This window comes from Drosophila hydei, unplaced genomic scaffold (assembly GCF_003285905.1).
Source record: "Drosophila hydei strain 15085-1641.00,03,60 unplaced genomic scaffold, DhydRS2 tig00000001-arrow-pilon, whole genome shotgun sequence".
Classification (NCBI taxonomy): domain Eukaryota; kingdom Metazoa; phylum Arthropoda; class Insecta; order Diptera; family Drosophilidae; genus Drosophila; species Drosophila hydei.
The window spans coordinates 1,533,034-1,652,508 of NW_022045643.1; the positions used below are offsets into that span (position 1 = coordinate 1,533,034).

Consider the following 119,475-nt stretch of genomic DNA (forward strand, 5'->3'; position numbering starts at 1 on the left):
CTTATATAAGAAAATAAAATCTAAAATCATGCTGAGCTTCGATTTCCGCAATCAGAATTCCGCAGGAAAAATATAAAACGAATAAAATTGGTTGGAAATGTAAAAAAAGTAAAACATTTCGAGGCGTCTTATCGATGGGCTGAGAACTTATTAAATTTTCTGTGATACGTGGCTTAATCGAAGCTAATGGCTAATCAAACGTGACAACATCGAGAAGTTGGCCGTAATACCATATCGATTAATCGGCCAGCAATCAGTGTTAATTGGCACAAAGTTTTCCGTTTGGCATGAGCTGTACTTTTGATTAAATATATATATATATATAAGTTTCAAAAATAACAATTCGTAATCTTTACACTCTCACTCTGCCAAAAACCCTTGGCAAACAACTCAAACAATTAGCTATATAGGATTATAATGGAAATGGGAAATGACAGGAGATTGAGAACAAGACGAGGCCACTTCATCACGTAATGCTCAAGTAAAGCACAGCGCGGCCTTAGCTCATAAATAGGCAGCAGAGCTGTCAAGGAGAAAGAGAGAGAGAGAATGGCAGAGGGAGGGGGGAGAGCATGCCTTGAAGTATGCTTTATATTGTTGTTATTATTGGTTGTTTGATATCGCTCGTATTGTTGCTGTTGCTGTTGTTATTATTATGCAGCAGTTCTTCTTGGCTGATTATGCGTCTGATGGGCTAATAAAAATTCATTTCGTTATCCGTCAGACACTCGCAGACACTTCACACAAAACAACGCAACGCAACGAAACGCACTACGTCAACATAGGCGAGAGAGTGTAGATAGAGGAAAAGAGGGAGAGGCCACGAGGAAGAAAAGACATTTCAATGAATTTTTGGTTGATATTCGACAGTGGTTGGTTCCATTTATAATTAAACAAAAATCAGTCATATATAAATAACTTGAAGAATAAGAAAAGTTTAGATTTTTGTACTTCAGACTTTATTTAATAATTTAATAAATTTTTTGTATTTCTTAAGACTTGGCATAGATACGCCTTTGTATGTTATTGTTTTGTTCAAAATTTGATTAAGTAATTGAATCTCTAAGAAGAGTTATAACAAATCACTTCCAGTCCAGAGCGCTGCAAAGTGTGAAACAGTCCTAGTGCTTATGAGTGTGTGTGTGTGTGTGTGTATAAATTTGTGTGTGTATGATTGTATTTGTGAGTTGTGCATGTGTATCTAATATTTGTCATGTACATATGCATAAGAAGCGCAGAGTGATTGTAATATCAGCTTTGCTCAGTGTTCAGGGTATCTTCTAGTCAGGCACTGCCGACAAGAGCACTCTCACTTGCTTTCTATTACGTTGATGCTGTAAGCACTTTTTGCATATCAGCATAATTGTATGCCATTTTCAATAAAAAACTCCTGTTGGAATTGCCCTCCCAGCCTTCAAGCATTCCGTGCAATAAGCCAAAGCCAAATATATAAAAATCAAAATTATTTTAAATTTGGAGAATCAGCAACAGTCGAAGAGAAGTTGCCTTAATTGAATTTCAAGGTTCAACAACATTCTATGAACCAGATAACATTAAGAGCAGAGTAAGCCAATCAAATGTTGCTCTTGAACCACTGTGCAGTGGCCTGCGGTGTGATGTGGTTGATGCTGATGCTGCGTTATACAGTTCAGATGCCTTGAAGTGGCCAAGTGTTGAAGTTGAACCAGCAGCAGCAGGAGCACAAAGGATTTCCAGCTATATTGTATGGAATGGCAACTGTCTCATTCAATTCATGAGCTATTAGCGGGTAATTTGTAACAATTGCAGGGCAGAATTTTCCTTTTATCAACAGGCAGCCAAAGGGTGACAGAGTTCAAAGCCCGAAAACCGGAGTCTGTGCTGCGTTTGAGTTTCGGCAATTGCTTAATTGTTGGATGGATTCTTTTTGGGCTGCTCTCGCATCTGTTGCAAATTAAATTTCAGTTATAATTTTCTATAAACACGGGCCGCAGCAGACAATAAACCGAAAAGAGTGTGCGAGTGTGTGTGTGTGTGTGCACACCCAGTAAATTGCCATTTGAATTGAGGGTCGTCATAAACCCTCCTCCCCCTGCCAACTCGTCTCTCATGACTTTGTCAGCAGTTGTTGCTGGTGTTACAATTTGGTTACCCTAGGGGTGTCTGCCACGTCGTTGTTGATCTTCATGTCAACACAGATGATCACATTTTATGCTTAATTTGTGCGTGTGTCTGTGTGCGTGTGTGTGTGTTGTTTGCTGTGTTTACTTTTGTGATTTGAGCATTCATCGAATTTCTGCTAATATTCAAACGGCTTTGGCCAAATGCATTTTCCGCATTTTCCGCCATTTCCATTCGATTTTATTGTCAAATATGCGCGATTATTTGTCATATGTTGCATTTTATTATTGTCAAATTTGCATTCGGACGAACAACAATGAACATAACTCTGATATGGCTCGTTAGTTAGTTGTCTAACATCCAGATAGGGGTTGCCCCACCAACCAAGGGGTTGCCATCAATTTGTTCAAATTGATATGCCAATTTATGTGACAATTTTATTTGAATTTGCTGCAAATTTTTGAGCTTTGCTTTATGAGCTAATTATAAAATAAATCAATTAATTGAATTGGAAGAGAGAGAGAGAGAGAGAGATAAGAATAGGCACAGAGAGAGAGAGAGAGAGAGAGAGAGAGAGAGAGAGAGAGAGAAGAAGAAGAGAGTGAGATAGAGACAGAGAGTTATATAATAAAAGATTATTAATAAAAAGAAAATTTAAAAAATTTTACTCTGTAATTTCTTAAGTGAATAGAAATTTATTTGAGACAAAAAAAAATTTGCCACAAAATTTTTTTTATTAATATTTTTATTTTGTATATTTTGTAATTTTTTTAAAAAATATGCTTAGTAATCATAGAGAAATTTAAAAAAAAAACTTTTGAAACATTGTATTATTTAAATAATATAATTGTTCATATTTGATATAAATATTTTACATTTTATTTTGTTTTATAAACTTAGTTCTATTTTCTTTGAGTTTTTTTATCAAAAAAAAATAAATCCTTTAATTTTTAATATTCTATATCAACTCTAGACCGCAATTTGCCATATATAACTATCGATTTTTTTCAATAAATATTTTCTTTTGGTTCTTTGAGTATTCTTAATTTTTGTCAGCTTATCAAATAATTTATTGATTTATAGCGCACGCTGACAAAAACTACAACGCATATTGCTGCTTAATGCCATAATTTCCAACTTGTTTACACAATCCATCTGGCTATATTTTCTATACACGCACACACACTCACACAGATGCCCATGTCCGGCTACAATCAGCAGTTCAAGCTGTAGTCGCTGCCATCAATCTATGAAGGAAAATCCGTGCGTGCGCGCCAAAGTAAACAAAAATGCAAGCGAGAAGCGAAGCCGAGACCAAAGCCAAAGCGAAAGTCGTAGCTGAAGTCGGGGCCAATGCTCATCAGGCTGGCACAAAGGCCATTAGTTTACTAAACACACACACACACACAGATATTTAGAGAGACACACTCATCGATATGGCTGGACAATGGCACAGAATTTGTCAAATGATTTCGATTTAATCGCCAGGAAATTTTGCAATCAAAATTCACGAATATCAACGCTAATTGCCGATGGTGCAGTCGTGTATGCCCACAGCCCAAAGCGCATTAGATCCCCAGAGAGAACCCACAGAGAGAGAGAGAGAGAGAGAGAGAGAGATGGAGATAGAGGCAGATCCCATTGAGTTAGTACAAATTGTCACCATATGCGTCAACACGCAATAATTCACCAGAAAAGTAATCCAAACAATTGACCAGACGAAGCACTGACATCTAATGGAGGGGGTGTGTCTGCTCTCTGGCTCTAACTCTCCCCCCCTTGAAGTCCCTTGCTTTGTAACTTTGACTGCAGCAAGTGCTACCCACCCTCAAGCAGCGCTGCCTCTAGCTCTGCCTCTCTCCCTCTCTCTCTCTCTCTTTAGCGCCCCCGTTTTCGGTCACACTAATGCCTGACTCTAACTGTGCTAGCTGGTGTTTTGGTGCTAATTGAATTCATTGCCGTTGATCAAGTGCTGCCAAACAACAAATCATCCCCGGAGGCTAATGATACGGACGAGCGAGCTAACTGACTCGACTCACCGAGACGAACTGCAGTTCACTTGGCAAGGAGCAAAACACTTGCCAGCGGCCAGGGGCAGAGGGTGCAATTGCCGGATTGCTGCGGGTGTATCCCTCCCTCTCTGAGCTGCGCGTTAAATGAAATTAGAAAACCTTATGTTCAGTTAATTAGCAAATTTAAGGGCATTGTGTGGAGGCTATTAAGGAGAAAGTGAGCAGGAAAATGCTTGTATATGAAATGAAAGTCAACGAATTGAGAATTGCATAGAACAGCTATAGAAAGGGCAACTTCAAAGCTTGCTCAGCAGCAAAGAGGGAGGCACATTGAAGAGAGATAAAGCATGCTAAAATATATATAAAATAATAAGTTTAATAAATAGAAATAAGATTTGGCTTATGGAATATGTTCAGGTAGCAAAGCGCAGCGTCTATATTTTTATGAATTTTTATATGAAATTCAATTCACATTTGACAGTTAATTTTAGAATCAAAAATGCAAAAAAAAAAACTTTTTAAATTTAAGTAAAAATTTAAAAACCGAAATAAACTAAAACAAAAACTGAGTAACCAGTTAAAGAATTCAGTCTAGCGATGAAAGTTTTATGCAATAAACTATCAAATTCGACCCTTTCTGTACCTGTCTCAAAAACTTAACTTGTCACAGTTCAGTCTGCCATTCGAAGTCTTCAGAATTTCTGCTACTCCATCCACATAATTTATAAGGCTTAAGGCCCAGGCAGCTTTTAGCCTACTTACATCCATCAACTGATGACAAATTGGCAATTGGCAGCTAAAGCTGTTGCTGCAGCCCATTCAGCCGTGTCGCTGGCTTTTGCCACGCTAATTGCAACAATTAAAATACAAATGTTTTGCCACAAAACTCGCAGCGTATGCAAATGAAGCCATGTGTTGGCATTGTGCTTACCTTTTTGGAATTTCGCTCTAAACTCTAAACAAACAGAGAATAACAACTGCAACAACAGCAACGAGGACACAAGTAACAACGGCGCGAACAACAAACAAAAATATTAAATTGTAATCCGCTTAAATGAGTAAAAGGCATTAAAACGCATTTGCATAATTGTTGAAATTGCGCGAGCGCAGAAATCAGCCAACCCCTCGGGGACAACTGAGAGGAAAAACTTTTACGGCTTCAAGGCAAAGGCAACGGCAAAGGCAATCCAATCAAAAATGAGCGCCGGCTGCCCTCAAGGGCCTCCTCGCCGAGCACTGCACGTGAGGACAATATTTAAAAATGTTTAGCATAATTAATGCCGGTCGGACCGGCGAACGCGCTTGGGTAGATTTTAAGGCCGTTTCAGACAAGTGCACACGGCGCAAAGTTAACGCACACGAGAATCGGGGCGTGCCTAATCAACCCCTAAAAAGCCGGCGCTAATTTGCGAGGCGCTGCGTCTACGTATGCCGCAGGGTCGCATTATTCACACATACGCTTAAATGAACGCGCGCACGATTCTGCAACCCTCCAGCCCCCGCTCCTGGTCCTTAGCGTTCCCTAGGGTCGCAGTCTTCTGCCCGCCTGCCACTGCCTGAAAGCCGCAGCCAAAAACTGGGTCCAACCGCATCGTGTGCGTAAAATTGAATTTATTTTATTGCCACTAATTGGCTGAAATACCTGAGGCCGTTTAGCTTTAAGGGTAAGCGCCGCATAGGTGTGCGGGTGCCACGGATTTGGGCTGATTTTCTATTTGTTTTGCTCCCAAAACTTTGCCAGAAAGTTATAGCGAAAGTTTTTTCTGCGCTTAGCCGGAGCTGAAGTGTGAAATATATTGTGAATAAATGTGGCCTTAATGAATCAGGAATTTGGCTTAGTATCTGTAACTAGTGGTTCTAGTGCCTAGCATAATATATATGTGTAATGTCAGGCACTTGTATATGATGGATAGATTTAATATAATTATTTTTGGATATTTAGCTCTAGCTAGTCTAGTCGTTTTTTTCGATTTGCCACGCCTCTAAGAGGCATATATTTATATAGAAATTGCCAAGTCATTCTCCGTAGTCGTGTATATATGATCATTAGCGATCTATAGTAAGGTAACATTTTTATTTTGGCGTTAACGCTTCAAAGCTTTAATAGATTCAGCCTCTTTTCAATATGCCACGCCTATAATGGGCGAATATAGATACTAGCTATATATATTTTATTTATTATTTCTATATTTTTTATCTCGAGTTGTCTATACGAATAAATATTACAAAATTCAAGTATCTGTTAAGCCAGATATTTTATAGTATGTGCCGACTTGCTACGCCTCAAGTAGCTGGCGTATCTGGAAAATCTAAACGGGTATATTAAAGAGTATAAGTTCCAAATTTCAAGTCTCTAACTTCAAGAGTGGACAGATCCGTCAGACGGCGAAGAATTGATAGACGGATAGAGGCATGGAGGAGGATATAGACGAAAGACGGCTGTATAGATTGTTAGACGAATGGCTAGACTAATAGCCAGGCGGATAGACGAACGAAAGTAAGACATATATTGCTCAAAACCAATACACTCTTCTGACTGTCTCAACGAGCTTAAGAAATATTTTCAGATAAACGCTAAACGCTGTGAAGAAACTCTTTAAAAATGCCAAGAAATAGCGAAGACAAATCTCAGTGCCCAAACTACCCAAATCTCAAGCACTCACTACACACATTACATAATATGAGTTCGCAAAAAAAGAAGTCGAGATTCAGCTTCTATTTTTTTTGCACGATAATGGCTATAAAAGATGATAATGTACCAAATCCTTCAGCCAGATTCGCAAAATCAGCCCCACACGAAGGCAGCAAAAATAATTTTCAAAAAAAAAAACTTAAAATATAAAAGAAGCTCAAGAAAAACAGCAACAACAACAACAATAGCCGTAAAAGCTATTAACATATTAAAGCAATAAAAGAAATGGCATATAAAACGCTGCCACAGACACAAAATGAGGGAGAGGGGGGCAGGCAGTTGTGGCACCACCCCCATGCTTAGTGGCAAGTGGCAAGCATTTACCCAAACCCGACTGGGACGCACTTGCCTCGCTGTCTGCCATCATCAACATCAACGCCGTCGCCATCAGCAGACGATGTTGCTGCCTGGAACAACCCTGCCGCAGCCAAAGCTCTTCGAGTCGCAGAAGTGGGGGGCGTGGCTGGGTGGGACGAGGAAGGGCTGTTGATAATCATACTAAATGCTGCCATTTGCCATTTGTGAGGTTTTGCCACTTGCCCTATACACACACACACACACACACATACACATCTACTGCTGCGTGGGTGGCTGAGTGAAAAGAGGGCGTGCTTTTTGGCTGAGCTCGCAGGGAAATTGTGAAAAGTTCGCCTGGAAAGTACTTCTAAGCTTTGTGTAAACACCCACTAAAATCAATTTGCTGGATTTTCTACCACCAGAAAATGTGTATTTTACGGGTTACGCTGAGAGTCCGTCCGGCGACTGCCGGAGTGATACACTTCTAGAGTTGGCTGTTCCTTTGGCTGCTGGCGATGTGAGCGAAACTGGTTAAGATTGGCATAAAATGGCGCATTATATGGGTTGGGAAACGATAAATACAAGATAAATATAACGATTATATAGAATAGGGATTTGGCCTTCGCATTGAACTGCTATATAATGGAATGGGCAAGTAGTTAAAGGAATTAAATAGAATAGTACAAGAAAAACTTGTCGAAAGTCGAGATTATATAATAATAGAAGTGACTAGAATGGATAATAAGCTTATGTAGTATGAATAGAATGGAATAGGGGGTATATAATCAAGTGGAATGCATGAATGGAACATAATGAAATGGATATGAATCTGAATAGAAATGGAGCAAATCTGGAATGTAAGTAATGAAATGTAAGAACAGGAACAGAGTGGGAATGGAACATGCATATACGTGGAACGGATTGGGAATGGAACATTGTTAAAATTAAGCAGAATGAAATAGCAGACGAATGAAAATGGAAAAAAAATGAAAATGAAAAAAAGTGGAACGAATGAAATTAGAATTGGGTCAATTGGAACGTATATAATAGATCTGGCACAAATCGAAAACGAAACGAAAAGTGATTAAAAAATAAATTGAAAGAGTTAAGAAAGACTTGGAGTGCAACTGGGAGATGAGATTTGAAATTTATATAAATAGGAATGGAACGCAAAAGAAGAGCAAAATAAATAGAGTCGTTTCAGTTCAATTTGATTCCTTGCCAAGTGAAACAGAACGAAATGGGAGTGCAACGAAATATGAATGGAACATAATGGAAATGAAACGTTTTAAATGAATAGTAGCAATTGTATATAAAAGTTTAAACAGATTGTGATTGGGCAGAAGAAAAATAAAGTTCATTTTAATTTTTGGCAGAGACTAAAGACAAAGCTTCTTCTTCTTTTAGCACATATTTTCCAACACACCTACTGCCTCCCCACTCAGGTCTATGGCAATATAATCTCACATAATGTTGCTGCAATTTGTATTGAGCAGAAAACTTTTATTTGAATTTTTGCCAAAAAGAAAAAAGAGAAAAGAAAATGGAAAACTTTGTGAGCTTGTGCGTTGGCTCCTGCTGCTGCTGCTGCTGCTCTGTCTGCCCGGCTGCTGCCTGCACCCTGCTCCCTTTACTTAATCTTAGTCTAACAAATGGCCTGTCTTGTCTCGTAAATCACTTAACAATTTGCAAAAGTCTGTACGGTAAGGCAAGTGCAAATCGTGCTAAGGTTTCTTGATTTTGGATTTTTACATGTGTACGCATAAGTGGCCCTAAATCGCATTCATATGAGAGCAGCCCACTTATATACATTCTCCCTCTCCCTCTCCCTCTCTCTCTCTGTCTGTCTGTGTGTGCGCGGGGGCAGCTTTTTTGTGTGACCTGCCATTTGATTTATTTATTGTTGGTTTATGCGTGATCTTGCCTCAAATTAGCATTTATCATTTCGACCCCTCCCCCACATAAAAAGCCCCATTTTGTACAAGTTCTTGGTACATAAAAAGGGCAGCAAATTGTTTTTCACAAGTGCAGCGTAATTTTTCAAATGCTTTTTACGCTTGCCGCCCTTGATTGATTGCGATTATGCAAATGGCAGCGAGACACTGCGATTGGCCATGGATGTGGCATCGGAAATGGACTATTTGGCGGCACCTACTAAATACCCAAAGCCTTGGCGTCACAATTAGCGCACAATAAATTTCAAATAATTATGCAAACGACGCAACGTAAATACAGTCACATAAATGTCGATATAGATAAGCGCCAGATAATCCTAAACAGTAGCCAAATGACTTTGCCTCTGCCTCACGCCTCTCTCCCCCTACCTCCACCTCTCTCTTGGCGGCAATTTGTGTCACTAATTGCGTGCAAATGGCGCTGCCTTTTGCATTTTGGGCCATGAATATAAATAGCTGCCCAAATGGACAGTGAAGCCGTTCAGAGTATGGGCAAAAAGGGGGTTTTGAACAAGTGCTAATGAGGCTCAGGTATGTATAATGTGCCATCAACTGTTAGGCAAGCCATAGACATTAATAAAACATCTAAAAGATATACCAAATGGAAATAGTTATCAGAAAAAAGCTAGTTGAATATAATATATATTATAAATAAAATAGTTAGAGCAAATATTTTTTTTTAAATTCGAATCTGTCTTTTTCTCTTGTTTAAATCTTTTTTTGAAATATGTAAAATATTTATAATTATTTAAATCTTTTTTTTTATGTAAATGTTAAGCTCTGCAGTCATTTAGATTATTTAATAAATAATAGTAAAAGAAAAACACAAGTATTTTTCATGACTTACATAAAATATTTATAAATATATCTCTAAATAAATATATATAAAAATATATTATAATATTTATATATAATATATTTTATTATTTTTAAATGTTTTTATACAATGCTTACAATATAACATATACATATATGAATGCCTTATCGAACCCTCTTATAAAATATTAAAAAAAATAATCAATTTTTCTATATATTTTACTATTTATTTTTTATCACATTCTTAACTTTTTCCGATTATTTAGTAAATAAACGCATCCCTTGTGCAACCCTTTTTCCCATAGCTAAGCCGACGCACCTGCAGCTGCACCCGCTTGGATAGCTTTATCCGATCAGGCTTTATGGTAAATGCCATAAACTAGCGTTATTTATTAATACAGGGAATGATGTAAGCACTACATGCTCATAGAACGCAGTCCCAGCCGCAGCCCCAGCTCCAGCTCCAGCTCCAGCTGATTGTGCTTATTAGTATTATCCAGGCTAATAATATTTTTAATACTTTTAGCACAATAATTTCGTTTAATTTGTTTATTTATCTAGCTGAGCTGGTTTATAGCCTAAGCCAACAATAAACACATTTGTTTAGTTAATGAAGTCGATAAGGCTACCGGGCCATCATAAAGATATAGATAGAGATATATATATGTATATATATGGACGGTAGCGACACTTGCTGTTAAGATTTATGAGCTGTGCCGCATATCTCATGCCAGACAGCTTTAATTGAAAGCAAAGCGTATAATTTTCAATCAACGAAAAGCCAAAAAAAGAAGAAATATATACAGAGAGAGAGGGAGAGGGAATGAGGGAGAGAGAGGGAGCGATAAGGCTGGGCATGAAGTGGGTGTGGGCATGGATTATACGGTAGTCAGTTGGCTGACTGTTGGTAACCATTGATTGCCATTTATTTGAATGTTTGCCCAGAGCCAACGACAATGAAGTCGATGATGACGACAATGATGATGAAACTGGATATATTTCTATTGATTTTAAAATTATGCGCACAAACAAAAGTATGAAATGCTGCTGCTGCTGCTGCTGCTGCTGCTGCTGCTGTTGCTACTGTTTGCTAAAGCTGCTAGGGAGCTGCTCGATACGTGTCCGTCACACGACTCGATAGGGTAACCATTTTGACTTGCCATCCGATGTTGACTTGCTGTTTAGATTTTCAATTAAATTTGTTGACAGAGCGCCATGGACGAGGAGTCAGCGCGCGCACGCTGCGTATACGTAATATAAATTGATTATTTCAATTTATTTAAGCGCAACGATAGCATTTAATTAAAAACTCATCTGTGCAAACAGCGCTTGGTGCACGGCAAGTTGCAGTTGCAACGACTGCTGCTACGACACGACTCATTACAGCTCAAGTACCAGACGGCCACGGCGCGCCTGATAAGCTGCACCTCGCCCAACTTTATCAGACTTTTACATCTGTTTCTAATTGAAAAGGCAGCTACTGTCGTTGCGGAGCTGCCTTTCAGGCCTGTCTGGCAGCCCGAGCCGCACAGAGTCACAAGTCACAAATGTGACACGAAAATTGACGCCAATCGCTGCCATTAGTGTCAACAGAAGCAGTCTCCCAGCCCGGAGCTGGAGGCAACTGTGTCCAGCTCACACAAATACTGATTCGATAAATGGAAAATGGGCAGTTGTAGTCCCATATACCTGCTCAATGGGTAGATAGCTAGATAGTCTACATCTCTCTTCCTCACTCACCTCAACTCAATTCACTTCACTTCAAGTTTAAATAGTCAATAGCAAAACAATAAATTTTCTTTAGCTCATCAAATGCAGTTGAGTTTCTGAGCTGTTTGCGCCTGGGCTGAGCGCGTGTCGTGACACGAAATGTGACTTTAGCTGAAAGTTAAGCAAGCGCAAGAAGAGAAATTATGGAAAATTTAGTGGAAAAGCTAAAAACATAGATTTTTGTATCTATTTTACTGCATAATATGAAACATATAATTTAATAAAAATATATAAATAATGCTTGATTAACTAAAATATAATATATAATATTATATATTAAAATATTAATAATATTATATAAAAAAAATAAAACAAATTTATAAATATTTTTATAAATATTAATAAGAATGCAATAATATATTATATATTCAAAAAAATATTTCTAATGCTATTATATTTTTAATGATATAACTTAGTGTAGATTAAAATTAAATAATACAGAAAAATTTAATATTAGGGCAAAGTTCCTATTTTGAATCTCTATAAGGCTTCATGGTATTAGGGAAGAAAAGAGCTGGCATCTGAAATATCATAACTTAAATTCTGTTGGGGACTGTTCGGCCAGATTCCCAACTGCGTTTCATTAAAGTTCTATTTTTAAACTCTAACTTTGCTCTAGTTAACATATGCCAAATGTGTTTATTTAAAAATTTCTTTAATTTGCTTCTCACTTAACTTTCTCGTGCCAATTTCTTCAGACATTCATCGCATTGCAGCACGCGCTCATCTCCAGTCGCGCTGCTCTGCTCTGCTCGAGTTCTCTGGGAGCTGTCAACTGATTTGCTTTGCGCCTTTTGTTGACTTTTTCATATTTCTTAATGATGACATTTTAATTATTAGTAAAGTGCTTTCAAATACTGATAAGATATCACATTGGATATTTATGGCTAGGTGTGTGTGTGTGTGGTATGAAGTGTGCAACTGTTTGGTGCGAAGTTCAAGTTGCCAGCGTGTGTGTGTGTGTGTGTGTGTGTGTGAGGGTGCAAAGGGGAGGGAATGTGGGCTCAGGCAGCTGCTGTGCGGGCATTGATTGATAATTCTGTTTATAGACTTGGCTACAGAACTATTATAGACTCACAGCTAAACCATCAGAGCTGACGAAGCTAAATAAAACAAATGAATTAAATGTAAAGAAAATGAACATCGCTGAAAAGCAAAGAAAATATAAATTATACTTTTAAAATATTTTTAAAATTGTAAGAATAAAAACAATAAAGGCTACCAAACTTTTCTTAAATATAGTAAAGAAGAATTATATTTTTATATAAATTTATAGCTTTCAAAATGTTAGGCAAAAATCAAATAAAATTTTTCTGAAGGTTTTTAACTGGCTGAAACGGGCTCACAAATTAGAAAAGCTCCCAAAACACCAGGTTTTTTAAGTTATTTGAAACTTCCAGTGGACATAGCGAGAATATAAGAGAGCGAGAAAGGTTGAGAGTGGAAGGGAAAGTTTATATGGAACAGTGAAGGGAAGTGTATAGCTGAGTGGAAAGAAAAGTTGATATGGAACAATGAAAGGAAGAGTATGAGAGATGGGAGAGAAAAGTGAAGTAGTGAATATAGAACATCTGCCTAAAAATTTACCAAATAAAACATAAAATAATTTTTCTCAGTTATTTTAATATGTTGTACTCAGATTTAACTATATATAATACATCGTTTAAGTATTGACGATTGAATTTATTTGATTTTATAAATTTGATATATTTAATTATGTTTCTTATCTTTACTATATAGTTGCAAGTCAGGCATATCTTGATTTATATCTATATATATACTTTATTTCCCCAATTTGTCATATTTAGATCAGAGCAAATGACAAACTCTCAAGATTGATGCTGCCCAAACACAAGATGCAAACAAGCAAATCCCTGCCTAGCACATGAGCTCCACTGATGGGGTCCTCGCAGCGGGCAGGAATACCACAAAAAGGCTGTACAGCAAATGCAAACAGAGCAAATGGCACGCGTTGTCATATTTCAGAGCACTCGATGTTGACGTCTTGAAGATTATGATTTGTTTTACTTGACGCTTAACGAGCGCATGATACCAGAGCAGCCACACTCGACTAAGTATGCTAAACATGTGCCAAGTGTGTGCTGGTGTGTGTGTGTATGTGTGTGTGTGTTGACAGCGAACAAATTTTTACAGATTTGTCAGAATTTAGGCAAGGCAAACGTATACGTATTATTGTCTCTGGGGCACACACATAAAAACAAATGTATGTAGATGTGCTTAGCACTTAAAAACTGAAGTTGTTTATGAGAGCAAAGGGGCTGCTGACATCATGTAAGCAAATTGCGTAAGTGGCTGCCGACATTGATTTGACTTGGCCAAAAGACGCAGCGAAACACAGGCCCTCGTCTTGACTGGGTGGCATAACAAATTTGTTTGTTTAGCTTTTTGTTTTGGACCAACGTCTCAATCAACCCTTGTGCTGGCAAATTCTTAACCCTTTCAGTAAATTGATATGACAAATCCGTAAAAAATGTTTAATGAAGTGAAAAATTGCAAAATAACCAAAAATTAAATGAAACGTCTTGCTATGTGTTGTTGTTGTTGTTGGTTTTAGCCATTGAAAATTAAGCTTAGGGTCAGTTGTTGTTGTTGTTGTTGTAGCTGCCTTGCATGACAATTTGCCTGGCTACAATAAAATTGTGTAAACAAAAATTGGGCAATTTCCAGTCGACTGGCTTTGTGGCTGGCCATTGCTTTGGCGCCAATGGGCGTTTTTTTGCTCTGGCAGCCTGGGCGTGGCCAAGCCCAAAAATGTTGTATTTATTTGTGGATTTTACGTAAATTGGGTGTGTCTTTTATTATTATAGGGCGGCCAAGACCAAGACAAATGGCCAGCTCCTTGAGGGCGCAACACTTTTCTGTTACAGTTTGCTAGAAATCATTTTTTGGCAATTGTAAAACAAAAATCATATACAAATTTTGCGGCTAGCCACGCTTCGTTAAACACATACGCAAATGCTCTGCTGCCTTTGGTTCATAACTGAAAAGTTTTGAGTCGAATATGTGTGTTTGGCAAGTTAACGCACGACTTGGCTGGACTTGGCTGGCAAATTGAGTTGGGGGCGCAGCTGGGGAATTTGCTAGCCAATAACGAAATTGTGCACAAATTGACTCCAGCACAGAGCCACCGAGCCCAAGCCCAACCCCCACCCACAGACCATGGCCCAGGCTCGTGCTCACAAATCAGAGTTGAGGACCAGACAGCACCAAAAGTGCAAACCAAGATCATGGCAATAGCTGCCAATTGTTTGCCCAGCCAAAACAGACAACTTGACTTTTCACACTCACAATACACACACTCACAGACACACACACACACATACTCAATAGCCAGCGGCTGCGTTTTTGGGTCTGGGCAAATTTGCGTGCAGATAAATTGCAATCTGGCCAAGTTCAGTGCGAGTGTGTGTGGGTGTGTGTGTGTGACTGGAGTTTGTCTACTTGTGAGGCTGTCAGCGTCGTTGCAATTGTTGTCTTTTAATCACCCAAGCCAAGTTAGGCTCCAGTCATAGATACTCACGACTGCACTTCATAATTTTAATTGCCTCCAGCACAGCGGAAGGAGGCGACAGCAGCGCGTGGAGCTTAAGTCCTGTTTGGCCAAGGCATTAGACCCACCTCGCACGTGACTGCCTTCGATTTTTGGGGAGTTGGCCGGATAGATGGGGCCCATTCGGTCAACAAGCAATTGCAACTGCAGGCTATTTGCTTGGGTCAATAGAGAGAGCTACTTAGGCACATCAGAAGCGAACCTGTTGAAGAAACAGTGTGAGGCAATGTAATGGAAAATGTTACAAAGAATAACGTATGATATTAAGGAAAGAAGTTTTTAGTGAAAGAGTAATATAACTTATAGAGATATCATCATTAATCATCAATCATCAATCAGACATCGGAGCAACAGAGAGAAGTTACGGAGAGAAGACTATGTTTTATAAGAACATGCTTAGAGTAAAAGAAGTCTTATTGGAATCCAATAGGATTTTAAAGCTACAAATTAAATAGGGATTTATTATGCAGTCATTCTCTCTCTATCTCTCCCTCTCTTGTTCTACTACAATCTACCGAGAGCATAAGTATGTCTTATCAGAATATTTTGAAGAATCCAATAAGCATTTCTTAGACTACAAATTACAAATTGATTTGTTGCGCAGTCAATCTCTTTCTCCCTCTCTCTTATGAAACTATATCGAAGCTAATTTACACTCTACAAGCGCGGCCTAATTCACGTTGTCTTTCTCAAATTTTTTTCTCAGCAATTTTTAGTCTCATCTCATCTTCCGCAATCACGACTGTGTCCGCGTGGCCTTTGTAGCCATCTCACTCTCACTCGGCAGCACTCGGGACTACTTTCAGCAAAAGCTATCGTTGTCTCACTTTCACACTTTGAGGATACAAGCCAGAACTGAGAAGAGCACAGACATGGCGCAAACTCACTCGGATAATGACTCCACAGCAACTCTTAACAGGAGGCAATCATGAATTGGGAAACTTAGAAAACTTAAATAAAATGTATATAAGAAATAAATATACATCTGCATATACGTTTACATTTACATATACATACATTTAAATGTATTTGATATCAGAAACCGAATCAAATCATAATTTGATCACGTTTATGCCAGACATGGATAGATACACATATTTATATATCAGATGTTGATATTTATTTCTTTTATTCTTTTGTTTTTTTTTTTTTTAAGCCGCAGCGCAAATTTGACTATTTGGTCGCGTTTATTGATGTGTAATAAACCAATTGCATTTGTTTTGAATATATAAATAGACATAAAAAAGGACAACGACAACAACAACAACAATAGGCAGCCATTTTTTGTTGTTGCTTTCCGTTTCCGCTTTTTTGCTTTTTCTGTTTTTTTTTTGTTTTGCTTTTGTTTGGCTTTCGATGTTTGGATATTTTTTGTTTTGGGTCGAAACGTGCGTGGCATACTAATTTGGACTAAATGGATACAAGTTCCATATTGTATACAGAGATATATGTATATATAGGGTCTTGGCCTACCCCTAACTGCTAGTGAGGGTTGGGTGTGAGTTGGGGGGCTGTAAAACGTTTGATTAATCAAACGAAAAGTGTTGAAAATGTTATTTTTGCCAGCGCTGCAAATGTGGCATTTGCGATTTTTATGTGACACAGATTTACGCAGACAAACAGACATAAATACATAACTGTATACATGGGTGTGCGTGTGTGTGTGCGTGTGTGTTTGGTCAGTCTATAGAAAAAGCCACAAATGGCGCCATTTAGTTGTTGAGCAAATGTAGCCATAAAGTTGCCAAGCCAAACGTTGACAAATCATAAAAACTCTGCACACAGAAGGAGCAGCTCGAAGCTGGAGCTATTAAATCAATCGGCCATAAAAAGGGCGCACAATAATAGAGCTGATAAAAAAGAGCAAAGGCCTTCGGACTGCCGACTGCCGACTTGAAAGTGTCTTAACAATTGCTCTCGCTCTTCAGTTAATTAGTCAAGCCAAAGGCTGCTTCAATGCAAACACGAAAATGAAAGAAAAGCCACAGGCAAAAATTAAATAAGTAGCACAATTCTAGCTGGGCATATATGACTGCATAATACCCTTTTATAGTACACAGCAAAAATTTATATTTTCCGATCTGTAAAAGCAAAGAGCAAGGCTTAGACGTGTTTAAGCAGCTTTAAAGTGCAAATATGTGAAATATAAGTTTATAAACATCTTAATCTGCATCTAGAATTGCCACACCCCCTTAATGGGCGTTGATATATAAAACATTGCTCAGTTTATGGTCAAAATTCAAGATCAAAGCTTAAGCTTAAAAAGTGCTGAAAACTATAGTTTTAGCTTAGCCAATTTGCCACGCCCATAAGTGCCCTATATATAGCAATGATATATATCTATGTAGGCATGATATGCTCCAATATATATACCAAATATCGTCTTTAATTGCTATAGTGCCTTAGATAGTAGGACTTAAGCTGAAACACTTAAGAAAATATGCAACTTGCCACGCCCCCAGTAAGATCATAAAGACAAGACTTTGATGAGAATGAAATGAGCTGATATCAAGTCAAGTCCCTTGCTCTGTTAACTCTATCAACACGCACCATATATACCCTTCTGGACTTTATGAACGAGCACAAAAACGCGGCTTCATTAACGCCAGCCAAAGTAACAGCAGCAGCAGCAGCAGCAGCAGCAGCGGCTGCCTTGCAACCAGACTGAGTACGTGCCACATTCAACTGCCACATTTGTCATTTAACATTTGGCAAACGTATTAAAACACCCCATCATTGCCTTAATTAAGAGCCATAAAAGCACATTTACTTATTGTGACTGAGCTACAACAACAAGAGCAGCAGCAGCAGCAGCAGCGGCAGCTCCAGTTCCAACTGGCCTGTGGCACGTCTTTTCCGCTTTTATTTATGCCCCAGCCAAACAGCCAGTCAGAGCGCAGTTGAAGCACTCGACTCGCCCAACCATTTGTCGTTCTTAATTCATGGCTAAAGTTGGAATTAAGTGAATTTTACGTTCATTAACGTGCGAGGGTTGCGCTCCAGCCCCAAACTACATGGCCTGATCTATATATATACATATAAATATCGTAGTCTCCGTGTGTGTGTGTGCTACGCACTTTTTGCTGCCATTCGCTGTGCCAGACAGTGTTGATAATTAGCAGAGCGTCTAATGTTGCCCTAATAACGTAAATTTGTGGCTTAGTGAAGCAGCAGTTGAGCATTAGAATTGAAGTGGTTAGCGCAGAGAGGGAGAGAGAGAGGTAGGTGGGCTCCAGCATAAAGGTAAACATGGTAGACATTTGATTAAAGATAGCAACAAATGTTCAGTTGAACAAACTAGACCAAGGCAGCAGAAAAAGATTTGAACTTAGGAATCTTCTTTAAACTAGTTTTTGGCTCTGTCTACAGAATGTAAATAAAATTATAACAAATATTTATTTAAATGCAAATAGTTAAATTAAGTATTTTTTGTGTATGTATTTATTTATAAATATAATATATATGTATGTATTTATTTTTAAGTTAATTTTTTGAATTGTTAAAGAAAAAAACAAAGTTTCTTTTGCTTGTTTTATAATAATATATATCTACATTAGTTTACTTTTTTTAAGTTAAAAAACTTAAATATTAGTCCTTTTTTATGTTTAATTTATTGATTAATTTTTTTTGTTTATTTTTGTTTATTTATTTTTAAAAATGTATATTAAAACTTAAATGTTATTCCTTTTTTATGGCTATATTAAATAATAATTCCTCTCATATTTAATTTTTGTCAGACCAAACAAAAACTAAACTATTAACTTTTAACAGAAACAAAATTTATTATAAATTTGCATTTATTTCATAAAAATTTAATTGCCTTACTGGGTTTCTTGATTATTAGAACTTTGGGCCATATCTTAAGTAACTAATTGGGCACAGAAAAGTTGCTTGGCAACAAAGGCAAAACTTTTTAATAACCTGTCCATATGACAGTTTCGGCCCAAACTAACTGGACCCAAAATGCTGACCACTCAAGAGTCCAGTCCAGCGTCGAGTCGAGTCGAAACTAAACGAGCTTGTGCCGCAATGCTACGAATAGCCTGTTAATTAGTCTCACTTAGAAAATAAACTGCAGTAATTAAGAGAAGGCAGAAAAAAAAAACTCAAACGTGGCTCCACCCCCAGCAAGTGCCCCAAAAAGAAACTATAAAAAATACCAAAATTTATATATATGTATTTAAAAAAAGAGGAAGAAGAAGAGGAGTGACAGCAGCGGCGGCGGCAATGGAGTGAGCATTTTAATTTCAACGCTAGAATTCTAATTAACAAACAAATCCGACAAAATACACAGCGGCAGAGGCAGCATACTGAATGCCCAGGGGAGCGAAAGAGAAGGCGCGCAAGTGAGCCGAAGTTTTGGGCCAAAGTCAGCGTCGGCGATGGCAGCAAAAAAGTATGCTATATAAAAGCGTTGGGCTGGTGGCAAGGGAAAACGAAAACGAAAAGGAAAACCCTGTGAGCCATGATCTCCCAATTTAATATTATAATTGCTACAATTATCATTCTCATGCCATTTACACAGCAATTGCACAAAAACAACAACAACAACAACAACGTCGACGACGACGGCAGCAGAGGCGACAGCGGTGATGGCGACGGCGACGGCGAAAACGACGACGTCGTAAAGAAAGCAACAAAAAAGGGCAGCACGTCAAGTGACTGGCTGCGGGTTGCGCATATGTATGGCAAATTGAGGCAATTACCGGCTCTTCTCACCCTCAGGCTTATGTGCTCTATATATATATACATGCTATGCTGTGACTCCACCCACAAGACAATGCGCTCTCACAGCTGCAAGCTTTCCCTTTCGCTCTCATAGACATGCTCTCTACGCATGCGTTGCGGATGTCGGCGTCGGCGCTGACGTTGCCGTTGCCGTTGACGTCGACAGCAGCAGTAGCAGCATGGCGGCGTACAGATGATGCCAATGATAATGGCGTTCATTATGTGAAGTTGGCCGCGGCAGCGTCGACTTCTAATGGGCGCATTTTAAAATTAATGTCTCAACTTTTTTCCGTTCTGCGCCGACGATTTTTTGACTATGTGCGCTAAATAATGATAATTTTTGTCAATTTGCCGTGCAGAGAAGTCCACTTTTCAGATGTTAATTGTATAACTTTATCTAAACTTGACTGGCTCCATCAATATGTTAACAAATCCCACCCACACACACTCATTTAGCCAATGCACACACAAAAAGTATGCCAGCAAAAAAGCAACGACAACAACAGCAAACATTAATTGATTTGTACATAAACGATAATTTGAGACGACAAGCTAAATTGATTACAAAATGTTTTGCAGCTGTTATTATTAAATTAATTTGTCATCAAACAAAGCATAAAAACGTTTCGTTCGCCCAACTAAATCTGCATAAAAGCAACCCCCAGTTGGCTCAAAAAAAAAAAAAAACGTATATTTAAGTTAGAAACATGACGCAGAAATAATCACAAATGTTATGATAAAGCCAATGACAAGGGTATAGATAACGCATTTGAATAAGTTTTATCATTCGAGTCGAACTAATTGAGTTTGATAAAAAGTGCCTGAAACTAAGTGGTGACAAATACCTTCTAAGTGCCCCTAGAGTGGGGCTCAGGTCTGGTGTGGGGCTTTTTTCTTTCATTTTTTTATCTAGTCTCCCCCTCCTTATTGGTTAGCCTTGGTTGGATCATCAGTGTAAAGTCCAAAGTACAGTTAAGCAATAATCAATTGCTTAGCATTGCTTGTCGTAATTTTCAGTAGCAAAAATCGTTGTGTTGTTCTTGCTTATGTTGTTCGACTTGTCATTGTTGTTGTTGTTGTTATAGTCGTGTGTAGTCATTGGGCTTTCAACAGAAGTCGTTTAGTGTTTGGCTTCATGTCATGTTTGTATTTCATAGATAAAATAGCGCGCAATTGTGCCAGCACAGAATATGTGTAATTATCGTTGTCACTAATTAAAGCGACTGTGTGTGTGGACTCAAAATTGCATCTTATCTTTCGAGAACCAAAACTTCTCAGGGATATTCTTATTTTCATTACTGAGATTTTGTGCGATTTGTGCAGACAAAGTGTCGTATTTCACAAATCCAGTCTACGGGTAATCAGAAAACAAGTTCAATTAGTGCAGCTATATCGATACTATTACTACTTCTACTATTTCGAGGCATTCTACATAATTTAGTTAACTTAATATTATTTATTTATTATATTATTAATAGTTAAATGAGTAACTACGTATTGAATAGGTTGCCGGCTTAATTTGAAATTAAATTTCTACCGCCTTCAGCCTTCAGTCTCAACTATCGATAACATATTTTGCACCACTGCAGCGCCAACATTAGCTTATCTTGTCTTTCACAGCACTGTTTTCACAGTTTACAGTAGCTTTTTACAGCTGTTAGCAAGTCAATAGCAGCGCAAAAGAAAAAACGAAAAAAACAAAAACAAGGAAAGTGCATAAAAACAACTTACAACTTATTTTTTCATTACAATTGAAATTGGTGCGAATAGAAAGCGAAACAAATCTTTTCTAATATTATAAAAAGAGAAGAAAAATAAGTGTTGAGCCTGCAAACTGCGTAAAATGCGTCATATCAAGTGAATAATAAATGTAATTTTGCTACGTTATTTTGAAACGAAAGTCAATTATGAAGACGCTGCAAAACTTTTTAATTTTCTTGACGGTTTTAGTATGCAGCCTTGCTGTGACCAACACAAGTCCATTAAGGTGAGTTAACCTAAAAAAAACCTAAAAAAGCAAAAGAAATATTCATTGCTTCGCTCCGCAAGATTCGCGTAAACGTAAGCAAAAAAAACAGTTTAGGCAAAGGGGCAAACTATGAATCGATATTTCGATAGGCCGCATGCAATGGCATCAAGTTCAAGGTTACCCCCATCTTCGAACGCCCGCTTTGTAACCTCCACATATTACTCACAGCTGGCTTTGTTTTTTTCCTCCCGTTTCAATTTGCAGCGCTCTTCATGACATACCTGTCTCGGGTGTCGCCTTGGCCAACGTATCGGATGAGTCAAGCAGCTCCGTTGAGCAACCTTTGAAGCGTCCCAGCGCTGCGGATTTCTCGGATGAAGATGATGACGACGAGGAGGATTACCCGCTGTATACGAATCTCGTGAGCAGAGATCCACAAAGCTGGGAAGTCCTTGTCTTTACGCAGCAATGGCCAGTGACTACGTGCTATCATTGGAGGGAGGAGGATCCATCGCATGAGTGCACATTGCCGCAGAAGAAGGAATTCTGGACCATTCACGGCATCTGGCCCACCAAACTGGGTCGAATTGGACCGAACTTTTGCAACAAGTCCGCCGAATTCGATCCGGATCAATTGGACACGATTGTGGATAACTTGAATACTTACTGGATGGACCTGGAAGGGGAAACGTCCCAGGATTATCTATGGAAGCACGAATGGCTCAAGCATGGCACCTGCGCTGCTGTCCTCGAGGCCCTCGACAACGAGCTGAAATACTTCGGGCAAGGCTTGATTTGGCGCGAGAAGTATGTAATATCCAATATACTGGACGCCTCTGGCATACATCCCGATTCGAACAACACGGTGATTGCGTTGAATAATGCTCTGGTGCGAGGCCTGGGCAAGAATCCATCCATCCACTGCATATACAATGGCAAGCACGACATTAGCTATCTGTCAGAGATACGTATATGCTTCGACAAATCGCTGGAGCTGATCGATTGCGACGGCACAAAACTGGGCGTGATGGCCATTAGATATCCGGGTGGCATCGTGAACACCAATTGCCACATTAGCGATCCTGTACACTATCCTAGCCTGGTGCCACCACTGCAACGTAAGAGCGAATGGAAATTCCCCTTGGTTAACGTCTACAAGTTGTTGCAGTTCCTCATGTGGTTTACACTGTGAAGAAATCCCTATCCGTCTCCCTCTCTCTGTTCGAGTATTTAGTTTGTTTACATCATTTGTTATAATCCACACATGAGAGATCGTATTACACTATTTTTTTTTATATAACTGTATTGAAAGCAAAAATCAACCTGGACGTGAGGCTAAAGTTTGAATAATCGTGCAAGCCATATCAGAATAATGCGTATAAACGACGATAAGCTACTTGATTGTGTACGCCATATCAAATTTCTTAATATATATATATCAGGACTTGAGGCTAAATTGTAAAATGATGACTAATCATGTAGATCATATCACGATATCAACTCAAGCTGCACGATATTGTAAACCATGTAAAACCCATATATATCAGGACTTGAGGGAAATTTGTATTAAAAGATGAGTGATCGTGTAAACCACATCTGGATACTATAAATATAGGCGTGATTGTGTAAACCATATTACAATTATATAATATATATATCACTATATCTCTCTATATCAAAAGGCGTTTATGCGTATGCAACTATTTGTGATTCTAAATATCAAAATATAAATAGAAAATACATGAACCATTTTTATTAATATGTTTATAGCACTCACAACAATCACATTTAAGCAACTACGCATAAACGTAGTTTAGAACAAATTATTTTAAAAATTTTATCGTCTCCTTTGATACCTTATCACGAAATTATGTTTGTTAATAATTTACTTGATTGTTTCAATAAAAGACACCGACACAGAAAATAAACAAACAAACACAGAGCAAACAGCAAACAGACTTTGTGATTTTGAATCGGATATTGTAAATTTGCATTACTTTTATATTTAGTTAATTATAATTTAAAGGCTGCATATTTTGAAGCTCTGAATGTGGTTAAAGGGAACGGTTTTAACTAGTTATATTTATATGAGTTGGTATTGCTTCTGCTTATTGCTGTTGTGTTGAATTGCCATTGTAGGTGGCCTTTTCCTCATCGTCATCCTTGGCCGTGTCCGCCAAACGACGTATATTCGTTTGGCCAAAACGTGTCGGCTTAAAGATGCCAGAACGCTGCTGTACCAAGTCCAGTGGTTGTGATGCACCCGCACCATCATTTGACAATTCAGTTGGCTTTATTTGATGCTCCGGTGATCCAACAGCATTTTGGGGATGGGCACGCTGCAATCCAGGTCCACTTGTTGTACGTAGCATAAACATATCCAAGTTGCGACGGTTGCTGATGCTATAAAAAGATCTATATTAAATTTTGATTTACGTTTATACAGCAATCGAACTCACTCTCCGCCCTGGGGAGTTTCTGGAGCTTGGATTGGTCTGCGCCAGCTCATATTTGCAAATATCTGAGCGAAACGCGCTCGCAAACGTTGAAAGCCGTGCTTATTAATGTAATCAAAGGCGACAGCGGCTGGCGTTAGGATAGCCCAGATGACGCTGGTCAGTATGTTCATCACATTATTTCTGCTGCGCACCACACAGTTGACCTGGTTACTGCCTAGCACCAATAGAACTGCGTTGGGCACCAAATTCAAATCGTTCAACGATAGCAATTCATCCTCAATTTTGAATTCTCGTCTCGGATAGCTGGTGGCCAGCGTGAATTCACGTATGGAGGTGCTGGCGAGCAGCTCCTCGCGTACATAGCTACGCACTGTGGTTAATGGCTCTATAATTGGAAAATCTTTGATGCGAATTATGCCGCCTGGCAGACGGATTTGTAGGCGTGTCTCTTCCACCGCGACGTGGTGCGACTGTTCGGGCGTTATAGTTGCTATTGACGCTGTTGTCGGTGTAGTACTCGACACCTCCACAGCCATGGCTGCTCGATTGGCCAGCTCTGCACGATCGGCGGCAATTTGAGCCAGAATACGTTCACGTGTCGCCTGCTCCTGTTGGCGCTCGCGGCGAATGCGTTCCTTAAAGTATAGAATAACAACCATTAGGAATATTGGCTATTGGCGTTCACCTTGTTGAAACTTACTTGCATTGACTTGAGCTCTTGCTCTCGGGCAGATTCTTGCTGTTCTCGAACAGCTGCTTGCTGCTCTCGTGCAGCTGCTTGCTGCTCTTGAGCTTCGCGTCGGCGTCGTGATTCGTTATCCTTCTCGCGTTGCTTCTTCTCCTCCGAACGTTCCTTTTTACGCTTCTCGACCTGCTGGTGTACTTTAGTCCCGCGCTTAGTAGTTCCCTCAACGGGCGCTGGAGTCACGCTCGGGCCAGGCACTGTGGTTGTGGTTTCTGTAGCCGGTGAAGTTACTGCCTCTGCTGCTGCTGCTGCTTCTGCTTTTGCTGCTGCTGCTTTTGCTGCTTCTACTGCTGCCGCTTCAGCTGCTGCTGCTGCTGCAGCCGCTGCACGCTTTTCGGCTGCTGCTGCCGCTGACAAAGCCGCTGCTGTTGGCTCAGCTGGCTTAGGTGGAGGAGCACTTGCGTCCAGTTCAACCACTGTAATAGGCTCAGCAGCTGTTTCAATGGGCTCAGGTACTGCCTCCGATTGCTGATTAGCAGATGGTTCTGCCAGTTCCTTAGCTTTTGCTGAGTCCTGAACAACAGATGGCTCTGTGACTTCCTTAGCTTTTCCTGATTCCTGTGACTTCTTTGCTTGCTCAGATTTCGTTGCAGCTGGAGCATATTTTAATGGTTGAGTTAGCTTCGTTGTTGACTCCGTTGTTTGCTTAGCTGCAGCGGGTTGGCTGCTCACGGTTGCCCCTGAATCATGCTCAGCAGCAACCGACTTCTTAAGATCCTCCTCCGCCTCTGAGTGCTTCGCTTTTGCAACCGGCTGCACAGGCTCTTCAGCTTTTTGCGCTATTGGCACTGGTGCGATTACGTTTTCATTCTGATCGTTATCATCGCCAGCGATTTTTCGTCGTGCTTGATCGTCCTGTTCATCGCTAACTGTTGAACTACTAGTGGGACAATCGATCTTATGTTTGCCCGACAATAGAAGCACCTTATTGATTTTTATCAACAGCTCTTCAACGCCACTAACGATGCCTGTGGCGATGTCCAGTGGCGTTCCGGTTTTGCCAATAAAGAAGATCGATGGAATAGGTACCACTTTATCTATAAGACAAAGCCATACAGGTACTACTTGTTTCACAATAACGAGCTTTCACTGTACTTACATAGCGATAGAAACTGTGCATATCTTGCGCTATCACCTTGAATTTTAACGGCTACAAAGTCTGTTGTCTGCAGCTTTTCGGTGACACGCGCATCATCCAGAATTCGATCCAGATTCGCGGTCATTTCATTCTGACCTGTAATTCAATTACAAAATCCAATTAGCGAACATGACGTGGTGAAATTGCATTGCAAATAGAAGGGTATGGATATTTGCCTTGAATATACACGACGAATATGGCATCCTTGGCCTTGGATTCTGCCACAGCTTCAGCTATATTACCCGTGTGCCAATTCATAATTGTTTGCTGCCTGGAATGTTTTGTTACCGAATAATTTGGCTGTTTCACAAAAACTTTTTTTTCCTGCCTGACATCTATGTGATAGTGATGAAACGTTTGTTCGACGTTTATCGATAATGCTCTTTGTTGTGTTATCGCCTGTGCTTTCAAGTAACACAAACAATATATATATTTATTTCGTTACAAATTTATTTATAGAAATATTTAAATTTACAAGCTACAAAATGTGAGTGTGAGGTCCCAGTCGGAAATTACCACCTGTCTAGTCTTTAATTCGATTCGTATCTATTCAGTAGAAGAATCTGTAAATATTCAAATCATAATCAGCTTCATTTGTATTAGAAATATTTGTGCAAATCTACGACCATCAAAATCCGAGCATACTATGGAGCTGGCTGGCGTCATAGATGTCTCGCTTCGTTCCACATCCGGCAATCGTGCCACACGTACACAGCAACGTTTCTGCTTGGGTTTCAAAGGAAACGGATGTCCGGCTGCAGCTCCTGCTTGTCCTTTGATGCGTTCCAAATTAACGCGACACTTGCGTATCTGCGCACGTTCTTGATAGTTGAAATCACCATGGGCCATGATAAATGGATGGCGTGGTATTTTAATGACCATCTTTTTTAATTTTTTTTGTGGCGACATTTTGATAAGCGCAAACTAAAACAGATAAAATATGACGCTATTCTTGAGAGCTGCAGCGATGCAGCTGTGAATTTAAGCCAGCTGCTTTAATATCGATATATTATTATTTATCGAAAATTCACCACGCTTGAGTTTATTTATTTTTAAATAGTTTATGTTTTTAGTATTTTTTCTTTTTGCATTTTATTTACATTTCGCTTTTTTCAGCAATAAATTTAAATTAATTAATTTCATATTTTTTAAGTAATCGAACAGAATTTTTCGTCGTTGTGCAACACTAGCTACGGGGCATTGTTTTTGTGTGTCATTATTGCAGGGGAAAATATTGTGAGAAAAATTAAACATTTGCACAAAGTTACGTGTTTTTTAAAACATTTACAGTCAAATACTAAACGGCAAACATGAGTGACATACAAACATTAATGGACATGGGTTTTCCCAGAGATCGAGTGTGAGTCTATGTTACATTTTTTTCTTCGCCGGCAATTTTTAAATGTTTTTTTTTTCCTTTTATTTTTTAGGGAATATGCATTAAACGTAACTAGCCACAAGGGCGTCGAAATGGCCATGGAATGGCTATTGGCCCATGGTGATGAAGAGATACCCGCTGCAGCGACAAGCGACGCAGCACCTGCTTCTGTTTCAGCTGCAGCTGCAGCTTCAGGTGAAGACACAGCGCCGAGCAGCAGCGGCTGTGCCGACGGCGGAGCCGTAGCCAAATCTCTGAAATGCGATGACTGCGGCAAAGTGCTCAAGGATCAGACCGAAGTGGAATATCATGCAGCCAAAACAGGCCACAGCAACTTCTCCGAGTCTACTGAGGAGAAAAAGGCGCTCAGCGAGGAGGAGAAGAAAGCGCAGCTAGCCTTGATCGAGGAGAAGCTCAAGCAGAAGCGTGTGGAGCGCGAGGAACGCGAAAAAGCCGATGCTTTGGAGCGTGAACGCAACCGTATACGCTCCGGCAAGGATATGACAGAGGCACGCCGTCGCATGGAGGAAATCGAAATGAAGAAAATTGTGGATCAACGCAAGCGCGAAAAGGAGGAAGAGAAGGCAGCACGCGATCGCGTGCGTGCACAAATCGAGGCAGACAAAGCGGCACGCAAAGCCAGGTGAGATTGGTACTTAAGCGATGTGAAACTATTTACTAATGTTTATAATTCTTGCAGGGAAGTGCTGAGCAGTCCCGCTGCCCAATTGTCGGATGCCGTGCCCTCTGTCAGCTCCACTACAACGGCCACCACGCCAACTAATGTTAAATCGCCACCGCGCGACTATACGGAGACACGCATCCAGGTGCGACTGCAGGACGGTTCGACGTTGGCTTCCGAATTTAATGTGAAGGAGCCGCTGTCTGCTGTACGTGTGTTCATCCAGGTGAAGACTGGCATTGATACCCCATTCGCATTGATGACTACATTTCCGCGCAAGATCTTTGCCGACGAGGACTACGAGAAGCCGCTCGAAGTGCTGGGCCTAGTGCCCTCCGCTGTGATCATAATGACCAAGCCGACTGCGTAGATTTTCTCACACACAAACAACAAAAACATCTTTAACTAACTCTATATATATCTATATAATATAATATGTATAATGTCGCGATATTTCGGGCTTACGATTTTATATAAAGCAAAAGCTTAACTCAAATCTTTTACAATTTTATATTCGCATTGGGCTGTGCTACATGAAGGGCTCCACATAGCTTTTGATTTTCTTGACACTTCGCTCCGCTGGCCGCATATTCAAATGTTGTCCGAATATGATGAACTCCATGCTGTCCACGTGGAGGCTAAAGACGCACTCGCTCTTGGGTACCGTGCGCACACGATGATCCTCGCCCAGCAGCTTCAGTACATTCTTGGTGTCCATGACACATATGCCATTGAGGCCAACTAGCGTGGGACATTTCGATTGGTGCACCCGCAGCTTAGCTCCGTGCAAATCCATTTTGACCAGCTGCCGACTGAACTCGTCGTAGCGCTTCTCATGCAGCTGCGGCACCTGTTCGCCCTCCTTTAAGTCGAGATGCTCGCGTATGTATCCCCGCCAGAGCTTGTGCAGCGGCAGTGCCTGCTCGTAGCGCATTTGACGTGTGGGCAACGCATTGAGTCCAAGTTTCGCATATTCCCTCCTCGTCAGACTGGCCGATTTGTGGGCGCGACGTTTGCGCGTGTGTTGCTTCTTTATCTTCGTGCCATGCAGCATGGTAATATGATCTGGTATGATATTCACATTACAGCGATGATGTGGTACTACAAGATCTGTAAGAAACTCCTTCAAACTTTCTGTTTCTCTCTCCATTTCGTCCAATTTGATTTGTTTACAAAACTTTTAGCAATTAGCGCACATTCTATAAACCGATAACAACTATCGAAAATGACAGCTGTTAAGTTAGCTTAACATAACTCTGTAAAATAAAAGACAGAAAGCATTGTTAAGGTCACACCTTTAACTTTGCACCAAATGTTGCTGCAACATTAAGCTACGAGCGCGCCATCTCTTGCTAACGCAAAAATGAATAAAAATGTATATTAAAAAAGTCCAAATCACTTGTAAATTAACATTAATATGATCGAACAACATAGTCAGCGCATTTTGTTCATTTTCTCAAAATGCAGCCATCATAACAGCACGCTGCACCTTTGAGGCAACATGTTGCTAAGACTCAGCTGTTTGAGTAAATACCTAAAGTGGAACGACCCGGTCACACAGCGACCAGACACAGCAGCCCGGTCACATTGCCAGAAATTTTTGTTGTTGTCAGTCCTATCACGACTTTCGCATAAACGACACGCATAATATCGGTAAAAAGACGCCGCGTGTGTTTGATGCAAAAGGCAAAGGAAAAATTTAATACATACACACACATGTATTGCAAAAGCAATTTAGCTACTGCCTATCAAACTTCGGGTAGTGTGATAACAAGATAATGCAATAATTGTTTTGTGCTCCCCCAAACAAACGTGACCAAATGCACAAATAAAAAAAAATACAACAAAAGTAAAATATATTCAATTGATTGCCGTCGGTCTCGTTCGCGCTCTCTCTCTCTCTCGCCTCGCTCTTTCTCTCTGTGTGTGTGGCTGTGTTTCTAAATGAATGTGTGTACGCGTTAATAAACCACAAATAATAACAAATTCGTGAGACTTGCTGCATTTTAGTCACTGTTGCAGTTCCGCTGTCAGCGTTGCCGTCTCAGCTCGCGCCGCGTTTTCAATTTGTATTTGTAAATTTCACATCATCTCTCTCACGCCGCTGTCGACACCGCAGTTGCCGCCGCCGCCACCGACGCTGCACACACAAACATACGCACGCAAGCACGCCAAACCAAACACACACAAACATACTCACATTCATTCGTACAAATGCGGAAGAGTCGCCGCAGTCGGCGAATTTAGCTCCCCACCGTTGCCATCAACATTAATTCGTTGCCGCTGCCGTTGACGCCGCTCAATAATTGTGCATTTTGCTTAAAGGTAAGCTCCAAGCTGGGAAAAACTGCCAAATTCCATGTGTAATACAAAATGCCGCACATTTTGTGCATTTCATTGCACTCTTTCTTTTTATTGCAATGTGCATTGTTTTCCATGAGTGTTGCCTTGGCGTCGACGCCGCAGTCGGCATCGGTATCGCCGCAGCGACAGCAAAAAGTGTCAAGTGCGCGGCGCTGACGCTAAGCACGCTGTGAGAGCGCACGCCGTCTCGCTCTCTCTTCGCTATTGTTGCTATTGCAAAACATGTGCACATATTAAATAAGAAATTTGCTCGTCATTTTTTGTCTGCTCTCCCATGTAAACATTTAACTCACAAAAAAAAAAAAAAAGAAAAAACTCCATAGTCCACTTTTAGTTTCTTCTTTTTTTGAGTTTGTTTGCCTACTCTGGCTCGCTCGCTCTCTGGCTCTTGCGCTAGCTCACTGACTCACGCATACATATACATGCGCGCACACTAACAAAGACGCGCCCCGGCCGCAGCTAACGGCACTTTTTCTTTTTTTTTTGTTTCCCTTTTTCTCTTTGCCTGCCAAAAAATGCGCCCAAAAATCTAAATCTCAAATTCTTCTATTTCTCCTTTATGTTTTTCTCTTGCAGTCGACAGCAGCAACAGCAAAAGCAAACAACAACAGCTGAAAAAATCAAAGAAAAATATGTGTAAAATGCAGAATTTAAATTAAATTCCATCAATTCATTTTTAATGTGTTAAATCAAATTCAAATAACATCAACAAACAAAATTCTTGTGTGCGCAACAACAACAATAATAAAAATCCAAAATTACAAAAATCTAATGGGAAACTATTGAATGGCGGCCATTAGTGGCCCCAAGCGGCATCCATTGAGCAGTCAACACCATTTCTCCCATCCAACCACCACCGCCACCGCCAGCAGCAGCACCACCACCACCACTACCACCACAAGCAACAACACCAACAGCAACAGCAACAGCACCACTAACAGCAAGCAACGACTTTACAGCTATCAAACGCCAGCTAATCCCCAGCACACAGCACAAAGTTACTCCAACGCCACCACCAACAACACCGCCACCGCCACCACCACTACTAAGAAGGGCAACAGCAGCAGCAGCAGCATCAACAGCTGCCCAAATTCTTCAGCTGCTGCGCCGCGTAGCTCAATGAGCGTTTCGATGTCACTGGTACAGGGTGGTGCTGCCGGTGGTGCGCCACAGGGCGCCAGCGCAATATTAGCCGCAGCGGCTCCATACTATCAGCCGCCAGCGGTGCCACAGGATGTCCAACCGGATCGTCCAATTGGCTACGGTGCATTCGGAGTTGTCTGGTAAGTTATCAAGCAATATAATGATGTGATGTGGATATATTTTGATGTGAGAATGGCTATATGATATATATAATATGGAAGATTATAATATAGCATATGTGTAGCTAGTCACATAGCATTATAATAAGAGTCTAAGGTCATATAGAGGGCATATATATTGAACGTATCATAAATAGCAAAGTTTTACTAGATCATATGATATATAATATATGAATTGGTATAAGATTGTATGATAATATCAATATATGAATTATAATATCAATATATCATAGAAAAATTCTCAGGGTTAGAGGGAAAGGGATATATATGAAATCCTCTCATATGAGCATTAACTATAAGATGCCAAAAGGAAATATCTCCATGCAAGCCCAACATTCCCAACTTGCATTATATATATATATATATATATGTATATATATCATATACTTTTTATATATGCTTCTTAGAGTTGCTTGCCATGTGTCCAAGTTGAAGTTGTATTCACATTTAGCTGCAGACTTTGGTCCTGTCATGTAACTGGGGTTCAATGCCTCTTGCGCCTGGCGGCGACCTTTCCCTCAGTGCCGTCCTTTAGACATGGGCCTCTGTTTTGTTATTATTATATTCTGCTTCTTTTCGCTCTTTATCCCCTTTCTATATACTCTTTTTTTGTATGTGGTCTGTCGTCGCAGCGTCAACATTAACATCAAGCGTCGTCCTTCGTCCTTTGTGCCTAGTTGGGGTGGTTTTTCTCTAAATATGCTCTGCTACCCACCCATTCTAAACACGCTTTCCTCTTTCGCCTGCCCCTGCCCCTGCCCCTGGCCCTTTGCTTGCTGTTGTTGCTGTTTTTATTTCTGTTTCTTTTTGTTCTTTTCTGTTGCGGCTCGCGGCTGTTCGCCGGGCAAAAGTTTTTCCCAACCTTCTTTGATTTGCATTTTTACAATTTTTACATTAATTGTTGCTAAACGAGTTGTGCAACGCTTGTAACGGTTGATTCTTTGACTTGTTTTTGACAGCTGAACTGAAATTTGGCAACGCTGCGCATTACGTTTCAATTTTATATAAATTTCATTCACGTGTAAAACGGCATTTCCGGCGCTGCACGCCCAGCGGGACAGAGCGAGAGAGGAAAGGGGAGAAACGGGATTTTAGTGTTGGGTAAACACCAAAAGAAGCTAGCGAAAAAAAAACTGGCACACGCTAAGTGACGCCTAGCAGTAGGAGCAGGGGGCGGGGCAGGGGTAGGCATAGAGTAGAAGTGCTTAAAAGTAGGCACAAGGAAGTTGTGCAGCGCATAAAGACGACAACGAAATGTGCCACAAGTGGAGGAGAGTAAGCAGAGTCGTCCCCCGTCCCGCCTCTTGTAACCCCAAGCCCTAGAAGAATGGGGCAAAACGTGAAAAGCTGTTTAAAAGGAGAAAGAAGCCGGCTTGGCTTAGGCCTTCTGGCTTAAAGTAGAAACCCGCAGAATAGAGTCGTTGACGTTGGATTGGCTTTTCAAAAGCAATCATCATGCTCTGGTCGGGTCTGGTCGGTCTGTCGGTCTGTCGGTCTGCTGGTCTCTTGGTCTGGCTCAGAGGAAAACTATATTAATATATAGCCTGGGCCACTCGGCACTCCGCACTGTAAATGCAATCAAGCGTTAAATTTAAGTGCCAAATGTCGAACTTGTTGTTAGATGCCCGTGTGGCCAGATGCCGAGGCTAGTTTTGTTTATGTGCCGTTGGTTAGCAGCAGGTGAGAGAAGGTGTAGTCTATTACTCAGGCAGGAAGTCGCACAGCAATGCGAGCAAGTGTCATAGTTAATGAAGTTTGGCAACATCGGTCAAGTACTTCAAATTGGAATTTCAATTGGAATTTCACTTGAAATTGCTAAAAACAATAGCTCTCAGCTATTAATGGAATTGGAATTGTGTTTCTGTTGATTTTCTGTGCATTTGGTAAACTGGAAGAGCTTTAAATTGCGTCAGCTATTGAAGTTTGTCAATAGCTTAAGCCAAACAATTCGAAAATGTGACTTTAAATGGGTTTTAACTCTTTGTTCGGGCATATGCAAATATGCCAACTGCATTTGTGAAGTTTTGCAACATTGCATGAATTTTTCATTGCGTAAGCGCATGGCAATTGGATGAATATATTGGAACAATTTTTAAATTTTATATATGATTGACTAAAGGGTTAAGGGTTATTCGGGAAGTTTTACAAGGGTGCAAAGCTCTAGCAGAAAGTCTTTTGCACTGAAATTTGGCAACAGTGTAGGCCTATAGAACTGTCTGAACTGATATATATAGTCTTTTGTGAAGTTTGGCAACAGCGCATTGGTTTTAAACAGTCCATTATGCTGAAATTTGGCAACAATGCAAGAAAATTGATTTCAAAATAGCTCTTGCCCACATATTTCTAGTATTTTGTGAAATTTGGCAACAGGGTTTGCAGCTGCTAATGAAGCTTGGCAACAATGCTTAACTGTTTTTATAGAAACTCTAAACTGAGTTGAATTGGTCGTGCTTTCAGCCAGATTTATAGATGTTAAGTGTGGCAACAATGTAATAATCGATTAACAGAAGTTCGGCAACGACGCCTACGCACATAGCGTGCTAATTATATCGTAAGCCGGCGCACATTTAAAGCTGTTATCATTCAACATAAAAATGTAAATGTTTATCAATAAAAAAGAATCGACTGAACGCCAGATTAATCAGTTTATAATTTATTTCGTGGAAATCGGAAACCATTTATGCACTTAAATACACAACAAGATTAACCAATTAATCCTAGGCAAAGTTCTACGAATTTTTCTCACTGCATTGCGGCCAAGACAAACATAAAAAAGAGTGGAGAGAGAGGCGGAGCAGCCGCAACAGAGAGGAGGGCCAAATGGGCAATGAAAAACGCTCGTTTCGGCCACAAAACAAAAATATTGGACACAGAGTTCGTAGAGTCCAGTCTTTTTGGCCTGTTGCACAGGCAGCAGATGAAGAAGACGACGTCGAAGAAGAGGAAGAAAGCCATGAGCCCGCAAAAGATGAGCGAACCGAACATCTTGGGCTTACTTTAAACTACCTGCAACTGGTTTTAGAGCAGCGGCAGCAGCAGTCGGGCAGGCAGGCAGACGCAGACGACAAGTCCGAGAACGGACCAAATGGACAGTAGGACAAAACGAACAGACAGAGACGGAGAGACTGGGAGAGAGAGAGAGACTGCTGTGTAAACCTTTTGCCTGCATAAAAACTCGCTTCCTGCACGACTTGTGGCCTGCTCTTCTGGGCCTTAGCATTAGCCTTAGCCTAAGCCATGCAGCCTTCGGCTCTGGCTCTGGCTCTGACTTTGACTCTGCCTCGCAAGGTGTCGTCGTTGTCGTCGTCGTTATCTCTTGCCCAGCTCAAGCTAGCCATGGCTATAGCCATAGCCTGGGTTGGCTTGGCGCGGCTTGAGTTCCTGTTATTTTCTATACCCTAGCAAATAGGGTTACTCGAAACAAGGCGTATGAGAGAATGGCTAATTTGATTGTTATTGTTATTAGAAGTTAGAATAGAGCTGCGACTCTCGATTGCTAGTTAAATGTAGGTTAATAGGGATCGATAAAGTAGCTTTACTTGAGAGAAGTCTATATAGTTGACTGACTAGCAGCTAGAGATGTAGAAGATAAGCAGATATCTCTCCCATAACGCACTCTCATGGTCTGGCAAGAGCATCAATTCGTCGGCATTTCGTTTAGAACATTTTTTTCTTTTTGGTTTCTTTACGTGTTTCTCTAGGCTTTCAGTCTTTTTGATCAGGCGCAAATCCTGCGCTAATCTCGAGTCCAATGGCCCTGCCCAGCTTCCAGCTTGCAGCTCTCAGGTCTCAGGTCTCGGGTCTTAGGCCCGCATCGCTGACGCGCGATTCGTTGCGATTCGCTGGCATTAATCGTCGTGTCCCCGCTGTTGCCTGTTAAGTGATTCCTCACTGCCGCGCCGCCCGTCCCCGTCCCTCTCGCTCTCGCTCATGGGCTGCTGCTGCTGCACCACCGAAAAAGCAAACAAAACAAAACAAATGCAAAGGCATTGCATGCGGCGCATTGACTACATTGAGAAGTACCGGGACACGTAGTTTTTATTTTTTCCTCAACTATTTACTTTTCACGTTTTTTTTTTTTTTGGGTTTGTATACCCTGTCCTTATTGAAAATAGGTTATAGTGGATTTTTGCTTGCCTATGTAACAGGCTGAGGAAGTTTGATAATCAAGCTCTGTTTGGGATTTATTGAAGAGCTTAAGACAGAGTTGCACAGATCTAACTTTGACTTAGTTAGCTCTACAGCTCTTACAGCAATATGTTATACCTAGATGTTTGGAATATAAAGATTCTAAAAGACCTTCTGTAAAGCCTTAAGCAACTGAAAGCAAGAGCGTTGCATATGAATCATTTCAATTTGACTCCAAATACACAAAACAATATTGTTGCTCACTTATAACAACATGCTCTGCCTACAGGGTATCTGCCAGTCGTTCAATACTACAGTGCTCACAGCAGCCAGAACAGCTGCTCTGGTCGTGGCTTTAGAGCTCAATGCTTGATGCTGGGCTCTGCTGTTGGTGGTTGGTTGAACAACCTTCGGCAGTTTTTAGATATTTTGTCTGTCACACACACACACACACACACACAAATACACACTCGCACACACATAGAGGTTTGTGCAGACAGGCCCGCTTACAGGATATATGACTGAGCTAGGGTAGAGTCCCGCATATGTTTATCGTCTGCTACCACATTTTTAGCTCTCGTCCACATCATCCTGCAGTTCGTCTCGTCTCTAGTGCAACGTGTTCGCTTCAATTGACGTAAAAACTACCCCGTGTCCATCCCTTTGGACTGTAATTTTCAATGACAAAGTTTTTCCCTTCTAGATTTTCCCTGTTTGACTTTGAAAGTGTTTGAATAATTATCCTGTTTTTCCATTGCACTCATCTCGCTCTTTTCATTGGGTTTTTGCACAATTTCTCTGTCCCGCTCTGTGGCTTCCTTTCCTGATTGAATTTTATGCTATTTCATTTTATTATCGGGCATAAATTGGCTTTAGCCATTTTTCATATTTTTCGATCGTATTTTTTTTTACATTTTTCTACGCTTTCTAATGGGTTCGAGTGGTTGGCTCATAGTTGGGTTTTTAGTTCAAAATCGCTGCATAAATTTTTGAGAATATTTTCAGCTTAGAGTTTGCATTGCAGTTTGTTGAAATTCATGTAGATTTTTGCCAGCTGAACTTTGGCAACAGCGCACAGAATTTTGTGCATGCGGAATAGCATAAATTTTCATTTAATTTTCGCTTCTTTAACATATTTCCTAGTCAAATAGTTTTGTTAATTAACAACTTTTTCAATAACACGAAAAATATTTCAATTAAAATTGCAAGTTTATTATCCAAAAGTGAAATTTGGCAATGGCGCACTTAATTTTGTACCACGAACGAAATTGAGTTTTCGCAGAAGAGCTGCTGCCACACCCCCTCTGCTGCTCGTAATCCTGCTTATTGTCTGTGCAGTGCGGCAACGTCGCTCGGCACAATTTTTACTCGAAATAAAGGAATACAACACGCCAGGCTCTAGTGTAAATGCAATTTTAGCCATAAAAACAGCTCAAGTGCCAGGGCTTAGGTAGCCGAAATAACAACGTGCCATTTCCATCTATGCTCCTTAACCAGCTACTCGCATGTCCCGGATAGCCTGGATAAAGTGTGGCCTGGGCCAGGTCCTGGGTTTGTCCTTTTGCTCTTGCCGTGCCAAAACTATTTTTGCCTCGATTCTCTTTGTATTTTTTTTTCCATTTCTGCCGAACGTTTGCCAAAGAATTACGCACGCAATTTTGTCTACAGCTTCATTGCGCCCACACACACACACACATACACACTTATACACGCACATGTGAGTCACTTGCTCCGGCCAGCTTAGTTCACTTGAATTACGTTCTACGGTTCAAGTGAAGCGCAAATGTATCTTTGAGGTTTATATTTTCTATCTTTCCTTGTCTTGCACGCGCTCTCCCTCGCTCTATCTCCCTCTGTGCGTCTCTCTCTCTCTATCTCTCGCCTGCAGCTGCGGCTTTAGGTATCATGTAACAGTCACAGCAAACATTCTGTAACTAGGCGTCTATGTATGCAAGTGTTCAAGTGTGTGTGTGAAAAATAATTATACCCTGTACACAAATTGAAAAAGAGTATTAGCTTAAGCTCTGCCAGAGGCCATATGCTGGACAGTATTGCCGGGGGAGTTACCTGGTATTATTCGCATGAGCTCGCTTAAGGGCTACAGAAAAATGTCCGTGTCTCAGTCTGGGCTCAGGCGGTCAGTTGAGAATCGCAGAGAAGAGTCATAGTTACTCATGGCAAATACTTCCCTACTTTCCTCAAAATAGTCTTTTAATATACATATTTTTTAAGTAGGTCAATTATCTTCGAGTTACAATGCCAAGCCATATCAACTCCGTCTCCACACTGCTTACAGTGTATTGTTGCAGTCGATCAACTCGTTTCGTTGCGTTTCGACTCCCAAGTTGCTTGCTCTCTGGCGCTGCGTGTGCTCAAAATGAAAAATAATAGTCAACAAAGTGGCACCAACGAAAAAGCTTTAGCCCAGCGAGACCTCAGTTGCCCCATGCCACAAACCCTGCCGCATGCCACTACCCCTGCCCCGTGCCCCTGCTCGCCCACAACTTGGCCCCGCTTCGGTGCGCTTTGCCCTTAGTTAGTTGTGTGCAGCAGCAAACCAAATTCACCTACAGCAAAATGCATTTACACGCGCAGGTAGCTGTCTATGTGTGTGCGTGTGCGTGTGTGTGTGTGTGCCAAATAAATCATCGTGTGTGTCGGACAACAGAACGAAACGACGAGCGATGAACCAAACTCCTCTTTGCCACAGAACGGATCGTAAAGTACATTGGAAAACTGAAATAGACAATTCGTAGAGTTGCACGAGATAGCAGAGGCGTTGCGCGGCGTAGAGGCGAGGGTGGAGGGGGGAGGCGTGGCAAGCTGCAGTTAGACAGCTGGACAGTTGAACTGGCAGCCGGCGGGCAACGGCTTGAACCCAAACTTAATGAAGCCACTCGACGTAGTACGGCCAAGCCAAGGCTGGTAACAAGAAAAACTGAACTGAGTGTTGCCAGAGGGGGTAGGTGCCAAGGGGGGGAGGGAGAGGCAGTAGGGGTACCAGGCAGGCGTGGCGTTAAGCTGCCTCCAGGGTGTGCGCGTCTCGCTAGCCTCGGGCCAAGCGAGAAACTAATTAAGTTTTGCGTCAAACTATTTTCTCGACACCAAATAACAGGAAAAATGTTTGTGAAAATTTATGCACATATACGGGAGAGTGAGTGTGTGTGCGCGAGTGTGTGCGTGTGTGTGTACGGAAATACATTTCTCTTAAATCATAAGCTTATGATTCGCTTGTCGCGCGTCTTGAAAAGCGTTTGATGCCGCGGTTAAGCGGTTGTAACATATTTTTATGAGGCACTGTGAGAAGAAATGAAAAAGGTTATGAAAGGAAAAGAAAGACAGATGAAGAGAGAGATAGACATAGGCAGCGAGCAAGAGAGACAGAGACAGAGCGAGAGAGAGAGGGAAGGAATGTAGAAAGTTATGAAGGAAAATGAAAGACAAAGAAAAAAAGCTAGAAAAAAGAGACAGAAAGAAATATAAAAAGACAGAGAGAGCGAGAAAGAAATATAAAGAGAGAGAGAGAAGGGGATATATAAAATAAAATAATATTAATATATAATAATAATATAAATATTAATAAATAGAGAAAGAGAAAAATAGAGAAAAGTGATAAAGATTAAAAAGAGAAGTTGAATTGCAAATGATAAAAAGAGCTAAAGACGGAAATGGACAGAGAAAGAAATAGAGTTAAGTATAAGTAGAAGTAGCAAGCCACAGATGAGTAGAGGCAAAGAGAAAGATGAGTAGAGAGAGAGAGAGAGAGCAGGCGCAAGGGAAAGAGGTAGACAGATAGATAGATGAGTAAAGATAGGCGTAGAAAGAGTGAAAGGCTTGCAAGTAGGATTATTTATAGTGGCCAGTACGTACCCTGTATATACAGCTGTTATGAATACATGCAAAGAGTATACGCCTTTATGTCAGCTTGATATGCCCATTTGCCCAGAAGACAGGGTATTTTCAAGCTATCTTGTTTAGATTATAGTGATTATGTGGCATAGGCCACAAGCAGCTTTGCCATTTGCTTATAAATCATACACACACACACACACATGCAGCATGCAGCATGCAGCATGCAAGGCAACTTGACTTTGCCACAAAATTGTGGCAAGTTTAGCCAAGTGGCACATGAAATGTCTGTCAATCGAAATCGATTAACGTCCAGACGGAGGCAACAGACAATTGTTAATTAATACTGCCGCAGGCAACAAAATCTGCACAAATTGTGGTTACAAATTGAGCTTACAGCTTGCCCCACTGCACTGCCGACGTACGTGCAACTTGCAAGCGGCAGCCAAATCAAAGTCCCATCACCGCACTCAGATGCGAGCGACGAAGAGGGTGGCAAATGTTGTCAAAACTAGGCACAACAAGCGATGCCAGATAGGGCATTAGAGTATCTGCTTGCAACACGGGTATCTGCCATGCAACAAACCAACAGCGCTGTCACTTTATAGGGGGCAGCCAGACAAGAAGCAGCCCGCAGACATTTACAGCTGCAGTCACAGATGAGGCAGAAGCTCGGCTCATTGCCGTTCATTTTTTTAACCCTCATTTAGCATAAACAGCAAGCAGAAGAGCTCAGCCAGACAATGGCAGCAGCTGCTGCTGTTGCAGCAGCCACAACTTCAACTTCAACTTCCAACTGGAGACACAGCTCGTGGAGAGTAGCCAGTATTAAACGCTCGCACGATTTTCTCGTTGCGGCTGACTGACTTGTGCCGTCGTGCCAGCGGCTCTTAAAAAACGCCACAAAAATAAAATAAAAACTTAAAAAAATCCAAAACAAAAAAAAATTGATGCATTGTGCTAAATATAAGAGAGGCTGAATGGAGTCTCGGTGCAGCTGTTGAAAGCCTTGGCGAATCCTGTCCCCATGACTGCAGCAGCAGCGGCAAATGATGACGCTGCAGCGTTTAATTAGCACGTCTCCAGTTCCAGCATTATTTTTGGGTTAAAAATAGCTGTCTATACATAAGTTTTGGGCAAAAGCAAGAGGAAAAGGTGTGCAGCAAGTGTCGATAATTGTTATCGATAACTTGTGCAAAGACTTCGATAACAAAAGCAAAGTTCTGCTTTTATATTAGATTATAATTAATGTTAAGTTTTGATAAGTCTATTGCTGTTGAAAGTATCGATAACACTTACTTAACTATCGATTACATAGTCTTAGTCAACAAAGAACTAAAAGATAGAGATTTCCTAAGAAGTTTGTAAAAAACTAAAGTGCTTGCAAGTTATCAAAATATTTTGAAATTTGGCAGTTTTAGCTAGTTAATTGTGAAGTTTGGCAACAGGGTGAGCAGTTTCTGAAAGTTTAGCAAAATCTCGTTAACTTTTATAAAAATTGTCTTGATTTTTGCTTTTTTTTAGTTTCTAATGAAATTTGGCAACAGCACACATAATAGTGAAGTACGGCAACAGTGCTGGAAGTCTTAATATCTGCCATTCATTTCAATACAACATAATAGTGAAGTTTGGCAACGCTGCTTGCCACACTTCAAAGTCTGTTTTACGCAATTCTGGCCACAACTCATGTATTTCATGTGAAGTTAGCATTATGACACAGAAATTAGTGAAGTGCGGCAACAGTGCTTGCCACACTTTGAAGTTTGGCAACCGTGCAGCGCGTTGCAACAAACACTGTGCTCTGCGCAGAGACCCCAAAAACCTTTTGTATTGCTTTATAGACTTAACCGAGCCCGCATCTGAGTGGAGCGCGCGCTCTCTCAACTGCTGCTGATGCTCTTAACATATTTTCTTAACCTCAATAATGCCACAATCAAATTCTGCCGCATTGCCGATTAAAATTCCAATACCTGGCCGCTCGCCAGTTGCGTTTTGTCTGTTGCGGCTGCAGCTCCCTGCCTGGCTGCCTACCACCCTGCTGTCAGGCTGCTGCATCATTGCGCTTGCCGCACTAAACGCTTTTGACATTTCAATTAAAATTCTACAAAGTCTCGTCTATTGCGATGCGGTAATTGCAGTTGCGACTCCATGGCAACGTCATTGTTATACCCTGTAAACTAGGTACTGTAAGAAAAGTGACGGTTGGCAAAGGAGATAGAGTAACATGGACTCTAACTATATATATAAAGTAGAACTCATGCATATAGAATTTAGCTACACTAGTGATGTAGACTTGGGATCTTTATAGTCCTTTAGAAATTAGTTATGCCTGAAGTGTTTCTATATATATCCTAAATATATTTCAATGGAATATAAAAAAGTAATTTTAGTATATTTGTATTATAATTTAATATTTCTCTCTCTTCATTGTGACTTAAAATGTCTGAGAGCTGTCAAATTTGAGCTGTTCATGGCAGCATGCTGGGTATGTGCTAGTCAATCATATCCAACTGGCGCTAAATATTGTTGAAATGTGTTTTAAAATGGTTGAGCTGGCGCCACTCTCTGTCCATCTGCTAGGCCCATTTAAAGCGAGTTCTGCTGCTTACATTTTTCGCACTTGTCAACGGGCGAGACAGCCAGAGAGAGAGAGAGAGAAGGGAGTGTAGACAGGAAGGTATCAGGCTCAAGAGAAAGGCACACAGAGCGCGAGAAAGAGAGGGAAGAGACTAGAGCTAGATAATTAGACAGACGCGTTAATTGTGGCACTTTCAAATGTTACACACAGCTTGCTGCAGCTTTTGAGTCATCAGGCAGCTGCCACGCCTCAAATGTGACATATAAAGATGCCAGCATGATATGCGCATATGCAAATATACAAATATATATATATATATATATATATATGATTTCTGTTTATCTGTGTTTGCTTCTGCTGCTGCTTTTGCTAATGTCTTTTGACAAATGAGCAGCCGCAGCGACTGCAACAGCTACAACTGCCACAGCGCTGTGCTACCTACCGCCCTCCCGGCCGCTGCTCTCTAGCTGTTGGCATCTGCTTTGTCAGTTTTACTTATTTTGGTGTCGTTGCTCGTTGTTGCTGCTGCTGTCGTTGTCAGGCTGCTGTTGCATTTTAAGCCGCTGACATTTGTCTAGCCTGCAGCTATGGCTAAAGCTTTTGGCTTTGCTCTGATCTGGATCGGGCCACACCCAGCCCCGGCAAGACTCTCGTGCCGTGCGGCACCTGCAACATGCCTTGTTTGACTGCCTGCTGCCTGACATGTTTGCATTCTTATTACATTTAAAAATAATTTACATTTCCATCATAATTTTTTTTTCATTATTTTCGCTTCCTTTTTGCATTTTGAGTCAGCTTCTCATTGTCAGGTCTGGTCGTTATTGATGTATGATCTTGATTTCCGCTCAAAATGTACAACGCATGTTTCATGACAAAAGATTGCTGCCGCCGCCCTCCTCTGACACCACCTGGAACTGCTGCTACGTTAATGCTTGTTGCTTTTCTGCTATTGTTGCTGGCATTGGCGCCTCCATCAACTGCGTCAGTTGGAGATTTGCAATGTGAATGCGCCGATTGTTGCTGCTTGTGTGGGATGTGGGGGCGGCTGCAGCAGCTGCTGACTCTGTCGCTTTGTTGCCAATTTTCAATAAGCTTCAGCTGCTGCGCACTGTTGACAACAATTATTGTTGCCAAGAATTATTTGCAGCCTTTTTTCCTGCTTATTGTTACGAAAAAGCTTACATGAAATGCCACACACGCACACATGAAGCCAAATGCCATGGAAAATGTCGTTGCGTATTGAAATGTGGCAACAATGTAGAGAAAAGAGGGTCGATGGGGCAGCTGAAAGTGTGCAGCTTGAGTTGGCAAGGCTTTTCTAATAGAGATTTGCTATTGAAGACCTGAAAGGTAAGAGATGTATAAGAGATATTTGTTCTATACTCTTTTAAGACATGAGCAAACCGCTCAGATCTTTTAAGATATAGATCTAGATCTTCAATGCTCTTATAAAATCTATAAAAATCTGTTAAATCACTTGACTTAATGCCGCTAATGATGCCTGAAGCCCAGCGTAATTCTCCTCAAATCAAATCTATTTCATCAAATAGCTAATCTCTAATATCAGTAATCATCTGCCCAATCAATTGCGCTTGCTGCTTGTTCTTCTACGCTCCAATTAGCTGTGGTCTGTTCAGCATTCAGTCGAACGAAGCAGGTGCAAAACTATTTTGCGCACAGGTAACAGATCCCGCCAGAGAAACCCTAAGATTTGGCAGGATTCGTTGCGCCAGGGAGTGTGCTCAAATTACCGACAAGCAGCATAGGGGTTGCTTAGCGATCCTCTGTACAGGATATAGGCACAGCTCAAGTACCTGTGTCCTTCTTCGGCAGGATACTTGAGAGCAGCTTCGTGCAGCTGCAGAGACCTTGTTGCTTATTGATTTTTCTCACATGTCACAAATCGATTAGGGTCGCACTCCCTCTCTCTCACACACTCTCCTTCTCTTTCTTTCTGTGGCTCTTGTAGGAGCACTGGAATTATGCCTGTCTGAAGATCTTGGATCTTGCAACGGCAGATGTTCTCAGATAATAGCGACTACGACACAAGTGGGCCGTTGACCCTGAGGGGTAGCAGCCGCCACAACAACAACAACAACAACAACAACGGCGAAAAAGGATGAGCATGCATGTTAATATTGACGCAAGGTGGAGCTTGGAGCTTGGAGCTGCGAGCTGTGGAAGCTTCGTCTGCTGCCTCTGCTGCCTTTGCAGTTCGGGTAGCCAATTTATTAACGAATTTTTCAACGAACCGGGCAGACGACCGAGCAACAATGTTGTTGCTGTTGTTGTTGTTGTTGTTGTTGCTGCTGTTGCTGGCACGCATGCGCAGCAACGACGCAACGTTCATTGCACCCAAAACAAAAAAAAAACTAAAAAAAAACAACAAAAATATATAAAAAAAAAAGAACAAAAAGAAGAATGAAATTTTCGTTGGGGTTTTATTGTTGTTGCTGTTGTTGCTGTGTTTTTACGACAACGACTGAGAACCGGATGGTCTGGCAGTGCGCATTGCTCGTGGAGACTGAGAGAAGCGAAGGCAGCTGGAGTGGTATGGGCTGGAGCCCGGGCGGGCTGGGATGGAGGTCAGGTACAGGCAGCTATGGCCAGGGGGGTCGTCAAACGCTGACCGTTGCGGCTTATGGCCATTGCGAGGCGTTCGTTGTGCACTTTTTGTTGCCTGCTGTTGCAAGTTGTTGTTGTTGCTGTTGTTGCCTTGCGGGAGCTCTCCAACCTATCCCAAGTTGAGTTTTGACACGCATCAGCCCAGGCATTGGCTCGCACTGTAGTGCGGCGAGCGCAGTTTAAATATTTTTAATTGAACTTTTGCCTCCAGACATGCACAAAGAGACAAAGAACAACAGCAACAACAGCAACAGCAACAACTATGCGCCTTAACTTGGTTTCCACATTGTCGAAAACCGCAAAGGGCGCAAGGCTGCTTGAAGTGCTGCGGCTTGGCTCTTGTGGTTATTGATTAGATATGTATAACAAAAAAAAACACCCTAGATGCCTAAAAAACATTTCTATATATGCCAAAAGACCGCCTCTTAATGATATACATATAAAATTGGGCTCATGATTTGCTTGTTAGACGATTCACATTGAGTTGAGCTGAGCTGAGCTAATTACGCTTGTAAAATGAGGGGCGAGCGGCTATGCTGGTTGTAGGTGTTCAATGAGCCAATGGCTATAATTAGCTGCTGAATAAGGCAATTGAATCAGCTGTTAAAAAGTAATTTGATATGAAAAATAGTCAAGGAATCATTAGAAATTATTGTAGAAATGCAAAAGTGAAAAGAGAAAAGAAATGTGGATCAAGGTAGAATGAAAATAAATGAAGTAAATATATGTGAACAGGAATCAAGTATAGTTAAATATTATTAAATATAAAAGAAAAATTTAATAAAAAATAAATTCGGAATTTATTTTTGTTTGCTGAAAAATATATACTATAAGAAAATTAAAACCTTTTCATAAACATTCAATTTAAAGCCTTAAATATGGCCAAAGTGCTACCTCATTTCTAATTTTTTATTAATAAATTTCTTCTGCTTTGTCTTGCAGGTAAGTTAATTGATGCCTTGTTGCCTTGCGTGTGACGTAAGTAAAGTGAAAAACACCCACAAGAGAAACGCAAATGGGTAATTTGGGGGACGACAGCGACTTATATATTTCTGATTAATAGTTGCGTTTAGTGGAGGCTACTCTAAAAGCAGGTGGGCAAAGCAAAGCTAGGCCAAGCATGCGACGAAAAGTTTCTAAAATGAGTAATAACAGTTAGAAGAGGGGGAGTTGGTGAGGGCAGGGGGCAGCATCCTAATCAATGGCTGCAAACATAAAATGCAGACGAAAACAAAAAAACAAGAAAATGCATTAAATTTTCAATAAAAATGCGTCATAAAATAAATGTAAAAAATACATAACAAAAAAATGCACAGAAAATCAAATAAAAAGAGACAGAGACAGAGACAGAGAGAGAGGGAGAGGGAGAGATAAGAGTGAAACGTGTGGATAGCTGGAACATCTTTTTATGATGGCAGAGCAAAGTGTCGACAAAGTGCTTTGGCTCTTGGCTATAGAAGAAACGCGGGGCACGAAAAGATCCTAGGGTCAAAAATGCAGCAGCAGCAGCAGCAGCAGCAGCCACACGCATCAAATTGACACGCACATGTGAAATGTGAGAGAGTGTGTGCGTGTGTGTGGGCAAAGGGCATGGGGTTAGGGGTTGGCAAAGTGAATGCCAACATATGTGTGTGTACACACGCACACACTCACTGAGAGCGAGAACACGACTAATAATGCCATGGAGTAGTTGGTCGCTGGAATGCATGTAGAAGTGCAGTAAAAATAGCAAACAATGCGAGTCATCGGGAAATCAATAAAGAAAGTAATTTGAAACGTGGCAAGCAACGCGATGCGATGCGATGCGACGCGACGCGACGAAGCAGCAGCAACGGCAACTCATAGAAACCAACTCCATTGGGTAACGCTCTCAGCATTTGTCCAGTTCATGTCCAGGCCAAAAGGCAATTTATCTAATGGTAATATTGTATGGGCCATAAAACAATATTGGCCAAAGGCGAGGCAAATCCATGACTGAGGGAGAGAGGCGGGGCAAGGGTGACTATTTTAAGGCGAGGCAGCAGTCGCTAACTATCTCTTTCACTCTCTCCCTCTCTCTCTGTCTCTCCCTGATGTTGGTACTACCATTATGTTGGCTTCAGAAGTTCTGGACTTAAACATTGCCCACATGTTTGGCCTTAATTAATGTGCATAAAATGTTACAATAAACTTAGCAAGCTACAGAGAGAAAGGCTCATAGACACATATAACTGTTTAAGTATATATAAAAAGTGTATAAGAGTTCGAGCTAGATCTGTAGATGTACATATAGACAGTTAATAGATAAACACAGATGAAACGATTATAAAGTGGACGAAATAATGATGGATCGATAGCTTAAAGTACGGCTAGATATAGATAAATATATTGAGATATAAACAAATATATAAAAAGATTGATAGACTGACAGATATATGCGTATATATTTCTATCATTTCAAACTGTTATAACATAACAACATGATAACATTTTCTTTGGAAATTACTTCACAAGTTGCTCAATCTCATCTTTGACTTTGTTTTTCGTGCGACAATATTTTCGAATCTGATGAAGAAAACTATTTGTTTTTCCTCGATTTTCACACACAGGCAGCCATAGCTTACCATTTGATTATCGGATTAACATTAATTCGCTTTCAGCTTCACTGACACCGTTGACAGTCATGTGTGAAAGGGGCGGGCAAGTTTTGCTCGATGCTAAAGATTTTCTTGATATTTTCTTTTGCTTTGCCTCGCTGCTGCACATGCTGTTCGTGTCTTTGTCATAGTTTTTCCAGTTTCTTTGGATATTTGCTAAATTTAAATGGATGTGCCCCTGCCTCACACTCTCTGTCTTTCTCGGCATTGATTTGTCAGCACCTTAAGAAGGCACGCACGACCAATAGCTGTGGCAATTGCCTGAGATTTTCTCTGAAAACGTAATTATCTTCTTGAATAGATCATTATGATCTACGTTGTCGCCAACTTTTCCAGGCACTTGGCTACGATATTTATCCAGCTGTTAATTGTGGCAGCAACATATTCACAATTTAAACTATTTCTATATATATATATATATATAAATATATCTGTGGCCATATGTGCTTAGATCTCAGATCTGCCTGCTCATAGTTTATTGACCTTCTCGGTATAGGGGGTACACTTTCCCTCTCCCCTTCTCTATCTCTCTATTTTCTCTCCCTCTCTCGACGTTGTGTAAACAAAAGATTGTCTCGCCTTGGTTTAATGAAATTTGCTTTTAGCTGCTGCTCGTTTCCTTTTCGGCTAACTTCGCCTGATAAACATCTGGGGAAAATTCTGTGTAAAATTGATCAATTGATTTTCTTGTTCAGCATTTTTATCATTATCCCTGGAAAGGGCAGCGGCACAAAGCAAACGCAAACGCAAACTCAAACATAATCTGTGTATTTTCCTGCTCTCCTGCTGTGTTTTACCTGCCGTGCGCTAAATTCTTAACATTTTTTCTGGCCTCCTTTATATATTTTAACTTCGTTGTGGCTGCAGCGGTAGAATTCTTTAAACTTGTTGTGGGCGTTGAGGGTGTGGCAGCAAGGCATGTCGGGCATGCCGTCCCAAAGCGCTCCTGAGTTGTATTTTCCACCCAATTTGCACAGCGCTCGCTTTGGGAGGTAACTTTTTTTATATACCCATGGAAAAGGTTAAACTCTGGGTATACTGCTTGTAAAGTGCATGCAACGGGTAAAGAAGGCGTGGCATTGACCATGAAGTATATATTATTCTATATTATTATATAATATAATATATATTATTAGAATATTAGTAGAGTTTAAAGGCCGAGTTGAGTCCGGACGATCTCTCACTCCATTAACCTAAAATTGATAATATATTATTAAATGGTTTTCGAAGCATAACTCGTAGACTATAAGAGATCGAGCTAGTGAATTAGGTATGCAGTTTCCTGGCATAAATTTAAAGTCTATGAATATATATTTTTTTTTTTTGAATACCCCTATCCCATTTGGGGTTTCTACACTCATTCATATATCATATTTGCCCACTGAAGTGTGCCTAGAATTTCCTATACTATGTGCAGCATACGACTAGAATAATACCAACAGCAACTTCTGAGGATATCTTCTAGTCGCGCACTCCCGCCTAGATAACTCTTGTTGTTTTTATTGTTTTTGTATATTTCAATTCTGCGCTTTTTCTCACTTCAACTTGCATTTTGTTTTCCGTTCATTCTCTGGAGAACTTTTGACTCGGCAACTTTTTGGCCTGCCTGTGCGCATTTCAATCAAAAATGTATATAGTATTTACTGTACATATATATATATATATGTCTGACCTGGCCTCGTTACACACACACACGCATACAGACAACTTTCAGGCGTATAGGCGTGGCAGTTGCGGCTATTGTTTTGCAGCTGCCTTTCGCGACTGGGCAACAAAAACTCATCTTGAAAACTCATTAAACAAAGTACACACTTCAACGCCAAACGCCAAAGTCACTGATGATGGCCTTCTCTCCCTCTTTCACCTGTCTCTCTTAGTCACTCTACACTTATTACTGTTATAATGCCAGAAAGTTTGAGCTCTCGACTTGGCTTTGTTTTGTTTTCACACCAGTTTTTCTTCCCTACCAACTGCAGCTTGTTTTGTTTATGCTCTAGCAAATATGTTTGAAATGAAATTTGCATAACTAAAAGTGCTTAACAAAGCGCACACACACACACACACTCACATTTGCATGCACACTAAGCTGCACTTGCGCGGCTTTAATTGTATATCAAAAAAAGTGTAGCACGCTTTTCAGCGCTGGGGGCGAGCGAGCGTGCAGCTTCTTTGTTGCATGTGTTGTTTGTGCTTGTTCACTTAAAGTGATACCTTGTAGGTGCTGGCTTACACACAACTTTTCCACATAACTCACATGCTGCGTGTGTGCCGCGCCCTTTGTAGCCGGGCTTCCCTGTGCCATTTCTCAATTACCTCTGGGCGAACTCCTAGCCATGCTTGCAGCATTAAAGCAAATCGAAAAACTTTTGCCTCATATTGTTGCCACTCTCACTCTTCATATCTTGCAATCTGCCTGCGTAATTGCCACGCCCACTGGCTGTATTTTCTATCGCGCGTCGCAAATATAAAAAATTATGCACATAAATTCTGAACGCTGAACGTAAACTTCTCATTTTCCGGTTTTTCTTTCTTCTATGCTTTTCTCTTTTATTTCGTCTTTTACTTTAGTTTTTTTTTTTTTGTTTTTCCCAGCTCTGTTTTGCTAACTCATTGCTTGGCATTTGAAACGCCTTCGTTGGATTTGCCAACGCGACCCAGTCATGCTTTGTTTAGGTACCTTCTATACATATATATATATCTATAACTTTTCACATGCTCAAAAATTTGCTAACATAATTTAGGTGAACTTTATGCAGCATTCTAAACATATCTGGGGCGTGGCTGTTTGTTCATTATTAAGTTTTGTAAAATAGAAAATTATAATTTGAACAAAATATAAAAAGGTATGGAAATATATGCTATATAGTATATAGTATATAGTATAGTATATGTTTCTATGCATGCAAATTATGTGGAAAATGTTTTTCAAATTGTGGGCTGATTACTTTGCTCATATGTGGGAAAATGCTGTGGCTTTTGTGAGGGAAAAACTGTTGAAACTTTAACTTTTAATTGGATGCGTGTTGGTTTTTTCCTTCTACCAAGAAAACTTTGTGTGGTTAATCAGAAAAGTGCTTGAATAATTTATTAAATACAATAAATAGAGCAAAGCAGTTTGGACTTTTGATTAAGTAAAGATTTGAGTTTTGTGCTTAGCTGAGAAGATTATTTCGAATTACATTTGAGAAAGGCTTAAGGCTTTTAAATTGCCAGACAGAGACAGAGACAGAATTAGAGATAAAGAGAAACAGAGACAAAGACAAAAAGTCATAGACAGAGACAGAGACAGAGCAGAGACAGAGACAGAGACAGAGCAGAGACAGATACAGATACAGATACAGATACAGATACAGATACAGATACAGATACAGAGACAGAGACAGAGACAGAGGCAGAGCAGAGACAGAAACAGAGAGAGAGCAGAGACAGAGACAGAGACCGAGAGAGAAAGAGAAAAAAAGAAAATATAAGATAAATATAGATAATAACAGAAAGAGAGAGCATAAGGGCATGAGGGAGAAAGTAAGAGATATAGTATAAGAGACAGAAAGAGAAAGAGAGAGAGAGATAGAGAAAAAATTAGAGAGGCAGATAGAGCGCTTAATAGAAAGAACGAGAGATAGAGAGCGAGAGAGAGAGAATGAGAGTGTCCTTAATATTAAAGAGAGAGAGAGAGAGAGAGCTTTGCTACCTTTCGACCAAAATATTTGCTCAAATGTTCATTTTATGAATTCCTAGGGGCAATGCTGAATAAGATTGATGAATGCTTTTGCTATTGTAAATACAATTCAGTAAAATGGCATTTACAATAATCACTGGGGAGGGGGCGTGGCGAGGCATGTATTTTACACGAGCTGCAGAAAAGCTGCCTCAATGATGATAGTTACTGCTGGTAGCTCACTTGTGTTGTATTATATAAATAATATATCATTTATGCTGCATAGCTGCCCAGGCTTTAGCTACATTTTTATGTGTTTTTAAATATTTAAAATGTTAAATCTTGTTTGCTTGTAAAACTTTAGAGAGCACTGCAACGTCAGGGATGCTGGCCCCATTTGGCCCCTGCCCTCGTTCGTGCTACCCACACCGCCCCCCTGTTTGGCAAGTTGATTAAGATCATAATCGTTAAAATTACTTGAGCGCAACTATTTTACGAGCAAATTACTATTTTTATTACTTATGCAGAGCGAGTCGCCAAGTTCGGTGCCTTCTGCGAAATTATGTGTGTTTATGTATGCATGTATGTGTGTGTGTGTGTGTGTGTGTAGCTCTTTGGTCAGGTCTTAAACCCACTCGCTCTGCACTCCCTCGCTCTGTCTTGCTTATTGTGTTGTAACTTTTATGGCTCCACATTGCAGTCGTCGTCTTCGTTGCTGTTGCTAAAATTTATGCCGCTCGAGTAGTTGCTAGATTACGCAGTCAAGGCATAAAGGGAGCGTAAGGTAAAGGGGGATGTAGCATGGGGCGTGGCAACTTCCGGGTGCCTGACTTTAGCCGAGATTCCAGTTGCTCCACGGCTGCCAGCTGCTGCTGTTGCTGTTGCTATTGCTGCTGCTTTTGGTTTGTTTAATTTTAAGCGACATTTTGCGATGCAAACCAAAAATAAAAACAACAAACAAAATATACGAAAATATGCAAAGCACAGGCAAAAGTTTTTTATTTTTTACCAACATGGGGCAGACGATTATTTAACTTATTTCGTATTTTTACTTTTTTTTCACTTTTTGTTTGTGTTTAATTTCGTGTGGCACCAGATAAACGAGACGGAAAACTGGACTGACAAAAGAAACGAAATAAATAACATTGTGCAGATTGTAAAAATTGTGACAAAAAATATGTGAACATTTTCGAAAAAAAAAAAAACAACAAAAACTTTGATAATTATTTTAGTTTCAATTTTGCTTTACAATTTTCGTTTATTCAGTTTAGAAATTTATATCACATTAAATTTGAACTTCAACATTTTGCATAGCTGTTGTTGTGTAGTTGTGACATAAAGCGCTTAAAACTAGGCAACACAATTTTAGTTTCTGTTACGTTTGGCCAAACAACCAACGCACACACACACGTGTCGTATGCGTAACGTAAAATTAGCCAACACAGCAGAAGCAACGCCAAAAAAAAGAAACGCACGTGGAGTAAACTGTGTGCAAGGGCAGGGGGCGTGGCATTGGTCTGGGGGTCGCGCAAAGGACAAACAGCAAGCAGCAGTGGCTGGAGGACTGAGAGGGGCTCAGAACCGAGCAGAGGATGACGATAGGAAATTGGCGGTAAGGACGGCGCCAACGACGCGTGCACACACAGCGAGAGCAAGGCGGGGGAAGCTGAGCGAATTGCCGGCGCCGAGACGTAGGTAAATGTGTATGTGTGTGGGGTAAAGAAAAGGCAAGTAGGTGGGCTGGGACTAGAGGGGGCCAGGGCATGCTTGAAATTTAACCGCTTATAGCACCCTCGCTTCACTCCCACACACACACACTTTAGCGCCCTTCGCAGCAGCTGAGTAGATTTTCATGTTTCTCTCTTTCTCTCTGTGTGTGCGTGTGTGTGTGTTAGTAAAAGTTTTTGTGTGTGTGTGCGTGTGCCCCTGGACGCAGCAAATGCCCGGGCACACGGGCCCCGCAGACAAAAGCCAAGGCAGCTTCACTTCAAAGCTGCTTTTCCTCTGCCCAAACCATTTTCCCAGTTACAGCGATTTTCCTTCTTCGATTTTCCTTCAACATTCAGCATTCACTGTGGCGACTTGTTATTGTATTATTTTAGCTATTGTACGTGTTTTGCGGCGCATTTTCGCAAGGCTTTTCTGTATATCTCTCGCTCGACTATTTGTGTTTGTATTTATGTATTTGCTTGATGAATTTTCAGCTGGCAGCTAGAGAGAGAGTAATATTTATTTGATTTTTAGTTCAATTTTCTTTGGTCCGATACAAAGTGTTATTTGATTTACTAACCAAATTTTAATGGCATTGGCCATCTTGGAGCAAATGAAATCAAATACAAGATTATTACTTGCGGTTGTTTCCTAACAAATTGAAGATGTTATGCGAAAAACGTGCGAAAAGCAAACAGTAAAAATCTATTTATATCAAATAAATTAAAAACAATAAATGTAATCAGAGCAATTAAACTAAACTAAATGAAAAGGTTACAAATTTGATTAAAAATATTTACGGCTCATGGAATTATTAATAAATTGAGAAAATAAAGTAAATGGAAATAAATGAAAATTAAACTGTGATAAAATACAACGAAATTAAATAAGTAGAAAACTCATAATAAATAAGTAAGGAAATTAAAAAAATAGCACCAAATAATTTAAAATATTATTCAGTCACAAATTAAATAAATTGAAAACTAATAATAAATAAATAGAGTACATGAATAAAATAAATCAATTAATTAAATTTAAAATAATAAAAAACATATAAATTAAAATAATACTCAGCTAAAAAATTGAAAATGAATAATAAAAAAGAAATGAAAAAAAAATATAACCAAATGTGAAATATTATTTTAAATATTTTACAATTAAACATGTTAAAAAATATATATATATATTATACTTTCTAACAGTTTGCCAGCTATTACTAATAATTATATATACTCACAGTAGTATTTAATAACCAATTGGCTTAATTACATAAACGGGTTAAATTAGTTTATAATTATTAAAGTCTGCATTTAATTTGCTCGTTAACTTTCTATAAAATGCATGCAGCTAAGATCTCTCGCATTAGTTAGTATCAATTTGCAATCTCTCCCTGTTTAAGCAGCCTTGACAGTTGTTTGCTAGCCTAACTAACTCCCAGCCGCAAAGCCACAGTCCGTTCATCTCTAGCACAAAAGCAAACCAATCTAAAAAATGTTACAAGTTTTTCGACCAACTGTGATAGCTGTAAATGCAGCGAGGAGCTCATAAAGCAGTCGCTGTTCAAATAAAAATCAGCAGTTTGTCAGTCAGTCAGTCAGTCAGTTGGTCTCTCTGTTTGTCTGTCTGTCTGGCTGTGTGTTGTGCGCGTCCTTCAGCTAAATTTCTAGTCGTGCTTCTGCATATTTTGTAAAGAGTCAACGCTGCAAGGCAGCCCCATGGCCTGGCCACGCCCCCAAATGGTCTAGCCTTCAGGGACTAGCAATAGCTCCCTAGCTAAGTCACTCTATCTTTCTATCTTTCTATCTTTCTCTCTCTCTCTGTTTCTCTTTCCCTCTGTGTGTGCATAAATTTCAGCACAACATATTCTACAGGCATTCACTGCCCTCATCCCACACACCGCCCCGCCCCCTGCTCATCTAGCGTTCCACACATATTTGTTTGACATTTTTTGCCATAGCTTTTTAGCCGCCAGTTGACTTTTTACTTCTTTAGCTCTGGGCCAATGCGCTGTTGTTGTTGTTTATTTTGTTTTTGTTCCGTTTATTGTTTATACCCTGAGCGTCTACCAAATTGGACAAGCGGGTGTACTACGTGTGTGTGTCTGTGTAACAGAAGGAAGCTGCAAGGCAGAATATGAAGGGTCGATCTTGAATTCATTCGCCTAAAACCGTCAAAGGCAAATGAATTCTGATCGGAATTTTTATGTAATTCTCTTCTATACTAAAAGTTTCCATTTTATTAGTTTTTAACTGAAAAGAAACAGCTTTTCATTTAGTTTATGTTATGTTTAGCGAAGCACTACTATTTTTACGAACACAGCTGCATAACAAGCTCGACAACTAGCCGATCTAGAAACTCCTAGAGTTACGTCTGACAATCTGTTTCTGCTGATTGAAGCTGTGCATTTTGTCAACTACAAAAGCTGAGAGCTCAAGTTAGAGTATATGAATCGCAGTTCAGCTTATGTAAAATTATTAAAATTTAGAAGAAGCTGCAGCTCATAGGGTAGCTGCAGCTAACCACAGCTCATAGGGTATCTGCAAGTCTGTCATTACCTGCTCACTTTTATTCTTGCTTGCTTGTAGTTTACTTTTTTTTCAAACTGTGCATCTGCCGCTCTCTTCCCTTCTCTCTGCCCCCTCTCCCTCTCTGTTGCTGTGTTTTTTCGGGCTGACTTTGTTTTCGGCTCACTTGAGACCATTTTAAGTGTTTGCTGTATTTGTTTTTGACATTTTCCCTCTTTCCGAAAAAAAAAACGAAAGGAAAAGATCGAAAATGTATATTTCATATGCTGCAATCACTTGAGACTTGGTAGGGATAGTTTCAGTGTTCACATGCATATTTAAGGGTAGAATTCCATGCACACACTCAATAGGCAATCGACAGTAGATAAGCATCAGCTAGGAGGTACTACTGTGCCGAGAGCCATACAATTTCTTAGAAATTATGTCTATAGATCTTAGATTGCTCAGATTTTCGTAAGATTGCGTTCGTTCTAGTGCTAAGTAATTGCTTTCAATGTATTATTAACTTGACTCATGTTTCGATTTACCTTTTCTTCTTTTGCAGGTAAGTTTACAACAAACAATTCACATTTATAACTGCCTTAGGGATAGAGTTCTAGGCAATGTGTCATGGATCGTTGACCAAAAAGAGAAAGAAACGAAAGAGAAGATCGTAAGTCAAAGTTGAACATACTCACAAAACCGCAAAGATAGCTAATTCCAGATCTTACTAACCGAAAAGCTCTTGGCGTGTGTGTGTTTAATTAAAATTATATAGCCAGATGTACATATACACATTTATATATTTAGATATGAGGGGGGCAGCACTTGAGGCTTCGCTGTAACCGCAATAAAAGTGGAAAACAAAAATTAATTTGAGCGCCACATTTTGCTGTCGTTGACTTTTACGCGCTGCTGCTTGGCGGCACTGAACCACCAACAATAACAAAAGCAACAATAACTTTTAGCCTAGACTCATTTGGCCAGCTTTATCTATGCAAAAAAGCGTTCGCATCGTTCGCATCCGCCAAATCCGTTGTGAATTTATATCGTAATTACAATGCAGAAAAAATAATGTTATAGCCCTGCCACGCCTGCCGCCCCATAGACAGCATGCCAAGGCTTAACGCTCTAATGCCCCTTTAGGCATTGCACTTTGTCAGCTGTTTTACTTATGTTAATTCCGTAAAAGTTTTCTTGAAGGGCGCGTTAAAAAACGCACGGAAAACGCCAAAACGCGCGCACAAGCTGCAGCAGTCATTGAAGCGTGGCTGCTTTAAGAATGAGTCAACAGGTTTTTAATTAGTATCGTACAGTAAAACTCCAGTGAAGCTCCTGCCCCTGGCCAAGCCCCTGTAATGACATTTATTGCATATTAAAATTTTTAATTTGCCGAGTGTGTGCGCCCCATTGAACCCTCAACGCTCTAACATTTTCTATTATCGTCATTATTGTTGCTACTACTATTATTATTATCGTTATTGATATAAGCAAATTTAATTAATTAACATTTCAGTTGGGCTTAAATGGCGTTGGCTTAGTGCAGTTCATTGAACCAGCAGCTGGTTGTTGACTTGACGGGCAGCAGTAGCTGCTGAGCTGCTGCCGGCGATAGGTGTGTAGGTGTCTGTGCGTGTGTGGGGGTGTGCGCATAACTTGTGCGCCACTTGGCGTATACTTAACATTGCAATTACTTGCGTCTTTATATGCAAAAACAAAACAAAGTTTAGCTGCTAAGCGAAGCCCACAAAAAGTATAAACATGCGACAGTACAGCCGCGACAACAAAACATATCAAATGAAAACTTAAAAATGTTAGGGGGTAATGTAGAGGGCTAGTGGCATACCCTGTAAACAGTTGAAGAAGTGCTGAACTAGAATTGGAATTTGACTTGATTAAGAAATTCGTAATGAAAAACTTATAAAAGTTTGTCAAGAAAGATATGAGGCGTAACTATATGCTTTAACTGTTTGAGAATTACAAATGAAATCCTTAAGTTTTGTTAGAGAAACTAATGAGAAGAAGTCACAGTCAGTTATGCTAAAAGAAAGTCTTCTCTGAGCTAAGGATCAGGTTCCGTTGGAGCTTTAATCCCATATACTAAAACTGATTGAGAATTGTAAATGAAAGTTTGATATGAGTATATTTCAGAGTATGTATAACGAACTAGGTTTAAATTCTTTGAGATAAACAAAAGTCTTATATAAATTTGCTTAGCTAAAAATGCCTTAAAGCTATAATGAACCAAGCCATAACTAATTGGGAATTATAAATGAGTTTCAAAACATTTGCAAGGCTGGCAAATATAATTGGTAATTAACTCGTTAATTTCTAAGCAATAAATTGTAATTAGTTTAAACAGTCTCCAGCAGTTCAGCATGCCCGCTTTGCGCCTATTTCTATAATCAGCAACATTTAACAACTGCAAAAAAACAAAAACGAAACAAAAACAAAAAAAGTTGTGCAACATTTTGAAAGCGAAAATGCAACGCAACTTGCGCTGGCTGCAGCTGTTGACAAAGCGTTGAATCGAGCTCAAATCGCCTCAACTTTTAGAGGCAATAGAAAATTATGTTTATGTTTATGGGCAGGCAGCGGCGAGGGGTGTTCGATATGTTGATGAATCAGAGCAGCCCAACGAACAATGGAGTTTGTATTTTTCTTGGCCTCGCTCTTTGATAGTGCCCAGACGCCAAAGTGTTCCATGTCATTATCTTTATCTCTGTTAGCAGCTCGAGCACTTTGTGGCTTTTCGAAGATTGTGTGGTCAAAAGTGGTTTTGTGGTTTTTCGACACAGCGACAACAACAACAAGACGGCAAAATTTTTGGGTCACAACTGTCGACGGCTGTCGAGTGTGATGGGGCCTATAAATAAGCTTTCAATTGAGCCGTTTCTGCTCGAAGCCCCCAACCACCCAAAACTTCGAAAACTCTTGACAGCTGCCATTGAGCAAATGATCAAATGGACTCACATAAAGGGGCACGCCCACGCCCCACTTGCGAGCCCTTTGAATCAATCAACGCCTTTTTGGGCGCACTTTAAGCCGCTAATTTGTTTCAAGCAGGCAACAAGCCGACCCAAGCCCCGCCTCCCCCACGCCTTTACCCTTTAAGCTTTGCTGATTAATTGAATGCTTTTAGGTTCTTGTTCTTGTAGTTTTTTTTTTTTTTTTGAATGCAAAGAATTTTCGTAATAAAATGCAAAAAGCGAAGGCAGTTGATTTGCTGCCGCTGACGCTGCTGCTGCTGTTGTTGTTGTCAACGTTTCACGTTGCGCTGCGCAAAAGAGAGGCAGCGAGGCAGTGGGGCAGCGGGCGGGAGTGAGAGAGAGTCGGCCGGCTTATGCGCTGGAAAGAGACAGCATTGAGTTGTCTTGAAGTGGGTTAGTGGCACAGACAGCGGCAGCAGCAGCAGCCGCCGCCGTCGCAGCCAGCAGCAGTCGCATTCAACGTGACTGCGACGTCAGCGTCGACTGTTGCTGCATTTGTTGCATGTAATTTATTTACATTTGTGTGCATTTGTATTTCTTTTTTATGCTCGTTCACTAAGTGAGACGAGTATATTGGTTTTTGCCCGTTTGTTGTTCAACTGTCAAGGCATAGAAACTCAGGGATGCAATATAAATCTAAGCTCATTGAGGACTTCGCAGTTCGTTCTAGCTTGAATAGGTTCAGTACCAACTTGCCCAAAGCTTCGCCCATTCAATATTTTCTACAGTTTTAAGGCCACACTCAGCCAGTTAAGCTCATTTTCTATGCAAATACATCAAATATTGTATATAAATTGAGCCAAGAACTATATCTTCCATGGTTCTGGAATGAGAATCAACAAGTTATCTACTTGAATCACAGTTGAAACCTTCTACAGCTAGCTCTGACCAAATATAGTTTGCTTTATTACGACTTCAATTCCAAATGCTTTCGCTGCGCAAGAGTATTAGGCAGTCAATGAAACCCGCTTGCAACTTTTTTACATGCATTTTTTTTTAACATTTAGCTGCAGCTGACAACAAAAAAGCAAAAATCTAACAGCAAATATTTTTTCTTTGACATTTTATCATTTTTTTGTGCTCTTTTATTTGGTTTGTTTTTTTTTCTGCTATTCAATTGTTTGGCTCAAGGCCAGGTATTTATTGCGCTGCGCATTATTATTTTTTATTAGCGTTGGCTTTTTGTTATAATTAGCCAATATTGATTACTCGGGTATTTTAATTTACATTTTCTAGGCATGAAGATCGAAGGTGTTATTATGTTCATGCACTAATCTATGCTGTGCGGCTGTTGCCTAGGTGCGGCTTTAGCTTGTTGCCCAAAAAAAGAAAAACATTTCTGTTAATTAATTTTTACCGAAAACAAGTTGAGTTTCTGTGCAATTAGTTGTCTTTGTGCCTAGGCCATTGAGGATATGCATCAGCTGTGTTCACAAATTTGCATAAAATTGTGGTTAACACCTCCAAAACGACGACGAGATCAAGGCAATTTAATGCAAGATTGCCAAATCGGGTTCGGCTTCTAGGCTTTGGTTCATTATACTGGTAGAAAACTGTAATTATATATTTTGAGAAAATATTTATGTATAGCAAAAATATAAAATATTATAAAAAAAACATATAAATATTAAAAATTAAAATATACAAAATTTAAAAAGTGAAAATAAATAAAATATTTAAGTAAAGATACAAAATTATATAAATTTAAATATAAAAAATATTTAACAAATTAAAATATATTAAATAAAAAATGTTACTATTAAAAATAAAATATAAAAATAGTAAAACTAAAAAATTAAAATTAAAAAAAATATATTTAAGTAAAAATATAAAGCAAAAAAAAGTTTAATAAATTTAATGTTTATCCATAAAAACATATTAAATAAATATCTATAAAATATTTGTTGTAGAAACATCTGGGCAGCATGTGAACAATATAAACTTTAAGAACAATAAAATAATTTATGGGAAAATCTATTAGATTCCCAAAGCAATTGCACTTTGATTTCGTCTTCAACTAAATCTGTCCCCATAGACGCTTAACGTTTGCGCACGACACACATATATAAATATATATCAAGCTATATGCATATATCTACACTCATATTTCATCCATAGATTCATAACTCAATTTATATATATATATATCAATTTCCTTAACAGCAATTCCTTATTTGCTCTCTCGCAAGCCTATTCGAGTTTGGTAGAGTGCAGCATCATTGCTGAGCAGCCAAAGCGAAACTGATATGACTCCCCTCTGCGCGCTATCTGCAGCTCTTTCTGGTCTTACCTTAAGGCATCATCAAACAGAAAAGGCTCCTTTGGCGGTGCAACATTTTGGCTGCCTCGCGTTTGCGGCGTTGCAATAAAAGTAACATAAACAAACAGTAAATAAGAAAAAATAAATACTAAACAAAATAATAAACAAAGCAAATGCGAAGGCGAAGGCAGAGAGATGGGTCTGAAGGGCGGCGCGTGCTTAAAACTGCAATGCTTTTGGCTGCGTGTGTCTTCCATACACACACATATATATATATATATATATGTATGTGTGTGCGTGTGTGTGTGTAAACATTCGCCTCGCAGTCGCCGCCGCCGCTGCTGTTGTTTCTCTTTTTAGCTCGCAAGTTTTCCACACTTTTCTTTTTACTTTATAATTTTTCCAACTTTTGACCCAGTTTTTTATGCCAGCCAGTCGAGAGGCTTATGTTGTTGTTGTTGTTCTAGCAATTGCTGCTGGGCTTCTGCTTAGCTTTGGCATAAAGTTGTTTATGCTTAAAGAGCCTATGAAAGAAAGAAATTTGAAAAATTGAAAAATTGCTGCCATAAGTTGAATCAAAAAACGCGACACGTGAAAATGCTGGAGTAAAAAACTTGAATATTATCGACAGCTAGGAGTGGAATACAATAAAATATTATAAGAAATGTCATACGTAAAATACAGCTCGTAAATAAAGACAGCAACAACAACGACAACTTATCTCTGTGTGTGAGTTGTGTGTGTGTGCGTGCGTGTGTTTCTCTGCTGCGCACGTTTTCATGTCATGTGCATAAATTGCAAACAAAACTTATGGCAGTCGCAACAGCATCGAGCAAAATGTGCGGCCAGCTTGACATTTCCTATACACTCTATAGACAAATATCTATATATATATATATAAGTTAACTTATAACACTTAGTTAGCTTATAACACTTAATGTAAGGTATTATTCAACACTTATTATCGGGTGCTAGACAAGTTAAGGAACAGCCCTGGCAAGGGCAACTCTACTTACGCCGGTGAGGCTATGATTTGTAAAAATATAGATCAGTCTCGTGTTTTAACTCGTACTGATAGGACATGCTAAAAATTGGTGTCATATAAGTAAAACTAAAAATAGTGAATATAATAAGAAAAACCAATAAAATTAACTGTTTCGATTATTCAAAAAAGAACAATTAAAAGCAGGGTTAAAAAGCGTTCTTCCAGTAAACCGCTTAAATAAATATTCACTCCGTCATTTGCTCGTTAAATGGCTTATTTCATTGTCTGAGCCCGAGGCCAGCAATAAGAGGCACAGTCGCCTCTCAACCTAACTTTCAGTCACCACAGGACTGGAAATCATATAACTGGCGCCCAACTAGTGGTCGGACTCCACAACCAACAACAATTAAGACAGCAGCGCGGGAGCTGCAATTGACAGATCTTATAAAGGGATTTTTTTTTTTTGTTTTGTGTTAGTTGAATCTTGTAAGTGGATACTCTAGCCAAAATTTTTCTTCAAACACAAAAAGTGTTAAAATTTATTTTATAAAAAAATAGCTAGGACTAGCGAGTATTTTATATTGCAATTGCATGTAAAAAAAAAAAAAAAATTAATGATCAGAACCAAGTGAGAGTGACTACTTTGGGAATTTTAGTGGCAGCAATTGATCATTCAGATCGTCAATAAAATTACATTGTGTTACTTTCTGTGTGTCTGAAGTTGTGCATGCAGTTCTCGTAGTTCAGAACTGCGACGTAATTCGACCCATCTTCTGACGGCCCGTTTTATTTTTCGCGACCACTGACCTGCGCATGTCTCGGTTCAACCAATAGAGAAACCCTCGCAGGCAGTCTAGCGACTCAGATTCCGACTGTGCAGTTCTCCCACCATCAGGTAGAATGGATGTAGATCAGCTTACGGAAGTAATAAGGACGGCTATCAGCAAAGCTTTAGCCGAACAGGCTGCTGTAAACCAGCAGAGGGAGCATGCATTGACTCAAAGAATTAATGAGTTAGCTGAACAAATAGCAGATGCATCCCCATTAGTTAGAAGTTCTTTTTTGAAAATGCTGAAGACCAGACAAAAGGCCTTTGCAGACCCAGACGAGACGTTGCCGTATAACACATCAGTCGTGGCTACCATTAGGACCATAGATGAGCAACCGATCTATACCAAGCTTTACCCATATCCAATGGGAGCGGCTGATTTCGTTAATAAAGAAATCAAAGATCTACTAAAGAATGATATAATTCAAAAGTCCGTCTCTCCCTACAATAACCCAATATGGGTAGTAGACAAGAAGGGCACTTATGAAGCGGGCAATAGGAAAATGAGGTTGGTAATGGACTTTCGTAAACTTAACGAAAAAACCGTGCCGGACAAATACCCTATGCCAAATATATCAATGATATTGGGGAATTTGGGGAGAGCCAAATTCTTTTCAACATTAGACCTCAAGTCTGGTTATCACCAGATCATACTCGCTGAACGCGACCGTGAAAAAACCTCTTTCTCTGTGAACGGGGGGAAATACGAGTTCAAAAGACTCCCCTTTGGATTAAAGAATGCAGCAAGCATTTTTCAAAGAACCATCGACGACATACTGCGAGAGCAGATTGGCAAATTTTGCTATGTTGATGTCAATGACGTAATCATCTTTTCAGAAGATGAGGAATCCCACATTAAACACGTGGATCGGGTCCTAAAAAGCTTATACAAAGCAAACATGAGGGTCTCCGTCAAAAAGTCACGTTTTTTTAAGAAAAGCGTGAACTTTCTTGGTTTCGTAGTCACCAGCACTGGCACCACGACGGATCCTGAAAAGGTTAGGGCAATACAGGAGTATCCAGAACCAAAAACGCTGTTCGAGGTTAGATCATTTCTAGGCCTCGCAAGTTATTACAGATGTTTCATTAGGGACTTCGCCGCAATAGCAAGACCCATCTCGAATATCCTGAAGGGTGAAAATGGAACAGTCAGTAAGCATAGGTCCAGAAATATAAAGGTTCAATTCTCTGAAGTGCAGCAGAGGGCATTTCAGAAGTTGCGCGATATTTTGTCATCCGAGAATGTAATGCTCAGGTACCCCGATTTTAAGAAGCCATTCGATCTAACGACCGATGCTTCGGCTCACGGCATAGGTGCAGTTTTGTCTCAAGAGGGTCGTCCTATAACAATGATTTCAAGAACATTGAAGGACAGTGAGGTTAACTATGCAACCAATGAGAGAGAGTTATTGGCCATTGTATGGTCACTTGCCAAATTAAGGCACTATTTGTATGGGGTGAAAGACATTAATATCTTCACTGACCATCAACCCTTGACCTTCGCAGTTTCGGAATCTAATCCAAATGCGAAAATCAAAAGGTGGAAAGCGCGCATTGACGAGTCTAATGCACGTATCTTCTATAAACCTGGCAAGGACAATCTGGTTGCGGATGCCTTGTCAAGACAGCAGCTCAACGCTATAAATGAGCAAGAAATTGAGTCCTGCGCAGCAACGATCCACAGTGAGGTATCTCTCACCAACACCATTGAGACGACAGACAAACCCTTGAACTGTTTTCAAAACCAGATAGTGCTAGAAGAGGCGCGTTTCCCCTTAAAACGAAGTTTTATTCTTTTTGGAAATAAGAAACGCTACTTGATCAGCTATACATGCGTCGAATCGCTGCTAGACGAGCTCGAAGATGTAGTCTCACCCAAATGCGTAAATGCTCTCCACTGTAATTTACACACGCTTGCAATGATACAAGATGCATTGGTGCGAAGATACCCAGCCACAAAGTTCTGGCATTGCAAAAATCGCGTAGTGGACATATTTGCGGTTGGAGAAGGAAGGGAAATCCTCACAGTCGAGCATAATAGGGCCCATAGGTCTGCACAGGAAAATGTTAAGCAGGTACTCTCGGAGTACTACTTTCCACGGATGGCAAAAATTGCCAAGGAAATAGTACAAAACTGCAAAACATGTGCTAGGGCTAAGTATGATAGACACCCCAAAAAACAAGAGCCACAAGAAAAGATAGAAGAAAAGATCAGAAACGCTCAGACGACGCTCAGAGCTAGGGAGAACGCAAAGCGGCAGAATAGAGTCTTCGATGTTGGTGACAAGGATTTGGTCAAGTCCAACCGACGGCTCGGAAACAAACTCACACCTTTATGTGTCGAGAAGGCCGTGGAAGCAGACCTGGGGACCGAGGTCCTCATTAAAGGAAGGGTGGTCCACAAGGACAACCTAAGATGACTCCCTTGTTTTTTTATTACACCTTTTATTATAAGCCGCTAGGCAATTTAGAATAAGTTAGATATAGTTTTTCAATTTACCTTTAGCCACTTGGCATAATTTTTATAAAACAATTTGGTGGCGGGTACACCCGATGCCGGTCATTTAGAGTAGATTAGGTCCACTGAAATGCGACTAATGAATGCCAACAGTAGACGGATAGAAGTAAACACTGAGGTTCAAGACCAGCTTAACCAGTTAACATTTGCTGTCAATGGAGTTCTCGGGATAGCCAAAACTCACAAATTGATTTATTTATTTGAAACACTGAAACACTGTCCAGAAACAGAATGCGGACGATCTAGTTGCAAAGTTTAATGCTTGCTATTACTCTCGCGAAGGCTCATTGTTAGCCCAAACATTTTGGACTCCTCAGATTTAAAATCAATTTGGCTAGAGGAATCCATCAACACTATACATTTTATAACCAAATTCCCAAAAATTAAAAAAGCCTGCAGAAAAATTACGATTTATCCTGTCGTCCACAAGAACCAGCAACAGCTCTATTCGCCCCATAGTTGGATGCTAAGCCAGAACCACAGCATGCAAATCTACAAGCGGAATCGTTGAGGAAACCCCCTTGTTCACGGCACCACCACCAACAGTAGAAGCTCATCAGCCAGCAACAACTAACGAACTCTTCGCGGCGGCAGAGCCAAGCGACTCTTCATCCATACTAGAACCAAGTCAAGAAATCCCCAAAACACCGCCAACTGCATTAATTCAAGAAGTTTCACAGCCACAGGTTGCTCCAACCGCTGCCCATCTCTGTCGACACCTGCCACGGCTGCCGGCTCATCCTCATCCTCATCGGCAGCGGCGTCACGTCAACTGCAGCTGCCGGCATTGTCGGCAGTTGCCGCACGGCAACAGCAGCTACTGCTGAACGGCTCTCTGAAGAGCAAGACGAAGACATTTCCTGCGTATCGAGCATCGGTGCGCAGCGAGAGCGACGACAAGGAGTACAGGGCGGCTAGCAGCAGCAGCAACACGATACCGACGACGGGCAAAAGTCGGCCAAGATCAGCGGCAAGAACTGTAACAATCTGCTGCACAACGCCGGCAATAAGCTAAGCGTGAGCAGCAACTCCTTCGGCCTATACGCAGCATCTGGCATCATCGCCCAAGAGCCCTGTCTCCAGCAACGGCCATCTGAACAAATACTGCCTGACGGACTTGACGCGCCGCAAGGCCGAATTCAATCGCCAGCTGAGCGCGCCGACAGACTACACACATCACTCGTCCAGTAACGGCTCATAGCATCGCTGGAGTGGTGGGACACAGTCATCACGGCCATCACGGGCACGTGCACGGCCAGTCATCGACGGCGCCAGCCACACTCAAGTCGCTGCAGCTGCACAACTTTGGTATGCATCATCCGATGCCAAGGCCCACGTCCACGTCGTGCACCAACAGCTTCAACAGACGCCACATACGTAGGCGCAAGAGCAAGCTTAGTAAGCGCCTGCTGAACGGCGATAGCGAAGAATCAGTACGCTGCTCATACTGCTCCGTATTGAATGTGAATGAGAACGACTTGCGGATTTCATTCGAGAACACCTGCACCGACTCGCTGGTCACCGCTGCTAATATGCGACCAAGGAACCGAAATGGTGCACTTTGATGATGTGTCGTTGTACGGCACTCCGAAAGAGGAGCCATATGCTGTGCTTTAATCTGCATTGGCTTCACTCTTTGGTGGATCATCGACGCAAAGAAGTCCGCGAAGCACTTGCGAGGAGTCGTCGCTGGAATTGGGTCGGTCGAGGACGACCTTACACTTGAGGGGGGGGTAGTTAACTTATAACACTTAGTTAGCTTATAACACTTAATGTAAGGTATTATTCAACACTTATTATCGGGTGCTAGACAAGTTAAGGAACAGCCCTGGCAAGGGCAACTCTACTTACGCCGGTGAGGCTATGATTTGTAAAAATATAGATCAGTCTCGTGTTTTAACTCGTACTGATAGGACATGCTAAAAATTGGTGTCATATAAGTAAAACTAAAAATAGTGAATATAATAAGAAAAACCAATAAAATTAACTGTTTCGATTATTCAAAAAAGAACAATTAAAAGCAGGGTTAAAAAGCGTTCTTCCAGTAAACCGCTTAAATAAATATTCACTCCGTCATTTGCTCGTTAAATGGCTTATTTCATTGTCTGAGCCCGAGGCCAGCAATAAGAGGCACAGTCGCCTCTCAACCTAACTTTCAGTCACCACAGGACTGGAAATCATATAATTTATATATATATATATATATATATACATATTTATTTATATTCATACACATTTTATATGCCAAGCAGCAGCAGCAACAAATTCTTAAGTGTATTAAATGTGGTTTAGTGCGTATGAAGATGTTGCTATTGAAATATGTAAAACGTAAATTGAATGCAAAAAAAAAAAACAATTTTTTTCAATGCTCGCAAAGGTGAGACAGAGCGAGATATAGTTATTATGCTTGCAGCAAAACTTACCTCAATTTTTAATTGGCTTTAAAAATGCAGTTTTATGGCTATTAAATGTAAAATCTAATATATATTGTTTTCGCAGTAATAAATAAATTCTTATGTATGTATATATTATATATGTATATATGTATATGAGTGTGTGTATGGATTTGCATGTTCCATTTGCTTTAAAACAATTTAAACAAATTAAAAATTATGTAAAAAAGTGCAATTTTAAATAGTATTTAGCAAGAACTAAGAGTTTTGTAATTTAGTAATCTATATGCCCATATCAACTGTGCTTTAAAGGCAAGCTCAGCTCTATAGATAAGATCGTCAGCTATAAATACAAATACCTATTATAAAACTCATATTAAACTTATTATAACAATATAATTTGCAGTGCATTACAGCTAAAGCTCAAAGAGAGCCAATGCCTTGCACAGCTGATTAAATTCCATAATGCTAATAATTCTGAATATCAAAAACATTTACAAAGTTAGCTGTCAGTTCGAGTTATAAAACTCAGTAAATAATTTGTATTAAATATGAGCGGCAAAGTGAGTTCAAGTCAATCATTTGCAGCTAAAGTTCAAAGGTCGAGCTCAAGTCAAGTCAACATTAGCACTAACAATTGAAATCACAGCAAAGTTATTAAAGTTGGTTAGTCGAAATGGAAAATAGGCAACTTGCACTGACGTCAAATGGATTTATAAAAGACACGTGCAGAAAAGCAATGCAAAACACAGAAAACTTATCAAACAAAGACTTAGCTGTTTCCCTCCCTCTCTTTCTCTGACCTCTTCCTGCTGGTGTAGTGTTATCTTAGCTGACAACCTGCAAAGCCGCCAAGCGCAAATCTATTTAGAAGCCAGACACGTCAGCGATGCACAAAACTTTTAGCCAACATATGCAAAACTACGTCAAAACTATTTCAGCTAACAAGAGATTGAGTGAGTCAGGGAGAGAGGGAGGGAGAGTCAAGAGAATATAATAGAAGAGGATAGCAATAGACGAGCACAAGCAGAGCCAATTATGTAAAATCGCATAACACTTCAAAACTGTCAAACAAAGGAAGCACAGAGTGAGAGCGAGAGAGAGAGAGTGAGAGGGAGAGGGAGAGAGAGAGAGCGAGAGATGGGGCTCATAAGCCACTCAAAAGTTGGCAGCCAATGCCAATGTGAATGACAGAGAGTGGAGTGGGTACGGATGGGGCGGAGAGGAGATAAAGCGAACGAGTAGTTAAGTGAGCCTGATGCCTGCCTGCGCCAGTGGCTGTGGCCAAAAGTAAAATCATTTGATATAATGACACTTGTCGTCGTCAGCATCAGCGTCAGCCAGTGTCATGGCGCATTGCGTGCCAATGTGGACATGGAGAGCAGAACAAGAGAGGGAGAGAGAGAGGGAGGGCGGGAGGTGGGGAGCTGTAGGGCCAGAGAGAGCACAAAGAAAGGCCAAAGGGAGATGAACTAGAGGAGGTAGTGGCATGAGAAGAAGTAGGAGAACAGGGTGAGCGACAGAGGAAAGACGAGTGAAGAGGGGGAGCAGAGGGAGATGGTCAAGGAGAGGCAGAAGATGAGCAAGAAGGGGAGGCGAAACGATAGAGGTAGAGATTGAGGTAGAGGTAGAGTCATAGGTAGAGTAGAGGAAACTACGGAAGAAAGGGGAAACATCAGAAGAAGATGGACAGAGGGAGGCAGAGCAGGTGCTATCTGCTAGGCAAGGCAAGTAGCAAAGACTCAAAGTCTTACGCATTCAAGCTGTTAACAACTCTAGTCGCTTTATAAGCTAACCACACGCAATTGGCCCCAGGTGTTTAGCTTATTTGAATTCGTTAAGAGGCGAGTGGTGTTGGGGGGGTCATAATTTTTAACTGCTAATTGAAAGCGTAAACATTTGCCAGCTCCAATAACTAATATCAAATCTAACGAATATTATCTAATCCAGCAATTTATGCGACGCCCTGCGGTGTGTTTCGTGCTTGGCTCGTTTAAGGATGCCCGAGTCGAAACCAGTTTCGAACATAATTAATTGCTAATTGATTTTCGTTTCATTTGAATTCGGTTCTTTTATGTTTTACAATTTGTATTGGCTGAACTTTTGACTTCAAGTCGTCTTCAACGGCGCTCTCATGCCCTTTAAGGTCAATCTGGTAATGCCAAGCTGACGCTGACAGCGTAAACTTTTCCAAAGGGCCATCATAATTAGCGGCATATCATTATAATAATGTCGAATGCCCCAGAGTTGTGCTCAGACTGTTGTACAATAGGGGCTTTATACACAGTTGCGCTTTTATTATCAATCTTAAAGTTTTGAACTTGACATGCTGCGACTTAATGACAAACAAAACAGTCCATCGTAGGCAGCTGAGTGGTCATTTAAGATCTTGAAATTTAACTCGTAGTCTTAGAGAACTTAGCGTGTACAATGTTGGCTTGATATATGTATATTAGTTTACTTGACTTTATTGTGTGACCGGAGACTCAGTTGTGTTTTTTTTTTTGGAATTTTCATGCTGCCTTTTCAGCACATTTATCAGCAATTCGCGCAGAGCTTAGCCATTTGTCAGGGACAGACAAGATTAAAAACACCCCTCGGGCTGAAGGTTCTATACGTTCTACAGTTCTCTTTAGCTGCTTTGTGCTTTTATTTAAGTTTTCTCATACCCTCAGCGGGGTTGACTGTGGCAAATGGCTTTGTTGCTTTGCATGTAACAGGCAGCAGCAGGGCATAACTAAGCTGAGCTGAGTTGATTTAGCTCTATATGTACTTACTTCTATCCAACTATGAGCACAGCTTGGCTGTGCATCTTTCTATAACACGCGAAGATCAAGAAATTGACAAAAATAATCCTATTGACCTTCAGTTAACCTCGTTTCTAAGAGCTAGACTCATCAATTTTGATCTCTAGATATCAACCTTGGCCTAAAGAGCAACTGTTCACGCAGCTCTAGGCATCTGCTAGTCGGATACTGCCCACTAGAGCACTTTTACTTGTTTCTTCTATAACTTTTTTGTTGCTATTCGTTTTGGGCCAATAACTGAGGCATTTGCTATTGCCTTGCCGCTTGGCTGGCTGGCTGGGTAGCTCATTGAGTGGCTTTGGCTCGCTCTGCTGCGCGGCATTGCACCAGCCGTTGTCAATTACCCTACAAACCTCAACAGCAGGCAGGCAGGCAGCAACAGCAACAGCAACAGCAATTGCAACTGCAACAATGGTGGCACAGCTGATTGTCTTTCATAATCATCGTTATGCTGGCTGCCACAGTTTTGTTGGCGTTGCTGAAGGTGTGGCTAAGGTTGAGACTTTTTCGCTGACTCAATGCCTGCTGCTGCCACATTGCAGCCTGTTGGCTTTCCTGCTTATGTTGCTGCAGCTGCAGCAAAGTTCAAGTGTTGCACAGCTCGCAATATACTTTGCTGTTGTTGTTGTTGTTTTTCTGCTTGCACCACGCAATTTATTTTATTTTTTCTTGCTGCTCTTTTGCAGGTGTGCAACGATTTGTTGTCGTTGTTGCTGCTGTTGTTGTTGTTGCAGCCGCTTCCGTTTGGCTGCCCTCTGCTCTTGGCTGTCATAATTATTTGCACTTCACATCATCTGCATGTGCCCGACGACAATCTAAGTTGGCTCTTTTTCTCACCCTTTTTGCCCAAAGCAGCCACAGGCATTTGGCCCCCGGGCGACTGCCCAGCTCAGCTCAGCTCTCTGAGCTTCTCTCGCATACTCCTCCTCGGCCATGTCATAATCAGCAATCAGCGTGGACGTGGTCATTATTGTAGCTGCTGCCTTTTTGTCTTTGTGGTCAGCTCCTGTAAATTGCCACTAAAAGTGTTGAAAGTGCTGCGCTTCAGCTTGTCATTAAGCCAGGCTGTGCGGGCAGAGGGGCCAGCCTTCCTTTTATATATACTTATAATATTCATATTAAATTATGCACGCTGCGGGCTTTATGGCTGGCAGCTTACACGCCACTCAAATTACACACGAATGTCCAGAGCTCGGGGCTCTACTTCACGACCTCGTTTCTGGGTCTTCTTTGGGTCTTGGGCGCTACTGAAAATGTTCACTTGATTTCATAAATAAATATATATATACATGTATATATTACATAAATTCTTAAAGCAAACAGCTGTTTTTATTAACTGCTTCCTTAACTGTAATCTGAGCTGTTCAATCTGCCCAAAATTGGCTTTAGCTGCGCTGTTTTTCTACAAGGAAGTCAGCTTGAAAACGTTTCACATTTAGATTTTCTTATTGTGGTGAAGTCAGCTTCAAATTTGTGTGGCAACTTGGATATATTGCTTAGATTTCAGTTTCGAAATCTTCTTTTCAAGCAGATCTCTTTCAGCTGTCATTGTTCTTTTCAACCAACTCTGTAGCAAATTGCATTCAATTCAGTGCAATGAACTAATTCAATATACATGCTTTCAATCGTTGATGTCAATTCAATTATTTTGCAACTAATTCTAATTGAATCAAATAAAAACAGAGTGCTTTAAATTTCATATTACAATTTTCCTATCAATGAAGTCTTTAATATTGAATTGCAAAAACGTTTCAATTGCCAAGGTTTATTTAATTGTGTTTAAAATTGTATCAAATTTGTTCAGTTTCGTATTTCAGCTACAAATTTGTACAATTTCAACTTGATTCAATCGTTTTCAACTTCAGTTTTGCTTTGCACTTGATTTTATTTCAGTTTTTTAAGTTTTTCATTTCAACTTTGAATGTCTTTAACACTTCAATTGTTTCCAAATTCAACTGTTTTCAATTTCTTTCAATCTTATCAATCAATGCGTTTCAATTTCCATTCCAGTTGCAACACTCTTCAATTTCAACTGAATTTGCTTTCAATCTTAACAAATTTTCAATATGAATACCTTTCAATTTCAACTATTTTTAGTTTCAATCGCTTTCAATTTCTAACTATTTACGATTTCAATCGTTTTCAACTTCAATCTAGTTCTCCTATAATATTCCACTTCCAATGGATTCCCTTCAATAATATATTCTTTATTTGAGCTTGCCACAACAAAAAGGCAATTTCAATTCCATTGTCAATAGCAATTCCATTGCCGTTTAGCCTACAATTTCATGGTTCAACATTCCCATTTCAATTTCAATGCACAAAGTTGAGTGCAAAATCCAGCGCTGTAATTGAATAATGATCGTTGCGCCCCTCTATATTTATATTGCTGTTGTTTTTGCTGTTCGTAGTGCTATCTAAATACGCGTAGATGCCACATATTTATCTGATCTGCCTCCTCGAGGCAGCTTTACCTGTTTAAGCGTGTGTAATCAATAAGAAAACGTTTTTTTTTCCTTCTTGTTTGGCCTAAGGCAAGCGGCCAAGATGTATGTTGGACCCTTTTGTAATGACAAATCGCTTAATTAAAATGCGCAAACGCCCCAATAAATATGCAATTGCACTGTGGCACGTCGCACGTTGTACGTTGCACGTTGCCAGTTGCAACTCATCGCTCACTCGCTCAATGCTAATAATTGTCTATAATTTTAGTTAATTTATTGCAAATGCTTTCAGCAACATGCAGCTAAGCTAGGCTGGCATGTTGCGGCAACATGTTGTTGTTGCTGCCGCCGCGCTGCTGCTGCTGCTGTTGTCGTCGCCAATCGTCTTCGTGTGCGTGTAATCGAAACCGAAGCGAACCGAATCATTGATTTCCTGCGCATTTCATGAGCTTCGAAAACGAAGACAACGCATCGATTTCACGCCCCACCACACCCCCTCTACCTCGCCCCCTCTACCTCTCTCTCTCTCTCTCTCTCTGTCTCTGTCTCTTTCGCTGTCTTAGCGTCTGCTTAGCTACTTTAGCAGCCTTTACAGATCTTTGAGCAACAACTGCAACAGTTTGTACATTTGCTGAACTGGTTCTCAGCTGCTGCTGCTGCTGCTGCGAATGTTTAGTCTGGTTTTGTTTCACTTTTCTCAGTAGTTATAACTACTTTTTTCTTTGCTCTGCTTCTTCTTTTTTCACATGTGCTGGTTTCTTTACTTATTTTTTTTTTTAGAACTTGCCTGCGACTTTGTCTGCGCTTCAGAGAGTTCTACTGCGTCGCGTCTTGAGTTTATTTTTTTTTCTCTCTTCTCTTTCATTTTGAGACATGGAAGTAAAACTAAATTCATTGAACTTTCGCATGAAAATGCTCTCAAGGTTATCAACTTTGCCGCCTGTCCGGTTGGCGATCGTGAAACGGCAACAACAGCAGCAACAGCAACAAAGGCGTTGACCACGTCGTCGTAGAACGTTGTTCTCTATGGTGTTGTAGTTTGTTGTCGTTATTTTTTTTTTTTTTTTTGCTCTCTTTGAGTACATTCAACCTGACATCACTTGGCGTTCACTTGTTTTGCTGCTCCCCAATGCATGACACGCCCTGCCTGCGCATGCGAACCCCCTTCCTTCCTGCTGCCCGAGACGAAAAACCAAACAACACTTGAGTTTGCCTGCTGCTTGTTGTAGAGTATTTCTAATTTGTTGTGAAATGGGGGAGTCATTGAAATAGTAGCGAAAGTTCTCTTTATATTTTAAAGCAAACTTTTAATTACTTGAAATAAATATATACAGCTATATGTTGCTAATATTAGATAGTTATGAACAGGAAGAACTCCCGTTTGGTGGGAATATACTCTTCGAATTGCCTTTGTCTTTGCTTGCCTTTTAATTGATTTGAGACTGACTGTATTATAGCTACAATATGCATATATATCTATATATGTAGCTCATAATCTGTTACTACTATATGATCTACTGCTTTAACTGCCAGTAAACAAAGTCCTATTCATAGATTTCGAACTAAGAAACACTTGTGGTAGGCCCATCTGGCGTATGCTTCATGAGCTTTTTCTATATATGTTTTGTATACTTATATTAAGTATACGCCAGGCAGACAACACACATATATATATATACATAACTTGACCAGGCGCACATCACACACACATATACATATACGTATATATATCTTGGCCAGGGTATGTACTCTTCGTGTCGTCTTTCGTACTTTTCGTTTTTGCTTTTCAATTGATTTAGGGCTGTTTGAACTTTGTGTGTTCCTCTTTTTAATACAATTGAAAGCACATGTGGCACATGAGATGTTGTCTACCCGCAATCAATAACTAATTTTAGACGTTGTTACATATTGCAGCCTGCCTCGCACCCCCATACAGCGCTGCCACATAATTTATCCATATGTGCTCTTTCGCACCCTTGACGCATTTATAATATATATATTATTTCTGATTTAAGGCTGGGCATTAAAAGGCAATGTTGTGTGGCAGTTTGCTGGAATTTAGCCTGGCCTGAACATTACTTTTTATTTTTATATAGTATATATATATTTGAGCAAACATTTATCAAAATATTGCCACATTTATAAGTTTTGGGTTACCTGAGCAGCAGCGCTTGTAACCTTTAGCCTTTTGCAGCATTTATGTACATTTTCTTGTTGTTGTTTCTTGCTTTTGGTACACATTTTCCTTTCAATTTGGAGCTGAGACTCCATTTTCCACAGGCAACAGCAATTTCATGTGCTCAGACAAAAAAAGAAAAACGAAAAACGAAGCTAAGCATAAGTGAAATACCCGAAGCAGGAGTACTCCAAAGCATAATTACATGTGGTAGCTTGGGCTACCTCAATGTGTCTTATTTGTTAACCAAACTTCTCGCTGTTAAACAGCATAATTACATGCCACACATACACACGTGCACAAATGCTGAGCTGCAACTGCAACAGCAGGTAGACAAGACATAGACAGTTGGACTCGAGGGAGCGTACGAGTTTTGTCTAACTATTGCGTGTCAGACGAAGTTACATAGTTGCAGTCCAGTTGACTGACTGTCTATCTAGCTCACTCCCTCACCCTCTCCCTCTCTCTCTCTCTCTCTCTCTTTAGCTGTTCTGCCTGACAGCCCTTAGACTATAACTCTTTCTACGACAATTTTGAATGCCAGACACGAATAGAATTTGTATAAGCAGCAGCAATCGAAGCAGTTGACTTCCTGTGCCCAAACTACTTACTTATGTAAATGGGAAATCGGCTGGCAATCAAGGTACAAGTCAAAATAATGTGCAGGTAGCACGTTCTTTTTTTTTCGAATACTTTAAATTACTTAAAAGAAAACACATTTCATTTGAAAGGAATCAAAAGGTAGAAAACTGAAATGGAAGTCATGTGAAATATTAGTAGATAAAGAAATTGAAATTGATGAAAATTTACATATGCATGATTTTTGTGAGGCATTTGTAATTCACAAGATGTTTAGGCAGAGGTTTGATGGAAACACTTAGACTTAGACTGTATATTAGATAGAAAAGCATATGCAGACAATGAAATTGATAAAATTTTGATGTGAACTTATGATTCAGGACTAGTTTAAAAACATTTCTGATATGCTAATAAACTCTAGCAAGAAGTCAAATCAATTTAATTACAATAACTCGGAATATATGTAACTTAAGACGTTTGTAATTCACAACTAGTTTAAGAACAGCTACTTCTACATGCAAGTCAAATCTTTTGATCTTTATCATGTTGATGACTGGAAATCAAAGTAGTTAAAGACGTTGGTAATTCGCTAGCAGCAAATGGAAGTGCTTATGGCTATACGAGTAATATAAACCTGAAATGTTTGTAATTCACAACTAGTTTAGGTAAAGTTTTGATATATATATGACTATAAAACTATATTCAGCGCAGTTCTTATGTAATATATATATAATTATATAAAAATTCTGCTAAGTTCTGCTTAAGCATTGCCTGTAATTCTTTTAGTTAATGTGGGAACTCATAAAGTAAGAAAATGAAAATGTGGAAACTAAGAGCTTAACTGCTTTTCTAAAGTGTCTAGACATATTAAGCTTAGCGCTTACAATATATACTATATACGTCTGTCGAGAGTTATCTACATACATGTTAGATCTGTATATGGCAAAACTAGAGCTATTTCTTATGATATCTTTAATGTAATTTACATGTCTCTTTAAATAGAGTTAAAAGTGAAACCTGAACTTGATTATTGCTATTACTTTTGCTCAGTTCTAACAGCTACTAAGTTTCTCTAATTCGCAAACAATTGAAATGCTATTTGCTGCATTCAAGCACTTCCACTTTTAATTATATTTAAGCAATTTTCCGTTTAGTTCATTTAACTAAAAATTCTATTTCAACAACAAATCCTTCATTTCCTGCTGTCTCTTTGTGAAGCAAGAGGGTGGCGGAGGGGTATGGGGGAAGGCGTGTGGCATGTGTGCTTGCAGCTCAATTATGTTGCCTTATCGTCTAATTGTGACAGCGCACGCCCAGTCCTTGCAATTGTTGTGTGGCATGTGGCATGTGGCAGAGTCGACATCCGTTTCCGCTTTCTGTAGCTGTATATGCACATGTCGACAGCTTAAATGGTAATTAAAAATCTCGCAACATTATAGGCATCTACTGCTTCTTCTGCTTCACTTTCGTATTGCCACTAGCAGTTTTTAGCTCAACTTGTTTGGAAATTGTTTAATTTGTGGAATTCTCAAATGCAGCGCTTGGCTTTGACAGCTGGCGGATATGCACAAAATGCATAATTATAGATATTACGTATACGTATAGCTTTGAGCCTCGTTAGCCAAAGGGCCCAGCACAAGCACGCATTGCAGCAGCAACAACAAACAATACCAACTGTAACAACAGCTAAGGCAGGAAAAGGCGTTGAAAGTAAACTTGGCAGACAGGCGACAAAACGCAATGAGCGATTAGAGAGTGCGAGAGAGAGAGAGAAAGAGAGAGAGGAGGGGGCAAGGCGTAGCTAAAGCCTAGAACTGGCTGAAATACCGGTTTCTGCTGTTTGGCATTCATTTATTTAACTATTTATTTATTTTGCATTTCTCTCATTGCACTCGCTCACTCTGCCTCTCATTCGCTGTCACGCTCACTCCCTCTCGCTCTGGCGCTTCAGTTAAGGATTCACATTTCTAACTGTTCTTGCCTGCTCTTCTGTTTTCGTCGTTGTTGTTGTTTCGCTTTTTTTCCATTTTGTTTCGCTTTGATTTGGTGGCCGTCTGCCTTAACGGCATTCACACAGAGATTTGATACGTTGCGCTGCAATTGTAAACAGTTATAATTACACAGCTGACTTACAGCGCATGTGAGGAGTAGCAGGCGAAGGGGCGTGGCAGTTCGGGCATAACCTCATCAAAACTAATCAGCCAACAGCGCATGGCAACAAAAACAAAAATGCTGACGACAGAAGGGGTGGGGCGCGGCCCCAAGGTGTAGCTGTTCACCTTTATGTATGCATACAGACGTACATATATGAATTTTAATTTGCATATAGCGCCAGCAGGCTTAAGCTTCCGACTTTCCTATGCGAACTGGGCGCTCAGTGGAGCTATAGAGCTGCAAATTGGTGCAGTTGCTGTAATTTATGTTAGTAATTAAATAAAACTAAATTGAAATATATAGTAATAGTATAAATGATAGGAAATGCAAGATATGCTAGACTATGGATGATGAAAAGTACAATTTCCAGAGAATTTAGCATGCGACTCTATAGCTTTGTTATAACTAGTGTATTCTAGTCACTCTGGTTTCTATGCTGCTTTTGAACAGCTCTTAATGACAGACACAACAACAACAACAACGTAATGGTCAGGCTAATTAGTTGGGCATTGAAAGTGCATGGCCAGCTTGATGATGCGGCCCGAATCGTATCGAATCGAACGTTGATTGCATATTGGCCAAAAACTGACTGATGACTATACTTATCTGTTATCCACGCTCAAACTGCAATTAATCATTAAGAGCCGCATTTCATTCATTGAAAAAGAAACGCCCACATTGAACAACCAACAACAACGACGGCAATCGAGAACAACTACTAAACAACAACAGCAACAGCAACTGCGACAGCAAGAACAACTTTTATCGATTTTGTATTGTGACGACAACTCAAAAAGTTGATTTTGTAAATGCATTTTGTTTGTACGCTGCCACTTAGCCCTGGAGTGTGTTTAATTTATGAGTCGAGTGTGTGTGAAGTGTGCGCCAAGTGTGTGTTGCCTGCTGTCAGATGCAGTGACAATTATGCAGCCATTGTAATGCCATTTCTCACATACTTAGCATTTTATATATAGAACATTTTAATTCATTTAAATCAAGCTAACACTCTGACGGCTCAATTAACGTTTCTTGTTAGCTTGCGAACTTTTTTGGTTAATAAAAAAATAAAATATTAAGTGCCCCTTTTGGTATAGTTCATGGAACTGCATCGGTTCAAAAGTCTTGCTGCTCAAATTTTAGTTATTGAACCAAAATAGAATAACATAGCATATCATGACTTTTGTGTTTAGTTCATGGAACTAGTTCAGTCCACATATTGCTGACAGCTTAACATGAAATGTTTCCTGTCTTTTTTATTTGGTTTCAGTTCATAGAACTAATTCCTTTCACAACTTTTTTAATGCTTTAATAAAAATATAGAATACATAATTTTTTTAGTTCAGTTCATGGAACTAGTTCAGTTTTTGGAACTAGCTCAGTTTTTGGAACTAGTTCAGTTCACATCTAGTTTATAGCCTTATATTAACTTTCCGTCAATACAATTTTTAGTTTGATACAATTTTTAGTTTGATAAAATTTTTAGTTTCAGTTCATAGAACTAGTTCGTTTCACAACTTGCTTACAGCTCTTTCATAAATATTTTCCTACAAGCTTTCAGTTTTCATCTGCAATCGAACTGGTTTCACTTTATGAGTTACTTTGCAACAACATAAATTATGACTACACTTGTTGGCCGAAAAAAAAGCTAAAGTCTCATATATGAATGTTTGGTTCATGATTCGGATTTGGCCAAAAGCGCCGACATGGCGAAACGATTTAAGATTTGCTATCTTTAGCCGAACTGCGGAGTCGATTTGCAGGCACTTTAATCGTTATTTATGACACTTGCCACATGATTTGCTGGCTAATACTCATAAAACTGATTTTTGTTTCTCTTTACTTTTTTCTCAGCTCAATATTTATGAGTTTTTGCAGCGCATAAAACAGTTTATAGATTAATTAAAATGTTTTTTATTTCTCTCTGTCTATTTGCAGGTAAGCGCAATACTTGATTATAATATATGGTGCGAGAGTTTTTGTTGGTCGTGCACAGGTAGGCGTGCCCATTTAACTACCTGCAAACTGTGTGAAATTTCCAAATTTATATAATATTATGGTTCAACCAAAGAGTTGTTTATGCAGGGGTAAATAAATGGTACTCATTCTCATACGAATAAGTTTATAACAAAGCTACTTTAATCTAAATAAAACTTCCTAAACATTTAAATTAATCAATCATATTTACACTCGAAATATCTTAAAGCCTTAAAGCTGCTTATACAGCCTCAGCTGACAGAAGTCAATCTTAAGTTTTAATCATTTTTATGTCGCTATAAACGTGGCGCTTTAGCACATTTAACCTGTTCCTTAGCAAAAAGAGAAATTGCAGAGAAATTGTTTTGCGAAACGTCTCTGCATTTGCGTATAATGACATCTGCATGACTTGCTCATCGACCGATTTGCTTTGATTTATCATGGAAAATGAATACAATCCAAGTCCAAATTCTCGCTTCGCGCTCTACAAACGTGCAATTGCGATGTTTGTCATTCCTTTCTGGGTTTTTTCTTTTATTTTGTTTTTTTTTTTTTTTTTCGGGTTCGTTGTCGTTTCTTATCTTATCCACTAGGCTTCTGGCTGCTTATATACACATACATATATAGATGTAGCTGTAGATATATATATATATATATATATATGTTTCTTTTTGGGGCATCAAATGACTAATTTGTATTTGATTATTTACTCTTAACGTGCGCTCAGCGAGTGCATTGAACTTGCTTTATCTCGCTCTGCCTCCTCCCTCCCCCTCTCTCTCACTCAAGTGAAAAACCATTTGGGGGATGACAGCCGATCAGACCCTATTGGGTAAACACCCACGCAAATGCTCGTAAATCAGCTGGAAATCAAATGAAACACATAAATTGATATATGGTTACAATAAGTTGCGTGAGAAATTCAAGATTCTTTGGGAACGTTTAAAGTCCAATTGGAATTCTATAAATTTTCTTTGTAATTCCCATTTGACTTGGGAACCCAATGTTACAATGTTTTTTATACAAATTGTGCAACTTGACAATGAATATAAAATTAGCTAGCTTAAATTAGCAGCAAAGCGGCAAAAAAGCAGGTGTATAGCCAGAGACAACAATGCTGACTGCATGGATACCCTATAAAAGTATTCGAAATTTATATAAAAAAGAACAACATTTAAGTAAATCAAAAAGTGGAAAAGTCTGAAAAGTCAAGTTACATAACTCTACGCCATTGCCAGCTCTTGCTGAAGCTGAGCATACCCTTTGTAGACAATTCTCTGCGAACAGGGCATACAAATTGCTCACGGCTTGTGATGCATGCGACGGGTGGGCTGGGTGGAGTAGGCGCGCAGGGGGCGGCGTTGGCGTTGGCAGGCAGCTTGACAAGCAGCACACACAACACACACACATTACATTAACACACAAACACACACACACACTTCAACAAATTGCAAATGAAAATGCAACCTTGACAAAGGCGGCAACAACAAAAAATAGACGAAGAAAAACCACGCGCCAAATTACAACATCAACTTGTTTGTTGTCATTGCCGAGAGTTTTTCCCTTTTATTACTCTATGCATTTATATGCTCTGTACATTTGTGTAGAGGGTATATTAGATAGAGAGTAATTGAAATGCAAAATTTGTTGATGCTTCTATGAGATTGTCATAATTTCAATTAGCAAATGATTAGAAAATCAGGAAAATAGAAAAAAATAGTTTAAGACGTGGAATCAGCAGAAAAAGTAATGAGAGTAGTTTGCCTTATAGACTTCCAGCAGTAGAGGCCCAATTAGAGAATGACTGTAAGTTTTCTGCATGGACCGAGTATTTTTAAGTCGTGCATGCTCGTTTGAAGCATGCCTAATGGGATTTGTATATGCTTTCTATAATATAAGATTGTATTGGTGGGAAATCTAAAAAATAAGTAATGACAATGGGAGAAGAATAAGGAATACAACTAAGACTTAAAGCAAATGGAAACATATTCTATACATTTTAGTGAAGGAAATACTAGAGAGAGAAGTGGAGCTAGATCTAGGCAGGCGTAAAGTAGCTCAGAGTACAGCTAGCTGAATTTAGTTATTATTGTGTAAAGTGACAGTAAACTGAAAACAAAAATAAAGACAGCTCTTCTTTGCGATTCTCATACATTTTATTAGCAGTTAAATACAAATAGTTGAAGTAAAAAAGCGAGAAATCTAGTTAAAGCAAAGGAAAGGCCCAGTCTAAGCAACCATTCTGTGTCGAGAGAAGTATTGAGTGCTGTCTTAGCAGCTCCTAGGGTATTTCCAAGTCGAGCTGACTCGCATGCAGCACACCTACTTGGCGTTATTATTTGCCTTCTGTCGCGCATTACTTTTGTGTGCATTTCTTGTGGCTGCTGTAGCTGTTGCCATTGCTGCGGGTTGTCGACGTGCTGTCATCAGCAGCAGCGGCAACAAAGGCAACAACAACAACATAATCTACTGGCCAGCCATGCCACAAAAGAGTGCACTCTCATAGCTCTTGTTGTTGCCTACACTTTGATATGAGTTTGTAAGTATTTATTTATGATTTTCTTTTATTTGTTTTTATTTTTCCTTTTTTCTGTTTTTTTTTTATTTTTTATTTATTTATTTTTGTTTTGTTTGGCTGACAGCGAGCTGCAAGTTGACATAGAAACTGCAACTGCAGGCAATTGGAACGCTGAGCTTGTGGCATGCCACTAGCAGACGATGACGGCAATGGCGCACCGCAGAGACATTGCCCCAAAACAGGGGCAGGCAACAAAACGTGACAACAACTGAAAATGAACGAACGAACGCGACTGAATGAATTGGGGGCGAGGATAACTTTTGCAATTGCCCCAAAAAAAAAAAATGAAATGATAAAAATATATATATTATATATATGTATATATATAACTACCTTAACCACTTGATTACAATTACTTTTATAAAGCCAGAGGAGTTAAGTTTCGAGTCTTTGCTAAAGATTAGCAAATAATATTTAGTACAACTTTAGAGATATATCATTTAGTAAATGGCCTAATGCTAAGCACTAATATTATCTATATTTATATATTTTAGTTCCAATACTGGTTCAGTTCATAGAACTGCTTCGGTTCACTGCTCAAGTCTTGAATGTTTTCGGCTTTAAGTTAGAGTTTGTGAAACAGAATCAATATAGAGAGATACTTAGCGTGTTTTGGCTTTAATTTTGATTCAGTTCATGGAACTGGTTCACGGTATATCTAATGCTGTCTGGCGCTTCGATTTATGAATCATGGAATATAGAATGATGATAATAGAATGATAAATATAGTAAATATTTATAAAGACATTTAGTTTGAGTTGCTTAATACTAAGAAGTTTTATTATCTCTGATTGTCTTCAGTTACAAATTTTATGCGAGAGTAGGCTGAGAAGTTGCCTACTTGATATCTTAACTATAAAAAGAGAAGCCTAAAAAATGATTTGTTTTATAAATATTCAATTTTTCTGAGAATTCTAGCTCTAAACTACTTAACCATAACCCTCATCCATCAAACTCAGATCCCCAAGAATACTTCTTAAAACACTCTAAAAATATAGAAATTCTCGAAATTCCCCCCATTATAAATCCATTCATCTAATTAGTCATCCTTCAGTATATTTACCTCTTTACTTGTTTTTGCTGCTAAGGTCAACTGTGTTTAGCACCGCCCCCCACCCTCATGCGTCATATGTCCAGCTGTCAAGAGAATACCGCCCCAGCGAGCCAACCGCTTACCCTGGCCCCAACTCTGCCCCATTCTACCCACATGTCATTGACTTTGTGCTGTGCGCCATAAATTTAAACACAGCCATAAAGAAAGGCCAACAGGCGACTATTTTTAAGTATAAAACATAAAATTTTATATGCTCTCATGCATTGGATCATGAAATTATGTATATATGTTATACATATATAGAATAGATATGGCAAGTTTTGTGTGTTTTAGGCCCTAATTCGATTGTTCTGTTTGGTCGGTCGCGCTGCAACTCTCAATGTTGTCTGCATTTTATGGAACTTAACGACAATTTTGATTGTCACTTTTTATGAGCTTTTAATGCACGAAACGGATTGAATAGGTTAGGGACGATGCCGCAACGCGACGCCCACACGCAAAGATTTCATCATCACCAGCAGCAGCAGCAGCAGCAACGGCGGCGGCAACAGCATGAACTTTTTTATATTTTTTATTTTTGGGCGTCGTACACTTGACACAATTCTTGAAACACTTCTCAAAATAGTTTAAAAATAAAATTGGACTACGACGACGACGACGGCGGCGTCGGCGGCCAATCAACTGTTAGCAATCAGGCACGGGCGCTGCGGTGGAAGCTTTAGAACGGGAGGGCGTGGGGTAGGCAGCGACGACAACGTGTGAAGCGCGCATAAAATTAAATTTGGGCACGAACATCGACAGCGTCTCGCTCGTTCGACCACATGGCGTGGCGATGCGCTGCTGACGCTGGCGTCGGCATCAAGCTTGGCAGGGGAGCAGCAGTAAACGGGAGTGTATGAGTGTGCGAGCATGTGTGTGTGAGAGTATGTGCAAGCGTATGCGAGAGAGGCGCAACTTGGGCAAGGTCATTAAACCACACAAAAGTAAAAAAAAAAGAAAACAGCGACGTCGACAGCGGCAGCGACGCCTCGTTGTCATTATCAACGTTTTGCCTGTGCTTGCTCAGCTGTTTGGTATTGCTTGTTGTTGTTGATGATGTTTGTTGTTGCTGCTGCTGGTGCCGTCTGCATTTGTTTTGCTTTTATTTCCGCTTGCGCTGCATTTTCAGCAGTGGAAATACATTTGGAAATTGTAATGCGGTTTTTATAACTAAAGCCCATATATAATTAAGCATACACACACACAAACACAAGCACGCCTCTAACTCGACGCCCACAGAATCAGCGCCAACTAATTTGCATTTGACTTTGCTTAGGCGAGCTAAGCTGCGCTTAATTTATGCATTTTTAAACATGTTTCAAATATATTTCTACACAATTCATTCGGAATGATGCTGATGCTAACACTGCTGCTTCTCTCTCTCATCCCCTGCCGTTTGTTGTGACATTTAAAAGCTGTGAGAGAGTGTGGGCAGCTGTGGGAAAATATTGTTGCAGAGGCGACAAGTTTCTTGCATGTTTGATATATATGTACATACATACATATACGTATGTATACATATATTCAGTGGCCCTGACCATGTCACTTCGTTTTATTTATTGATTAATACTGCGAATTGCAGATGAGCTCATAAAGCAGCAGCGGCAAAAAGAAGAAAACGAAAACATTGGCAGCGCAGCTGCTGCGCTCCTTTTTGTAATGCATTTGCATAACTGTTAACACCGCTCTCCCCCAAGTAATTTCTTTGGCCTCAGCTGCCGCCTCTCAGTAGAAAAAAATGTCAACAATTTCAGCGCTCGAATGAATTCGCTAATTAATTAGGCAAACAACGCGTAAGTTTTGGTGGGAGCTTAAAGTGTGCAACGAAACCAAAACCAAAGTTCGTGGCTGCCCAAGCGCGCCGAGGCGGAGAGCTGAGCCTCTTAAGAGAGTGAGCGTGGCGGAGAGAGCGGGCGAGGTAAAGAGAGAGAGAGCGACTTAGATAATTTGACACTTGATGTAAGTAACCAAAAGATTGCAGCACTTGAGCAGCAGCAGCTGTTGTCCGCAAGTATGCGGGCAGGCGACGGAAAGCTTTTTGAAACTGATTTCGGGTGCTGCTGATAAGAACAGTTATTTTTCTGCTGCTGCTTTGGTGTTAAATGTTTGCTGAAAATCTTAACTCTCATCAACTTGTTGTGTGGCAGCTGTTGAAAATGTTGTTTCATTTTCTTGTCTTATGCAAATGTTTTTAGTTTCTTTTTTTTTTGAAAAACTTAATTAAATATTTAAATGCGAGCAACTAACAAGCAAACATAATACAAATAACAAAAATATCCAGTTGCTGGCCAAAGCCGCTAATTAAGTTTTTCGTTTTTCGTTTTTCTTATCTAACATTGAAGTTGCCAAATGGCTGTTAACGAGCAGCTTTAATAACAGCTGTTAAAAAATCTCAATGCTGAGTTATGCATTAACATCAGACATGCAAATAACTGGACAAGTGAGCGCGCTTTTGAATGTTTCAAACCAGCAGCTGCTAATTTGGCAACAAATATTTGTTGTTTGGATGGGGGCGCAGCTCCCACAGCAGCATATATTGACAGATTTTTTGATCCAATTCAATTGCAATTTTCAAGCTTCAAACGAATTTAAAAAAACCTCCACAACAGCTACTGAACAAACAACTGCTACAAAGTAAATAAACAAGAGAGCGGGGAAACGAAGCAAAGAGAGCGGCAAACAGGAAGAGCGCGCTTAATGAGCGACATGCAAAAGGCTTGCTAAAAATAAAACACACACAAACCTACGACCGATTGCCATTAAAAAATTATCCAGTGTGGGAAAATGCAGCGAATACCAAATACGTCACAATTCAAATAAATTACTGAATCAAACTTTAATGTAATTAAAACAAATTTAATAATGAAGAAAAAGCAAATCAACCTTTCCAACACTTTACAAGATATACATTTACATACTATATCACCTGCGTGGGACCTCAACACTGCGAAATTTTTAACTGATAAAAAGCTTAAAAAACGAACAACTTAAAATTATTTCCGTTTTTGCCATTTGCGTTGATCATTAAGCAGCTGTTGCTCATCAGTTGCTGCTGTTGCATTCAATCATCAATCAAAATTTTGTGCTGTGCGTGCGAAGGCAACTTGTGGCGGCTTTAATGATGCAACAACAAAAAAGAATGAAAAGAGAAACGTACGAATCTTGCAACTGCAATGCTGCAAATTGCTAGCCCGTGGTGGGCAGCCGCCGGCAAACAGTCCCTTGACCCTGAGACTCCCATCCGTGTGGTTACCCAACCTAGCTCCCTCTCTGTCTCTTTCGCTCTACGTCTGTCTTTTTCTCTGCTGCACTTTGACTAATCCATCAGCAAATGAGGCAACTGCCATTGGGGGTTGCATCAAAAAAATGTAATAAAAGCGTTGTTCACGCTGACCCTTCAATTCTGTTGCCGTCTCCCTCCCTCCCGTCTGGCCAACCATCCATTTGGCACTTTTTGCTGCATTCTCTCAAGTGCTCTTGGCTGAGCAGCACAGGCAGCTCATTTTATACACACACACACATATACAATTTTTTCCTTCTCTTTTTTAGCCAGGACTTTGTTAGCTACGCTGTGCTCTCAAAGTGGCCGCGCTTTTCTGTCTCTGCCTCTGTCTCTGCCCTCTGCCCTCTCCTATCTTTCGACGCCTCCCTCCCCACTGGCTGCGCATTGATGTGCAAAGTTTTTATGACGCATTCGTGATTTCTTTTTCTGCTTTATATAAATACATATATATTTTTTATTTAATGCTGCACTGCGTCCATTTTGGTTTTAAGGCCTTTTGCCCTTGCTTCAAGTGTTGACAGCGCTGTGGTTTCTCTCAATTTTATTTTCCATCTTGTCTCCCACTCGGCTTTAAATTAGCGGGCTTGAATTTAAATTGTAAAAACCGAAGTTTTTTATAAAAATTAAAAAAATATAAATTACCAAGTTGGAGATGCGGGGCATCGATCCCCGTACCTCTCACATGCTAAGCGAGCGCTCTACCATCTGAGCTACATCCCCTTGTGATTGCCCGGCCGCATTTACAGCATATAACGAAAATCAAAACTATCGCAAAGCATAAGAGAGAGTAGCACAGCCAATAAATGCGATCGATGGTATTGCTGCTATGCTGTTCCCACCCATTTCACATATGCCGGCTATTAACAGTCTTAAAGCTTTATTTTTGGACGCACGCTCTCACTCACTCACCCAGTCACTCACTCTCTGCCTTTCTTAATACAGTAATAATGCTTCCTTAAAGGCAGCAGCTGCTTATAATTTGCTCATTAATTGGTCATGTAATTTGCAAATTTATGCTTTATATTCACGTGTGTCGGAATGGGAGAGAGAGAGGGGATGTATTGAGTGTAGTAGCTACTTTGTTGTCGTGCTCAATTACTGCTAATTAGCAGCGCTGTTATTGCTGATTAAATATACACAGAGCGGCCGATAGAGAGTGTGAGAGCGCGCGTGTAGTTGTAATTGTAGTCAAAGTTAGCTAGCTAGCTCGCTCTCTCTCTTTCTCTCTGTCGTCTCTTAATATCAGTTGCAAAATTAGGTCACAACACGCTGTTGATAATTATGATGATGAACAACGTGTCGAACGTGTTTGTTGTTGTTGTCTGTCAGCTGCTGGTAGAATTGCAGCAGCAGCAGCAGCAGCTGTTGCCCATTTACTTTCAATATGCGTTTTAGTTTTTTATCTTTGTTTCTTCTGTGCTTGCTTCTAAATTGGCAACGATTTGGGTCACAGTTGTCAGTCGTCTTGGCCATCCTGTGACGTCAGAGCATCGCCTCTGCCTTATTAACAAGAAATTTCTATAGCGAACAGCAGGCGGCTAATTTAAAGAGTATTTCAAGAAATTCATAAGTAGGTGGCTCTGTGGTCTGAGATAACCGCAGCAGCTGTTTGATTTATATGCAACGGCTTTTGTTTCTCTCCCTCTCTATCTCGCTCTCTTTTATCAGTGGCAAATTATTGCAACAGCTGCGTTCCGCAAAACTGAAACTCTAATATTAATCGAGCTGACCAGCTGGACAGCCAATTTCCATCACACAAAAACCGAAAACCCTGTGCTAAATAAAACTTCTGCTTCATTAGCAGCATTTGTGTGTGTGTGTGGAGCAGGTGAGGGGTAGGGGTTGGATGCCACAAGCAGTGTGGCTTGTGGTTGGTATAATTTATGTTTCACCTTATATAACGAAAAACTCTTTTGGCCTACATACTTGGCGTATGCGTAATGTCGTTAAATAATGTGCCACATGCCACACACACCAACACGCACACACACACACACACGCGCGCAGTGACAACTCACGTGATTAATCGCATTACTAATCAATACAAATGTCACTCAAGCGCTGACATTTGAGATTTGTGGCCAGCTTTGTTGTCTCTTTGGTCTCGCATTACGCATACGCACAGTAGTACCCGAACAGCTGCTGCTACCTCTGTTGCTGTCGTCATTGTTGTTGTTGTTGTTGTTGCTGTCCATTGTCAATTAACTGGCGTGTAAATTGACTGAACCTGCAATGGGGAAAAACAAAAAACTGAATAGTATAAGGAAAACTTCAAATGCAGACACGTTTCGCAGACACAGATTTCGCTAGCGATTTTTCCACATTTTTCACATTGTTTGCCCACGAGCTGTTGGCCATATTCGTGTCGTTGTTGTTGCTGGCCTTTATCGCCTGACAACTGTTGTGTTCGCGTTGTTTGGCGTCGACTGTAGTCAGCTGTTGTTGCTCGATATTCAGCTGCCTTTTTTATTCGCTTTTCATTATCAGAAAACCTTTTCTTTGTTTAGCTGATATCCGGGCAGACAAGTGGGCGTGGTAGGCGTGTTGGCCCGTGGGCAGGCAGTGACGCTAATTAATGTCGCGTGTTTTCTATTGTGATGCAAGAAAGTCACTAAATACGTCACAATGCCACTGGGAATAGGGTCAAACGCAGGGCTTAAATACAAAGCAACCACCCTTAGGGCAAAGCTACAGAGCGTGCGGAGGGTTGGCGCCGGAAACGCGTTGCCATTTCCGTTTTGATTACACTTTACGGCCATGTTGGCCATTTCCAGGCATTTTGGTAGGTTTTCGGCTTTTACCTTGCACGGGAAATTGTTTGCAAGCGTGAAAAGTTGCCACAAATAAATTGGAACTGAGCTATTTAGCCGAAATATGCTCTATATATATATATATCTTTCAATATATATGTATTTATATACACTCACGTAATCCAAGTTTCTATATTACGACCTTTACGCAATTACAATTTGCGAGCTGTCGTTAATTTCATTTTTTTTCATTCACTTCGGGTCGGCCGCTCTCATTATGCTGCTCCGCGGCTCAGCGTTGTTATCACTCGTAAATCAACATGATTGGCTCTAAAAACAAGCTAAACCAAGTTAAATATAGCCAAATAATGCTAAATATGTGCACACATCATAAAAGAGAGACGAGCATGAGAGATGGCATGACTTTTAGATACCCTGTGCAACCCTTTGATAAGCAGTTGTGCCAAATTGGTGCTGCGGGAACTTTGAAGAACTTGAAGTAATTGTTATCTATGTATGTTTAACAGTATCTTTATGCTAAATTTGGGTACTTTAACTTCTAAACGGCACGAGCTATACTTTGAAAACTAAAGCACTTGATTTTAAATGGAAAATTGTCAATTATTTGTAAGAAATTTAGTTGTAGCTCTTTACACAGTTTACGCTGACCCATTATAGCCTAAATTCTCATCTTCACTGGGTATACAAAATACTTTGTTGTTGTCGTATTTGCTCTGCGCAATGCGTTAAAAGTTTTTCCTTTACGTTTTCGCAGCTGTTTGCTAATTTGTAACAGCACGACATTAACTCATTCATGAAATGTGGCTGTATAGATGGATAGATATATAGATATATAGATATATAGATATATAGATATATAGATATATAGATATATAGATATATAGATATATAGATATATAGATATATAGATATATAGATATATAGATATATAGATATATAGATACATATATATTTATAGATATATAGATATATACATATATATATACAGATATATAGATATATAAATACATAGATACATCGAAATATATAGTCACATATATTCATATATATTTATCTATATATAGTCATCTATAAGTTGCATAATCATCTTTTGTTTAACTTCCCATAGGAGTGTATATTTACTAAGTAAACAGCCTCAAGTTCATATTAAATTTAACCTTTTTAAACCTTTTATTAAGTAGCCGCTGTTGCTTAGATTCGTATAGTAATCTATTCTGACTTAAGTCATAGACTTTAGAACTTACGGAAACGTAGTTAAATATCTATAATTACCCCAACTGTGCAACAAGTCTTATAATGTTTAGAGCTTAAAATGAAGTCATCAAATTGTTTAAATTCTCTATTTTATATAGGCTCACTTCTCTATATTATCAGTTTTACACATTCTTTCTTCTATAGATTCTCTCTTCCATAGAATTCTTCTATAGATTTTCTCTTCCATAGAATTCTTCTATAGATTCTGTATTATATATATTCTCTATTCTCTACATTTCCTCTGTTATGTATTCTCTCTACTATAGATTCTCCTTTCTGTAGATTCTCCCTTCTACGTATTCTTACTTTGACACATTTTCTCTTTTATATATTTGCTTCTATATTCTCTTCTATAGATTTGCACTTCTATAGATTCGCTCTTTTATAGATTCCGTATTCTATATATTCTCTCTTCTACACTTTCTCTCTTCTATAGATTCTCTCTACTCTGTATTCTCTTTGGCCATATTCTCTCTGCTATGCATTTTCTCTTGTATATATTTTCTCTTCCACGCATTCTCTCTTCTCTATATTGCTCAATTCACTTCAGCAATTTCAAGCGTAATTTTTTTTGGCTAATGAAATAAGTCAGCTAAAGCTGCAACAGATTTACATTTTGATTGCATTTTGTTAGCATTGGCAGCAATGGAAAACATCAAGAGTACTGAAATGTTATGATAATTTACAGGAATTACCATAATTTTCCAACAACAGCAAAAACGAAAAACAAAATAAAACCGAAATCAAAGCTCAGCCGCTGGGCGCATGTTTTATGCATATTTAAATACTACGTATCGCTCGAGAAGGTTTGATTATTAACGAATACGTTGCACAGTCGAGCATGTTGGCTAGTGCAGTCAGCTCGTTACAGCTGAAATTGTTAGAGTAGCCCTTTAGTTGGTGTTGCTCTAATGGCCGTCATTATCACTGGCGATTAACATTCGAGTGTGGCATTTGGTATCATGACACGCGCGTGTTGAATTTACAAATACGATATAAAAACGATTTAGCAGAACAGAAATAAAAATAATGGAAAATGAACAAATGCGGACATAAAATTATTTGACATGATGTCCTCGATGTCCTTTTGCCTAATGTGAAAACTATGACGCTGCATGTTGACAAATTGCCATTTGACATTTCTCTGGTCTGCATATTAAGCAGCTAGCAGCCTATATAAAAATATATATATCATGTCTATCCATACATATATTAAAGCCCATTTTTTAATGCATGCAGGCATTTGATATAACTATTTAATGCATAATAAAGTTGAACTCTGCATATGAATATATTTAAATTCTTAGCTGGATGGAAATTTAAATCTATAACCTTTTAAACTTAAAGTATTGAACGAGTTGTGCTTGTATATGAGGCTTACGAAATGAGAAAAATAAGGGAAAATAAATAATATGGAGTAAGCTTTAATCCTATGATCAAATTAAGGCTCTTAAAGCAGGTCTAATGAGCTCTGAAATTGCATAAAGAACTGTGAACTTAATGCGGCGAGGGATACAGAGAGAGAGAGAGAGAGAGAGAGTGTGTGTGTGTGTGGTAAATTGAGTAATACGAGAAAGACAGAGACACATAAATATAGAGATATAGAGTGAGAGTGAGAGATAAATGTATATAGACAGAAAGAGATAGAGATAGAAAGAATGAAGGCAAGAAGTAAAACTGAGAGGCAAAGAGAGAGAGAGAGAGAGAAAGTCAAAGCTATAGAGAGGCAAATTACTTGTGCTTTAAATGTGGCCTTCCTATGCAAATCTCATAAATTAAAGGCAGCTTCATAGTGTAAGAGAAGTAAAAGTGCCAAGAGAAGAACGAGTAGGACAAACAAGAACAAGAGCAGGGAGAGAATAAAAAGATATATTTAATCAGGAAAAGGTATAGAAAAAACCGAAAAGAGAAGAACGCCAAAAAGGCGTGAAAAGTAAGGAAGAAGACAGCCCTAGGGAACTATAAAAAGTGTAGGAAGAGGAAAAGGATGAATAAGGCCGTTAAGCAGCATTATATATATTTGAAATATTTAGTATAAGAGGAAGGAATGCATGTCAAAAAATATGACCGAGCCTAGAGTATAAGAAAATAAATTTATGAAAAAGGTCGAAGACAAAGAGAGAAAAAAGTTCAAAAAGAAATTCACTAGAATTATAAGAAAACATATTTAAGAAGAAAATTTATTTGGAAAAACTGAAATGAGAAGAAGACAAGGAAAACTTTCCTTTTCCTCATTCTTCTCCTTTCAGTTCGTATTTTTATTCTTAAACGTGAGTGCTTATAAAAAGATTAACGTAGTAAAGAAGAGATCTAAGGCAACTTTTAAGTGGCACTATATAAATATATAGTATATATTTATATATATATATAAATATAGTTTAAATATTTGTACAGTCGTCCATTATATGCCGCAAATTTCCCAGGCTTACATATCCTCAGTTGCCCAAATTCAGTTCGTCATACATAAAGTTCAGTTGCTGCCTTTGTGCTGCCCTTGCTAAGCCTTCGATGACTATTCAGAGCAACTTGCTCTGGCTCTGGCCATAATTTGACTTTCAAATAAGATTTGGTGTTGATTGATTAAGCAATTTGTTGGCGCCAATTTATGTCAGGCTGATTTATCAGTTATCGGCGCTGATCTGCCGTGCTATGATATAGCTATGAATTATGCAAGATGCGAATTTCTATATATCATAAGCATTATTTCACAATGGAAACTGTTTGCCTTTGGTGCGTCACGCGTGGCTCACATAAATAAACTGGCGACCAGGCGAGGCAACCAGGCAGGCGAGGCAGCCAGGCAGACCTTATAAATTATTGAGGGCATCTGAAGGATTGTGCGCTTAGGCCATGTGAGTCCTTGTTTGGCTGGCCCGGCTGGCGTTTACGTGGCTTATCATCAGCTGCGGCGCATTGTTGCCGAGTTGTGTTGCACGTCACAGTCAGGCAAGGAGACGAGCTGCCTTGCCGCGTGCCGCATGTCTGTTGCATTCAACTCCATTGAAATCATTTTTGCCATTGTTTGACGCACTAACGAGCTCAGTCTCCGTAACTGCTCTGCTGTGCTATGCTCTGCTCTGTTCAATAGTTTGACATTAAATTCCACAATATCCAATCCTTAAACAGTCTGGCAACGCGCGCTGGCACGACTTTAATTCAAGTCAAGCCAAAAATTGGAATTTTTCGCAGCATTTCTTCTAAGAAAATTGGTTTATTAATTGCCTGTGGAATTTCGTAAGCTGCTTTTGCAGCCATCTCTGTGCCACACACACACACACGCACGTAGCTAGCCTATAAATTTGCTAGCAGCCCGTGGGCTAAAATGTGGCACGGATTTAGGCGTTGCCACTTTGCCGTAAAATCCTATTTTATTTTCAATTTGTCAGCAAAGTGCGGAGAGCCTTAAGCTGACAGCGAGAGTAACGCAAAACGAACAAGTGGCAAATCATTCGGCCTTGGCCATATGGTAGAGGCGGCAGCGCCAGCAACTGCTATTAACTTATTAGTACTACGTGGCGTATGCGCAACTTGGTTACCAAGTGCCGCAGATGTGCCCTGTTTGGCTGCTGCTGCCGCTATGTTGTTAAAGTTATGCTACACACACACAAATTAAACAATGACAGCTTGTCATGTTTATAGCACACACACACACCCACACCCACACACTCACAGTTCACAGCGCTCAAAAGTCGACTACAATTTCTTTTTGCGTTTTATGCAAACGCGCGCTCGCTCCTCGCTCCTCGCTTCCTCGTCTGACTGAGTGAGCACAGCAGCCTTGTACTACACACACACAGAGACACACCCACACCTTGACTTCCTTTTGGCCCGCTTTTGTCATTGTCACTGGCATATGAGAAATGTGTTGGCGCTTTACATTTATAGTCCCTGGCAGGCAACCAGTTTATTTTAATCAGATTCTTGACTGTTTCTCTCCGCCAACTCGACTTGAATTTTAATAAATTATTTGTTTTTCACCTGGTGCATTTTTAATGAGCAACACAACACGCAGGCATTGCCAAAGAGCTTAGCGAGCTGTATAAAATATCCAAAGTTTATCCAGAAACCAGCAACAAAAACACCACAAGATGACAAAAGAAGTTGCCATTATGTGACTGGCATTGACAAAAGATGTTTGGCATTGAGAAGCGCAAAGAGAGGCGGCAGAGTGAGAGAGAGATGTAGTGCGTCGTTGTATCATTAGTTATGGAAAGTTTTGCGGTTAATAATTACATAATTAACGCATAATTAATTTAAAAAGTAACCCGAGACTAGCAAAGCCAAGTCTCGGCCAAGGCCGGCGGGCGCAAACTGCGGTTATCCTTTGTACTGGCCACTCGCTCACTCCGGCTACACTGCCTTTAGGGCCAGGCTAAATTAAGCATGCCAAACACAGGCCAACAGCAAATTGTTCGGCCATGCAAAATGAGCTGAGCAGGGCTCAGAGAGCTGAAATATGGTATGAGATGATGTTGGCTCTTAAGTGAGCAGCGCCAGTGCGTGAGCGTGGCTATTTCTGTTGCCACATTCAAATTCCAGTGTGGCACACACACACACACACACACACACACACACACTGGCACATATATAACGAAAATTAGTTGGCCACAAAATGACGCTGACGCCCACATGAAAAAGCATTCACACAGGCTCCATTTTCTATCTGCTAAAACGGCCAACTGCTGCCTGCTTTCAAGGCCATCATCATTTATATCTCCAGCAAAGTTTTCTGCTTTTTTTCATCGCTTTCACATGCCAAATGCAGGGACCCGATACTTTGGCCCGTCTCTGTATCTGCAGCCCTTTGCAGCTGCCAGCTGTGCTTGCGTCTGTCTGTGCTGCAGAGTCTGATTTGGCTGCTGTTGTTCGGCTTTTTATACACTGCTTATAGCGTGTGAGTGGGCATATTAGTTATGCTTTTATAAGTGAATACTGAACACTTGCCACTTATATGTTTAGTTATGCTTATGCATAAGTGGAGTCTGTGCTGTGGGCAGTGCCTAACCCACTTCAGTAGCTTTTCCAGAGACTTCAGTCTTTGGTCTTCACTGCAAACAGCGTGTGTCGCAGTTGCTTAAGGCCATCTGCAGCATTGCGACTTGTGCCTGACTTTTGTGTCTCATTTTCCTGATGACTTTTCATTACATAAGTGAAAAAAAAGTGTTGCATTTGCGTCACAGCAGCCCGGCCGCCACGTGTCCAGTGCTTCTGTCATAATCAATCAGCGCAGAGCCGCACACCCACACACACCCACACGCAGTAAACTGTTCTGCAGACTTGACAAAAATATTTAAATTTAATTCAAGCGACGCTGCGGCGCCGCGTAATTATTCGAGCAGGAATTGAACTCAAGATTTCACCTTGTCGCGACCTCAGACACAAAGAAAGCAAACGAACAAAATTTAATATATATATAAACATTTGCAACATTCGACTAACCCTTTTGTTTTGGCCAATCTGTTTTTCTTTTTAGGTAAGCTGACTTGAATCATAAATATTTGGAGAAAAAACTGTGATTTATAGGCTAAGTACACTTGAGCAAAAAGCAGCTTAAGCGCAATCTAAGCCAACTCAAGAATTTGCCTAAATTTCTATTCGAATTCACTTTAAATCAGTAAAAAATCTTCTTGTTTTTGCAGCTAATTTCAACAGTTTTTCGCTCAGTGTAGCAAATGAATATAAATATTTGCATTGCCTACTTTTGTGCTGAGCTGAGGCTATGCAATTAGGTCGAGAATAGCCTCATTTATTATGCCGCCCCAAAATGCTCGTTGGCCAAAACACAAAAGCAGCCGCTACCCTGCGCCCCTCCCCTTCGCCAAACACCCCACGCGCCTCCCTTTTCAGGCCATTGGTCATTTTGTGCTTGGGCAATTGTGCGGCTGCCAAATGATGCATAAATTTATGTCAATTTCTCTTTTAAACAATTAAAAATTGAGCGAAGAAAACCCCAGCTCTGTTCCCCTCTCTCTCTCCCCATATCCTCTCTCTCTCTCTCTTTACACAAAAGGCAAATGAAAAACGCGCGCGCTCGCGCTGCTGTCTGCCTTTATGCCTGGGGTTCAGGCTGTTGCCGGTCGCCTGGCTCGCATTGACAAAGCTCAACCACGCCCACTTTTAAATATTTCATGTAATGCCTTGCAGTTTGGCGCTGTTGTCATTTTTCATTGCGTCGCCAGCAAAGGTGAGAAATTAAAATGAAATATTGTGTGTGCCGAGGCCAGAAACTTTCCATTGCTAAAATGGCAACATCTTTATCGTCATCTTGGCTTTATGGCAACGGCAGCAGCAGCAGCAGCTGCCTCTTTAAATGTTAACTGCTTTGTGACTTGCTATGTTTGCTTACAGCCAGGTCATTAGTGAAGGCCAAACTGGCTGTTGGGACCAAGTTCTTAGCTTTGGAGAAAACTCTTTGGAAATACTAAAACTAAATCTGCTGACATTTGGGCTTACTTAGTATGCCTGCAGGAGCAATGAGTCGAGTCACATAGGCAGAGCTGCTGCCACTCTTATAATTTACTCTTATACTAACTTATACAAGCCTATTTCATGGCAAAGGCTTTAATATTTTAGAGCCTGCAAATGCTTAAAGTTTCTTATGAATTGTTTAGTTGCACTCAAGCATGTGTGTGTAAGTGTGTGTATGTGTGTGTGCGTGTGTGGGTTCAGTGCTTGGCTTAGGCAGGCGCACATAATTTGCCTAGAAGTATGCAATCAAAATGGTTTTAATTGATTTTTAGTCGTCGCGTCGCTGCTCGTCGTGCTCTAAAGTCAATGACTGCTGCCTGGGCACAACGCACACTCACACTCACACACACGTACAGTCCCACCCACACACACCCTTAAATGCTTGTCAACTCATATACACTACGGCTCACTTGGAAAATTCTAAATTGCATAAATTTATTTCTTGCTCGTTTGCCAACGTCTCGCTGTCTGCTCGCCCCTCGCATGCCACGCCCAGCGGCCTGCAGGCCATTTGTAAAATTGATTACGCGCATAAATTGAAGCAGACGAGCGACGCTATCAAAATGCTGCCACAGGCCGGGGCGGGGCGAGGTGGGCAAAGACGCGCCTTGTGGGCTGTGTCAGGTTGTAGCATCATTTTTTGGGCTAGTTTCAAATTGAATTTCACACACACTCACACACACACACACACTTATATACTTATATAAATAAATATATATATTTGAAATTTATGTAATCAAATTGAATTTGCTTTAATTGCGTTTGGCGTAGGCGCCCTTTCGCTCGCACACACAGCTGCTGTGCTGCTCTGGTCGCCTCGCAAGTTATTTGTCAATTAACAACAGCGAAATGTTGCAATCAATGTTACGTATTATGTGCCACACACACACACACATGTAATTATGTTTGTACACAATAAGTGAGACCCACACATGCCTGGGATATTAGAGAATCCCGCTGGTATTGGCATACATAGCCATAATTATAACAGTTGGCGGCGCTTGAAGTGCCCGAAACATGCGAATTACGCGCCGTTTGCAGCATGCGCCAACATGCAGCACAGGCGACAAATGTGGCGCAAATGAAATGCAAATCGAAACGAACTTGAAGTGAAGAGAGCAGCCTGTAGCGTGAGTAGTTATTGAAATCATCATGTGACTAAGCATAGAGTTGTCTTTTTTCTATTATTATTACTCTACTACTTCTATTATTATTACTCTTATTATTATTATTATTACTCTTTAATAGAATTAAAATATATATACTAATAGTCCTAGGTGTGTCCTTAAGTAATGCGCTGAAAACTTCTTAAAACTCATGCCTCAGCTCTTCACAGTTTGTTTTTGCTGTTTATAGCATTAACTCATTTATTTCCTTTTCATAACTTAAAGTTTTTTTATTATATAAATTTTAATTTTTTTTTTTTTTTAATATTATTATTAAGTTTAGAACCTGTACAATCAAATTTAGTACCTCAACAACACATGTGTATATATGGAATTAGAGCCAAACCACACTCACATTATGAGCAAACACTTCTGAAATCTATTTTATATACGTCTTCTTCGAATCCATGTTTTCAGCATATGAACTCTGTATGAGCTCGCTTTGAACTCTCTTTGGAGCGCTCATTTAAATTTCTACTCTATCATTTGCTCATATTTTCAAAAATGCTCTAGTAAATCGCTTAAGATCATTTAAGTCTCATTGAGGTGTTTTTGTTTATTCTGAGCAACTCATAACTGCGCTGATCTGTGCCTAATGCCCACTTGAATGCCTGTCACATTGGCTGCCCATAGAATCTGTGGCCATCTGTCAGGCCTAATCTGTCAAATCTCTGGCAATCTGTCATATTTGTCGCCTGGCTCAGGGCAGTGCAAGGGTCTGAGCTGTAGCAGAAACATTTGCGCAAGCCAACAGGCAGACAGACAGACGCACGGACAGACTGATGGAGATATATGTGTATGTGATAGATGCAATCAGAATGATGCCACTTTAGAGTAGCAACAATACAAATTACTAATTTACACGCGAACACAAGGCAGCAACAGCCACGCCCCGGCTATGCAATGCGATTTCCTGGGAATTAGCAGTCGACAGTTAGTTGTGATATGCAAACGTAATGAGCTATGATTATGGCCAAACTGCAATTAGTAATTGAAACATTAGACGCACGCGTATTGCCTAATGGCATTTGAAGAAGACGAAGGAAGCGCAAACATCTCGCTGCAAATTCAATTTAAGGCCACGCCTCGAAAGCTGTTCATAAAAATGATTTAAAGAAATCTGAATCTGACGACAAAGTTCATTGAACGGGCAACAGGAGCTGCCAAAGGAGTTGCAAGCGATGGCATGGGCAGGGGCAGAGGCAGGGGCAGGGCCGCTGCAGGAAAGGCAGGCGAAGCCAGTCGAGGCCGCAGGCAGCGAATGCTCGTTTGTGGAATGTGATGGAACAGTTTATGAATTGAATAAACCGGAGCCAAGGTGATGAGTTATTCAAAAAGCATGTGCAAAATGTCAGAAGAAATCAAATGAGATTAAAAAGTATAAAATGGAATGAGACGAAAACGAGCGAACGACCGAACGGCTGACAGGCAGACAGTTGAGTGGGCGGGACGGGGCGGGTCGGGGCGTTGGCGGCGGCTTGAAAAGGGCTAAAAAACACAAATGTTTGCGATGCCTGGAAAATAAGGGGCGGCTGTGACCGTTAGTTTGGCCCCAGGCAAGGACCGGGCAACCGTTCAAATGTGAAGCCAAGTTGGGAACTTAACAAATGCCAAAATAAAGTTAAAATAAAAAACCAAAAAAAAAAAAACGAGAATGAGCGCAGCGAAATCGCAATTTGAACTTTTCGTTCGTTTCCATTTTGGCAGCTGGCGTTTCTTGCGTCAAGCGGACATTGGTGTCTGATTAGATTTGGGCCATAGCCATAGCCACGCCCCCGCATCTCCTGTACTCCCACTCTTATTTCGACTGCCACAGTCAACACTTGAGCACGAATCGTGCGCGTTGCAGCCACCTGAAAGAGCAGCGGCAATGAGACCAAAAAATGTAATTTCCAATTGTGCAACAAGAGCGTACATGACGATTATGTGCATACCCTGTAAATGTGAAAAGTATAGAGTTGGGCATAGACAAGAGAACTAGCTTATGTATAGCAAATCTAAATACTTTTGTTAGCTGTGAAATCTCAGCGGACTCAAACACTATTGGATTGATCGTACTCAAATTTGCTATATTAATTTTTCATATATATGAGAAACATTTAAGAAAATATACTTTATAAGCCTAATTCTATATTAGCAATTAGACTTTTCTTATCGATCTCAAAGATTCTTAACCTGAGCATAATCAAAGTAGATACTTGGCTTTAACAATCATTTTACAAACATAATTTGATATATATGATCTTTAGAATTGAAATAAATACCCTGTAAAATCATATAAAATATATATAATCATATAGTATATTATACATAATCATATAATATATATATATCTATACCTTATATGTTTTAATATATCATATGAAGCAGGCGCTCAAAATCTTCATACCCTAGCTATTCACGCAAAAGAAAAACACATTTACAGGGCATCTCTCAGTGTATCACACGCATTCAACTCGTTTCTGTTTAATTTTCTGAAATCAATCTAAAGACTAGCAACGATTTGCTACACTTTTCACATTGCGTGCACAAATTGTCCAGCACAAATTGATGAGGCCTAGAGCCAGGCGGCCATCAACCAAAAAGGGCCTTCAGTTCAGTTCCCCTTCAGCTCAGCTGCGAACAAAGCAGAGACAAAGAACAACAATAATCTCTCAGTGTAGGATTTCATCTCTTGTTCGTCTGTCCGACTGGCGATTGTCTCTGCGCTCTTGTTGCCCGGGTAATTATCATTTAGTTATGGCACTTTTTGTTTCACTGCAACTCTTAAGAATCCTCTTTAAGCTGATGCTGCTGCCGGCTGCTGGTTGCTGGTTGCTGCTGGCTGCGGAGCAACTGCGACACGCACATGATAAATGATTTTCCATTAACTGCCATTGAAAAGCAAAAGAAAATATACTAAAGGGCGTAGAGCAGCGCAGGATAAAGCCAAAAACCATAGAAAATACAATTCTCGAGCACATGCTGTGCGTGTGTGTGTGTGGCATGTGTAAGAGCGTGTGTGTGTGTGTGTTGCAATGTGCTTGCATTTGTCATCCATCATCAATGAAGGCAACGGCATTCTCTCTCTCTCTCTCTTTTATCAACTGTCTGCATCAGCATTATTTGTCTTAGTTTTTCAACGATTTTTCTTATGTGGTTTTCCCATAGAGCAGGAATAAAAAATTTGTTTAACCCAATTCGAAACTAAATTTTCTTTAAAAGAAAATTAAGCCAGCGCCTCGCCCGGGTCTCGGCTTGAAGTCGATTTGGCCTTTTGTAATTTGATGCTGCACCAAATAATAATAAAAGACAAACGGCCCAGGCATGGGACAGGCGAGCGATGTTTGATTTTTTCTCTCTTCAATTTGATAGATGACCATAAAATATTAATGTGTCGGGCATAAATGTGACTGCATGTGAGTAGTGTGTGTGTGTGTGACTGTGTGTGTTGATGTTGTTGTTTGATTTCCTCTTTTGATTTGACTTTGACGTCAAGGTCTTGCTGTTTAGCGTCAGCCACTAAATGGAGCAGTTTTTGGGGCAATATCGAATGTAGTTAGTAGATAGAAGGTAAAAGACAAAAGTTAAAAGACAAAAGTTAAGAATCAAACGATAGACGATAGACGATAGGCTATAGACGAGAGAAGAGAGACGATAGGCGATAGACTATAGACGATAGACGATAGACGATAGACGATAGACGATACACGATAGACAATAGACGATAGACGATACACGATAGACGATAGACGATACACGATAGACGATAGACGATAGACGATAGACGATAGACGATAGATGATAGACAATAGACGATAAACGATAGAATATAGAAGATAAAAGATAAAATATAAAATATAAAAGATAGAGGTTAGAAGATAGAAGATGAGAGATGGGAGATGGGGCATGTTGGATGGGAGATTGGAGATTGGAGATAGGAAACGAGTCTTAAAAAAGTTTATATATAATCAATATCATTTAGCTCTTAATTTCTCTTGAGAATATGTTTCTTAAATCTTTTGACTTATAATTTGAATCTTTCTGTTTGAATCTCTCTTTTATATTTGAAGTTTTCTCATACATTTTTAAACCACTTTAAGCTTCTTCAGAGCTTAATGGCAAATTCATTTCTAAAACACGATTCCAAGCCTCAATTATTTCCATTTATTCAATGTTTTGAGCATGCTCGGTACAAAAATAAAACATAATCAATCAATCGTATCAATCAATCACAATTTCTACAGCCACCTTCAACTCAGCCACCTTTAAACTTAAATTCGAGGCAGAAATAGAAACTTTCTTAAGACTGATTACGTTTTTCTTTAAACACTTGAATGCCTGAGCGTTAAACGTTGTCTGCGCACATTTTAGCATAATACCCTATATACAGCGTACGCAATGTTGCGCTTTGTATAATCAACTCATTATCATTAAGCGACCGACAGTTGGGCCCGTTCTGGCTATTAGACATGCAAATGGCCAAGGCGAAGCGCCCAAATGTAGACTAGCAAAAGAGCGCCGACGTGCTGTGGCGCTGGAGTTGGGGCCAACTGATGACTCATCTGCACGCTGAGCAATTCAATCCAATTTACAGCAATCTGCCATAACTTGAACGCTTAACGACGATTCCAAAGATTTACGGCGAACAACTTTTCACAGATGAAAACATATGAAGAAGGGAAGGCGCAGCAGTTGAAGGCTTGGAAACGGTTGACAAGTCTGGTAAAAATAAGATGCTGCGTAATATTTCTCACTTGCTGGCCAAGGCAACCAAAAAAAAATAAGTAAAGAAAAAAGTGAACAAGAAGCAGCAGAAGAATAATCATAACAAAAATATTTTTCGACTGCAACAGACACAGAGGAGCGAGAGAGAGTCTATGAGAGCGAGTAAATAACTGCAGAGTGAGTCAGACAGACGGCGACAAAAGACGTCGTCGCCCTGGCTCTTTGGCCCAGACGTTCGCACTTTTTGGCCATGGCCAATGGCATCATAAAAACTCCACAGCTCTGACTGCTAAAAGCCAAGCCATACCCACTCGAGCGTCGTGTTGTTTTTGTCTCAAACAGACGCCGCTTCGGCGGCAACCAAACACGTTGCACGGCGCACGCACTTGCCACAAATTAGATGAAGCACAATACCAACTGCAGAGCTGTGTGTGTGTCTCGTCTGTTGTTTGACCTTTTTAGCGCTGTTAATTTGCAACGTTCATCAATTTGAGAGAGAGACAGAGAGAGAGAGAGAGAGAGAGAGAAGCGTGGCAATAGCAGCCTCTGTGCTTGCATACTTCTAGGCGTTCATAGGCCTCTTACCTCTTGCCAAGCCAAGTTCACTGAACCCCTTTTTTTGCGAGACAAAAACAATCGACATTTGTTATTTATGTGTGTGCTGCTGTGTGTGTGAGTAGCTTGTTTGTTTGTCTCTCGAGTGGCTCGCAGCTTTTTCTGTGGCGTCTATTGTTTCGACGATATTAATGCAAAGTTTAGTTCCCATTTGGCTCGACTCAGCCCAGCCTAATGCTGCCTGAGTGGTCGCAAATATATGAAATTTCCCTGCTATTTACCTACTGACTTCTCCACAACACTTATCTATACGAGTTTCTCTCTGTTGTCTGCTTTTTTGCTGCCTTGCAAACTTATCTCAATAAATGGTTTTTCTATCTTTTTGTCGCCCACAGAGCAGCGTACTCAATGCCACATTACATATACTAACTTTAACTTATCTTTTCTTTTTGCTTCTCTCTGCTTACAGGGCCGTCACAGATCCACGCGATGGCCGTCGCGTCGCACTGAAAAAGTTGCCGAATGTGTTCCAATCTTTGGTCTCATCCAAGCGTGTGTTTCGTGAGCTTAAAATGCTTTGCTTTTTCAAGCATGAAAACGTAAGTACTTGAACAACTTTATATATGCAAAAACAATGTGTATATATATATATATATAGATATTAAAATCCATTGTGAAATTACAAAGGGGAAGTAACAAAAAACTGCCTTGCATTTAATTACGCTGCGCGTTTATGACACGAAATTTAATTAAAAAAAGGCAATTCGATTATTTGTGCTGCGACTGCCACTATGCGCACACAATGCAAATATTTTCTGTATATTCCGTATTTTTGCGCCCACTCTGTGGAGCATTGCGTATACGCAGTGGCTGCCTGCGGGTTATTAATAACCTGTAATGTCAAAGAGCAGGCGGTGGCTGCCTGTAAAAGCAGCGGGCCAAAACCATTTGCTGCTCTGACGTTTTTTCACAGGGTATATTTTAGTTGTGCTTGACTTGTGCTCACTTGTTATGTGCACATTTATTAACAATTATATTATTTTTTGCCAGTGAAGCCTTCGCTGTCGAGAAATTCGTTTTAACTGCCTTTCGAGTTGAACTTCAACTCAAAAATTGAAGTTATTATGGTTGGCGTTGTCGGTTGTTGTTGTTGTTTGACTGTCAGGCAAGTGCCGTTTATTGGCTGTGTAATTATTGGCATTAATTAAACGATTCAGATGAGCAGCAATGATATAACTATGAAAAGCCGATTAATAAGACAGATATTTGACAAGCAAATATGAAGAGAGATATTTTATTTCAATATATTACTGAGAATTTACATTAAACAAATACATAATAATAAAGATTAATAATCAGTTTAAAATGCAAGAGATCAACTATTCATCGTATTGTCTTTCAGACTCTTCTCTCCTAACATGTCCTTTTTTCTTACATGTTGTGCTGCGTCAAGCGCTTCTCTTCCATATTGTGCCAGTTCAGACTCTTCTCTTACACCATGTCGTATTTCAGACTTTTCTCTTAAATTCCTCTTTAAAGCTCCTCATTTCTAGTCACGAGCCCAGGCAACCATCTCGCTCTCACTCACAAACAGCCGAGACTAAGTTCGGCAGCAACTAGCTTTGTCTCTCTCTCGCCCACTCAAAGTGAGCTATAGACGAGCAGCAAACGCAAACAGATGACCATGTTCTTAGGCACTCACTAATATTAATGCAATCAAGACTAGGATTGAACAGAATTAGTAACTCTAAACGGATTTCGCTCTTAAATTCTTAATATCATAGCATTACGATGCATATAAAGTAAACATTCATACTTCAATCAAGAACTTTATATATGATATCGAAGCAGTTCTTCAAGTTCATTCAAGTCGTCATATTTCATGTTTCACAAGTTTTCTGAATATACAAATTCGATTTCCATCTATATGCTATTGTTTGTCAGGCAGTTATAAATCAATCATTTAGCATGGCATTAATTAACTCATTCATATTCATTGCAGCTGCTGCTGCACAAATAGCCAACAACAAATTGAATATTTATACACATATTGTTAAGTAACGCCCACAATCAGGGCACGCCCACTTCACTCACTGCTGCCAGTTTGCCAGTTGCCTGTTGCCACAAAAGGCTGTCGGGCCCAAAAAATTTATGACAAACAAATTTTATGCACAACAAATTGTAAAGAAAAGCAAAAAATAAAAATAAAATAAAAGTTGAGACTACAAAGCTGCACAACATTTTGTTGCATGCAAATTTGTTAACATGGCCGAGAGAGAGGGCGAGAGTGAGGCAACCAGACAGCATGCCACACAAAGCCAAATGGCAGCAAAACGTAAAAGAATTATTGTTATTCATATTACATTTAGAATTATTAATAAAAAATATTACACTAGAAGAGAGACGGGGCAAGGGGCACGTTGAGAGCCCGACAGCTGCATTGTGCTGCGATTTTATGGCCAATTTTATGTGACTTTGCGGCGATTTGCCTTAATTTATTTATCTGAATATTTCAGTTCACTTGTGTCTGGAGCACGTGCACTGACCAAGCGATCTCTGATGCTGTCATTTGCATACACTTTTTGCTAAGAGAGAACTATAAAGTTTTGACACGAAATGTGTTACGCTTGACAGATATGCTTGACTAGATAAGGTATATATGTATATATTGATAATATATATATATTGATAAGTTCATATTGAGTTGATTCTGATTTGGTTTAGCTTTAAAGCTGTCAGCATGAAATTTTTAATATCTTTATCCAAGTTTTCTAGCAACATATGTCTGCTTGAAAATGAATAGATTAGATTATAAAGAAGAAGTTTATGATAAATTAGAATAAGAATTAGATTCTTGACAATCTTAATTTAATACAAAGCTTCTACAGTTTATAAAGTTTCCACAGCTAAAGCCAGCATCAACTCCTTAGCTACTCAAGGCAAGCAATTTATGAAGAAGACTTATCAACCTGAAAGTGTATATATTATTATAGATACTTTCAAGGTATTCATTCAGTTCAGTTTCATAATTCAATCAACTTTGACTGACATTTGCCATGGCTAAAATGTCAAATTGAAGTTTGTCTAGACTCAACTTCAACTTCCTTTCAGACGAAACTCATTTGCCACACATGATCGTAGCCTTGGCTGCAAATGTCAACTAACACTCTGAGCGTTTTCCAACACTGGGCGGCTCCATTAGGCGCAAATAAATTGCGCGTGGGTGCAGAGCGAGGCAAAGTTTATTATTATTAATTTATTATTATTAATTTGTCCAGAAGTGATGCAACGCCAATCGAGGCAGAGTTGCCCTAATGAGGCACGCTCTGCCCACACATGTCAACACCTGGCAACACCTATGCAAATGTTGTATTAATATGCAAAGTGCTTTATGAAAAAGAAGCAAAGAAGAAGAAAGCTATGAAAGAGGCGCGTCTCGTGTTGTTGTTGTTGTCTATTGTTGGTTTCCTGTTGCAATTCCATATTCATTTCCTACATGCAACGTTGCGACGCATCGCATAGCTAAGCAAGTGCAATCAACCTGAAGCTCGAGACGTTATATTCAATAGCTGAGCACAGCTGGCTGTGAGGCCGTCTGTTAAAGCCATCTGAGATGTGGGCTCAATAAATGCAGATTGTTGTTGAGACTTATATTTGCATATGGCATTAGATGTGGCTTAAACTGGAGCTAAACTAAAATCTAACAGCAATTTGTGACTCGAACTTGTGCCTTTTATTTTATTGGCTTCTAAGTTGTCAGCCTTGATTTAACTTAAGTTAATCAATATGAAATACTTGTCAAAGCTAATTCTGGCTTCACTTAGAATTCCCAAAGAGTTTTAGCTTGAAATCTGCTATATAATTTCACAATTAATGAAAATTCATTTAGAGTTATTAAAGCTATGCTGAGCTTAGTTTGTGCCACAATTTGTTGTACTTTTAATGGTTTTCCTTTATAGATATTTCTGCATTTGCGCTTTTCGTTGTTCTATAGAAGTTGCTTCGTTTCCTTGGCTGTGTAAGTCCTGGCAGACAGTTCTGTTTGCTTCCTGTCAATTGCCAACTCTGGCAACACACACAGCAACAGCTCTTTGAGTGACAGCGCAGGCACTGGCAATCGTCTCAATTGCTTTGGCATTATATGGCGCAGAATACCAAATGTGTGTGTGTGTGTGTGTGTGTTTGCGTTATGTGTGTGTGTGTGCGGCATACATTTGAACAAATCGCTGCAAAATGTTTGCCCCATTATGCACTGTTGCTGTTGCTGCTTATTTCAATTGCGATTTTCAATAAAAGATTTTGCAACGTACGTGGCGCAAATTTCAAAAGCATTTCTCACATGCAGCAGCCAAAGCCGACGACGACGATGAAGTGTGTGTGTGTGTGCCACGCCCCTCGCGCCCCTTGCAGCTGCTCTAAATGATTGAGTTTGTTTTCCTCAAGTTTTTGATGCCTGGCATCAATTGCATGCAAATTTTTTGTTGCTATCATTTCGAGGCGCTACACAAATTGCAATTGAAATGTCAATTTCATTTCCAACAATTCAAGTTGCCAGATAATTTTATATATATATATATATATATGTATATATATATATGTATATAGAGTATTCAGAATCCCACGCTAGCTCTTTTTAGCTGGAAAGCTTCAGAGCAGATTCAACCTAGTTCAAAAACATTTGCTCATTTGCCCAAGGTTGAAACAAGCTCAAACAGCAGCTGATAAAATTGTTTTACAAAAATCTGTGGCGTTTTAATTAGTCGACAACAACAATAACAACAACTGGAAATGTTGTCAGCAGCTGCTGCAGCAATTATTTAGCTAGAATTTTAGCTTGGAATGAAAATGTCGCTAGGAAAAAACACTTTTGCTTTTGTTTAGAGACGCGACTTGAAAAAAATTCACTTGAAATCGTTTAAAAAGGGGCCAAACGAGAAGCAGAAGTGGCAGAAGAAGAAGAAGAAGAAGAGATGCTCTTCTTGATTATGTTAGCTTTAACATACTTCAAGTCTCTCTTTTTTTTCTACTTCTCCATTTCGCTTTGTCTCTGTTTGAAATGTGCTGCCACAGCTGTTGCCACTTGCAACTTGCAACTTGCAAAGTTGTTGTCTAAGTTGTTTGCACAGCTCGTTAAATGTTGTTGTTGTTGCTGCTGCTGCTGCTATTTGTGTTTATTATTATTACACGCCTAGTTTAGCTTTAGAGCAACTGTTTGCCCTCTGTACGAACTGAAGCTGCATCGAGAGTGCTTCAAAGAGGATATAATGTTATTTAAGATCGCCTTTAAATTAAGTCTTCAGCTAGAGAGCGTTATTTTGTAAATAAATCAGAAACAAATAGTTTCATTTTAGCTTTGGAAATTTAAAGTAAAGGCAGAACGGACTTAATGGAGCACGTTTTGAGATGCAAAACTATTCAGTTTTATAAATGTAAAGCAATTTGATTTGTGCATCACTTTGACTAACTGAATATTTGCTCTAATTTCTGTTCAATTAACTTGAAACTACTTAAGTACTTATAAAGTTAGTAAAACTGAAAGTTTTTATGAAAATAAATAAGATTAAAAACGTTAAGCTGTTAAAAATGAGCAAGAATTTAAAAAGTATTTCAAAATATATATAAATGTTGTCTGTAGAATGAATCTATAGCAAAAATATTAACAGAAAATGAGCCCAAACTCAAAAATCCTATCAATTTGTCCCACTTATGGCAGTTCCAAGCAAATTCAAATTCTACATAAGAATTTTGATAAAAATGTAACAAAATTCACAATAAATTTGTCTAAAATTAGAATATAAAATTAATCTTAAATATGAAAACAAAATTAAATTTAAAATTTAATCAAAAAAAGCTTAAAACAAGAATCCCTAAGCCAGCAAAAAACTTTGAGTACTTCCAACAACAACTTGCTGTCAGGCATCTGCTAGTCGTGCATACCCAGCACACTTATTCGCTCCTTTATGATTGTTCTCTTTAGATTTTGGCATCTCTGGCCCAGCGCTGCTGCGCCTCAAGGACAGAAGCGAGAAGCGAGACTAAGACACAAAAATGACGGCCAATATGAGCTGCATAAATTTGGTTGCTGATTGCCACAGCGCAGATGTTAATTAGCTGCAACGCGGCGCTGCACGTGTGAGGGCAAGAGTGCAGTGTCGGTAGGTAGTAGCTGCATGCAACAAAAACATTCAGCTTGCAACAAATTATGTGCGCATCGAGCGGAAGGCGACTAAAGCAAAGCGCTCAGGGCTGCCATTGTGCACTGCCCAAAAAAGGGGGCTAACTGCAGTTAGAGTGGCAAGTTTTTTGTATAAGAGTGTAGAGCTGAGATTTGTGATATATATGCATATATATAAATATATATCAGCATTAAAGGTAGTCCCTCTATAACACTGTCTTAAATTTCTGCAACAATTTGGAGTAAATTTGTAAGTCAAAGTTTTTATGCTTCGTTTTGTGGCAGCTACCTTTATGTTTAGCCCTAAGCTGTTCTTTTGCTGCTGCTGCTGCTGCTTGTGAAACCGCAAGCGCAACAAATGCAGTTTATAAGTTGCAAGCAGCGCGAGAAATATTACAAGCGAACTTAAGCGAGCCAAAAACAAAGCCAAAGTCCAAGACGACGACGCAGCGAAACCCTCGAAAGACCCAGACCCAGTGGCAGCGGCAGCTTCAGCTTTCGTAAATGAACACAACAACAACAAGGCTAAAAATTGTTGCCACTTAAAAAAAAAAGCACGTCGAAGTCGACGGCTTAGCAACGCGGCGGCACTTTTTGTGCTCTGCTGTGTTGCGTTGTGTGTTTGTTGAAGCACTTTGCAACAATTTTTGTGGCCAACAGACAGATCCAGGCAGCTGGGGAAGAGAGCTCAACAGCAGCAACAATGTGTGTGAGTTGTGCAACAAATATGTGCACACATATGGATTGTTTTTGCGCTTGTTGTTGTTGTTGTTGTTGCCACACGCAACAATTCGCATTTTGGTTGTTTTTTTTTTTGGGCATTTTCTTGAAATGCGAGCGATTTGAGCTGCTTGAATGATATTGAAAATTGATTTTCAAGCTTTGTTTCAGCCACGCATGTGTCGCACACACACACACACACACATGGCATTGTTGCAACACATGCAAGCTCTGCCTGCCACAGCCTGTTAGATTGCCATTTGGGTTTTGTGGCAAGTTCCTTCATCATTTTGACCGCAAGCAAAATAAATCAGCGCTTGTCTGCAGCTCAGGCTTGCAGACAAAGGTAGAGCTCCAGCTCAGGGCTTTGGCTCTGTCGACGCTTGTCCAACTCGGTTGCTGTTGCTCTTCGTTGTGCTGCTGTCCATCAAGTTCTTGCCGGTACGTCCCGTTTTTTATTTATTATTTTCTGCTGGTTTGGCTCTTTTTTTTATAGAGTCGTTGCCTTTGCTGCAGACAGACGAACAGACAGACAGAACTCCCCGAAGCGACTGCCACAGACAGTGGCGTGTCTTGTATCTGCCGCTAAACATCATCAACGGGTCAGCGTTGTTGCAAGTTGCTGCTGCTGCAGCTGAACTTTGTGGCATTTTAGTGCCTGGCAGCGACACTTAACATGCAACTAAATGGCGCATTTGATGCGCTGCTAGCTGCGAGCTTTTGATTTTTATTTATATTTTATTGGAGTGCATAATTTATGATCTTAACCACAAGATCCAGCCAGGCAGCCGCTCGAATGGGCGTCATTGCGCCTTCGTTGTTGTAGGTGTAATGCTGCAGCATTGTTTTAAGATTTATGTGGCTAATGCCACAACCAATAAACACACTCGTCTATATTAACAACATTGTGTTGCATGCGTGTCGAGATTTATTAACGAAACACACCTATAACATTTCTCCTCTCTCTTTCCGTTTCTCTTTGCAGGTGCTGTCAGCTTTGGACATTTTACAGCCACCACATTTGGACTTCTTTCAGGAAATGTATCCTTTTTACAACAACACAAACTATAAACCGCATTGTTGCACTTAAAATTAAGTCATTTTTAATGGTTTTAAATTGCCTTTCATAGTAATTGCAAATTGAATTGAATTTGGTTTTAGGCAGACTTCAGCTAAGTGTTTGAGCTGAGAGAACTTTGAGCTGTAGCTCGGAGTTTGGGGCATAATTTAGTAGCATGTGAGGAGGAGTGTGTGAAGAGTGGTATATGACGGGGAGTATATAAAGAGGAGTAGATAAAGAGTAGTATATACAGAGGAGTATATGAAGAGGAATATATGAAAGGGAGTATATAAAAAGGAGTATATGAAGAGTAGTGTATACACAAGAGTATATGAAGAGGAGTATATGAAAGGAAGTATATGAAGACTAGGGTATAAAGAGACATGAATGAAAAGTAGTATATGAAGAGGAGTAGATCAAGAGTAGTATATACAGAGGAGTAGATCAAGAGTAGTATATACACAGGAGTATATGAAGAGGAGTATATGAAAGGGAGTATATGAAGAGTGGTGTATAAAGAGTAGTGTATAAAGAGACGTGTATGAAGAGCAGTATATAAAGAGGAGTAGATAAAGAGTAAAGTATACAGAGGAATATATGAAGAGGAGTATCTGAAGAGTAGTATATAAAAAGTAGTGTATGGAGAGTAGCATATGAAAGAGAAGAGTGAATTGAATTATTGAAAAATGAACTCAGTTTGAGTTAGACTTGAGTAAAATGAGACAAATCGTTGAGTGTAGTTGAAAGCTCGAGAATTATAGGCAGAGAATTCAATGAAAGTGCTTCAAATGTAGCATACGAATTGAGCAGATGAATAGCTAAAGCTAAAAATCATAGACAAGACATACAAAGTATGTAATAGCAGCTGAAAAATAGGCAAATGTTTTACAAAATGAAGAGGAGCAAAGATTGATTACAAGAAAAACTGCCAAAGAGCAAAGCAATCTAAGCTGAATCGAAGCTAGCAGCATGCTTAAGCCGACTTATATGCATGCCAAGCTATGTAGCTACCATTGTAGGTAGTTAAAATGTTAAGGAATCTGAGAGCCACACGTGAGTTGAGTAGCAAATGAGCTGATGCTCAATCTAAGAGCCAAGCAGAGACAATCAGAGAAGCAGCCAATAAATTGTATAGAAGCTGCGAAGTAGTACGAAATGGATTGCTAAATCATAGACATGCAACTCAGTTAAAGGAAGCTGTTAAAGTGTGCAATAAACTAAGCTGAGCTTGGGGTAGCTGTTTGAAGGCTAGAGATGCCTTAGAGAGGCTCAACTAGACTATGCCAGAAGAGGCTATTGCATTGATATATACTTAAATATACTTAAAGCAAGTCTGGTTTGTTATTAGCTAAGCAAGTGCTAACAAAGCTAATTGCTAACTGTAATAAGTTGGCCAACAGCAAAGATTGTCTTAGCCATTTGTGTAAAGAAACAAGTTGAAATAGTAATCAAGCAGAGGATTTAGCTATGAGCAGATTTGACATATTTGCAAAGTAAACACACCTATACACACACACCCACACACACTCTCTCGCCCACCTAAGTAACTTAACAATTTGGCAAATCCAAAAAGCTTCAAAAACCGCATCCTTTGGGGTCACAGATTTTCGTTTCGTTTTTTTTTTTTTGTTTTTGATTTGGGCCAACGTGAATATCTATTTTCAGCGCGTAAAAGTTGTGGGCAGAGCCGAAGCGTGCAACTACTTAATTGAAAAAGTTTAAAGCTAACAAACAAGTCCCAAAACTTTTCGAAACTGGGCTAAAAGGGGGGGCGACAAGCAACACTCGGCAGGCACATGGCGCATGGCATGTGGCACTTGGTTATTTCCTTAACGCGCTCCCTAACTCTAGCTATGTGATAACTGAACTGCTGCAATCGGATCTGCACAAGATCATCGTGTCGCCACAGCATCTATCGGCGGACCACATCAAAGTGTTCCTCTATCAGATACTGCGCGGACTCAAGTATTTGCACTCGGCCAGGATACTGCATCGCGATATCAAGCCGGGCAATCTGTTGGTCAACTCGAATTGTGTGCTCAAGATATGCGACTTCGGGCTGGCACGCGTCGAGGAGCCCGACCAGGCCAAGCACATGACCCAGGAGGTGGTCACACAGTACTATCGAGCACCCGAAATACTCATGGGCGCTCGTCACTACTCGTCGGCCGTGGACGTCTGGTCGGTGGGCTGCATCTTTGGCGAGCTGCTGGGCCGGCGCATACTGTTCCAGGCGCAGAATCCGGTGCAGCAGTTGGAGCTGATTACCGAGCTGCTGGGCACGCCCACCATGGAGGATATGCGTCATGCGTGCGAGGGCGCACGCACACACATGCTGAGGCGGGCGCCCAAGCCGCCGTCGTTCTCGGTGCTCTACACGCTCAGCTCACATGCCACGCACGAGGCGGTGCATCTGCTCTGCCAGATGCTAGTCTTTGATCCGGTAAGACAGACTGGCTTAAGCGACACTCATTCCTTTTCCTCTGCAACAACTATAACACTCGCCACTCTCTGCTCTTCCCGCTCCTTAGGACAAGCGCATTTCGGTGACAGATGCTCTGGCGCATCCGTATCTGGATGAGGGTCGTCTGCGCTATCATTCGTGCATGTGCAAATGCTGTTTCACTACCTCAGCTGGAATGCGTCAGTATACGGCGGACTTTGAGCCCTCCGCCGGGCAGCCCTTCGATGATTTATGGGAGCGCAAGCTCACCTCCGTGCAGCAGGTGAAGGGTAAGTCGCGCAAACTGAACGCAAAGTTGGCGGAACTTTTTATAAATGAAGAAATTTCCAACTCGTGTTTTTGCAGAGGAAATGCACAAATTCATTGCCGAGCAGCTGCAGACGGGCCGTGTGCCGCTCTGCATTAATCCGCAGAGTGCGGCCTTCAAGAGCTTTGCCAGGTGAGTTGCACCACAGCCATACAACACGCTGCACGTTGCGTACAATTCCCCACCCACTCGTCCCACTCTTTCAAAACTATCTCTCTCTCTCTCTCCTTCTCTCTATCTGTCTCTCTCTAACTTTTTGTTGTTGTTCCAAAAAAAAATGAATTCGTAATTTGCTTTTCAGTTGATAAGTAAAATTCTCTCTCTTTCGCGCACATTGTTGTCTCTCTCTCTCTCTCTATCTGTCTTTCTTTTTCTAAAAGAAAACGTTCTCTTTGTTTAACTTTGTCAAATGCTTTAAGTCCACAATCGTCTCTCTCTCTCTCTCTCTCTCTAACTCCCTCTCTCTCTCTCTTTATCTATCTTTATATATAATATAATATATATTTTAAAATAATTTTATTTTTTTGTTTTCTCTCTTTTTTTCTATCGTTTATATACATATATCGATATCGATATACATTAATATTGAATAAATTCTATCAAATTTAATTTATATATTTGCGTTGTTAAGCCAATGAGAATGAGAATATCTACTACTACTACCACTACTACCACAACTTGCACTGCTGCTCCTGTCGCTGCCGCTGCTGCTGCCGCTGCTGCTGCTGCCGCCGCTGCCGCCGCCGCCGCTGCACAGGCCAAATACCAAGACAAAGACCAAGTATATATACTAGGCGCGTACCGATATACCAATATTAACCAATCAAGTCAAGAAACACAGAAAACAGATCCAAGCAGAAGGTCACAAAACAGAAAAGAAAAGAAAAGAAAAGAAGAGAAGCTAGCCAAAGCCGCCAGAGAAAGAAAGAAAGAAAGAAAGCAAAATACAGATAAAGATAAATCAAGCAAGATCAAGAAAGCGGGCGAGAAAGCGAGCGAAAGATATGCCAAGAATCGCATTTCATCGATATATATCGCATATCGATATCGATATCGATACGACACTATTGTGGGTGCCTCGGCAGCAGCAACTCTTGAATCTTTTAGGTCTGTTGATCAAGCAACTACATTTATTGCTCTAATACATTTGCTAAAAAAAAAAACAAAAAAAAAATATCATTTATAATTTTTTTTCTATAATTTATATAAATATGATTTAATACCTATGTTCACCATATATATATATATGTATATTCTCCTCTTTCTTTTTTATATAATACATATCTTCTTCTTTTTTCTGTTTGTTAAATGCAAATGTGTATAAAAACCTCTTATAATACTCTTAAGTTGTGCAATATGACTTAACTCATTATAATTTCTTTTGTTTCCTTACATTTATTATTAAATGGGTTATTTGTGTACATAAATGTTATTTACCACGAAAGAAAAAAAATACCAACAATCAAAAAATACCAAAACTGGCAAATTTCTAACTCTCTTCAAATGTCAAATACAAAAATTGGTCGGCAAAAAAAAAAAAACCAAATTGAAACAAAATTTACCAAAAACAAAAAAGTGGAATTGGCTCAAAAGAAATCAAAATTTTTGAATACTAAAAAAATACAAGAAAAATACGCACCACTTTTCATAGACATTTCGAGCAAAGTACCCTGCAAAGCATTAAATGTAATCTTAAACCCACATATATAATATATATTCATATATCTCTCTACCCATAGCCAATTTATGTTCACCTTTCTGCAACTCATATACCATATAAACCATATATATATATAAATATATATATTCGCATAAATATATATCAAATTCTTAATCAATTTTAAATCATAAAATGTGCACACATTCACACCCACACACATATACACAGAGACACGCCCATTATAAAATAAATGTAAATTTTCATTTTTTCTCTTTAAAAAGAACTAGAATATTCTTGCAGTTATAACTTGAATAGAACCTTATACAACATATATAAGTTCCTAGAGAAAACTCTTTTAAGTAACAGCAAATGTTTCTTTTTCGTATTTCCCAAGTCTCTTCTCATTTTCTTCTTTTTATAACTATCAGAACTAGGCTTTTTATGAAGCTTTTCAGCTGAAACTTGTTACAGCTACTTTATATAACTTTAAAATGAAAACAGTTATAGAAGCGAAATCTTTTCTCTCTACATACTCTTTATAACTATCTGAACTCAGCTTTCTGTGAAGTTTTTTAACCGAAACTTTGTACAGTTGCTTTTTATATCTTCTCAATAACAACTGTTATATAAGCCAAGTCCTTTCTCTCTACCTTCGGTTTATAACTATGTGAACTCAGCTTTGAGTGAAGCTTTTCAGCTGAAACTTTGTACGGCTGCTTCCCAGCCTTATAGCAGGCATATGCTCTAGGATCATTCAAATTACTATGTCATATAGCTGCCATAGATATATTGTCAGATTTTCATACCTAAATACTAACTTTTAGTTAAAAGTCTACATGATTTAGCTTAAAAAACTAACTGTAACTTTGACATACGTTAAATCATAATTAATTTGATAATATTAAATTATATTTAACTGCAAGAGTTTTCCAGATTCGGCCTGCCTAAACTATCTTTTCCTTTCCTTACTTTCTGTAACCGAATCATCAGCAATTAGCCATTAGCCATATGACAGACTACTACATCACAGCCCATACTAGACCCGAACCCGCCACCGCCCCCGCCCCTCTGTACCATGAATTTGGCCAAGAAAACATTTGCAACTACATTTAATACACTGCCAGCAACAACAAACAGCAAAATGCATATTGAAAAATTAGAAATATATATATATACATATATGCCATATATGTCTATATATGTATATGTATGTATCAGTGCAGTTGAGCAGCAGTGACAATGGTCAAAACAAAAGTAGACTAATACCGCTTGAACAACTTTCACTTCAAGTCTTCAAAAAAATAATAATAAAATAATGAACATTAAATTCTATAAATATATTATATTAATAATTAATTATTAATTATTTATTTTACTTAATTTAATTTTATTTTCTTTTGTTTTGTTTGTTGTAACTCGAAATCTATTTAAATGTAGTTTCTATTATATGTTTTTCCTTCATTTACTTCATTTATTTATAATTAATAGTTTTTTGCTTTCTGTTGTTTTTTGTGCTTCTGCTGCGGGCTTAACTCTGGCTTTAATATTTTATTATATTTTATGTATTTATTTTTTGTGTTGTATTCATTAGTTTTTAGTAGTTTGTTGCATGTGCTCTGCGCTCTATCTAAATGTATTTCAACGACGACGACTTTGCCCAATTAGACTTGACTAATTTTGGTTTATTTTCTATAATTTTTTACCCCATAAAAATTAGCTCAACTGTGGCACATCCTTCGGAGCTGCCGCCTTCGCCACATCAATGGGAATGACGGCAAAATGAGGCGATTGCTGCCTAAAATATCAAAAGCAACACTCAGCAAACAACAACAACAACAACTTGAACAACAATAGCCTAGATTTATATATGAATATATATATTTCTGGCTAGATCACATATGGACAAGGAGCAAGCGAGTTGCAGCTCCGCAACAGGCCCGCTTCGGGATAACAACGATTAAATTTTAAAGCGCCAACAACAGTTTTGCTCAGCGCTGTCTGTTTAAACGTTAAAGCATTCCACCACCGAAACTAAAACAACAAACAAACAAACAACAAACAAAATGTAACGTAACTCAACTGAAACTAGTCTAAAAAACAAGCAGAGTAAAAGTAAAGTAAAGCAAACAACAAATGAAATTGTTTGCGGCACAAACAAAGAACACAACAAATTCGAGAAAACAAACAAAATTATTATAAACAAAACAAAGAAAAACACAAATATAAGCAACATATTACAGCAATTTGTTGCGCTTGACAAAATTGGTAGACAAAAGAACGACGAAAAAACTAAAAAATTCAATATAAAAAAACATAAATTTTTGGGTCTTATAAAAGAAATTGCAAAATGTTTTTTATTTTAAGCGCTTTAAAAACAAAAACACAAAATAAATGTAAATTAAATTAGCAATTAGTGCAAAACACAAAAGATATATATATATATATATACTAAAAATTAAATATATTACACACACATACAAGAAATTTGTTTGCCAAATTTACCTCACACACACACACTTTGTTTATTTTTTTCTGTGTATAACTAGATAAAACTATAGAACTCTCTCTATATATATATATATGTATATGTGTAGCAGCTAAAACAAATGAATGAAACATTAATATTTTCTAAAACTAATTAAAAAACACACAATTTATTTTCATATATTTGCGCTTCAATTTTGAAACTGGTTTCTAACTATATGTAGTAAAAATCTCTATAGAGAAAGCTCTTAGAAGACACACATATATATAAATATATCTATATATATAAATATATATATGTGTGAAACTCTGCACATATATATATATATACATATATTGAATGTGTGTTTGTATATGTATAACTGTATCTGTGTATCACATATATATATATATATATATACATATATGTTTATGTAGCGAAAATACGAAAAACTTTCGAAACACATTGAAATATTTTTAACCGTGGACTGATTAAACTGCATAAATCGCAAACAATTATGCAATTAAACAATTAAACAAATTTAAGTTGTATTAATCTAATGCCTAATGCCTAGTTTATGACAATTTACGCCCATGTATTCACATTAGTTGTTAGACTTAAATTTTACACTTAATTTTTGTACTACTTTTATTCAAATTGTTTTGCCTTTTGCTTGTGGCAAGCTCGTTTAGTTCGCACTCAGACACGTTGCAACGTTAGCAGAAGCAAAACCAACAAGTGGACGACACACTGCCCCCCAGTGAATGCGCACAGGCGTTTCGCGCACAGTCAGCACTCGCTAAAGTGCACTCGCGCTGCCTTGCTCGCTGTCTGCCGAACGCCTGGCCATTTCAAAGTTAGTTCTTAAATCCTAATTAGTTTAACTCTAATATAGTTTAATTGAACCCCAACCCCAACCCCCCCTGACCGCCCACAACATCTTCAAGCAGCAGCT

The 119,475-nt window shown here is 39.7% G+C and overlaps 7 protein-coding genes and 1 non-coding gene across 9 annotated transcripts; 4 read left to right on the forward strand and 4 right to left on the reverse strand.

The window, feature by feature from the left end:
* Window positions 1–19,442: 19,442 nt before the first annotated feature.
* Window positions 19,443–20,593, forward strand: LOC111603063. Its single transcript, XM_023320520.2, has 2 exons — window positions 19,443–19,671; window positions 19,739–20,593. The coding sequence occupies exons 1-2, from the start codon at window positions 19,612–19,614 to the stop codon at window positions 20,033–20,035; spliced, it is 357 nt and encodes a 118-aa protein (XP_023176288.2). The 5' UTR covers window positions 19,443–19,611; the 3' UTR covers window positions 20,036–20,593.
* A 1,041-nt stretch (window positions 20,594–21,634) lies between these two features.
* On the forward strand, window positions 21,635–23,701 carry LOC111603036 (ribonuclease Oy). The gene is made up of 2 exons (XM_023320465.2): window positions 21,635–21,928; window positions 22,175–23,701. The coding sequence occupies exons 1-2, from the start codon at window positions 21,849–21,851 to the stop codon at window positions 23,100–23,102; spliced, it is 1,008 nt and encodes a 335-aa protein (XP_023176233.1). The 5' UTR covers window positions 21,635–21,848; the 3' UTR covers window positions 23,103–23,701.
* Window positions 23,702–23,873: 172 nt separating this feature from the next.
* On the reverse strand, window positions 23,874–26,606 carry LOC111603040 (UBX domain-containing protein 4). The gene is made up of 5 exons (XM_023320470.2): window positions 26,429–26,606; window positions 26,214–26,348; window positions 25,070–26,151; window positions 24,370–25,004; window positions 23,874–24,313 (listed from the first exon to the last, which is right to left on the reverse strand). Exons 1-5 carry the CDS (start codon window positions 26,508–26,510, stop codon window positions 24,019–24,021), a joined length of 2,229 nt encoding a protein of 742 aa, XP_023176238.2. The 5' UTR covers window positions 26,511–26,606; the 3' UTR covers window positions 23,874–24,018.
* Window positions 26,607–26,717: 111 nt separating this feature from the next.
* Window positions 26,718–27,246, reverse strand: LOC111603039. Its single transcript, XM_023320469.1, has 2 exons — window positions 26,879–27,246; window positions 26,718–26,815 (listed from the first exon to the last, which is right to left on the reverse strand). Exons 1-2 carry the CDS (start codon window positions 27,159–27,161, stop codon window positions 26,799–26,801), a joined length of 300 nt encoding a protein of 99 aa, XP_023176237.1. The 5' UTR covers window positions 27,162–27,246; the 3' UTR covers window positions 26,718–26,798.
* Window positions 27,247–27,414: 168 nt separating this feature from the next.
* Window positions 27,415–28,763, forward strand: LOC111603037 (UBX domain-containing protein 1). Its single transcript, XM_023320467.2, has 3 exons — window positions 27,415–27,612; window positions 27,683–28,273; window positions 28,331–28,763. The coding sequence occupies exons 1-3, from the start codon at window positions 27,563–27,565 to the stop codon at window positions 28,680–28,682; spliced, it is 993 nt and encodes a 330-aa protein (XP_023176235.2). The 5' UTR covers window positions 27,415–27,562; the 3' UTR covers window positions 28,683–28,763.
* Window positions 28,764–28,805: 42 nt separating this feature from the next.
* Window positions 28,806–29,548, reverse strand: LOC111603038 (ribonuclease P protein subunit p29). The gene has a single exon (XM_023320468.1). It carries the CDS (start codon window positions 29,460–29,462, stop codon window positions 28,842–28,844), a length of 621 nt encoding a protein of 206 aa, XP_023176236.1. The 5' UTR covers window positions 29,463–29,548; the 3' UTR covers window positions 28,806–28,841.
* A 1,832-nt stretch (window positions 29,549–31,380) lies between these two features.
* LOC111603058 (serine/threonine-protein kinase NLK2) lies at window positions 31,381–118,236 on the forward strand. Of its 2 annotated transcripts, XR_002751651.2 has the most exons (8): window positions 31,381–31,959; window positions 104,140–104,269; window positions 111,551–111,606; window positions 113,477–114,068; window positions 114,157–114,358; window positions 114,435–114,528; window positions 115,028–115,503; window positions 117,774–118,236. XR_002751651.2 is itself a non-coding variant. In XM_023320517.2 (7 exons), the coding sequence occupies exons 1-7, from the start codon at window positions 31,463–31,465 to the stop codon at window positions 117,826–117,828; spliced, it is 1,626 nt and encodes a 541-aa protein (XP_023176285.2). In that variant the 5' UTR covers window positions 31,381–31,462; the 3' UTR covers window positions 117,829–118,236. The 2 variants fall into 2 exon arrangements, 1 of the variants encoding a protein (XP_023176285.2); XM_023320517.2 differs by lacking the exon at window positions 115,028–115,503.
* Window positions 87,397–87,469, reverse strand: Trnaa-agc. Its single transcript has one exon. It is a non-coding gene; the product is annotated as a tRNA-Ala (tRNA).
* Window positions 118,237–119,475: the final 1,239 nt, after the last annotated feature.

What these genes read in the sequence shown, in the direction of transcription:
- LOC111603063 (XM_023320520.2), top strand. Translation starts at nt 19,612, where the DNA reads ATGCTATATAAAAGCGTTGGGCTGGTGGCAAGGGAAAACGAAAACGAA. An exon ending in AAAACGAAAAGGAAAACCCT is followed by an intron (nt 19,672 to 19,738) that starts GTGAGCCATGAT and finishes CCATTTACACAG; the next exon opens with CAATTGCACAAAAACAACAA.
- LOC111603036 (XM_023320465.2), top strand. Translation starts at nt 21,849, where the DNA reads ATGAAGACGCTGCAAAACTTTTTAATTTTCTTGACGGTTTTAGTATGC. An exon ending in ACCAACACAAGTCCATTAAG is followed by an intron (nt 21,929 to 22,174) that starts GTGAGTTAACCT and finishes TTCAATTTGCAG; the next exon opens with CGCTCTTCATGACATACCTG.
- LOC111603040 (XM_023320470.2), bottom strand. Translation starts at nt 26,510, where the DNA reads ATGAATTGGCACACGGGTAATATAGCTGAAGCTGTGGCAGAATCCAAG. An exon ending in AAGAGCTCAAGTCAATGCAA is followed by an intron (nt 25,005 to 25,069) that starts GTAAGTTTCAAC and finishes CTATACTTTAAG; the next exon opens with GAACGCATTCGCCGCGAGCG. An exon ending in GAAACTCCCCAGGGCGGAGA is followed by an intron (nt 24,314 to 24,369) that starts GTGAGTTCGATT and finishes ATCTTTTTATAG; the next exon opens with CATCAGCAACCGTCGCAACT.
- LOC111603039 (XM_023320469.1), bottom strand. Translation starts at nt 27,161, where the DNA reads ATGTCGCCACAAAAAAAATTAAAAAAGATGGTCATTAAAATACCACGC.
- LOC111603037 (XM_023320467.2), top strand. Translation starts at nt 27,563, where the DNA reads ATGAGTGACATACAAACATTAATGGACATGGGTTTTCCCAGAGATCGA. An exon ending in GGTTTTCCCAGAGATCGAGT is followed by an intron (nt 27,613 to 27,682) that starts GTGAGTCTATGT and finishes TTTATTTTTTAG; the next exon opens with GGAATATGCATTAAACGTAA. An exon ending in AAAGCGGCACGCAAAGCCAG is followed by an intron (nt 28,274 to 28,330) that starts GTGAGATTGGTA and finishes TAATTCTTGCAG; the next exon opens with GGAAGTGCTGAGCAGTCCCG.
- LOC111603038 (XM_023320468.1), bottom strand. Translation starts at nt 29,462, where the DNA reads ATGGAGAGAGAAACAGAAAGTTTGAAGGAGTTTCTTACAGATCTTGTA.
- LOC111603058 (XM_023320517.2), top strand. Translation starts at nt 31,463, where the DNA reads ATGGCGGCCATTAGTGGCCCCAAGCGGCATCCATTGAGCAGTCAACAC. An exon ending in TTGGACTTCTTTCAGGAAAT is followed by an intron (nt 111,607 to 113,476) that starts GTATCCTTTTTA and finishes CCCTAACTCTAG; the next exon opens with CTATGTGATAACTGAACTGC. An exon ending in AGATGCTAGTCTTTGATCCG is followed by an intron (nt 114,069 to 114,156) that starts GTAAGACAGACT and finishes CCCGCTCCTTAG; the next exon opens with GACAAGCGCATTTCGGTGAC.